Raw genomic sequence first — 144,179 nt, 5'->3', positions numbered from 1 at the left:
GGTTCAAAACCCTGAAATAAAAAGAATAAAGGTTTCGTGCACAAAAGAAGGTTCACCCAAGATTAGGGAACACCCAAAGATAAGGGCTTCGCCCACTAATGAAGATTCGTATAGTATAAAAGCTTCACCAAATGATGAGAAGTCGTCGCATGAATTTTGCCTATAAAAACAATTAAAAGAAGACAATAAGTCTTGAGAATGAGTTTCGCCAAAGGGAATCGCCAAGGAGAATCTCAACAAAGAGGAAAAAGAATAAACAAATAAAAATTCAAAAGGCCGATGGATCGAATCACAAAATTGATTAGAAATGAGAAGACAATTGAAGAATTTTCAAGAATACAAAACAGTCAAAACATGAACAACGGAATACATGGAGATAAGGTATCAAAATAAATCAAAAAGATTCATCAAGAGTCTCGCCAAAAAAGAGGACTCGCCAAGGCGAAACTGAAATCAACAAAAAAAGCTAAAAATTAAACAAGGCATAAACACCTAGACATTAGCTTACTTGCGGGGGGATAATGATGGAAACCGGAATATTATGAGCCGAGTCTTGTGGGATTTGCCCACCGAGACGAATTTTGAGACTCATTGAAAAATCTGAATATGATTTAATACCTAAAATAAAGGAGATTCTAGAAGACTAATCTTATAGAAGAACAAGAAACACATTCCTAAATAGATTTACATGTCATCCCTTTCCTATTTGAATTCTAATACTAAATAGGAATTCCTTTTCTATTTAGATTCTACAAGATATTCTCACACTACCACTATATAAGGAGATTGAGGTATGCATAAAACACATGATTTCACAATAAATATAATTATTCTCCCTTAAACCTAAACTGACTTGAGCATCGGAGAGCTAATAGGACAAACCGTCCGATTAGCCATCTACACTGTTTTGCAGGATTAACGCCGTCGAGATGCCGGAATCCATCAATTATTAATTAGATTCCTTGATGCACGGGCTCACGACTAGTTTTATACGTGGGATTATTTTTAAATGTCTAATTTTATTTACATTTGTTTCACATACATAATTACCCTCGCTGTCCTAATTACAAACATATTTATAAAATATCTTATTATGTATAGAAGAATTCACTCATTTTAGATCATAATTTTTACATAGCCGCATTTATATCTCTTTGTCTATTTCTCTTCCCCAAAATTCTCTCCTATCTTTCTCTATTTCTCTCAACTTTCTCTTCCGTTCGTCTACGTCCACCGAACATCTGTTTCTTCCATCTCGTCATCTCGCGTCCTCCAGTGAATTTCTTGTCGTGTTTCTTGTTATCGCGTTTTTTTCGACGAATTTCTCATCGCTGCGGTTCTTCGATTGATTTCTCGTCATTGTATTTATTCCTATTGATTTCTCGATATTGTTTTTAGATTTTTTTGTAATAGTTTAGATTTTTGTGATTTGTAAATAGATTATTGTAGATCTATTATTATTTTATTTATAAAATTCTTCTATTATTCAAATAATTATTCTGTCTTTTTCTTGTTCATATATTTGTTCTTTTATTTTGATGCTGCTGATTTTGTAAATAACGAATGGATTTATGGTGTATTTGTAGTGTTTTTGGTGTATTTACGTTATAATGTATTTTTAGTGTACTTATAGTGTATTTCTAGTATATTTATGTTATATTGTATTTCTGGTGTATATATATTGTATTTCTAGTGTTTTTTATAGTGAATTTATGATGTATTTGTAGTGTTTTTATGGTATACACTGTAAAAATGCTATAAACACATTATAAAAACATTATAAAAACACTATAGATACACTAAATAAACACCATATATACACTATAAAAACACCATAATTACACTAAAAAAACACGATATAAAAACATCAGAAAAAGATTTCAAAAAAAAATCTAAAAGAAAGAGTAGAAATAAGTAAAAAATGGAAAAAAATATTTTAAATTTCTTAAAAAATTATTCTTAGTAAAAAAAAGGATACATTCTGTAATTATATTTAAAAATAATATAAAATTAAAAATAAAATATAAAACTAAATTTTCTTTTTATAAATTTAGAATAATACTAGCAAAAATGGCCAAGCGTTGCTTTGGCTTTTTCCGACCAATTAAATAATTAAATTTGAGTTAATATATTATATTTTAAGTAAATTCTTACTAATAAACATTTGAATTTTTAACACATTTTATTAAAAAATATTTAAATCGATAAGGGTTGCATTAATAAAAAATTATTAAACTAAAGTAAAAAAAATAAAAACAAAATTTACATACTACAAAATCTATTTAAGAGTATCATGTTTAAAATTGTTAATTTAAATTACATATTAAAGAAGTTAAAATCATAAAAGTATTGTAAAATGTATATTATTATAATCATAAAAATATTAATTAGTAAAAAATTATACATTAAAAATATATTATTTTTTGGAAAATAATATATTATTTGTTTATAATAATTTAATTATGGTGTTGAATTTTTTTTAAATTAATATTTGATGTTACTATGTAGATAATATTTATTTTATTTTAAATTCTTTTAACTAATATGAGAAATCAAGTTGCTAATATTAAAATTTATTTACATTTATTTTTGTGAAAAAATATATTTTCATTTTAGGAGCAGCATGTAATTTTTTTTATTCTTTACTTGTCTAAATTAATATTTATATATTATAGAATGATATCAAATTGAACCATTTTGGGTACAATTATTTTTTTATTTATTTCTTATTTTTAATATGTATTTAATTTAAATTGTACTTTATTTTTTAATTTTTTTGACAATTAAATAGTGATAGAAAACACTCGTGAATTAAAAAAGCTTTAAAAATAATAAATTATGATAAAATAAGCTGAAAAAGACAAATTACTGTGAAATTTTAATTTATAAAAAAAGGTAATGAAAACATTAGTCTCATTTGCCATTTTCATCAGTTCCAAAATAATAGTCATATTTAATTTTTTGTTGTGGTTATTTCTATATTACCTTTATATTGCCCTTATTTATGATATTATTTTTATTGGAATATTGTTAAGTGAAATACTTGAAAAACACAATGCATTAAATAAAATATTTAAAAAACTCATTTTGTTGATTTGTTTTAACTATAAAAATGGTTATAAATTATTGTCAGCATATTAATTTAATTTTTTACTTTTTAATAATTATTTAATATTTGGATTTCTAAAAATTGCACCATTATAAGTTAAAACTATATCAATAATATTTTTTAATATGTATGTTTTTAAGAATAGGATTATTATTTTGGGACGGAGTATATGTCTAATACGTATATCTTTTTTCTTATGTGTTTTTCCTGGTTATATTTGCACTTCCAATTTTATTGTAATTTATACTTTTACTATTATTCTGAAAATATGAAATGCATGAAAAGTTCATTAAGCCCGTTATTTGCCGAAATTATTTTAGTTACTTTCATCACTTTATCATAATTATTTAATAAAAAAATTATACAGTTCAAAATTAAAATTAAGTATTTTATAAATTTTAAGTTTTAAATTTACTGATGCATTCATTTTCTATAATAATTATTTTATCATTCCACAGTTATAGAATTTATGTATTTGGTACTATATCACTAAGATTTTATAATATTAAATATTAATTCTCTAAAAAATGAAATAATTAACAAATAGAATAAAAGAATTAAAATGTAATTTTTAATATATAAAATAACCAAATATATTATTATCCATCTAATTTGATTTATTAGGCGTTATTAGTAGAGATAATATTATAATAATCATTACCTAGTGTGTTTTGTTGACTTTAGTACTAACTACAGTTACACTCTATAATTTGATTTATTCTACTTTCTACATCTACTCTTATCCCAAGCCATTATCAATTTGATATTCCTATTTTAGCTTCTGCCGTTTGACTCCTCATGTCGTATGATTCTTAGCTTTAATGTATAGTATAATAGATACCCATAAAATTAAAATGGATCCTAAATGGATTACCCACACCCTACCCATTTAAACTCAACCCATACCCATTTAGATGGAGCCATACCCACACCCAGTGAGCACCCCTAGCAGCCAGTGGGCATCTCCTTTCCTCGTATACAATCAGAAAATTATTGGTAGGCTGTTCTCTTGAGTATCTGTAAGATGGGTACGGGCGGTGGCGGCAAAGAACAACCGCACAAGGCTCACAGGTCACGCCAGGCAGGTCCCAAGAAGAGGGCCAAATCCGATAAAAGGAAGAATTTTGACGACGATGCTTCAGTCGACGAAAAAAAGCAGCAAAACCCCAAGGTTCGTTTTCAATACCCTTAAATTTGTGTTTTATACAGAAATTTAGTGTGTTTTACAAGTGGGAAAACGGTGCAGGCTTTTGCTTTTAATTCAAGTGTTAAAGCCAAGAGATTGCAGTCTCGAACTGTCGAGAAAGAGCAGCGTCGCCTTCATGTTCCTACTATTGATAGGTCTTATGGCGAACCCGCTCCTTATGTTGTTCTCGTACATGGACCTCCCCAGGTATATGTTATTATTGGTTAACATATAACTGTTAATTGCCAAGGTTACGATTCAATTGAACTCTGTTTGGTCGGTTTTGATGCAGTCATTCAATTATTGCAACTTAGAATAAATAAAGCCTTTTGAAATTGTTAATTTCCGGTCAGGGTTTCTGCTACGTAGCATGGACATGGGCACGGTGAAATGGTGTTATTTTAAGGTTTTCTATGTGAAAAATGAAGTTTCATGTATGAAACGTGAAGAGTCCAAAATGTTTCCGATATAGGACACGTTAATTGAATGATGTGTCCGAGCTACCTAGGGTTTATGTGTTTCTTTGGTGTTCCCATGGCTCATTCATTTGGATGAATGTTGGGTGACAGGTCGGCAAGTCTCTGTTGATAAAATGTCTTGTAAAGCATTACACAAAACAAAATCTACCTGAAGTTCGAGGACCAATTACTATTGTTTCAGGTGTGTTCTCTTTCATTTTTCTATCTTTGATTACACTTTCCTTTATCTTTAGTTTGATTTCGATCTTTTCTTGTTTTGCTGACATGTGGGTTATATTAGGTAAGCAGAGAAGGGTTCAGTTTGTGGAGTGTCCAAATGATATCAATGGCATGATTGATGCTGCAAAATATGCTGATCTAGCTTTGCTATTGATAGATGGAAGCTATGGATTTGAAATGGTGAGATACTTAGCTTTTTATGTGATTCTTTGATGCTTTCTTTCTTTTCAATTAAAGTGTGGCATATTTTAACAATGGGCAAAATTATACTGTTAGACCTGGATATTACCTGTTTATTTGGTTGCTAGACTCAGTTTGTGAATTTTCCATTGCTACGCTATACATCATTTTGGATCCTAAATAAGGGATTCTCATTTTTATATCTATTTACTTTTGTAGGAGACCTTTGAATTTCTGAATATTTTGCAAGTACATGGATTCCCAAAGGTTATGGGAGTCCTTACTCACCTTGACAAATTCCAGGATGTCAAAAAGCTTAGGAAAACAAAGCAAAGGCTCAAGCATCGCTTCTGGACTGAAATATATGATGGTGCAAAATTGTTCTACTTGTCTGGTCTTATACATGGGAAGAAGTGAGTATGACAACTATGAGCTCTGTTACATTGCATGCATCATTCCTTTGTTGAAAAAACAGCGTCTTCACTATTTTTTATAAATATGACTGCTCTCATTTTCTTGGTTTATCTGAATCAACAGGTATCCCGACCGTGAAATTCACAATCTTGCACGGTTTATTTCTGTCATGAAGTTCCATCCATTATCTTGGCGAATTTCTCACCCTTATGTTTTAGTAGATCGTTTGGAAGATGTAACTCCTCCTGAACAAGTGCATATGAACAACAAATGTGATAGAAATGTTACACTTTATGGGTATTTGCGGGGTTGTAATTTAAAAATGGGTTCCAAGGTAATTCATTTATTCCATGTCATTCACAAATGAATAGTCTTGTCAGAACATGGATTAGCATGTCCTGGATGCATAAAGCCCACTTGAACAACCTATTTTTCCTAATTGAGATAATCAACTTTTCAAGTCTTATATTCTAGTCATTACAGCTTATTCGTTTTTTGTTGTGATTTTCCCCCATAAAGTTTTATTTGTTATCTAATAATCATTCTGCAAACCAGGTGCATATTGCTGGTGTTGGCGATTATAGTTTGGCTGGTGTCACCGCGTTGTCTGATCCATGCCCTCTACCATCAGCTGCAAAAAAGAAGGGACTGAGAGACAAGGAAAAATTATTTTATGCACCCATGTCTGGCCTTGGGGATCTCCTGTATGACAAGGATGCTGTCTACATAAACATTAATGACCACTTTGTTCAGTTTTCTAAAGCAGAAGAAAATGGAGGAACAAAATGCAAAGGTTCGCAATTTGATACTGTGTGTTTTCCATCTCTTGCTTGTTGGTGAGGCTGTCAGTTAACTTCTTTTTAGGACGTGGACTTTTGTTGCATTGTGCTTTTGAAAATTCCTCAGCTATATCTCCTGCTAATCATTTTTATGCGCACACACATACATACATATATATTTTGAACATTTATGATTCATATATATTTTAAGTATTTTTCTTGTGAAATATAAGATATGTCGCATCTAGGTGCAGCTGTGTATATCAAGTTGCTTATATGTGATTCTCTGTTAGTGCAAATTGTATTTCTAAGTGTCTATGCTCTTGCTTGTAGGAAAGGATGATGTGGGTGAGGCTTTGGTAAAATCATTGCAGAACACCAAATATTCGATTGATGAGAAATTGGAGAATAGCTTTATATCCCTTTTCAGCAGGGCCGGTATGACTGGAGCGGAAACTCAGAATGATGTAAAAGATAAGAACAAACAGCAGAGACGTGATATAGAGCCTTTGGAGCAGAGTGAGTTTGAGAAACAAAATGAACCCAATGGGTCAAAAGAAGAAATCGACGGGGACAGTGATTCAGAATCTTCTGATCAAGATGAATTGGCTGAAAGAGATGCTCTAATGAATAGAGAAGACGAAGTTTCTGATGAGGAAGATGCTGATGTATCAAATCATCGGGCTAATTCTAAAGATCATGTGAAGGAACAAGTTGAATTTCATGAGGGAAGATTCAGAAGAAAAGCGACGTTTGGAGATGACTCTGCTCAGAATGGTCTGGAGGTATTTATTGCTGTTACTAGATTCATTTATTGGAAGAACTATGATATAAGAGAAAGGTTTAAACAATTTTACAATTTCTTTACTTAATAGTTTTTGTCAAATATTTTATTGTTTAGGCATGCATGGGTTAGTGCCTATGCCTTGAAGCAACATTTATATTTATGGTTGTCAATAGGATTCTATGAGTGGCTGTCTACTCTTTTGTTTTTCTTCCTGCATGATGTTTCTGTATTGATTCATACATTCCCCTGTACAGACTTTTGCTGGCTTTTTTCTCAGTGCAATTTTTTTCTTTTCTTCTTTTGACCTTAATAACACATAGAATTTGGTAGGTAATTTCTGTAATTCTGAAGTGTTTTTGTGTATAATTAATTTTTTGTTGTAGGAGATGGCTATCAAAACAATTTTATGATTAAGAAAAGAAAAAGGAACTTTGAACTTGAACTATGATCTTAACAGTTTCAGAATGTATCCCTTTTGGTAGATGCTTTGGAACAATTCTTTCTCTCTCTCTAAGTATGAAATTTCATTGTGCAACATAGTGTGTAAATGTTAAATTGTAACTTATTTAGTTTTGCGCAATTCTAAATCATGCACTACTACAGGACTCCGAAGATGGGAGTGAAGATAATGAGGATGATGACAGCGATGATGATAATGATATGGTTGATCAATCAAAGTCTGATATTAATATTTCAGAGGAAGACGAAGACGATGAGGACACTGATGGTATCTTCCGATCTCATATGTCTTCTGATATTAGATTATACATTTTTCCTACAGGGACAAATTATAGTCATATGAATTTAAGAAAAAGGGATGTGATGGGTATTAGGAACATTTTTATTATAACAAGTATTCCCTTAAGTTTATAGAGATAATGTATTGAAATGGTTCAGCCATTAGATGGGCTTCTTTTTGCTTCTGAAGTTCTTGTGAATTTATTTCCTTTTATTTCTTGTGCTCTTAGATGATGATGGCCTGGGCAATGTATCGAAGTGGAAAGAATCATTGCTTGAAAGGACTAGGTTGAAAAGAAATATTAACCTTATGCAACTTGTATATGGGAATTCCACATCAACGGCTGTTATAAAGGAAGATAGGGACATCAGTGAGGATGAGGAAAGCGAGGGAGATGACTTTTTTAAGCCAAAAGGGGAAGGAAATAAGGTTTGACCATGCTTTATGCGTTAGCACTATTTTCTATATAAAGTTTTTTACTCTTGAGAATGCGATGATGTGATGTGATACCTTTCCATCTGTAACATGAAAGCTTCTTGGCTTCATCTGCTGCAGAAAATGAAAGAATTATTGGATGGTACAATTATAAATACTGAGGATTGTTCCAAATTTACTATGTATGCTGATCTCAAGAACTGGGAAGAAGAAGATATTTATGAAAGTATTCGTGATCGTTTTGTTACTGGTGACTGGTCAAAAGCTGCCAAAAGAAATCAACCTTCTGAAGCTAATACTGAAGAAGATGATGAGGTTTATGGTGACTTTGAAGATCTAGAAACAGACAAGAAATATAAGGGCCATTTAAAAGATGAATCTGTCAATAACGCTATGGAAGAAGATAAGCATCTGGCTGAGGAGCGAAGGCTAAAAAAGCTTGCTCAGCGTGCAAAGTTTGATGCTCAATATCCTTTTTTATATTAGAAATCCATTATAATTGTTGCTTATATCTCTTTATCATTTTATAGATGTCTCATTCTTTACCTCGTCTCTTGATCTTGTTTTTTACCATTAACTGTTTAAATGCTGTTTTACTAGTTTCTGTTAGTTTATTTTTTTAATGATGGTATATAACCTAGAAAATGGGTTTTGTCACCTTAATTTGGATTTACATATAATGGATCTGAATCACTAGAGGAGGAAGTTGATGAGAAACAGGGAGCTAAGTTTCACAGAGCACAAGGCAATGAAAGTGGTTATTTTGATAAGGTGTGCTTTCTGTACCATATTATGGCCAATATGTCCGTATGAGTAAAGATGGATAGGTTTTCTTAACATGGTTATTATGCTTGATTTTTCAGTTAAAAGATGAGATTGAGCTCCAAAAACAAAGAAATATTGCTGAACTCGGTGAGCTGGATGAGGTTACTCGATTAGAGGTTGAGGGCTTCCAAACTGGGACATATGTTAGATTGGAGGTTCATGATATTCCTTATGAAATGGTTGAACATTTTGACCCTTGCCACCCTATTCTGGTTGGAGGAGTTGGTTTTGGTGAGGAGAATGTTGGATACATGCAGGTTAGCAAATACTGAATTTTCTTTTTCCTCTTTTTTACCTTTTTTGTAAATTGAATGGTTTTAAATTTTTAATAACTCCTCTTGGTTATTTTCTGAAATCGCCGTCGTTACATTTGCGTGCTATTTGGTCCAGAATGTTGTGCCCTGACTTGGTGGAAACTGAATTTAACTGCTTGTTGTTGAAGGAAAGACCTACCATGGATGCTGTCCTCTTACCCTCGAAAAATAATAATCAGAATTTTAATCATTTTTCTCCTTGTACTTGAGAAAGAAAGATAAAATATTCTGCTTCAATTGAGTTAAGCAATTTGTAAAAGATAGTGTGGAAACGTCTAAGTACTTAAGATGCTAAAGCATTGGTGCAAAGATGAAACTAGAAATAGCTTAAAGAATCTCAGTTTATGACAAGCGGTTTTAATTGACCTGAAACATAGCTGTAATATATGTCGAGTTGATCCTTTTTTTTGGTATATTGTAATGCAAATTGACTTTGAAGAAAAAATCATCTACATTACATACTTGCACCCTACACTAAGTTTGGTAGTTGATTTCCTAACCTTTCATGATAAGGCTGTAAAATATTTCTAATTTTTTCATCCAGGTTAGATTAAAGCGTCACAGATGGCACAAGAAGGTGCTCAAGACAAGGGATCCTATAATTGTGTCTATTGGGTGGAGGCGTTACCAGACTACTCCTGTCTATGCAATTGAGGATCGCAATGGAAGGCATCGCATGCTCAAGTACACTCCAGAACATATGCATTGTCTTGCCATGTTTTGGGGTCCACTTGCTCCTCCTCACACTGGGGTGGTCGCTGTCCAAAATTTATCAAACAATCAGGTAACACTTGGTTTCCTTATATTGGGCAACTTATTTCCTCACAAGTTTGGATGTTGAAAGTGCACATAGTACATCTAATTTAAGTCTTGTCATTTTTCTAGAGTATTTAGTTGTTGTGGGGAATGGGGATCTGAATAAAGTCTGTTTTAAAGAATCTTATTTTTTCTCCTTTCCTGTGGGAATGTACTAATTAATATATTTTGAGTTATGGAATGGATTTAAATAATTGCCGTTACGTAACGTAACGGCCGTTATTTACAGGTTTTCAGACCCTCCGTTACCTTTATAACCGATATGGAACGGTTAAAAAAAAAATTGTAAGACAACGGCCGTTACCTCCATTACTTGAAGGTAACGGCCGTGTTGTTGTACCGTTACCTTGTAATGGTCTGAAAAGTAAAATTTAAACAGAACAAGAGGAGAAGGACATAAATCTTCATCGGAGGACAGCTCAGTGGCAGCTCCGGCCTCCTCTTTTTGGTGCTTTCATTTTCTTTCTCAGATTCTCACTCTCCCAGTAAAAGATTTAATAACTTTTCCCAAGGTCAATTTACACTACTCGTGACACATGTAGGGCTCCCCACCTTGCATGTTATTAGTGCATTATCTTTGTTAATTCATTAGTTAAAACATATATTTAAATTAAAAAAATTAAATTCAAATCTATCAATAAATATTAATAAAATAATTATTTGAAAAATACATATAAGTAAGCAAACATAACACTTTCTTATCTTTTTCTATTTATTTTAATAATCTAAATTTCAAATAATAATACATCAAAATCTTTTTCCTTTTTCTTTAGAAAATTCAAAACCAAATAACTAACATGAAAAAAAATTCATTAAGCTAACATGTTATACTCCTTAAAAAAACTAAAATATTTATGTGATTTTTAAAATTTAAAAGATTAACTGATTTTTAGAAAAGTATGTTGTAATTGTAATATAATCATGAATAAAGTCTGTATACTTTTACAGTTCTTTTTATTAGATAAAATGTCATTCTAATTCTTTCAAAATCTATTAGTTCTGTGTACTTTACAATTTTTTTTTTAAAAAATTGCGCTCCAGTAGACCGTTGCACAACGTTATGGCCGTTACCAATCCGTTACCGTTATGTAAAGCCGCGACCGCGACTGCGGCCGTTACCGCGATTTAAATCCATAATATGGATCCTATTATTTTATAGAGGTTACACTTAGTGTTGGCATGCTTTTGCAAACTTTAATCTTATTTTATAACATGTGGGGATGGAACTGCGTATACTAGTTAATATGACATGAATTTGCATTGTGACTTGAAGTTTAAAATTTTGGGATGAAGGATAAAATCCCACTGCTGTAGAACTCCTAATTATTTTGGAGTCATCTGGACTGTGGTATGAATAGTTATATAAATTTTTTGGTGCATTCATCTTGAGCTTTACACTTGTTGGTGCGGATTCACATTGCAGGTTGTTGCTTATAAGTTATAACTTTTTTAGCTGCTGAAAATTTTATCTTTGTTCAATCATTGAGGCTCAATTTTTTTTTTTGACTGCATGCTTTAGCAAATGTATGCTTCACTTTGTTAAAGGTTTGTGAAATGGAAGGGAGTGAGATTTAATTTTTGATTTCTAGACTTCTGTTCACATTTTATTTCTGTTAGGACTTCACTGTTTGTTTAATGCTAAAATTATCATAATTATCATGTGGTTTCTTGGCTTAATTCTGTTTTCAACTTTCAGTCTTAAGAGATTCTGATTTGTTTTTAGGCAGCATTTCGGATAACTGCAACTGCAGTTGTACTTGAGTTCAACCATGCTGCAAAAATAATGAAGAAAGTCAAGTTGGTTGGTTACCCATGTAAGGTCTTCAAAAAAACTGCACTTATTACAAATATGTTCACTTCAGATCTTGAAGTAGCTCGGTTTGAGGGTGCTGCTGTTCGCACTGTCAGCGGAATACGAGGGCAGGTGAAAAAAGTAAGTATTTTTTTCCTTTTAGGATTCTTATTATAATTTCTGCAGTTCTTTTCCTTGGTTAGTTGGTGGAATCAATTGAGCAGAAAATTGGTAGGAATTTAACTACAATGTTAAAAGGGCAAAGTACTTGGTATATCTCTACTAACACATACCATATTGAAAATTATTGTTTATACTTTATATGAGGTAGTAGTGGTGGATAAATGAATGGTCTTGCATGCTGTTTAAGGCAGGTTTATTAGTTGGTATTATTTTGGGCAGGTTGCAAAAGAAGAGATTGGCAACCAACCCAAAAAGAAGGGAGGGGCAGCACGGGAAGGAATTGCCAGGTGCACCTTTGAGGACAGGATTCTGATGAGTGACATTGTATTTTTGCGGGCGTGGACTCAAGTTGAAGTTCCTGAATTCTATAACCCAATGACAACGGCATTGCAACCTCATAATAAAAGCTGGCAAGGGATGAAAACTGTGGCTGAGTTAAGGAGGGAAAACAGTATTCCTGTTCCTGTTAACAAGGACTCGTTGTACAAGGTTTGAGATTTGACCCTTGCTATATACTCTGCTATCTTATTTTCTTAATGTTACTGTTTTTGGATATCGGTTATAATGTTACTGTTTCTGTTTTGAACAGCCAATTGAAAGAAAGGCGAGGAAGTTCAATCCATTGGTGATATCCAAGTCATTACAGGCAGCACTCCCATTTGCATCGAAGCCAAAAGATATACCTGGTCGGAAACGACCCAATCTTGAAAGTAGAAGAGCTGTTGTGATGGAACCTCGAGAACAAAAGCTTCATGTTGCTATTCAACACCTTGAAAGAATTAGAGCTGAAAAGGTATGCACTTGGAATCAGCATTATTGACGTGTTTATCGAGTGTTAAGTGCATTAGTTTCAAAGATATGTTGTTTTGCAGACTAAGAAGCGAAAGGTTAACGAAGAGCGGAAGAGAAAAGAATACGAGGCGCAAAAAAGCAAGGATGACGAAATATCAAGAAAGCGGCAGAGAGAAGAAAGACGGGACAGATATAGGATACAAGACAAAGCAAAAAAGAAAAGAAGCCGGTAGTAGTAGGGGTCTATTGAATAGTATGTAGAAACATTTTTCTGTCGGTGCATAACATTTCCGATACTACAATTTTTATGCAATCTGACTGTAAGCATCACAGATGAGTGAAGTTTGGTGTTATGAGTAGGCATGCACCTCGAATGTTTTTGTTCTAATTTTTGATCGATTGGCCCTAATTTTGGAGAACAAGGGGAGTAGCAGGAAGATATCTGATATTTGCTGCTTTGTAACATTTGTAACCTACGTATCATTTCATTTTTGGCAATATTTTTATTTTTTTATTACTAGTTTATTTTGAGTTTTTCGTAAATGTTTATATTATTTTGTTAATATAAATGCATTTCTAATTGTTTTTTGATATTACTTAATAAAAATTAATATTCAACAAATTTGCACTTTATTCCATATCAAAGCAGCAAATGCCAACATGGCCAAGTCATTGCAGAATATCACTATACTCTCCAAATTATAGTTTAAAAATCATCATTTCATTTCAATACCAAATTTATGAAAAACAACACATTTTAAAATTCAAAACTTTTATCCTTTCTCTCTTTAAATGGCAAATGGGTGAGTATGGGTAAAAAATTTATAAGTAGAGTTATAAATTGGTAGGGTGGTGTTTGATAAAGCTACAAATTAGGCATCGGATTTTAAGTGCTGAAAATAATAATTGTTGATTTTTTAAGTACTAATATTAAATAAGTTTGTTTGATAACTGCAATTGCTAAAAATTATTAAATATATATATTACATTTTTGAACATTAATTATTTTAAAAAGGTTTAATGTCAAAAAAAATCACGAACTTTACACGTTTTCTCATTTTAATCACGAAGTTTAAATTTTTTCATTTTCATACACGAACTACCACTTTTTCCCAAATTCATACACGGTGCTGAGGTGGCACTCATTCATTGGTGTAAAATGACCGCCACCTCAGCGAATTACACCAATGGAGGCGTGACACCTCAGCACCGTGCATGAATTTGAGAAAAAGTGATAGTTTGTGCATGAAAATGAGAAAATTTAAAGTGCATGATTAAAATGAGAAAACGTGTAAAGTTCGTGAATTTTTATGACATTACCCCTTTTAAAAATAAGGGATTTTTATACAAAATACTGTTTTTTTTACAACGTTTACTTTTATAACATCAATCGTTACATTTCACAACAACTTTCTTTCCTTTTATACTATTTTAAAAAAAAACTTTACTTTCTATACTAACTTCAATTTTCCACCATTTTCTTTCATTATTTTTAATTTATTTTCACCATTGTATTTCTACACTTAATATTTATAATATATTTAATTTTTAGATTTTTTATGACTTTTTTTGACTGTTGACATTTTTCGTCAGTTTCTATCAACATAATATCAACACAATATCAACAACATTAATAAAATGGCTAATATTAATTTTTAAATCTTTTTTATATTGATTTTTACTTTTAAATATATTTTTATTTTTTGCTCATTTTAACCAGTATTTGTTATTTACCGCATATTTATTTTCATATATCAACATAAAATCAACACAAGACCAACCAATAATCAACATGTAATCATTTAATTAATTTAAATCTTTAAAAAAAATTACATTAATTTTTATTTTTAGCATTATTTCAATTAAATTTTTAGTATTTAATTTTAGTTTCTGGATTGCTATTCGCCGCCCCTTTTTACTTAGCACCGCACAGGCACATTACATATTTGCCCTTTTCACATTTTCAATAGAAAACCAATTCATAAAAAAAAAACTAAATCCTCTCAACTCATTCAACTTTTCACAAATTCATATTTTACGAAAATGTCGGATTTGGAACGAGATAGAAATCGACAACCTCCGGTAAGTATTTTTTTTTATTAATTTCGGTTTTTTTTTTTAAAAAACAATTAAAAAAATAGAAAACGGGATTTCACGTCCCCTCTTCCGGAGGGGACGCCGGAAACCGGCGTCCCCTCTTCCGGAGGGGACGTGAAATCCCACGTTCCCTCCGGAAGAGGGAACGTGGATTTCCCACGTTCCCTCTTCCGGAGGGACGTGCGGCGTCCCCTCCGGAAGGGGGGACGCCGAAAACGGCGTCCCCCCTTCCGGAGGGGACGCGTCCCCTCCGGAAGGGAGGACGCCGTTTCCGGCGTCCCCCCTTCCGGAGGGGACGTGGGCGTCCGGCGTCCCCTCTTCCGGAGGGGACGCCGGACGCCCGTTCCGGAATTTAATATAATTTATTTTTTTTTTTAAAAAAAAAATAAATTTAAATCTAATTAATTGTTTTTTTAAAATAAAAAACAATAAAATAAATAATTATTTGAAATAAATTAAATAATTTTACAAATTTATTTAATTTAATATATATTATTTCTATAATTTAAATTATTATAATTGCAGGGCAGAAAGCGTATGGGGAAGACGTTTTTGGCCCCAGAATTAGGGGGATCGGGAGCCCGTCACGTTACGACGCGTAAAGTTTCTGCCTCGGCTCGACGGAAGAAACAAGCGCATACTTCTCCCGATGAGGTCCGCATTTCTGTTGAGGATCTTAGAGAGTCTGATGATTTTGTGAGCTCAGAGGACGAGCCAGAGGACGAGCCAGAGGACGAGCCAAGTGAAAAAATTTACATTTCTAAACGGAAAAAGGGTGCAGGTGGTCGGTTCGTTGGCGACTCGTCATCAGGTAAATATAATTAAATGATTATAATTAATTTAATAATATTGTTAAAAAATTAAATGTAATTTAATTATGTTTACTGTTACTTTCAGGGTCGAACAGACGACCTGAAGAGGTTGACGTGTGGACCGTTACTGGTCCAGTACCTGGTGGACCCGAGGATGACACTGTTATTCCTAGTTTTCTCGGGCATGTCGCTTCTCGGCTATGGGATGGGGCGGACAGAGGCGTGCTGAAGTGTCAGACTAGACATGGAGCTCTGAAGAAGCTGAGACAGTGGTATGAGACGGCCTCAGAGGAGGTTAAGGTGCTGATAGACGGGACTGAGATATCACATCTCCCGTTTATCATGTTTGATCATCTGGATATCCCGCTCCTTTCTGCATTTGTGGAGCGATGGCAGCCAGATACAAACTCTTTTCACATGCCATTCGGGGAGATGACCATCACATTACATGACGTGTGGCATATTCTTCGGATTCCAGTTGCTGGGGCTATGATTTCAGGTGCGATATTCTGTTATATTTTTTACATTTAATAATTCTTTAATTACGTGTCATTATTATGTTAGGTAAATTTAATGTTATTTAGAATAAGTTAATTGTTTTAGGTTATTTAATAAAATATTTAGACAAATTAGTTGTTTAATGTGGATTGTGTTTTGGTTTGCCAATTGTAATTTCTTTGCAGGACTTCCCTGAAAAATGGGTGATGCTCATTTTTAGGGGAAGTGCTGCCCAATTTTTTCTAGAAATTTACTGTACATATTGCGTGATATTAATTTAAATTGCGAAATTATGTTTTCAGGTCAGCCGAACAAGGCTCAGCTGATGGCTTACTGCGTACAGATTTTAGGTATTTCACCAGAGGATCTGGTGAGTAAGACGAGCAAGCATTTTGCCCAGGGAGGTGTGCTGATTGAGTCGATCATCAGCTTATGTAGGCGTGACCGTACTGCAGAGGTGGAGGCAATAGCCTGGATCTGGTTGACGTTAGGTTGCACTCTATTCACTGACAAGAGTGGCCATCGGATTAGACCTGCAACCATATGGGAGGTGCGGGAAGGAGTCACAGATACGAGTAAATTACCGAATAAACATTTTACAATCAACTCAATCTGCCATACCTATCAAACTATCCCATTGCTCTCTCCTATTAGCATATAAAGTATGCCAAGACTGAACAGTATGGTCCCTATGCTGGAACCACAGGGTGGGAATTGGTGGGACAGGAAAATTATCCTGCAGATTCAACCTAACAAAATGTGCGCGCCCACTAATATACAATATCACTATCTCCTTCGATGGTCGTGAGTGAACCTCAGAGGAATGCAAAGGCAGAACAGTAAACGAAGAGAACCGCGTCTGTTGTAGCGTCCCGCCTTGTATGTAAATAACAGCTGCATTGAAGATAGTGGCAATAGGGAACAAGTCATCCAATACCTGCATCCATTTAATAAGTCAGAATATAAATATCATTTTTTTAAAAAAATATAATAACTTTGTGATAAATTTATATAATTCAATTAAATACCTGCATCCAGTAGCTAGGGCCACACTCTCCGCCTTCCCAGCTAATACGTGTAATGGCCGCTTGCAACCCATCAATGAAAATACCCTCGTATCGATAAGGGTGGGCGGAGATTTCGTTTGCAATGTTCATTCTAGTCATTCCCCACATCTTCTCGTCACCATATATGTGGTCTGCCACCACGCGAAATCCACAGTTGCCGTCTACACGCACGTCCACAAGCTCGTCAACGAATGGTAAAAGGAATCCTGGAATAACCTCCGCATTTTGCAAACCAGCTGCGGGAAATAAAAAAAATATTATTATAAATAACAAGGATACTACTACAGTAGACGTACATAACGAATATTAGTGGATGATAATTACCTGACGCGGATGTACGATTTTTCTGAGCTTTGGAAGATTTAGGACGACCAGGTACACGGTCCTTGTACTCATGACGACTCGGATCCCGCTTCGTTGATTTGCTCCCCTTTGGTCGACCTCTGACATTTGTTTTAACTTCTGGTTCCATGTAGCCTAAGTCTTCGGGGTGAAGTCGCTCTCGAACAATACGAGAAATATCACGCAACACTGAAGGATCCTTAGTCATGACCTCGTCGGCGACCTCGTGAAAATACTGATGTTCCTCAGTCTGAAAACCAGCAAAATCGGGTTGCGCAGATGTGTCCAACCCATCGCCGAGAATAACAAGTTTCGTCCAAAACGGGTGTATACTGTCAAGGCTGATCGGGTTACCTACAAATAACACATATTAGCTTTCAATAACAATATTAATATTTTTAATATTAGTATTCAATGAAAGTGGTGCGTGATACCTGAATCGACCACCGCTCGCAGCTCACATGCACAGGGGATCTGATGTGTTGATCTAACCACACAACCACAGCGATCGTAGACATCGGTACTCAATTCTCGCATACGCCTTAGTTCTTTCGATATTAAATCCAGACAGTAATGCGACACTCTGCATGAGAGCTTGTCAAATGGAAAACCGCGTCGATGTACGCCAATAGTCCGTCTGGAGTCCTCAAGTGTTTTGCTGCAGTAATTTTAAAACATTTATGTTAATAACAATGACAACATAGTTTGTATAAGTACTAATATTACTCGAGAAGAATGTTACCGGATATCTATCAGCTGCGACTGTATAACTTTGTCGACCTTCGTCCAGACTGTGTCCAGAGCACCGGTGCTGGAGTTGAGCCACTGCTTAAGCTGAGCATGTGCGCTCTCGACTCTACATGTGGTGGTGTTTCCAAAATGTAGGACTAAGTCCGTCCAGCAAGATACGAACTTCTCTCTGTGTCCCAGCCAAGTCCCCTCAATGTACTGTATCAACCCTGGAAAACCTTTAAACCGATCTCTGAAGTGCTCCACAGCTATGTTATATTGATCAAAACTTGGCGCTCTGATAATTTTCTTCCATGTACTATTCTTGAAAATTTCAGCAAACTCTTGGTTTTTCCCACTAATTCTGTACACTCTATCTTCTACGTCCTTATTTATGTGCCACGTACATAGTAGATGAGAAGAACGTGGGAAAACCTCTGACACTGGTCTCATAAGCCCCAATTCTCGATCAGTAAGAATAGCGCTCGGATGAATATGTTCCCCAATCAAGCACCTGCATTATTGCCCGATGATTTAATAAGTAATTTGAATTTGAATATCATTAAAATATCAAATAACATAATTATAATTAAATACCTCAGTCTCTCCAATACCCATCTGTAGCTCCCTTCAGTCTCATCCTTCATAATTGCATATGCAATTATGAAGTTCTTGTTGCAAGGAGTCATTCCAATAATCTCAAAAAAAGGCAGCTTGTACTTGTTCGTCTTGTACGTGGAGTCCATGCCGATGATCCAGTAGTACGTACGAAGTAGTCTCACTGAATCAGGATGAGCCATGAAAATATGGGTCAACACACCTGTATCCTCCTCAGCAAGAGTCCAGTGTACATAATCATTTTGCTGAGCCATGTGATAAAATTGCCCAACCACATCTCTACCCTCAAAGCTAGACTTTCTGAAAGTCTGTCTATAGTTATACACTTGCTTTATTGTAGGGTTGTCAGATGGTATTTTTTCTTTTAAAGCTGCCATGATAGAACACGGCTTCGCTTGTGCCGCACTCATATCTCGCACAATTTCTTTCGCCTCGCCACTCAGCCCACTCATCTGACGGTATCCTTCAGGATACACAGCTAGAGCATGGTTGTGTGTACTCGAAATACCAGGATCTGTAAGTATAAACCATGCAGTCTTTCCTAATTTGACAATAATTTTAAATTTGCACTTACACGCTTTTGTCTTCGTATTTTTCCGTACGAAGGAATCAGAATCTGTGAATGAACCTCTGTAACGCTCACCCCGAGCACATCGTAGAAGCTTCTTTTTCCCCTCGTTCTTATGCGACGAAATGACTAATTCAAATCCAATCTTTATAGCAGTACTCTTAGCCCAAGTAATTGCTTCAACATCACTATCAAACCCATGATCTAGCTTAAACCAATCGCTGTAATCAATTCCATCACCGCCATAATCTTCTAAATCAACCTGCAAAACATAAATACTTACGTTTAACAAATCGAAATAATATGTAATAAAAAGTCGTAATAATATGGAATAAAAAATTACTGTAATTATTAAAAAAATTAATTTCAACGTTTTTTTTAGCATCAATTAATTTCCGGCCGCGACGTTTCGGTCGCGGCCGGAAAAGGGGACGCCGGCGTCCTCTCCAGAGGAGAGGACGCCGGCGTTGGGCGTCCCCTCTAGAGGAGGGGACGCTCGGCGTCCTCTCTAGAAGAGGGGACGCCCAAAATTGGCGTCCCCTCTAGAGGAGAGGACGTTGAATTTCACGTCCTCTCCTCTGGAGAGGACGGCAAACTCTGGCGTCCCCTCCTCTGGAGAGGACGTGAAATTCAATCGTCCCCCCTAACAAATTTTAAATAAAATTTTAAAATAACTAATTTTTACCTCGGAAAAGCCGGGAAAACTTGTTTCCGACTGTCGGTACTCGTTTCCCGATGAATTATACTCGTTATCCGTCATTTTACTCGACTTTTTTACGTAGTTGTTCGAGTGTGTTCGAATGAGTTGAGAGAACGTTTTTTTTTGAAATTTTGCTAAAGGGTAAAATTGTCCTTCGCCTGTGCGGTGCTAAGTAAAAAGGGGCGGCGAATAGCAATACCCTTTATTTTACGTACAATATCATCTTTTTTTTGAACGTAATACAATATCATCTTTGTTGCTAATGTTAAAATCACTTAAATATCAACCGAAGACCAACACAATATTAACAAAATGTCAACATAATATCAACACTGTTATATTACAATAATTAAACATTATTATTATCTTCTTCACAAATGCTAAAATCAACAAAATATCAACCGAAAATCAACAAAATATCAACAATATAATTTTACAATAATTCAACATCATTATTAATATTTTTCACCAATACTAAATCAACAAAAAATCAAACATTGCTGATTAATTCAAAAATAGAAATTATATATAAATAACATAGTAGTCAATCATCTATTATACAAGTATACAAAAAAAACTAATAGCCATATAACTCTACAAAATTTAATCAGAGAATTTTAAATTTGGGAATATCAAACAAAATGAATAGTTTAAACTCAAACAGCTTCCTCCTACGCTGCCCTCCCCTGTTTTGATAGGGGGAGGGACTGCTGTGAGCGGAGCGGGGTTCGGGGGCCGCTCGCCCAAATCTTATGACTGACTTCTCGATCTGGAAATGGTTTGAAAAATGGGTCTGATTTGGAGTCCAGATGAGCTCGGAAACGCGTCTGGAAGTTGATAGGGGTAGAAATACCCCTATATTTAGGTATACTTTTGATACGGTATTTGCATGTTGATATGTGTTTTTGAGCGTTATTTGGGTACTTATTGCTATGTTGAGTATTTCAGGGAAAATGTGCAAGTATGGCGTAATTTGGAGTGATTTTGATGATATTTAGAGATTGCAAGAGGTCGAAGTGGATCATGGGAGAATCGAGGAGTGGAAATAGGTGATTTTGGCCAAGTGACCAAGTACACGGACGTGCACTCCTTCATAGTACAAGAATACACGAACGTGTAATATCGCCGAAGGGTGGTATTTGAGGAGATGAGAAAGAAAGCAGAAAATTGGCTAAGTGATGTAGTACACGAACGTGTACTTCCCTGCAGTGTTAAAGTACACGATCGTGTACTTTCGCCGAAGGGTGAGTTTTGTGAAGCCAAAAGGAATGAAAATTTAGCCAAGTCCTAGGGTACACGAACGTGTACTACCTCGAAGAACAAAAGTACACGATCGTGTACTTTCGCCGAAGGACATGATTTTGTGAAGTTTGAAGATTTGGCTAAGGCATAAAGAACTCGAACGTGTACTACCTTACACGGTCGTGTAAGTGTCGAAAGTTGCGACTGGAAAAAGACAAAATTGTCCGTTTTAACTCCAAACTCCGAGAAACTCAAAGGGCACTTCTGGGTTTTCATCTATCTTGACCTAGTATCAGCGTATGAAGTTGGGAGCCGTATAAATAGGGAGTTTAACATCGAACAAAGGTTCGCGTAATTTTTGTAATCACATAAACCATAGATTAGAGTTTTCTTATTGTTGGATTATCGATTCATTCAGTTCTTCATTAATTTTCTTGTCGATTATTATTAGTTTACTTTCGAACAAGGTACGATTATTTTCAATTCTATATTCAGTATTCAATTTAATCTTAGAATGATTTCATTAATTATTGCTATGGGTTATTTCATTATTATGTCTAGCTAAACCCTTCATTGGGGATTATTAATCGAAATTATGTCTGTTTAATTGAATTGGACTTATGGGTTTTGTGTTCTTGATGGTTTTTAATTATTGTGCTTAATGCTTAGCCTAAACTGATCACTTAGTCTTTGCCATATGTTTTGATTTTAGCTCGAGAGAGTAAAATTGGAATAGAACAATATAATTAAGAACGCAAGAGTTGATTGTGCGAGAGTGAATTAACGAGTGCGGGTTCTTAGAATTTGCTTAATAATCATTAAATCGATTTATACTTAGGTTAATCATTGTGCGAGAGTGAATAATTAACCCAGTATTAGTTAGTTTAATGCTTTTGCCTGTAATTGCTCGAGAGAGAATTTTAGGTGCTCTAGATTAGTTCGAACGTCATCAGAACCATATAATCCATAATCCGAATCAAGTAAACAACATAACTAAGATTAATAATCCCTGCTTTTCCCATTATTGTTAAAACACCATTTGAATTACAACTTTACTTTACTTTACTTTAATCTACATTTATCAATATTTGTCTTTTAATTTACAAAATCAACAAAAATTATCTTTTCGGCTATTCGAATCGAGTACTCTGACTAGTTGTCTTTAGAGCTTTCTCTGTGGGTACGATATCCGGACTTCGCAGTCTGCATTACAAGTTGGCATACGTACGCTTGCGTATTTTTACCAACAAGTTTTTGGCGCCGTTGCCGGGGAAAGTTTTTCTTTAACAACTAAGTTGAGATTGTTTGGCTTGTTTTAGTCTTTATTTTTCTTGTTTTACGCGTGTGGTTTGTTGATTTTGTTGTTTCAGGTACCCTTCTCTTAGTGTATGCATAATACACGACGCAAAGGACTACCGTTAGAACCGTTTCAACAAGACCTCACTACCTTTGAGCGCAGTGTCAGAAAAGCAACACACTCAACTCAAAGGAATCTCAACATGGAGAACGAAAATGATGCTCCTCCTGGATTCAACAATGCGGGTGATAATCGAGTGATCCCGCAGAATCAAAATCAGCAGAATCCGCAGAATGCTCAAGGACAGAACAATGAAGGGCCTAGAGTGAAAACACTGATGGAGATATTTCAGCCGAATGTGGGAAACAACACCCATGGCTATTTTGCACATCCTGTGCCGACTACCCATTATGAGATCAAAACAAGTGTCATTCAGCTGTTGAAGGATAACTGGCCAGTTCTATGGGTTGCCTAGGGAAGATCCTAACGCACATCTTGCAAACTTCTTGGAAGTATGTAGCACATTCAAGATGAACAACATGACTGACGACGAGGTATGGCTTCGCCTGTTCCCATTTTCTCTGAGGGATAAGGCGAAACAATGGCTTCACGCTCTACCTAGCGCAGGCATTAATACTTGGTCTGATTTGGCGAAAGCGTTCTTGCACAAGTACTTCTCCATGGCAAAGACTGCAAAGCTGACCAGGGATATTATGCTCTATCAGCAACTTGATGGGGAATCAGTTCATGAAGCGTGGGAGCGCTATAAGGAGATGCAGAGGCAAGTGCCGCATCATAACATCACTCGGGAGAATCTGATTCAAACCTTTTATAATGGAGCAACTGAACTGGGGAGAAGCACGATTGACGCAGGCGCAGGAGGGTCTCTGATGAGAAAAACGGCGGATGAAGCATTTGATCTGTTAGATGAGATGGCAGTAAATGGCTGTTTTTGGCCATCTGAAAGGGCGAAGGCACCTGCACAGAGAGGAGTTATGGCAGTTACTACTGATTCTGCAATGGAGGCTTTAAAATCGAAGACTGCAGCATTGCAAAATCAAGTGGATTTTCTTACACGGCAGGCTGCAGGAGTTAATATTAACAGTGTAGCTGCCATTCAGAGTAACTGCGAGGTATGTGGGGAGCATGGTCATATGTCGAATGAATGTTCTGTATGGGGTCAGCCTAACAATGAGCAAGTCAATTTCGTGGGAGGGTAAAGACAGGGCAATGATCCATACGCTTCCACTTACAACCCAGGATAGAGGAATCACCCGAATTTCTCATGGAAGGACAATGGGGGTAATGCCAGCAATCAGGCAGGTCCGAGCTTTCAGGGCGGACAGAGGCCACAACACAATCAGGGCAACTACCAGAATCAAGGGAACTTTCAGAATTAGGGGAATTTCCAACATCAGAACAACAGACCGCAGCATCCACCTGGCTTCCAACAAAGAGAGCAAGGCGAGTCTCTCCACAGCAAGTTTGATAAATTGATGGAGATGATGATGAAGAAGGATGCCGAGACGCAGCAAACATTTAAAAATCATGCTGCCACAATTCATAACCTTGAGGTGCAGAATCAGCAGATGGCTAAAGCACTGCAAAGCAGAAGTTAGGGGGGTTTACCATCCACTACCGAGGAAAACCCCAGAGAGCATCTCAAGGCTATTGAGTTGAGAAGTGGGAAAGCACTGGATGATCCATATGCAGGACGTGCTACAGTTGAGGCGGAAAAGGAACAGTGTGAAGGTGGCGAGCCTGAAAAGGTAGTTGCTAAACCATCTCCACCACCTCCTTTTGTGCCAAAGGTGCCATTTCCACATAGAGTGAAGAAGCCGCAGGACACTTGGAAGTTTCACAAATTTCTTGAAACTTTCAAGAAGCTACAGATTAACATCAGTCTGGCAGACGCATTGAGAGAGATGCCGCACTATGCAAAGTTTCTCAAGGAGATCATCACCAACAAGCGGAGTTGGGATGCAGAGGGACCAGTACCGATGACAGAAAACTGCAGCTCAATCATATTGAGCAGTCTACCGACCAAGCTTAAGGATCCAGGAAGTTTCACTATCCCTTGTACTATCGGTAAAATGCAATCTGTTAATTGCCTTTGCGATTTAGGTGCCAGTATTAATTTGATGCCCTTATCCCTTTTTCGTAGTATGTTTGGTGATCAACAGGTACAGGCTACGCCGATGATGCTGCAGCTAGCGGATCACTCTCTGAAAAAGCCACATGGGATTGTGGAGGATGTCCTAGTGAAGGTCAACAAATTCATATTCCCTGTGGATTTTGTTGTCCTTGACTACGCAGCGGACAAGGAGTGCCCGATGATATTGGGGCGACCATTCATGAACACTGGCAGAGCTCTTATCGATGTTCATGATGGCAAGCTGACTCTGAGGATTGGGGATGAGAGCGTTGAGTTTGACATGAGAAAGATCACACGTCATCCCAATTCTGGAGGTGAATGTATGCGGGTAGACATGGTGGATGAGTTAGTAGAAGAACAACTAGCAGAAAACAATGCCATCATGCAGTCTATGCCGAATGAAGAGGAAGATGCTGAAAGGGGGGAGTACTCAGAGGAACCAGTCCTCGAACCACTGTTGAAGAGCAAGCACATCACTCCTCCCTCTTCAGAAAAGCCACCAAAAGTGGAACTCAAGACTTTGCCTGCACACTTGCGATATGCCTTCTTGGGAGCTGATGGCACTTTGCCTATTATCATCAGCAACAAGCTCACCAAGAAGCAAGAGCAGAGGGTCATTGATGTAGTCAAGGGACGGATCTTGGCTATTGGGTGGCAGATTTCAGATATCAGAGGGATCAGCCCTTCAGTAGTGATGCATCAGATTCATTTAGAGGATGAGTCTAAGGCATCTGCGCAGAGACAGAGACGGCTGAACCCTAACATGAAGGAAGTGGTTCACAAGGAGATTGTGAAGCTACTTGATGCGGGCATCATCTATCCCATTTCAGATAGTTCATGGGTGAGCCCAATTCAGTGTGTGCCTAAGAAAGGCGGGATGACGGTCGTAGAGAACGACAAGGGAGAACAGATCTCTACTCGCACAGTTACTGGGTGGCGAGTGTGCATTGACTACAGGAAGCTGAACGCAGAAACTCGGAAGGATCACTTCCCACTTCCTTTCATTGATCAGATGCTAGAGCGAGTGGCCGGGCATGCTTTTTACTGCTTTCTCGACGGGTATTCTGGTTATAACCAGATCATTATTTTTCCAGAGGACCAAGAGAAGACCACATTTACTTACCCATATGGCACTTTTGCTTACCGCCGCATGCCATTCAGTCTCTGCAATGCGCCTGCTACATTTCAGAGGTGCATGACTTCGATCTTCAATGACATGATCGAAGACATCATGGAAGTGTTCATGGACGACTTTTCAGTCTTTGGGGACTCCTTTGAGCGTTGTCTTCGAAATTTAGACCGAGTCCTGCAGAGATGCGAAGAGACGAATCTGGTGCTGAACTGGGAAAAATGCCACTTCATGGTGGAAGAAGGCATTGTTTTGGGGCACAAGATATCTAGAGAAGGTATCGAGGTTGACAGGGCAAAGACAGAGGTAATTGAGAAACTTCCACCTCCAGTCACAGTGAAAGGAGTCCGTGCTTTTCTCGGGCACGCAGGTTTTTATCGCAGGTTCATCAAAGATTTTTCGTCCATAGCGCGTCCTTTGACTACCTTACTTGTCAAGGACGCGCCTTTTTTGTTTACTGATGCCTGTTTAGCTTCTTTTCTCAGGTTAAAGGAAGCATTGGTCACTGCCCCAGTCATCTCTAGTCCGGATTGGGATCTACCTTTTGAGATCATGTGCGATGCAAGCGATCAGGCGTTGGGAAGCATTCTGGGGCAGAGGAAGGACAAGAAGCTTCATGTCGTCTATTATGCGAGTCGTACTCTAACAGGCGCTTAGCTGAACTACACTACCACAGAGAAGGAGATGCTAGCTGTAGTGTTTTCACTGGACAAATTTAGGGAGTATCTACTTGGCTCAAAGGTTATCATTTATACTGATCATGCTGCGCTGCGATACCTTTTTGCCAAGCAAGATGCCAAGCCTAGATTGATTCGGTGGGTATTGCTCTTACAAGAGTTTGATTTGGAGATCAGAGACAAGAAAGGCACAGAGAATGTGGTGGCAGATCACTTGTCACGGTTAGAGGTGCCCGAGCCAGTGATAGAAGGTGAAGTCATCAATGAACGGTTTCCTGATGAGGCACTTATGCTCATTAAGGAGACGATGAATCCATGGTATGCAGACTTCGCCAACTATCTCTCAGCTGACATTATGCCTCCTGACATGAGCAGTCACCAGCGCAAGAAATTCCTCTCTGATGTTAAGCGCTATCTATGGGATGAGCCATATCTATTCCGAGTCTGTGCAGATGAGATGATCCGGAGATGTGTCGCAGAGGAAGAAATGTTGGCTATTATGACTCAGTGCCATTCTTCAGATTATGGGGGTCACTATGCTTCGGGAAGGACAGCAGCACGGGTACTGGAAAGTGGCTTTTACTGGCCTACATTGTATAGAGATGTGAGAGACTTTGTGCAGCACTGTGACAGATGCCAGCGGATAGGCAATATTTCTAGGCGCGATGAGATGCCTCTCTCTTCCATTCAGGAGGTGGAAATTTTTGACGTCAGGGGTATCGACTTCATGGGACCATTCCCTATGTCTTGTGGCAACCTTTACATCCTGGTTTGTGTCGACTATGTGTCGAAATGGGTGGAAGCAGCTGCTTTACCTACTAATGATGGAAAGGTGGTCATAGCGTTCATGAAAAAGTTGATAAATCGATTTGGTGTACCACGGGCGATCATCAGTGATGGGGGTTCACATTTCTACAATCGGCACTTTACCGCACTGATGAAGAAATACAACGTTTATCATAGAGTGGCAACCCCATATCACCCCCAGACAAGTGGACAGGTCGAGGTGTCCAACAGAGAGTTGAAGCGCATCCTTGAAAAGACAGTCAATGGTTCTCGTAAAGACTGGTCTCAGAAGCTAGGTGATGCACTATGGGCATATCGAACGGCGTTTAAAACGCCAACTGGTATGTCCCCTTACAGACTGGTCTACGGAAAGGCATGTCACTTGCCTGTGGAGCTTGAGCATCGCGCATACTGGGCGATTAAAGAGCTTAATTTCGACTCACGACTCTCTAAGCAAAAACGACTTCTGCAGCTAAATGAGCTTGATGAGTTTCGCTTGTCAGCATATGAGAATGCAAAGTTGTACAAGGAAAAGACCAAAAAATGGCACGATGCTCATATTGTGCCTAAGACGTTTACAGAAGGCAGTCATGTGCTACTGTATAACTCTCGTTTGCGTCTATTTCCTGGCAAGTTGAAGTCGAGATGGAGTGGACCTTTTAAGGTGCGACATGTAGCTGAACATGGCGCAATTGAGCTTGAAAACGCAAATGGAGAGACTTTTAAAGTCAATGGTCAGAGGTGCAAGCCGTACTTAGATCCGTTGACAGACGAAGGAAGAGAGTGCTACACTCTCGACACTCCAAACTGAGTCAGGTATTATATGGTCAAAGCTAGCGACCTTAAACAAGCTATATTTGGACGAAAGTCCAAATTTATTGTGTTTTAATGCATTTTGGGTTCTGTTTTATGCTGTAGTTAGGGTGAATTTTCTTTATTTTAGATCCTTTTTATTTTTGCTCATTTAGTTTATATGTCGTCTTTCAATTTTTGCTAGTTCAGAATGATCCGGTAGTGGAGTTTTTGATTGTGCAGGTAACAGATGCAAATCTGCTGTCAGGTCTGAAATCCAGGAAAAGTACACGAACGTGTACTGGATTACACGACCGTGCCCTTGAAAGGTTCACGAACGTGTACAAAAGAACACGAACGTGCCTCATCTGGAAAGTACACGAACGTGTACTACCTTACACGGTCGTGTACTCCAAAAGAACACGAACGTTTATAATGCAGCACGGTCGTGTTGCGTGAGCATTTAATGACAGCGAGGTTTTTAATCTCTTAACCCCCGTTCCTCTCAACAAAAACCCTAACTACCTTCCACATCAGAAAAACGCCACCATCACCACCAAACCTCACTGCCACCACAATCAACCACGCACCGCTCCCATCTACCCACAAACCCTAACTGCCGCCACACACAACCACCACCACACTGCCATAAACACCAACCCCGCCACATCCACCAAACCCTAACTGCCAACCACCGCCGTCAACACCATCTCCGCCGTCGCTCATCACCTCTTCTCCTCCGGCAAACCAGTGAACACGCACCACCACCGCTGTTAATTGTAATTCCGGTCAGTTAAGGGCATACAAAGTTCAGTAAGTTTCATCACCTTGCTCCATTCCATTACATTTAAATTTCAGCAGTGTTAGGACAATGCCTAGGGTTAAGATTGCTAGCTATGTTGAGGATGATGATGCCAATAGGGAAATAGGACAGAGTAGTAGGACTGATGATGCGGAACAGCCGCGTGTGAATCTCAGAGAGCAGTATGATGCTCCGTTTGATATCTGGACAGAGGAAGAGGGGGTTTTGTATCAGAGTCTGAAGGATAGGAAGATTGTGTTTGCCAGAGAGCTTGATTTTAAGGTCCTGAAGAAGCTAAAAATCGAAAAGGATGTGCGAAACCACCTGAAACAGTGGAATTTGACTGCACTCGAGGATGTGAACCATGATACTGTGAAGCTTATCTCACTCGAGTTCTTCACAACTGTGTGTCAGCCAGAGCCTGGGGTGATGACTCTGACCTTTCGGTTGAAAGGAAAGGAATACTCTATTAGTTTACAGTGGATGCGCACACTTTTTGAGACAGGCGAGGAGGGCATGGGAGAGTTACCGACTCAGTTCAACAAGGATGCCATCTGGAATGCGCTGACAGGTGAACAAAAATTTAGCACAAGGGTTTCTAACAAGACCCGATCAATCAAGGACCCGGCGCTGAATATCATGCATAAGTGGTATGTGGAGACCATCTGTGGGCGATCTGAGGCCAACAAGGTTCACAAAGAAGATTTGCTGATTATGGACAGCTTGCTGCACCCTGAGTGTGTGGGTGTCGACATGGGATTTCGTATCTTTGTGATGCTGCGGGATCTTCCTAGCAGGACCGGAGTAGCCAGGTGTTTGGGTATGGGTCATTTGGTCCGCGAGATTGCTTTAGAGTTAGGTGCTTACACTCCTGAGGAGGTTGCTGAGATGGAGATGCGCGCGCCAACTCGTTTCGATATTCAGCATCTCAAGGCGACTTTGTTTCTGGATTCCAAGGGAAAGATTCAGTCAGTGGCAGAGCGCGGTAAAGGGACCAAAAAGAAGTTTGGCTTGGTTGAGCAGGTAGAAGAAGCAGTAGATGACGCAGAGGCTACTGAGGTACCCCTCGATGGGGGTGTACCGTTACAGCCGCAGGCTCAGGATGCTTATCAGAGAAGCATGCTAGATATTCAGAGACAGATGCTGAGAGAGCAGCGAGCTCATTTCTAGATGCAGAGGGCCTACATGCGAGCTACTCATCCAGAGGGCGATTATCCATCGCCACCACAACCGGAGGATTTCTGAGTTTTATTTTCTTTTCACCCTTTCACATTTACTTTTTGTTTTTAGACTTATCCTTATTTTTATCGTTCTTTCCTTTCTGTCTTTTTGATGCATTGGGGACAATGCATAGATTAGTGTGGGGGTGGATAGAAAAAAAACTAGTGTTTTATTTTCTGTTATTGTCTGTTTTATTTCTGCTATGTCAGTGTCAGTCTGTTATTTTTTTTTCTGTTATGTCATTTTCTTTTTGTAGGAAACGTGACGTTGTGATGTTATGACTCTGATATCATTTGGCTTCTAGTGGATATGATGGTCAGACATTTTCTCTCTTATTTTTTGTGATTATAATTGTGCTCATACTGTGAAGATACTGCGTTAGAATGTTTGGAACCTTCTTGTTTTTGTCTCCCCTATTTAATGAATTGTTTAATCATGGTTTTTTTATGTCTGAGCAACATGTGGTGAATAACTCTTAAATAATGTACCTTCTTGCTGACATGACTTAATAGGACTGAGGTGAAAATTTGTATTGTGCAATTGCATGACGTCTGTGAAAGTCGTAATTTAGGCATAAAAACTTGAAAAGAACATTGAGAAAAATTGAATTTCTGAGCATTTAAACAAAGTATTAGCAAGTCATGAAGCATAACCAAATTTTTGAGAGGTTTTGAGCCATATCGAGCATATTATTTTTATGTCTCATTTGTTGTGGTGTGAGTCAATGCATGTTAATTCTCTAGAATTTTCCATGGGTCCGTAGTAAAATTGCATTGATTGGTTGAATAGATTGAAAAATGATAAATGGCACCTAGGATTACCCATTTCTTTAAACCACTTGAAATAGCCTACCCAATGTCCCCTAGATAACCCAAGTCGAGCCTGAGCCTTATTTGTTTTGCTACACCTATGTTTACACATTTTCCTTTTCTCATTTACCTCTTTCTACCCATTGACTTGTCAAATTGAATAAATATTAAAAGAACTAGTGTGAGGATGGTAAACATCCAAAGCTCGTGTTGTTAGTTGATGATCTCTTGTGCTATATGATTAGTATGCCTCGTGAAGTTAAGAAAAAGAAAAGAAAAAAAAAAGTGAATTAGAAAATTGAGCTTAAAAGATAAAAATTCTAAAAAAAAAAAAAAATATAGTGTAAAGCTTGAGGTATTACAAGTAAAGAAAAAGAGATTGAAAGTTTGTTTTCGAGCTAAGCGTTTAATTGTAGTTCGTTTTGATATTTATTTAAATTGTCAAGTCACACTACCCATATTTGTTTACCCGTACCACACCTTTACCTAAACCCCGTTACAACCTGTGAAAAGCCCATTTTGATTCTTTTTATTTGATGTAATCAGCAGTGGAATTGTGGACTATTGGTAAACTTATGGTAGAATTTCATGTATTGATGTGAGAATTTCAGATTTCTATACCCCTAAACATTTGTGTGTGAGAGAATATCTTGTGAGATGCATGCTTCATGATTTTTACCATATTTTTGCTATATACTTTGTTTTTCCGCTCAGCAATTGTTTTCGCTATTGTTTTGAGATTGTTTGGACTGCCCTAATGATCGAAGTGAATCGGAACTTTATGCAGGAGTATGTACTTTTGAGTAGTCTCGGTGTTATTAGCTCATGTGTGAGCATTTGGCATCGTTATTTAATGTTATTCACTTCATGTTGTTTGGCTTAAACGGCTATGTGTTGATCAATTCATTATTTAGGGGAGTCTGAAAATGTGTTAGTTTCACGCATTGTAGCAAGGTTGTCTGACTAGTGTGTAGCAGTATTTTGTGTTTGCTTGAGGACAAGCAAAAGGTAAGTGTGAGGATGTTTGATAGGGGTAGAAATACCCCTATATTTAGGTATACTTTTGATACGGTATTTGCATGTTGATATGTGTTTTTGAGCGTTATTTGGGTACTTATTGCTATGTTGAGTATTTCAGGAAAAATGTGCAAGTATGGCGTAATTTGGAGTGATTTTGATGATATTCAGAGATTGCAAGAGGTCGAAGTGGATCATGGGAGAATCGAGGAGTGGAAATAGGTGATTTTGGCCAAGTGACCAAGTACACGGACGTGCACTCCTTCATAGTACAAGAATACACGAACGTGTAATATCGCCGAAGGGTGGTATTTGAGGAGATGAGAAAGAAAGCAGAAAATTGGCTAAGTGATGTAGTACACGAACGTGTACTTCCCTGCAGTGTTAAAGTACACGATCGTGTACTTTCGCCGAAGGGTGAGTTTTGTGAAGCCAAAAGGAATGAAAATTTAGCCAAGTCCTAGGGTACACGAACGTGTGCTACCTCGAAGAACAAAAGTACACGATCGTGTACTTTCGCCGAAGGACATGATTTTGTGAAGTTTGAAGATTTGGCTAAGGCATAAAGAACTCGAACGTGTACTACCTTACACGGTCGTGTAAGTGTCGAAAGTTGCGACTGGAAAAAGACAAAATTGTCCGTTTTAACTCCAAACTCCGAGAAACTCAAAGGGCACTTCTGGGTTTTCATCTATCTTGACCTAGTATCAGATTATGAAGTTGGGAGCCGTATAAATAGGGAGTTTAACATCGAACAAAGGTTCGCGTAGTTTTTGTAATCACATAAACCATAGATTAGAGTTTTCTTATTGTTGGATTATCGATTCATTCAGTTCTTCATTAATTTTCTTGTCGATTATTATTAGTTTACTTTCGAACAAGGTACGATTATTTTCAATTCTATATTCAGTATTCAATTTAATCTTAGAATGATTTCTTTAATTATTGCTATGGGTTATTTCATTATTATGTCTAGCTAAACCCTTCATTGGGGATTATTAATCGAAATTATGTCTGTTTAATTGAATTGGACTTATGGGTTTTGTGTTCTTGATGGGTTTTAATTATTGTGCTTAATGCTTAGCCTAAACTGATCACTTAGTCTTTGCCATATGTTTTGATTTTAGCTCGAGAGAGTAAAATTGGAATAGAACAATATAATTAAGAACGCAAGAGTTGATTGTGCGAGAGTGAATTAACGAGTGCGGGTTCTTAGAATTTGCTTAATAATCATTAAATCGATTTATACTTAGGTTAATCATTATGCGAGAGTGAATAATGAACCCAGTATTAGTTAGTTTAATGCTTTTGCCTGTAATTGCTCGAGAGAGAATTTTAGGTGCTCTAGATTAGTTCGAACGTCATCAGAACCATATAATCCATAATCCGAATCAAGTAAACAACATAACTAAGATTAATAATCCCTGCTTTTCCCATTATTGTTAAAACACCATTTGAATTACAGCTTTACTTTACTTTAATCTACATTTATCAATATTTGTCTTTTAATTTACAAAATCAACAAAAATTATCTTTTCGGCTATTCGAATCGAGTACTCTGACTAGTTGTCTTTAGAGCTTTCTGTCACGACCCAAAATTACTGAGCCGAGACCGGCACTAGGGAACGGGAGTGGTAGCTCCGGAACCCGTAGCAAGCCTAAAACCACTAATAATTTTTTTTCGCGAATTAAATATATTATTCCATATAAAACGTTTTCAGAAAATCCTTTTTAAACATTTTTATTATACGTATCAACATATTTAAATTACTTTTCGAAAACCATCGCGACCCATTATTATAGACTAGGGTCTTACCGAGCGACACCTCATGTCCAGCTCTGCCCTGTCTCTAATCATAATCGTAACCAATTCCACTTTATGGCAATTGGTTAAAGAAATCAAACGGTTAAAATATGATCTTTATAATTAAATAATATATATATACTTTGTATTAAAGCAGAGTTGCCCATATAAATAAATCGTTTGAATATAAATCTTATATCTCATACAGACATCTACCGACTACTGCAGCTCTACGAGGAAAACGTTCTTTGACATGACCTTTCACTATCATAGACTTCCAGAACAAGAAGGAGGAAGTCCGTCCTTCAAAATCGCTTTGACCTGAAAGAAAGACTGTGAGGGGTCAGTATATGGGGATATACTGAGTGAGTTCATACATTTACTAATAAGTACTCATATAAATCATAAAACAATGCAATGGCGCTCAAACCTCATGTAGCCAAGTATAGGATCCGAATGAAACCTTAATCCTCAAACATACTAATAATCAATCGATCAACCCAATCATAAATATCAATTGCGAGTCCAACTCGCCGGTGGCCCAACCACTAGATACGGGGACTTCCAGGCTACACCGTAGCCGACTTCACTCTGCGTATCGAAATCATAACCCAATCGTAAATTTCATATTCATCATCAGCTCCCAGCTGAGTTATATCAAAACTGGTGATCACACAGTCCTATTGTCGCCCAATAGGTAGCACGTTCCATCGGATCAATACTGGTTTCAAATCAACCATATGCAATTCATAAAAAGAATTCGCATATAAAACATGCAATTCAAATATAAAGCAATATATAATAATTGCTTAAATAAATACTTTAAAAGCAAATCGTATAAACTCACTGTGACCGCTTATTCAAAAATACTCTGGTACTCAGAAATGCCTAGCTTCCCGAGCTCCTGGTCCAGCGGCTCCTTGCCTCGCCGGATCTAAAACTATTTTAAAAAAATAATTGACTCACGTCAGAATCCTATTCTAAGATTGACTCTAGACTCGAGATATTACACGCTAAATTCATTAACCGTCGTGCTTTCCACGTATATCCCGATAAACGGTTTTTAACTCGTTTACAGATCGAACATCATTTCTAAATCAATTCCCTTTTTAACCTCGTTAGGTTAACTATTCACATTAATCGATTAGCTACTATTCGATTTCTGATTCAATACGCGTATTCAATTAATTCAATCGAGGTACGAAGAATCGGGGTGCGAGAATCGGAGGGTGCACGTTCGTGCAGGGAGGTACACGTTCGTGTACCATATGATGGTACACGTTCATGTACCTTGGTACACGTTCGTGTACCATATGATGGTACACATTCGTGTACCTTAGTACACGTTCGTTTACCATTGATGGTACACGTTCGTGTACCACAAGTACACGTTCGTGTACCACAAGTACACGATCGTGTACTGTCGTGCACGATCCCCCGGAATCGATTTCCGGGGTTTCCGACCTGCTATATACGTAAAAACGCTCCAAACTCAACCAAAACGCTTAATCTATAATCAAAACGCTATATCTCAATCCTAAAACCATTAAAACGATAGAAATCGTTTCGTGGCCTAAAACTTTAACTCGATATAACTCCAAAAATATCCATTCAAACGGAAAAACGTCAAGCTTACCGTGATTCGCCTCTGGAATACGATCAATTCGAGCTATTAAACGTCGGAAACGGACGAGAAATGGAAACCGCGCGACAAACCGTACGAAACGAACGAGAGAAATGAAAATGGCTCTGATGGTGATTCTGTAACCTTCCTCATGAAGGATTCCTTATATATATTGGTTAATTGCACTTTTAATCCTTCATCTCTTTAACTTAAACCAATTCTCTTTAAAACTTTCTATTTTAACTTATCGATTAATTATTTACTTTAACTCAATTACGAACATATTATTTATATCCAAATAAATAATACAACTCTAAAATTATTATTTCCCGTCAATAATCCTCTAATTTCTATTCTCGAGGCTCAATTGGCTAATTTATATTTTAGCCCTTAAACTTTTCAAAGTTTACAATTTAGTCCTAAACGCATCCGCGTTCAAATTTTAAAATGTCCCCGATTGACTCGAGACTTTTACCATAAATTTTATAAAATGTTTCGCGGACCTTGGCGAAATAATTCTTATCTCGGGATTTATAATTTATTTTATATTAATTTCCGAAGTTATTTTCTTAATTCCAACCAATCCACGCAATAATTATTATTCTTTACTCCCGATATAATTAAATTAAATCCTTCTTAATTTAATTTATCGGAATTCACGACACGTGGCACAACTTAATTATTCTAAAATATTTGGGGTATTACACTTTCTCTGTGGGTACGATATCCGGACTTCGCAGTCTGTATTACAAGTTGGCATACGTACGCTTGCGTATTTTTACCAACAGAAGTTTGGATTGCGTCTGGAAGATCTGGGAGTGCATCTGGGAAATGCTGAGGAACGACGAACACGGCGCCGGTGTGACTGCCGGCGCCGGCAGGATGAAGTGGCGGCGCCGCCGGTCTGATTGGCGGCGGCGGCACTGCAGACAGCAGCAACAACAACAATTTCCAGCACTCGTTTTTTAGCGTTTTTAGCTCGTTTCAGCTCACTTTTGAGCCCGTTTGTATTACCCCAAAATATTTAAGTATTTAACTGGACCATGTTGTCACGACCCAAAATATTGAGCCGCAACCGGCGCTAGGGAACGGGAGTGGTAGCTCCGGAACCCGTAGCAAGCCTTAAATCACTATAATTTTTTCACAAATAATATAAACAAATAGCATAACACAACAGAAGCAAATATATATCATATACAAACATTTACACTAACTGTTCTGTTAACCTTGCGGGCTCTAGCTACCGTACCCTGTACGAACTGGCCTCGCGGTACTATATACATCAGTTAGTGTATCCAAACATCTCACCGGCATCTGGGGCCGTGAATCATATACAAAACACGTAGCCTATCAAAAAGCATATAAACAATGACAGCAGTTAATATATACAATCAAAATGAACTGCTGTCTAGGCTACTAGTCTGTCAACACAGGACCACTACTGCAGCGCTCACAAAAGTCAGAAACTAACATATACAACTGACTTCTGGACTTCAAAATTGGCCTCTAGCTAGGTCCACAAACTAAGCACCTGAAAGACATCAAAGGTGAGGGGTCAGTATTTGGGAAAATACTGAGTGAGTTGACATTTACTAACAGTATTAATATAGAAATATAGCATCGCATCTCAAGAAAACAATAATATAAAATATATAAACAGGTATTTGATCCGTACGAAACTAATATCCTAGCATGCGACACATTTCTCGAATAATCATTATCATTCAACCCAATCGTAAATATCAATCGCGAGTCCAACTCGCTGGTGGCCCAGCCACTAGATACGGGGACTCCGGACTACACCGTAGCCGAGTACTCACTCGTATCAAAATCATATACCCAATCGTAAATATCAATTGCGAGTCCAACTCGCTGGTGGCCCAGCCACGTAAATTTCATAATCATCATCAGCTCCCGGCTTTGTCAAGTCATTTCTCAAATGCAAACATACTATACTGACTCGATACTGGTGATCACACAGCCTATTGACACCCAATAGGTAGCTAGTTTCTTCGGATCGCATACTAGTTCTCGTATGTAGAAATTAATAAAACATATAACAATTCAATCAATTATATATAATGCGATGCGTGTAAACAGTATATATATATCTATATAAAATAACTTTAATACATAATACGTGAAAGTAAAGTGCAACTCACAGTGACCGCTATCCAATCAATAACGTGGTCTATGAAATGATATGCCTTTACCAGTCCACGTCTACTGACTCCACTACTCGCTGTCACGTCTGGTACATAATAATTAACGTTTAATGGTCAGACGTAAATCATGTCTTTATACGTATAATACTTTCATAATTTAAGTATTAGTTTCATTTAGTATTATTCACGTATTCAGAAATTCTTAGTCGTATTCACAACTTATCGAATACCATTCCTTGTATTCGAGAATTATATAATTCCCTTAACGTTTTTCATAAGCATAGCTCGTGTAAAACATCGAGCTAAATTTCACTTTTCAAGTTATCGGGACCTTTAATTAATATTAGGGTTTAATATTCAAAATATCGAAATCTTGTTTCTTTTTGGCTAAAAGTCCATTTTGGCCCCTCGGCTAAAAGTCCATTTTAGCCCCTTCAAAAACGTCATGCGAGCAGTGCACGGCTTGGCTATGCGGGCGCATAGCTTGGCTATGCGCTCGCATAACCTCGCCCGGCTATGCGGGCGCAGAGCGCATAGCCTCAGCTATGCGGGCGCATAGCTACCGCTATGCACGGCCCCGGAAACGTCGTTTCCGGACCGTTCCGCCGCACCCCGACCTACTACACATATCAACCATCTCATTTCTCTCCAAACCCATCATTTCGTTTTCACCAAAACGCTCAAACCGAGCCAAAATCATCAATTTTCAACTATAAACTAAAACAGCCCGTATTTCACGTATTTGGCACAAATTTTCGAATTCTTACCTTGAAACAAAACTTGAGATCGATAGAGAATTCGATTCTGAAGAAATCGCCGCGAAAATCACTCGATTCGGACGTCGAACGGAGAAACGGTGGCGAAACGATCGTAACCGACGATAATCTCACAATTCTCTCGATCCTTCTCTGCTACCTCTTCATTCATATCTCATTCCTTTTATAATCCGGCTAAAATACCACTTTGGTCCTTGTTCTTTTTGTTTCTTATCATTTATCCTTTAAACTTTTCTTTTATACGATTTAGTCCATAGCTAAATCGTTAAACTCTTTTATTACGACTTATACGTATTATTTATATCCGATAAATAATACGAAGCTCGATATTAGCACTTTTCTGTCAAAATCCAATATTTCTATTTTCGACACAAAGTGGCTAAATTACCACTTTGGTCCCTGTGCCCTATTTTGGACTTTTCTGGACATTTTTTTTCCTTTTAATTCCAATTCTAATTTTAGAATTGAAATATAACCTTAGTTTCCGCTTAATTGTTTCCCTTGAAACCGACCTACTAAAATTCATTTATCTTAATTTTTATCAAAATCTTTCCGATTTCGCCACTCCGGCGAATCTAAACTGGACACGTGGTCCAATTAGATAATTAAATATTTTGGGGTATTACACATGTGTCCAGTTCTGATTCGCCAGGGTGGCGATATCGGAAATACTTTCTAAGAAATTAAAGTAAATAAGTGTTTAGTAGGTCGGTCTTGGGAAAGTAATTATGCGGAATTTAATATCATATTCCAATTCTAAAGTTGGAATTTAAATTAAAAGGAAAAATATCAAGAAAAGTCCCAAACTAGAGTTCAGGGACTAAAGTGGTAATTTAGCCAGTTAAGTCCTGAAAAGGGAAATTATTTCGCCAAGGTCCGCGAAATGTTTTATAGTATATGTGGTAAACGTTTCTGGTCAATCGGAGACCTTTTAAAATTTGGACGCGGATGCGTTTTGGGCTAAATTGCAACTTTTAAAAAGTTCAAGGACTAAAGTGTAAATTAGCCAATTAAATATCAAAAATGGAAATTGAAAGATTATTGATGGAAAGTAATAATCTTGTGTTAGTATTATTTTTTTGAATATAAATAATACGTATGTAATTGAGTTAAAAGGATAAATTAACCATTTGGTTAAAATAGAAAGTTTAAAAGAGAAATGGTTTAAACAAAAGAAATGAAGGATCAAAACGTACTTTAGCCATGATATATGTTAGAAAGGATATGAATCAGATGATTCAAGAAGCATCAGGAAGGAAGAAACAAAGAACTTGATCGACGAAGCTTACGATCGATGCGGTTTCGCCGTTTCTCGTCCAAATCGCGCGTTCTTTATGTCAAATTACTCGGGATTCAATCCTCTATCATATTCAAGCATCAAAACAAGGTAACTCGATTAATTAACTGACATATCGACGAGCTACCAGGCCGATGAGCTGGAATAGCTGTGTGATCAAACGACGCATGGAAGTTCATGGGATCTTTATATTATTATTATTCGGAAAGCGGTCACTGTGAGTGGCAAATTTACTTTCGCGTATTATTATTATAAAAGTCATTTTCTTATATTATGAATATTATTATTAAATACCTCATATCTATATGATTTGCTCGTATAAGATGTTATGTTTGATAGATTTGATTATATGAATGCTGTTGTATTTGTTGTTTTGAAGATGAGTATATAATGTGCGATCCGATGAGACCAACTACCTATTGGGTGTCAATAGGTTGTGTAATCACTAGTATTGAGTCAGTCTATAGTGTCTGACTTTGTGATTAAGATTTATTATATTTATGCGTGATATGATACGAATGCCATACGAGGGTGAACTCGGTTACGGTGTAACCTGAGCCCCGTATCTAGTGGGTTGGACCCACCAGTGAGTTGGACTCACACTTTAAGATTCGATACGAGAGAGCACTCGGCTACGGTGTATTCTGGAGTCCCCGTATCTAGTGAGTTGGACTCACACATTGAAATTAAAAATGTTTGTTATTCACTTATGTTATTAATTTACATACGTATTAAGCATGCAATGCTATATTTTGATAATACCATGAGTAACTTGCAAACTCACTCAGTATTTCCCAAATACTGACCCCTCACTCTGATATTTGCAGGTATTAGAAGTCGGATCAGACAAGCCATCTCCATTGTGCCAGAAGTCATTAGACTTGCACAAGTATGAGTTCCTAGAGCTGCAGTAGTCAGTAGTTGTCAGTATTAGATAGACGCTTTAACTTCAAATGGTATTTTATATTGTAAACTCTGATATGATACTTTAATATCTATAAGTATATTATTTAAAAGAGTTCTTCCGAAAATGTTTTAATACATATCATATATTATACTTTTATTTGCGAAAAATTATTAGTGGTATTAGGCTTGCTACGGGTTTCGGAGTTAACACTCCCATTCCCTAGCGCCGGTCTCAGCTCAATAAATTGGGCCATGACACCGTTTTTCATGAAAAAAGAGATCGAAAGGCATATAAGGAGTATTTACATCATCAAAACTATCAAATCGCAATAGTTATTGAATTTAATCATATTATGTCAATTAGGCTTGTAATTAACCTAAACATGCGTTCTAAGCAATTTTAATGTCTGGATTTCTGGATTTGAACATACAAAACATATTAATTCATCTATTAACATGCTTCCTAGTCAATTTTCATGGCAATCATGACAATATTGTTAAAATCAGCAATTATAGCAAAAATATAATTTAAGCAATATACAGTAAAATAGCCTAAACATGCAGTCTAAAAACATGAAATCTAGCAGTTCTAAATAATCATGGAAAAAAGTGATGGAAAGAAGATTAGAGTCCTCAGAGGTACCGTTCTGAGTCCTTGGCTTGTTTACTGGCGAAGTGGATGCGGAATACAATTTCGAATCTGTGCAGGGCTTGCGTTCTTGGAGAATCAAAGCGTTCTTTGTTGTTTTTCTGGACTGGATTGAGTGATTTTGTGTGTGATGTGTGGTGAAGAATTCGGATTTGACTATTCTAGGGTGGTGGCCGAATTTTCTGTCTGTCTGTCTAGGGTTTGTGTGCCACCTTCAGCCAGGCTGGCTTAAGGCTGTATTTATAGGGATTAGGGTTGACCTAGGGTTTAGTTAGAGTCTTCTAGGGTTTAAACTGTTACGGGATAAGTCATTAGGTGTTATGTAATACCCCAAAATATTTAATTAGCTAATTGGACCACGTGTCCAGTTTTGATTCGCCAGAGTGGTGATATCAGAAGAATTTCTGAAAAGATAAAGTAAATAAGTTTCAAGTAGGTCGGTTTTGAGAAATTAACTATGAGAAAATTTAGGTTATATTTCAATTCTAAAGTTAGAATTGGAATTAAAAGGAAAAATGTCAAGAAAAGTCCAAAATAAAGTACAGAGACCAAAGTGGTAATTTAGCCACTTCGTGTCGAAAATGGAAATTTGTAAGATTCGACGGGGAAATAGTAATATTGAATTTCGTATTATTTATTGGATATAAATAATACGTATAAGTTATAATAAAAGGATTTATCGATTTAGTTATGGATTAAATCGTACAAAAGAAAAGTTTAAAGGATAAATGATAATGAATAAAAAGAACAAGCACCAAAGTGGTATATTTGCCAAAATATATATAGAGAGAAACATGAATCAGAAGAAGGAAATGAAGAATCGAGAGAAATTGAGAGTTACAACGCCGATTACGATCGTTTCGCCGCCGTTTCTCCGTTCGATGTCCGATTCGAGTGATTTTTGCGGCCATCTCTCCGGAATCTCGTCCTCTATCAATCTCAAGCTTTGTTTTGAGGTAAAAATCTCGAGAATTGGTGCTAAATTTGAATATGTTGGATGTTTGTAATGGATTAGAGTATAAAGGTTGATTTTGACGTTTTTGAAGTTATTATGGTGTTTTTGAAGAAACCGAGAGATGGGTATTGAGTTAGGGAAGTGTTTAGCACGTCGGGATTGTGGCGAAACCCCGGAAAATTTGATTTCCGGGGTTGTGCACGTGGTACACGACCGTGTACCACGGCTGCACGAACGTGTACTAGAAGTACACGAACGTGCACCTAGCAAGGTACACGAACGTGTACCTGAAGTACACGAACGTGTACCTGAAGTACACGAACGTGCACTTTTCATGGTGCACGAACGTGTACTTGGTTACGCGATCGTGCACCCCGACTCGTATCCATGTGTATATGATGAATATTTGATGTAGAAATTCAACGTTTTGAGTAATTTGGCTCTAAAGGATGGATTTCGGACTTTGAGAATCATTAATCTTGAGATTAGCTCGACGTTTTAGATAACTAATAGTAATGGAAAACGTCAAGGACGTTAAGCGATTCTCAATTATGAGAAATGGTATTCGCGAAGTCGACTATACGATTAAAGTTATCGAATACGTAAATAAGTTTAAAATGAAATTAAACCCTAAAACTTAGAAGTATTATGTGAGTAAAATTATTAGTTTCACGTCTGACTATTAAACGATTTATCAGACGTGTCAGAGCAGAGAGGTCAGTAGACATGGGATAGCGAGGGCATATCATTTCATCGACCACATTATTGATTGGATTGCGGTCACTGTGAGTTGTATTTACTTTTGTGTATTATTATTAAAGATATTTTATATAGATATATATACTGTTTATACGCATCGCATGTTATATAATTTGATTGAAATATTATATGTTCTATTAAGTTTATATACGAGAACTGGTATGCGATCCGAAGAAACTAGCTACCTATTGGGTGTCAATAGGCTGTGTGATCACCAGTATCGAGTCAGTCTAGTATATTTGCATTTGAGAAATGACTTGACACAGCTGGGAGCTGATGATGATTGTGAAATTTACGATTGGGTTTTTGATACGAGTGAGTACTCGGCTACGGTGTAGTCTGGAGTCCCCGTATCTAGTGGCTGGGCCACCAGCGAGTTGGACTCGCAATTGATATTCACGATTGAATTGAATGATATATGATTATTCGAGAGATGAGTCGCATGCTAGGATATTAGTTTCGTACGGATCAAATACATGTTTATATGTTTCATATTATTGTTTTCTTGAAATGCGATGCTATGTTTTTATATTAATACCGTTAGTAAATGTCAACTCACTCAGTATTTTCCCAAATACTGACCCCTCACCTTTGCTGTTTCCAGGTGCTTAGTGTGTGGACTTAGCTAGAGGCCAATTTTGAAGTCCAGAAGTCAGCTGTATATGTATAGTTTCTGACTTCTGTGAATGCTGCAGTAGTAGTCCCGCGTTGACAGAGTCGTAGCCTAGACAGCAGTGTATTTTTATTGTACATATCCTTGCTGTCCTGTTTATAGGTTTTTGTAGGCTACGTGTTTTATATGTTGTGCACGGCACTAGGTGCCAGTGATATGTTGGATACACTAACTGAGGTATATAGTATCGCGAGGCTAGTTCATACGAGGTATGGTAACCAGAGCCCGCGAGGATAACAGAACAATTAGTGTAAATGTTTGTGTATACATGTTATGTATACTTTCTTCTGTTGCTTTATGTTATTTGTTTATTATTTGCGAAAAATTAATAGTGATTTAAGGCTTGCTACGGGTTCCGGAGCTACTACTCCCGTTCCCTAGCGCCGGTCGCGGCTCAATAATTTGGGTCGTGACATCTTAAGATTAGCATGAAACTCTATTTAATTAATTAAATTTGTATCTTGACTTGCTAGCTAAGTAAAAGATTGCTAAAAGTCTATTTTGGTGCCTAAAAGTGTTAAAAAAGGCTACTAAGGTTCTATGGGTTTGGTTAAGGTCAATTTTAATCCGTCAAACTTGCAAATTGGCCCATAAACTTCTAAAATATGGTAATTAGTCCAATTTCTAGACTTAGATTACAATCTCTTTGGATATTTATGGGCTATTCACGCCAAATTACGTTTTAATCCTTCAAGTTTACAGTTGTGCACAGATTACGCCTGCTTAGATTCCAGCAAGCAAATCAAAAGCTCGTCACCCGGACAAATTTCTCTGGAAATCATCATTGGACGCTTCAGTTCCTTATCACTTTTTACATGTCCGAAAAATAGGTGTCTACAACTGCTCAGCTCTGGTGCTTCGCACCAGAGCCGTAGCTCAGCGCCACTGTGCATTCAGCATGGTGGTGCGCCTGCTGGACTGCCGTGTCCAGTAGGTCTGGCCATTAGGCCACCTCCGTCCAGCCACCTATCATGAACCTTAACCAAACCCTTAAACTTTTAACACACAATCAATTCACAACTCTCATCTCACATCAAACTATCCATTTAACTTAGCTTAATCAATCAATTAAAACATATAAACTTCATTTCTAAGCATTAAAATCCATCATCACCCACTAATCATCTAAACCAGAAAATTACAGCCCTAAATCCTAACCCTAAAATGTGATTTATACAGTGGCGGATCCAGCCATTTTACATGGTGGGGATTAAAAATTTAAATTATGACTTTTTAAATTATTTTGTTATATAATTTTAAAATAATAAAATAAATTCATTAAAATTATTTTCGACAAATTTAAACTATAACTTTTTTTGAAAAAATAATTATAATATTCAAATAGTAAAATAATTTTATTATAATTATATTTGATAAATTTTCTATTTTACAAATATCAAATAACTATATTGTTGTTACACTATTAAATGTATATATATGCTATTAAACAACCATTCAATTATTCATCAAAAATAATTCTTCCTAAACACCTTTTATCAAAAAGAAATAAATATACGCTTTTAAAATGAAATAATAATTAATAAACAAAATAGATGAACAAATCCGTATAATTTTCTAATATATGTATATTATATATATAGAGAAAATTTAAGATAATTAAATTTAATAATAAATTAAAAATTATATATATTATATTGAACTTTGTATTGTTATTAGTTAGAATTTATATTTATATTTACATTTAATTACTTTTATTTTTTAATTAATAAAATATACATGTAGGTTTTCAAAAGAGAACTATATTTATTATTTAAATTTATAAAATCTAAATTATTATTTTGACGAAAAAATTAATACAGTAAAAGTAATTTTTGTTAATGTTTGCACTATCTTTAATAAAAAAAACTCATAACAATTTGTTTCATTAAGATTTTATTCAAACATTATGGATTTAATAGTAATAGTAATTTCTTCTTTTCATGAAAAAGGTGGGGTCCATGGAACCTACCCTCTACTATGTGGATCCGCCCCTGGATTTATACCTTGATTTATAGGGCTAGATCAGTAGAGCTTCTCCTCGCCATTTCGTGGCCGCAAGAGTTGTCCAAACGGATCAAAATCGAAGAAGTTATGTTGAATTGAAGATTTTGCATGTGAACTTCAAAAATGAAGATGATGATGAGCTGAGATGAAAATGAAATTCTGAGTTTAAACTCAAATGAATTTCCTTTTATATTTATGGCAAAAAGTCTCCTTTAATCCTTAAAGAAATCGACTCAAACCATTTTGATTTCTAACTTATAAATGGTCCGTTTTCATCCGTCGAACGATAAATCTTTAATATCCGATAAAATCCGTATTATTTATTTTCAAATAAATAATATTTTCATTTTCCGGCAATTTAGTTTGATAATTTTGGCCAAAAACGCTCCAATTTGAGCTAAAATGTATTTTTTCTCACTTTTTCGTCCAAATTTCGTTTTAATAATTATCGATAACCAATTTGTCGATATTATTTTGATAAATACTAATTCCTGTCAATAATCTATTTAATTTTATATTTTCTGGAAATTAAAAGTTTATTTTCCAATATTGGGCTAAAGTGTACTTTTAGTGACTTTCTCATATTTTTCCTTTTTAAATCAAATTTCATTTTCTTTAAGGAATATTGATATTGAAATTTTGTTATTAAAATTTCAATGTCGACCTACTCGGCTCCTCTTTTATTTAATTATTCCGCTCAATTTCTTATTTTTCTCATTTTAACAATTTAAAATGAGACACACCGCTTATTTCAAAAATATTCAAATTTCAGGATATTACACATTGGAAGGGCACGGCGCCACTTCTCTCTAGGTCGAGGGAGTTCGTCATTTGGCTTGCTTTCATGCAAAAAATGCTAAAAAAATAGTTAAAATGCAAAGGAAAACGTACTAAAACGTACCGGGGTCAATACGCAATGTCTAAAATCAAATTAAACACGCTAAATACATATTTCTAAGCTAGATCTCATGGCAATCATGACAAGCACAACATATGTTACAAAAGATCAGATTTGGCCCGTGGGAGATGATTCAAACAAGTAAAACAACCTATGAACATGTTTATAAGATCAAAAGCATGGAAAATTATAGCAAGAACATAAAAACATGGCAGACATGTCAAGAACGAAAAACATGACAAAAATTACAATTATGGAAATGCGGGCATGATTAAAAACACATAAACAACCGATAAACATGGTTCTAACATAGATCTATGCCAATCATGGCATAAACACAAATTATGGCAATTTATGGCAGTTTACAGAAAAACAACCTATAAATGCAACCTAAGACATGAAATCTAGTAGTTATAGAATAAGCATGGAAAAAGTGATGGAAAGAAGAATCGGGTCCTCAGAAGTACCGTTCTGAGTCTATGGCTCGTAATCTGGTAATCAGGATGTGGAGTCCAACTTTATATCGATGTGCAGCAGTGTGTTCTTGAATAATTAAAGCGTTGAAGCTTGTTTGATTGACTAGAATTGACTGGTGTGGTGTGTATGCAGTGTATGGTTCGGCCAACTAGTGTATTTTCTAGGGTTTGTGTTCTTCGATACGTACTGAAATTGTTTGCCGGTCCGACCTTTAGCTAGACTGCCCTAGGGTTATATTTATAGAGATTCAGAATGACTTAGGTTCAATCAGGAGTCTATGTTTTAACAGGAATGTGAAAGTGTGTGGAGTGATAACTATAGAAGTCTGATTAGGATTAGGATTAAGTTTAGCCTATTATCTTTTAGGATTTTTAATTAAAAATTCGTATTATTGCTTGCTATCTAAGTAAAAGAGTGCAAAAAGTTAATTTTGGTGTCTAGAAGTGTTAAAAATGGCTTCTGGGACTTTAAGAATTTCGGTATGGTCAATTTAGCCCGTCTAACTTGCAAATTGGCTATAAACTTTTAAAATATTGCAATTAGTCCAATTTCTTAGAATTAGATAATAATTTATTTGAAGTCTTTTCAGTTTTTTTTTTGGTTTTCGATTTGGGATCCCAAACAAAACCGTACTTTATTTAACCAAACAACAAAGTTGTTTTAACAGAAAAACTTCGGTCGGTTCAGTTCGGTCTCCATAATTTTTATCGTTTTGGGTTTTTAAAAGTCTATAATTTTAATAAAAAATATTAAAATAAAGTCCATAATTTTTAATAAAAAGTTAAAGTAAAACCCATAATTTTCAATAAAAATTAAAGTAAAGTCCAAATTTAAAATACAAATAAATTATAGCATAATAAAACAAAAACCTCCATTAACAATTACAAATATCAGAGTTTGTGAGCTAAAAAAGTATATATATATATATATATATATATATATATATATATATATATAAAAGTTCTTGTCTCTCTATTTAAACGATGTAGTTTTAATATTTTCGGTTGGTTCGTTTTTTCGGTCAGTTTGGTTTATGAAAACTACAAATCAAACCAAACACCAAACTCCATACTTTTTCATATTTAACACCGATCCAAAATTCAAACCATTTTGGCTGAAAAATCGCAAGAAATAATAAATTTCGGTTCGCTCCGATTTTTTGGTTTGATTCGGTTCTTGCTCACCCTTATCCGCGTCACTGAATGCTAATGGCTCTAGTATTTTTTTTGACGAACTAACTAGCTTCTAAATTGAAAATAAGAAGATTTAAATACCCACATTAAAATTTAAAGACAATTGTGATATAAAAGGTCCGAATTCCGAAATTATCCAAAACAGTTTAAGAAGAAGAAAGAAAAGAAAAAAACAAGAGAGAATAAAAAATGGAGCGCCAATCATTTCACCGTTAGAAGAAAACAAAAAAACTATTCTCTCTCCCTTTGCCCCCCTAAAACCCCGCATCTCCTCATATTTCGCCACGTGTCCAACCATAACAAACCAGCCTCCCTCCTCCTCCTTCTCCCTTACGCTGCTCTGTTTCTCAAACATGAACACAAAATATCTCTCTCATTTCATTTTCTCGAGAAAATCTTCTCACTCTGTTTGTTTTCTCTGATTTTGTTCTCATAATAACAATGTGTAAGCGCTCTCTTTTAATTTTATGCATTTCTCTATTTATCATTTTCTCGCACTTTCCTGCCTTCCAAACACAGCATTGCTGTTAATGTTTAACGTACAATACTTTACGCCTTTCGTTTTCTTTTTTGCCTGTTTGTTTCCTAAGAAAGCACCTGAAGAAAAAACTACAGTGTTAATTTTTATACTATGTAATTAAATCACCGAAATAAGAATGCCATTTTTGATATAAATTTTTCTATATTTAGACTCTAATACAATAATAGCAATGGATTCTCTGGATTTCAGGTATACATATATAGGTGCACAAACGAAGCATAAAGCTGGTAGCCATAGGAGAAACAAGCTATCTAACAAATCATGTCTAATATAGACTCCGGCCAACCGCAGTCCACGCTCACGCGGCGGCCGTCACGTAGCGTCGCCACCACCACGTTTACCACCGAGGTTTTCGACAATGAGGTTGTTCCGTCGTCTCTCGGTTCCATCGCTCCGATTCTCCGCATTGCTAATGAAATCGAACATGAGCGTCCTCGCGTTGCGTATCTCTGTTCGTACCTTCATTTCTTTTTTTATTTTTTATTTGCTGTTGCTTGTTTAATATCGGATTTTAATTTTTACAAATGTTAATTTTTTTTTTAAATGTAGGTCGGTTTTATGCGTTTGAGAAGGCACATAGGCTGGATCAGAGCTCTAGTGGACGAGGTGTGAGGCAATTCAAGACATCTTTGCTCCAAAGATTGGAAAGGGTAATAATTAATTATTCATTTTCTTAATTTGACTTGCCAATTAATTTAATGCCTATTCTGTTGTATGAATTGTGATGTGTGGATATATAAGCAAGAATAATCTTGCATTATTGTTGTATTTGGAAGCATGGAAAATGAGGAGTTCCAAGTTAAAACCGTTATAAAATCAAAATCTGTCATTCTGGGCCCCTCAAAAGCAAAATTCAATGGAGTTCATAATTTAATATTTCAAAGGATCTGTCTGTAGTGCACATTTTTGGGCTTGTCTTGTTGCATTTACGAAACTAACCTCAAATTATGTTCAGGATAATGCGTCCAGTCTTGCCGCTCGGGTTAAAAAGACTGATGCACGGGAAATCGAAAGTTTTTATCAGCAATATTATGAACATTATGTTAGAGCACTTGACCAGGGTGAGCAGGCCGACAGGTAAATATATAACCCTTGTTATTTCCTTTCAATCCTGTGTCTCTTGTTCACAGTTTGTTGTTTTTTTTTTAATAATTATTAGAGGCTTGAACCTTTGATTCCTATTTCATTCACAGAGCTCAACTTGGCAAAGCCTATCAGACAGCCGGGGTTCTTTTTGAAGTTCTTTGTGCAGTCAATAAGACTGAGAAAGTTGAAGAAGTTGCTCCCGAGGTTAGTATTATATAAAACAATTCGTTTGTCATTGTTGTGCTGGTTCATCTCTGCTGCATTTAGTATTTTCATTTGTTATGATGGTTCAGTGAAGTATGATTCTTGAAATGATGTTACTGAGCAGATTATCGCTGCGGCTAGAGATGTCCAAGAAAAGAAGGAAATATATGCACCATACAATATTCTTCCCCTGGATTCTGCAGGGGCTTCACAGTCCATCATGCAACTTGAGGAGGTAAAGCCATACAATGTCTCTTATTGCTGCATTTTTTAATTTGCTTCAGTTATAAATTCTTTTGCTTTGTTCTTTAACATGGTGCTTAGGCTTTCCCTCAATTTCAACCAGGTCAAGGCTTCTGTTGCTGCACTGTGGAACACTCGGGGTCTGAACTGGCCTACTGCATTTGAGCAGCATAGGCAAAAAGCTGGAGATTTAGATCTTCTTGATTGGCTAAGGGCCATGTTTGGCTTCCAGGCATGTCTTGGCCCCTAAATAAATAAATAAATTTTTTAGCAATCAAGCAAACTGATTTTCATAGCTTGGAGTTAGTTTATGATCTTCAACAAGTAACTAATAGGTTTATCATTTTGCGGAATGCAGAGAGACAATGTCAGAAACCAGAGGGAGCATTTGATTTTACTACTTGCCAACAATCATATAAGGCTTAATCCCAAACCAGAGCCTCTTAACAAGGCAACTGCCAATCTTTTCTTCAAATTTTTATTATCTTACATTCTTTTGCACTCATAATAGAATAATCTTCATAGCTGGATTTATAATTGAGTTATACGGGAAAAGCTTTATCATTGAGTTATGTGTAAAATCCTTTTTTTTAATACGCAGCTTGATGAACGAGCTCTTGATGCTGTCATGCACAAGCTTTTTAAGAATTACAAAAATTGGTGCAAGTTTTTAGGTCGAAAGCACAGTTTACGGTGAGATATAGTAAATCTTTCTCTGCCTTTTTAGATGCCTTCATAGGAAAGTTTCTAAAGCGTAATCTAGAGCTTGTAATACTAAGATTTGTATCATTTTAGTCTTCCTCAAGGTCAGCAAGAAATACAACAGAGAAAAATTCTTTACATGGGCCTATATCTTCTAATCTGGGGTGAAGCAGCCAATGTTCGTTTCATGCCAGAATGTCTATGCTATATTTTTCACAATGTAAGTGCTCAAAATGAAATCTGGATTGCCTTCATGGTTGAAACTGCTCATCATTGTTTATGGTGAGAGCTATATAGGTTCGACTTTCTCTAGAGTTTCTGAATAATGAGCTTGTACATGTTCAGATGGCATATGAACTTCATGGCCTGTTGGCTGGAAATGTCAGCATTGTTACGGGAGAAAATATTAAACCTTCTTATGGTGGAGATGACGAGGCATTTTTGAGGAAGGTCATTACACCAGTTTACCGTGTAATTCAGAAGGTATACTGTAAATCTGCCGCACTAGTTTCATACTATCGTCAACCTTCAGGTCTTTCTGTTTTAAATATGAACATTCTGATCTAATAATTGCAGGAGGCCAGTAAATGCCAAAATGGAAATGCTTCGCACACAAAGTGGTGCAATTATGATGATCTGAATGAATATTTTTGGTTAGTTTTGACCGTAAATTAGAGTTAATGTTCATGATGATCAACTCTAGTTTTTAAGTTAATTTAAATGGTTAATTTTTTTTTGATGTGCATCTGCTATTCAGGTCAACTGATTGCTTCTCCCTTGGTTGGCCTATGCGTGATGATGGGACGTTTTTTAAATCTACACATGACGTGGCACAGGTATGCTTATTACAGCTAGATGTCAATTTTCAGCTTTTCACTAACCTTTATCATTTGATCTCGCTGACTTAACTTAATCCATTGAAGGGAAGAAAGGGTTATCCAAAAAAATCTGGAAGGACAGGCAAATCATATTTCATTGAAACCCGAACATTTTGGCACATCTTTCGAAGTTTTGACCGATTGTGGACCTTTTACATACTAGCTCTTCAGGTATTTAACAGAACTAGGCATTCTATTTATTGCACTTGTCGCTTCTTTGACAATCATTTCGAGCTCGAGGGCCACAAATGAACTAATGCACGAACTGTTCATTGCAGGCAATGGTCATCTTTGCTTGGAGTGGTGAATCAGTCTCAAATATACTTCGGAGGGATGTCTTATATCGCATGTCCAGTATTTTCATTACAGCAGCTTTTCTTCGCTTTCTTCAGAGTAATAAATTTTCACTTGATTATCCCTTCATTTACACGATGGACTCCTAGGATAAAAAGGCACTGGCGTGCTCATAAACCTGGTCCTATCCTAATTTATTTATTGTTTTCAATTCATTACCTAGTAAAAGACAGGGGTTCATAATAGAAAGTGTAACCTGTGCGAAGCATTCAACTTATAAGCTTTTTTTCCCTTGTTTTCTCCCCTTTCCATTAAAAGTTTCTGGACTAGCTTGAAAAACATCTTAATGTTACATGACTATATTACCAAATAGTTATTTTCTTTCTTCTTATTGTATATCTACAATTCTTTTACTTGTTAATCAGTTGATTCTTTTTGAAAAAGAAAGCTTATCTGTCTCATTATTGTGATGGTTGAATGAATAACTTTGTAGTTGGACTCCACAGAATTAAAATAATGATGACCATTGCTAGTTAAATCAAATAATTTATGGACTTCCCCTTTTAGAATTAAAAAAGTGCTACTTCAACCATTGCTTATTTTTGGCCATTACTTATGCACTTGATTTAGTTTTGGTGAAATAACATGTTTGTCATGTCTAGTCATCTTATCCTTGCTTGCTTTGTTTTTTGCATTAGGTATTCTGGACCTTACTCTTAACTTCCCAGGGTTCCATAGATGGAAATTTGCTGACGTGCTGCGAAATTTTCTGAAGATAATTATTAGTCTTGCGTGGCTCATTATTCTTCCCATGTGTTATTTGCGAGCCTTTCATTTGTCCCGGAACACAATCAGACAGTCCCTGTCATTCCTTCGTGATGTGGATATTCCTCCGTTATACATTGCAGCCGTGATCGTTTATTTGGTTCCAAATCTTCTAGCCGCTGCTTTGTTTATCTTTCCCATGTTCCGGAGATGGATAGAAAACTCAGACTGGCTTCTCATCAGATTCCTGTTATGGTGGTCGCAGGTATATGGTCCCTATTTCTTTCTCCTTAGTATTTCACTTTTTGGGCTTATATTTTGACTCCAATTCAACAAATTTCTCTAGAACAGATCCTAAAATAAGTTAAAATAATTCTCGTCCTCCTCCATGCTTCACCCCCTTCAGTATCCTGCCCACCTAGCTTTATGTATCACAGCCAAATAAGTATGTTTTATGTGTAAGACTGTGAGGTAGAACCTTTAATATCTTAGGGTAGTTTTTTAACCAACAAAAGTGACAAGATCATTATCATTCAAATGAAACTTGTAAGAAAAAAATAAAGAATGATTTTTACATACATTTAAGTTTGAAATTTATCAAATGCCTTCTACTCTGTAATGTTCCTCCCGATTGCAAATTGTAACCTTTTCTGTTAATCTTATCAAATTTTCTACTTCAAGCTTATGATAAAACTACATACAGTTAAGTTTGAAATATATCAAACGCCTTGTACAATGTAATGTTCCTCCAGATTGCGAATTGTAAGTTTTTCTTTAAACCTTATCACTTCAAGCATATGATAATACTATAGTGATTTCATACTTGAATAGTTTCTTCATGAGAGCCGGCAGAGTTTATGTTCCGAGTCTTATATGATGACTATTGAGTGTGGGCAGTTTCTAGTTTAAATTGTTTTTCAGCCTGTGCTAATTATCACTTCACTCATTAACCCAACTGTAAAGAAAATTATTTGGACAACCATAAGTACTACCTTTTTAGTTGGTGCATTCATACATGCATAAGGTCTACTGGTCTAACTACGGGCTGTAGTTCTTAATCTATCTTCTAATTACTCTTGTGACTGGAGGTCTTACCAGAATGGGATTTCGGCTTAGTTATTGCTGAGATTTTTGGAATTTTATTTCTTAATACAAGTCCAGTAACTTCCTCATCCTTAGTTTCCCGTTTTAATCAAATGCAATTTTCTGAGAAAGAATCAAATGTTACCTATCTATTGATTTAAGCCATTTCTGTCTGTAGCCAAGGATTTATGTTGGAAGGGGGATGCATGAAAGTCAATTTGCTCTTATAAAGTAAGTTTGAAAACATTCACAATGTCTAAATGCAATTATATGTATTTAATTTACAAATTTCTACAGTTCAAATATATTTAATTTCTCAAGTCTACCTCAAATTTCAGGTATACGTTTTTCTGGATCCTACTCTTGGGCTCAAAGCTTGCATTCAGCTATTTTGTTCAGGTTATCTTCAGTAATGCTTACATCATCATTCATCATTAACATTATTGCAGAACAGATGGAAGGCACAGTTTGGTGTTCCTTTAACACTTTGTTGATTTTCCAGATTAAACCTCTAGTCAAGCCAACGAAAGATATAATGAACATCAGGCATATAGATTACAAGTGGCATGAATTTTTCCCAAATGGTATCTGGCCGGTCTTCTTTCTAATTATTCATTTTTTAGCAAAACTATTGATCTTTGATAATTTATATCCTGTGAATCTATGACAACAATTTTTTGCAAATACAGCTAAAAACAACTATGGGGCAGTGTTGTCCCTTTGGGCACCAGTAATCTTGGTTTGTCCCCTTCTCTATCATTCCTATGTTTTATAATTGATTGGTTAAATCCCCATTTGCATGGGAAGACTTCATAGGTGTTCCATGGTGATAAATTTCATGATACATGAGTAATAAATTGCAGGTATATTTTATGGATACTCAAATTTGGTATTCTGTCTTCTCAACTATATATGGTGGCTTTGTTGGTGCTTTTGATCGCCTCGGAGAGGTACTTAAGTAAACCATTTCTCTATTTTGAATTCATCTCACTTTTATGTTTAAAGCCGTGAACTATCAGGTCAGATAGAAATATTCACTGTAGCTAGAGCATCTATATCGACATTCTCTATTTTCAGTATTGTAATATGTTCCTGTCTTTCTGAGAATGGCAGGCTGAAATGTGTACATAACAGTAGTAAATTTGGCATTGTAATTGTGTGAATTACAACTCGTTTGAACCACGTATCATTGTATCTTTGGCACTACATTACTATAGTGGTTTCTGATGTTCGCCCTTTACATTCTTCACCCTTTTCCCCATTCTAGGTTGTGCAAAATCGGCTTTACGTTTAGGGTAGCAGTACTGTTTAATTTATGGAGTATGACTTATTGTAATACTTCCTATTAAACTTTGAACTACCCTCCTTGCCTATCCCTTAAACCTTTCTTCCTTCCATCCATGATATTAAAGTGTGATATGGAAGTACAATATCTACTAAATGGGATGTCCTCTTGGGAACAATTTTTTTGGGGGTAACATTTTATTGGTGAAATGACTCCACTGCTTGAGTTTCTTCTTTTATGTAACCTGATAATTGACTTTTTGGTTTTTTTCATTTCCTTATTTCCTTGCAGATACGAACTCTGGGAATGCTGAGATCACGGTTCCAGTCCTTACCTGGTGCATTTAACACACATCTGGTTCCTTCTGATAAGACAAAGAAGAAGGGGTTTTCTTTCTCAAAGAGATTTGCTGAGGTTTGAATGTCATGTTTGCTGACCTGTTTTATACCAAACGTTATTGCAATATACATGTGCTTGAATGACTATTTTTTTGCCAGCGTAGGTTCCTGCTAGCAGGAGAAGTGAAGCTGCAAAATTTGCTCAGCTATGGAATGAAGTGATTTGTAGTTTCCGTGAAGAAGATCTCATCAGTGACAGGCAAAGACCCATAACATTTTATTTATTTTTGAATTATTTTTCCTCCATGCTCTTAAGATTGACAAAATAAGTCTCTGAATCCAGGGAAATGGATCTATTATTAGTTCCTTATTCATCAGATCCTAGCCTCAAATTAATTCAGTGGCCACCTTTTCTGCTAGCCACTAAGGTCTGTATGTTTTCCTATGAAAATCTAAATGTATGCTGGTTTTTTTGCTGATAAGTCGTCCTATTTGCAGATCCCAATAGCTTTAGATATGGCAGTTCAATTCCGCTCAAAGGATGCTGACCTCTGGAAACGTATTTGTGCTGACGAGTACATGAAATGCGCCGTGATAGAATGCTATGAATCTTTTAAGCATGTGCTGAATATTCTCGTAGTTGGAGAAAACGAGAAAAGGTTGTTCTTTGGTACTTTGCTTGTCTTTACCAGATCCTGTTTTCCCTATTTTCCTCTCCTCTCTGTAGGTTGTGCTACTTGCATATAGTAATTGACCGGCAAGTTGGAGCTTTCGAGTCCCCTTGGATTTTGTTGTCAATAATTGTGGAATCACAAAGTTAAAAGAGACATACATGCTCTTTTTAATTCTTTCCAATGGTTATAATCATATATTGACTCAGTAATTGGAATAACTAGATGCTGGAGATGTCTAGTATTTTAACTGTTTAAATTCCACATTAGTTTCTCCCTGGAAACCAGGTCGAATATTATTTTCCATTTGTTCTAACCAGCACTATCATCTTGACGATCAGTGCAATTAGCTTGTATAATTTTTTCTACCAAGAATAACTTGACTGGATTTTGCGTTAGAAGAATCAGGATAAGCAAGTCTTATATGTGTTCTCAATGTTCCTACTTCTATTATCTTGTTTTTCATTTCTATAAAGCTCTTTATAACCATTTAAATGTTAAAACTCTATATCACTTTTATGCATCACATCAAATTCTGTTCTTTTTTTTTTCAATCATTTCCTCTTTAATTTTTGATTTTGGTGCTTCTATTCACGTGTTTACTTAGCTAGGAGGATGCTGGTTACTTCAATATTTACTTTTTCTTTTGTTATAAGAAGAAAATAGAATGTTTTTTATTCGATCATTATCTGTTTCTGAAATTTGTACTATTTTTTAACCATATGGGTTTAAAATCCTTGATAGAGTTTACTTTGATTAGAAAATGTTGATCGGAACTTTTCACTGTTCTTTTATTAAGAGCATGACTAATTGGATTGCCATGCATTGCCAGATAAATGGGACTGAAGTTTTCTTTTTCCTCAGTGGCAAGTTTCACAACAATTTTTCTTAACCTCGGTTACAATGTTTCAGGATAATTGGCGGCATCATCAAAGAAATTGAAAGTAACATTTCAAAGAATACTTTTCTTACAAATTTTAGGATGGGTCCCTTACCTACTCTTTGCAAGAAATTTGTTGAGCTTGTCGTCATCTTGGTGAGGTTTTAGTACAACTAGCTATACTATTTGTTTGTTTTTCTATATATGATCGTCTCATTGTCATCATGTATCTGAAATTAAACACTTTTTTTTGATATAACAGAAAGATGTAGATCCATCCAAGAGAGATAGTGTGGTATTATTGCTGCAGGACATGTTAGAAGTAGTCACCCGTGATATGATGGTGAATGAGAATCGGTTGGTAAACCTTGTTGTATCCTATTTTAAGACTTTTATGCAATGAATATGTTCTTCAGAGGAAGGTGACAGTGCTGCCTTTTGCATATACATACAGTGATTTGGTGGACTTTGGACATGGTGGAAAAGATTCAGGAAGGCAACTATTTGCTGGTATGGACACGAGACCTGCTATAATGTTCCCTCCTCCAGTCACAGCTCAATGGGAAGAACAAGTATGTTTCCATTTTCTCAGCAGTCAATCAATATTTTTCAAATATTTTTATCATTCAGCACATGGAAGCAGCGATACAATTCTTCTATGTTCTTTTAGATAAGGCGCCTTCATCTGCTTTTGACTGTCAAAGAATCTGCTATGAATGTACCAACAAACCTTGAAGCTCGTAGGAGGATTTCATTCTTCACAAACTCCTTGTTTATGGATATGCCTCGTGCTCCTAGAGTCCGTAAAATGCTCTCATTCAGGTTTGCTTATGTTTCAGTAAGGCGCTAGAATAATTCTTTAATTAGTCTTTTTCCATGCTTATTACTCAATTGGAACTTGGAAGTACATCTATGGCTTCTAGATAGTCTAGTCATTAAATTTATTTTGAAGCTTTGAAGACTTGAATTTCTGATTCTTCATGCAAAATTTAACAAGTTTCTGACAGAACAAACTTTTACTTAGTTAAGACTACTTTTCTTGCCATGTACAGCGTCATGACTCCTTACTACAGTGAAGAGACTGTTTACTCGAAATCTGACCTTGAAATGGAGAATGAAGATGGTGTGTCAATTATATACTACTTGCAAAAGATATATCCAGGTTTTACTTCTATACTACAGACTGTGTGCTTAATGAATTGTCATTGTCTCAAAATATGAATGATGTTTTAAACATACCTCAAATTTGTTAGATGAATGGAATAACTTCATGGAGCGACTCAATTGTGAAAAGGAGAGTGAGGTTTGGGAAAATGAAGAAAATATATTGCAGCTACGTCATTGGGCCTCCTTAAGAGGTCAAACTCTCTCCCGTACAGGTGATTAATGCATTCATTTCATGTTTAACAAATTCATTTATCTTTCCTTTTGTGTTCGTTGCTGATTATGGATGTTGCAGTTAGAGGGATGATGTACTACAGACGAGCTCTAAAACTTCAGGCCTTCCTTGATATGGCTTCTGAAAGTGGTAAGATGATAAATGCTGTTCTCCGTAATGCTTTCATGATTCCTACGTGGAGCTCTTCATTTCTAGAAATTAGACCCCCTCAGAAAATCGTTTCTTGACTAGTTTTTTCAGTTGATCAACTGATTATTTCAAATTTTCAGAATCACCATATGAAGGACAAATTCTACTGCTTTGTGCTCTTTGAATTTGCAGAATCACCATCTTGAATTTCTTAATTGGGCCAAGATAAAGTATAATCGCAGATTTTGTTATAATGGTCTAGTAGGTTTTTGTTTTTTCTACATATATGCCATCATATAGATTATACAGCTAAAGTTGGCATGTAGAATCAAGAAAGTAGGAAACACAAATGAATAACTGTCAGTTCGATTACTTTTCAAATTCTGCTGCAGTAGTTTCATAATTATAGTCTTTACTTCTGACTTGTGGTGAGGTAGGAAATTATTTTGACTAAGAATTAAAGTTGAGGTCTTATAGCTTTAGGAATAATGACGAGAGGATAAAGATAGCTGTTCTGATAGCGTACAGCTAAAATTGAGATTGAAACCTAACATGATTTAAGGTGTTCGAGGAGAAAAAGAATTGAGTATAATTTTTGTTTCTTGTACTTGTAACATATACCATATTCTTTATCAATGTACTTTCTATTTCTGATGCTCCTTTGAATGCTTATATAAAATTAGGTAACTAGTAATTCATGTTTAGGAGGTTGATCTTTACTTCTGATATGTTCCTGCAAGTGCAGAAATATTAGAAGGCTACAAAGCAATCACAATTCCATCTGAGGAAGATAAGAAAAGTCAAAGATCCCTGTATGCTCAACTCGAGGCAATGGCTGACATGAAATTCACATACGTTGCTACCTGTCAAAATTATGGAAACCAGAAGCAGAGTGGAGATCGTCATGCAACAGATATTCTTAATTTGATGGTTAAGTATGTTCTGCTTCTGATGATATTACTGGGCTATTAAAACAGTTAAATCAGCGAGTTTGCTTTGTTAATTGCATTCATCCTGCTAACTTTTCTACAGCAATCCCTCGCTTCGTGTTGCATATATTGATGAAGTTGAAGAAAGAGAAGGTGGAAAAGTACAGAAGGTTTACTACTCTGTCTTGGTCAAAGCTCTTGATAATCTCGATCAGGTGACTATTTCAAAATTATGAACATCGTTACATGCTTACCAACTAATCAAATTTGCTAACCATTCTTTCATCTTCGTTAAAGGAAATATATCGTATAAAATTGCCAGGATCAGCAAAAATAGGTGAAGGAAAACCTGAAAATCAGAATCATGCCGTTATTTTTACTCGTGGAGAAGCTCTTCAGGCCATTGATATGAATCAGGTAAAGGATGAGATGGTTTCATTCTGATTCTGCGATATTCTTTAGGCCGATCCTGACACCTATATCTCTATTCTTGTAGGATAATTACTTAGAAGAAGCATTCAAAATGCGAAACCTTCTGGAAGAGTTTCACGAGGATCATGGGGTGCGTCCTCCTACAATTCTAGGTGTTCGTGAACATATCTTCACTGGAAGGTAGGTTTTAAGTTTTTGTTTTGAACCATTGGCTACTGTTCTTGCATTGAAGTTCCATACTTTATATCACTTTGTATTTTCAAACATGCAGTGTCTCTTCTTTAGCTTGGTTCATGTCAAATCAAGAAACGAGTTTTGTCACCATTGGTCAACGAGTTCTAGCAAGACCATTGAAGTATGTTTCTCTTTCGGTTTAGTTCTTTTATGATAACCTACTAAAGACATATATATTATAAGGAAGAAAACATTTGCTTGCTAAGCCTTGTTGCATTATTAAATTTTAAGGTAAGGTAGGTGCACTACAGAGTTGCAGTTATTAACTAAACAATCATTTACATAAGGAGTTCTTATATCACTTCAGTCAATTTTACCTCAAAAGATCCGTATTTTACAGCAATATGAATGTAATGAAGTGTTGTCAAGTAGTTAGCTACAACTGACAGTTGTGCTTTATATTTTTATTAGAGCATTCTACTGGTTCTGTTTCCATGTTTAAACTGATGTTTGAGGTCTCTTGACTTTTATTGGTTGTTTTAGGATCCGGTTCCATTATGGGCATCCAGATGTTTTTGATAGAATTTTTCACATCACCCGTGGTGGCATGAGTAAGGCATCTCGTGGAATCAATTTGAGTGAGGATATCTTTGCTGGTACGGTTGTATAAGCATGTAATAGCTACCTTTTTATCTTGAAGCACATATCTTTACAGGAACTCGGAATTTCATTCACTCTGCATATTTCTTAAAATAGGTTTTAACTCTACATTAAGACGAGGAAATGTTACACATCATGAGTACATTCAAGTGGGGAAAGGTCGAGATGTTGGACTTAACCAAATCTCGCTTTTTGAAGCAAAAGTAGCGTGTGGCAATGGGGAGCAGACTCTCAGCAGGGATATCTATCGACTGGGCCACCGATTTGACTTCTTCCGCATGCTCTCCTTCTATTTTACAACAGTTGGTTTTTATATCAGTGCAATGGTAATTTCTCTTACATTCATAAATTAGGTCAAGGAACAAATAAACTGGTAATGTCGGGAAGGTGTTTTAAAGATTATTACTTGCCCTTTCTTCTTGAGAGATTCATGTATGAGTAATTGGAACTATTTTGGACCAAGGGTTTGTTGATTTACTTGCTAAATGATGGATTATTTATGTAATCTGCTTAAAATACAATTTCTTTGTTGATAATCTTAATAAGTGGCTAATGATGTTTTAAAATAGGAAAACTGCAGTTTTCTCCTTAATATAAGTGGAGGATACATAGCATATAGCACCACATTTGCTTAAATAGAAGGCTGCATATGCTAGCTATTAGAATTTCTCTCTATAAAATTGTTTCAACATATTTTATTGAAAGGTTTAGTTTGTATAATGGTGTTATTCGTCAAGGTTTACTTGTATTTGAGGTTTAGTTTAGGTGTAAGGATGTTTCCACAAGTGTATTCGGTCAATCTAACGCTGTTTATGTAATACTACGCAGATGGTTGTACTTACAGTCTACGTTTACTTGTATGGAAAGCTTTACCTATCACTGAGTGGATTGGAGGGTTCAATCATTAAGTTTGCCAGGAGTAGAGGAAATGACCCTCTAAAGGCGGCAATGGCATCACAATCCCTCGTCCAGCTTGGTCTTCTTATGGCCCTACCGATGGTGATGGAAATAGGACTAGAGAGAGGGTTTATAACAGCATTAAGTGACATGATCATAATGCAGCTTCAGCTTGCTTCCGTGTTCTTTACCTTCTCCCTTGGGACAAAGGTACATTATTATGGACGAACTGTTCTGCACGGTGGTGCAAAATACCGAGCCACTGGGCGTGGTTTTGTGGTCCGTCATGAGAAGTTCGCTGAGAATTACAGGATGTACTCAAGAAGCCACTTTGTGAAAGCACTAGAGCTGATGATATTGCTTGTATGTTACAAGATATATGGAAAAGCAACACCTGATGGCGTAGCTTATTTACTTCTCACATTATCAATGTGGTTTTTAGTAGTTTCTTGGTTATTTGCTCCTTTCCTTTTCAACCCTTCTGGATTTGAGTGGCAAAAAATTGTTGATGACTGGGATGATTGGACCAAGTGGATAAGCAGCGAGGGAGGTATTGGTGTGCCAGCAAATAAGAGCTGGGAGTCATGGTGGGAGGAGGAACAGGAGCACCTGCAGCACACCGGGTTTCTGGGACGGTTGTGTGAGATCATCCTCGCCTTGCGGTTTGCTATCTATCAGTATGGAATTGTCTATCAACTACAAGTGGCGAGAGAAAGTTCAGCCGGTAGAAGCAGGAGCATTTCTGTGAGTATAATATAAGCTCTTTATTCTCCTTCAGCATCCCACATTTAAAATCTGGAACCTTTCTAATTTGCCATTTTGATTTCAGGTTTATGGGTTTTCCTGGCTGGTGATTGTTGCTATGATGATCATCTTAAAGGTAAGTATCCTTAATATTAAAAACAAATTTCGGGTGTGGCTTTGAATTTTGAAATGCAATTTCATGAACGTGCAGATTGTTTCAATGGGTAGAAAAAAATTCAGTGCGGATTTCCAGCTGATTTTCAGACTTCTGAAGCTGTTCCTGTTTATCGGGTGTGTGGCCACCCTTGTGATTATGTTCACTACTCTGCATCTTACTGTGGGAGACATCTTTCAGAGCTTACTGGCCTTTCTGCCTACTGGATGGGCAATTCTGCAGGTACACTAACGAGTTATTGAACTTCCAAATGTGAAGAAAGCTAGAGATAATTTAACTAGTACTATAATTCTGAATCAAAAGTTATCCCTAATTTTCTGACATAAGTTTTGTTTTGAATGATCAGATAGCACAAGCATGCAGACCGTTGGTGAAGGGTGTTAAATTGTGGGGTTCAGTGAAAGCTCTTGCAAGGGGTTATGAATACATTATGGGGTTAACCATCTTTGGACCAGTGGCTGTTCTGGCCTGGTTTCCATTTGTGTCGGAGTTCCAGACCAGGTTACTTTACAACCAAGCATTCAGCCGAGGGCTTCAGATCCAACGTATTCTTACTGGTGGGAAGAAGAACAAGTGAGTACTGCCCATGTTTCTATTTTTTTTTGTTCCGTTTGATCAGTGTATTATAGAATGATTCTCTTCTTTTATAGTTATATGAGTGATTCTTAATTTCAATTCCATTTATTGTAAAGAAAAGAAAAGACAACCTATCTTAGATTTTTGTTCTCAAGAGATATATTTGAAGAAGCACCAATACACATTTAACAATCATTCGCCTTGAAAGGTTGATTCTCTGTGATTTCTTCTTTTGTCCGATTATACATCTTTTATACAAGGAATTATATAAATTGAAACATCTTTTATAATCTGTTAAATATATTGTCCATTGTGCTAGTGCTGAGAGGATGTATTACTGTCTCTATAAGCAAAATTGAAAGGGCTTTTACATAAATATCTATTTGTTTTGACGCAGCTGTTTACATTAATACTCAGCTTTGACTTGATGCTTTTACGCTTTTTAATTTTTAGAATAAGGATTAATTACTTAAAAACCACTCACCTTGAATTTTGTTTTCGTTTATACCCTGATCTAGAAAAAAATTCATTTATACCCTAACGTATGTATTTATGTTTCACCTCTACCCCGAGGCACTAAATTAATCTCTTTCCATTTAAAAAAAATTTTAAAATAGTTTTTCATTTTTAACCTAAACTAATTAAAGTTTAATTAGAAATGAATTTTTCTCTAAATGAAGGACTATTTTAAACTTTTTTTTAAATGAAAAGAGGTTAATTTAGTGCTTCGGGTAGAGGTGAAACATAAACACATACGTCAGGGTATAAATGAATTTTTTTTAAATCAGGGTATAAACAAAAACAAAATTTAAAGTGGTTGGTTTTTAAGTAATTAAATCTTAAAATAACTTTTATCCGCTTGTTATTTATGAAGAACTGATTCAATCACTTTATAGTACACTTTCATCTTTAATGAAATTGTTTTGTTTTCTTCAAAGCACTATCAATTCTCATTAGTTCTAGAAGCTCACAAATTAAATTACTTCTAGCATCTGGAAAGTATTGTATAAGCTGTTCTTTTTGTCAAAAGAGGTCACCTCTACTAGGGATGGCAATGGGGCGGGTGGGGTGGGGAAGCTATCCCCATCCCCATCCCCGTCCCCGCTTATATGGGGAATCCCCATCCCCATCTCCATTTATTTGATGGGGATTAATCCATTCCCATCCCCATACCCGTGAATTCCTCATTCCCATGGAGATTTCCATATCCCCGTATAATTTTAATATAAATATTTAAATGTATTTATTATTTTCATGAAATATTTGAGAAAAAAATATAAACTAAATAATATAAAGAAGGCCAAACCCATATAAAGGTCCCTGTACTTTACACTTTTTTTTCTATATGTCCTTATACTTCATTTTTGTATTATCTAGTCCCTCTACTTACCTATTTTTTATTTTCAGGCCCTTTGTGAGTTTTTGCCAGTCCCTCTACTTACAATTTTTGTTTTCTCCAGTACTTCTACTTACAAGTTTTATTTTCTTCAGTCACACAAAAGGACCGGAAAAAACTCATAAAGGACCTAAAAATCAAATAGCTAAGTAGAGGGACCAAATAATACCAAAATGAAGTATAAGGACCTACGAAACAAAATGTGTAAAGTACAGGGACCTCTATATGGGTTAAGCCTATAAAGAATTATAAATTAAATTATTCCAAAAATTAATTAATCGTCTAAAATATTCAGCAATTTTAAATATTAAAAAAAAAAAATCAAAATAAAATAAAAGGTCGGTAAAAGTCATTACTCAATACCCTGATAATTAAATAAAATTATTAAAAAATATAAACAATATACTAAACATTGTTACAAATTATATAAAAAATTATAATAAAATAAATCGGATTTTCATGGGGACGGGGATGGGGATCCCCATGGGGTGGGGACTACACTCCCCGTCCCCTCCCCATCCTTGTGGATGGGGAATAATCTTCCCCCATCCCCGTACTCATGGGGCCAATTGGTGGGGATTCCCTGCCCCATTAGGGGCGGGTCCCCATGGGGATCGGGGAATCCCCTCCCCATTGCCATCCCTAACCTCTACACATTGATATGTAATTGAAAAAGCTTATTTGCTTTTCCAATTGTCTTCCTTCCTAAGAGAATTTATTGGGTAATTGATCCGACCATTATTAAATTTTTCAGTTTTTTTTATTTCAGTCACTAAACTAATTTTTTTTCGATCATTAAATTTTTATTTTTTTTATTTTGGTATTTCCAGCCAAAAATGCTTAGGTGGCAGCTGAAAGTTGACATGTGGCAACTGGACTTTACTAGTTTTATTTTAAAAATTATCACATATACATAATTTCACTTTAAAAATGAGTTTTTAAGTTAAAATATACATATACGACAAGTTTTCAGGTTTAAAAAAATTAATTTCGGCTGCTAACGAAACATTTTTGAACGGAAATTATTAAAATGAAAAAAAAATGAAAATTCAGAGATAAAAAAATATTTTAATGACTGAAATAAAAAAATTTTAAAATTCAATGATTTTAAAGATCAATTATCCGATTTTATTGATCAAGATTTTGAAAACTTGCAGCTAACTGTAAACGCCCCTTTCAATTGGTTTTACCAAGCGTGCATGCACATGTCTCAAGGAGATTATGATCTTCATCATGAAACCGAGATATTAGTTTTATGGAATGAAAGATCACTTTACCCCCTCAATTTGGCACAAAGTATCAAAAACGTCCAAATTGGCAAAATCGGATCACTTTTACCCCGAACTTGTCGAAACCGGCTAAAAAAACTCTTATGCTGATGTGACACCTTAATTGAAGAGTGAGTTTTATAAATACCATCATTTACTCTAATTAATTATAACTAAACTCTAATTAACTGTATTAAAACTCTAATTTTTACACTTTTCCAAAAAAACCAATTTTTTTTTGATTTCCGGCGAGGAGGAGGCTCCTCCTCGCCAGAAACCTCCGTCTGTTCTAGAATCAAGAACAGACCCACGTCTGTTCTTGATTCAAGAACAGATCGTGGGATCTTTTCTTGAATCAAGAACGGACCTCGACCTGTTCTTGTCAAGAACAGATCGCACAATCTGTTCTTGTCAAGAACGGATTGCACAATCTGTCCTTGAGAAGAACATGTCTCATGATATGTTCTTCACAAGAACAGATCGCGAGCTGCTGCTCTTCACCGAAATAGCATCTCCTTCCCAGGCAAGGAGGATTTCCTCCTCGCCTGAGAATGAAAAAAATTTAAAAATATAATAATAGTTTTTATTAAAAATGAAAAATATGAGGATTAATTTGATGTATAAAATTTTAAAATTAAGAGGACTAAAGTGTATGTTTTTTGAATTATTAGATATTCATTTAAAATTTTAAATAAAAATTAGGACTATTTTAAATTTTTTATCATAAGAAAACCACCCTAGAAAACAAAACTATTATCAGAACTGGAGAGTGTATCGCACTCTCTTAAGTGAGAGTGGGAAGGGAGATTTTTGTAACAAATATAACAAGTTCAGGCTAAAAGTGATCATGTTTTGCTAATTTAAACGTTTTTGATATTTTGTGCCAAGTTCAGCGGGTAAAGTGATCATTTGTTCTAGTTTTATGATACAACCATTTAAATGAAAATTAATTTGATTTTGTTGAAAATAGATTTTGTTTTTCAATTACCATTAATTAAAATTACAGGTTCAGAGAAATTTATATTATGAAGAAGAGAGAAAGAGAGGCATATAGTATCAACGTTTATACCATTTGAATTATAACTTATTGGTTGTAGCTCATTGGTTGATATAATCAATGCGCTATAATTCAAAATGGTATAAGCGCTGAACAGTAAAGTGCTAGGTCGTGGTTCAAATTCTCACACAAGTGCCCTCGCCTAATTATATATGAAAAAACATTGATACAAACTACATAAATATACTTGATAATGCACATAAAATGTTCGATAAAATGCCGCATTAAACTTTTCAAATTACCGTTTTATGAAATGTTGTTTATCTTAAAAGAAATGTTGATTTGAATCATTATGAATGTTTGTTTCTGGAAAAAATTGTGATTTAGTTTGTCATCAAATGATTTTGAGATTTATATTTATGATATGCCTACTCTACAATAATGTATGTGAGAGGTGTTGAGTTGTGATATGCACCATGTGCTGACATTGTTATATGCACATGGGAGATATTACTTGTGTGTCTATGCGCATTTTAACACAGAACACTTAATTTAATGGCAGCGAAGGGAGAAGGGCCGAGCTATGCTAATGACGGGGAAGGGTTGGCTATCAAGTGTGTTTAGAAAGATTTGCTTAGGGTGTAAGCCAGTGTTGTGTTACTCGTTACATACCTAGGGTTCGATGGATTGTTATAGGGATTGATATCACGATATTTATTGAATTTTTGATGTTGTTTTCTTACAATCCGTTTTAAAGATAGATATCGTTGAATATTTGTTGTCGAATATTTTGAATATATTTTTTTGGTACATGGTTCAAGAGGTTTTTTAAACGGGTCTAAACTATAAGACGACACCTTTAAATTTTCCACATACAGAATAATCCCAACTCGAACCGTCTAGGTCCCTTACGGGAGGCAAACTCTGGTCCCAAGTTTTAAACAGCTGTATACATGAGTACGACTGAAATAAAAATAATGTTTTATACTTGTTATATCTATTCATTGAATTTTTGCTCACTACTTTTCAAATAAATATTCTTTCAGTTAGCAAGGGATAGTATAAAAGGGAGTTATTATTGTAAGATTATGGAGTGCTAGTGTTTCAAGGATAGTAAGGTCAGAGGCGGATGCATGTTGTAGAGGGTGGGGTCCATGGACCCCACCCTTTTTTTAAAAAAAAAATTCCTACATAGATGTCATACATGTCAGAAAAGGAAAAGTCTTTAGTTTCCTATAGGCTTCCGGATTTTACAACTTCACGTGGCCCCCATCTCTTCAAAAGAAAGAAAAAATTTATTATTCCCACATTGAAATAGTAGTGTATAGTCAAATCATAAAGACTTCTAATTCCTTTCTACATACGAATTTTTATTTCCCACATTGAAAACCACAATCTTTTTTAAACCACACAAATCCCTATATATACACATACATAATAATAAAAATAGTATAACAAGCCAAGCTTTCTTTAATTCATTGGTTATTATATATTTGTCATAAAAACTAAAGCAGCCCTATATTTTTTTATTTTATTTATAAAACGGGTAATTTTTTGAGAAGAAGCAAAGCAGCATCAGTTCAAATTAACATCCAGAGCAGCTGAATTTAAAAAGTTATTAAGGTACGCATATTTTGTAGTCATTTATTTTTATTAAATTTTAAAAATATAAATTCATTCAAATTGTACAATTAGATTTAATTTATAATTTAATTTGTATGCAATGAACTATAATCATGTTAAGATATTATAAAAGGAAAGATTCGTCTACACTCGAGTCTAATAATTTATTAGTTTCTCAATCATCTGATTTTGTACATGAACAAATTCCTATTCAAGAGGATAAATTCGACAATAGTATGAAAACACAAGCGCATTCGACAAAACAAAAAGGAGTTGATTTGAATGCTCTTCCTGCTGATCCTGGAGAACGATTGAAAATTGATAGTTATCATCCAAATGATCGAGATGAAGTTAGAAGGGCATATCTTCAAAAAGGCCCTTGTCAACCTCGTAGTCATGATTTTCAACAAAGAGATATTGGTGGTAGACTACGTCGATTCAATTCCAGTTGGTTTGATGAATATAAATATTGGTTAGAATACAGTATAAAAGAGGAAGTTGCATTTTGCCTATGTTGTTATTTATTTAACACTGAAATTTAAAATCAAAGTGGTTCTGAATCTTTTGTAAGTGAAGGATTTAAAGCTTGGAACAAAAAATCGCGGCTGGATGTTCATGATGCTGGAAATCCACATACTATGGCAGTTCATAAATGTCAAGATTTGATGAATTAAGCTCAATCTATTCATTTTGCATTTGACAGGCAGACAGACTTAGCTAAACATGAATACAAAATCAGATTGAATGCCTCTATTGATTGTATACGATTCCTTCTAAGACAAGGATTGCCTTTTCGTGGTCATGATGAGCATGAAAATTCAAGCAACAAAGTCCTCGAGCTTCTACATTTTTATGCAGAACGTAATGATGAAGTGGGTAGAGTTGTATTGCATAATGCTCCAGGAAATCAAAAAATGATAGCTTCTTCAATCCAAAAAGACATTGTGCATGCAGCTGCAAAAGAAACAACCAAAGCTATTATTGATGATCTCAAAGATGATTATTTTGCGATTTTAGTTGATGAATGTCGCGATGTTTCATGCAAAGAACAAATGGCTTTAGTTTTGCGATATGTAGATAAAAGAGGATTTGTAGTGGAGAGGTTTATCGGTCTCACCCATGTTTCTGATACTTCAGCCGCATCACTTAAAGATGTCGTCAGTTCTATGCTTTCAGAACACAAACTAAGTCTCTCCAGAATTCGAGGGCAAGGTTATGATGGTGCTAGTAACATGCGAGGTGAGTTCAATGGCTTGAAAAGTTTGATTATGAGAGAAACCGGATCTGCATATTATGTTCATTGTTTTGCTCATCAGTTACAATTAGCACTTATTTTTGTTGCAAAGAATCATTTTACTATCAATGATTTCTTTGATTTAATTGCCCGTTTGTTAAATGTGGTTGGAACTTCTTGTAAGCGTTGAGATAAGCTTTTGGAGCAACAAGCAAACAGTGTTATTGAATCATTGATCAATGGTGAATTACAAACTGGTAGAGGTTTGAACCAAGAAGTGAGTATTAAAAGGCCTGGTGATACTTGTTGGGGATCTCATTATGCTTCACTTTTAAATATAATGACTATGTTTTCTTCAATTATCTATGTACTTGAAGATGTTGAAAGACATGGCGCCTATCAAGATCAAAAAGCAGAAGCACGTCGTCTCTTGGAGCTATTAGAATCATTTGATTTTATTTTTTGCTTGTATTTAATGGTGGCAATTTTGGGGATTACTAATGAGGTGAATTTAGCTTGGCAGAAAAAAGATCAAGAAATTATAAATGCTATGTCACTTGTTAGAACTGCAAAGGAAAGATTGCAACAAATGAGAGATAGTGGATGAGAGGATTTAATAAAGGATGTTTTTCTATTTTGCAATAAGGTGAAAATTATAATACCGGAGATGGAAGATGCATATGTTAAAGGAGGGCGTCGTAGAACTTCACATGTTAGTAATTTACACCATTATCAGGTTGATGTCTTTTATGCAGTAATTGATATGCAACTTCAACAGCTCAATCGTCGTTTTGATGAAGTCAATACTGAATTACTTCTTTGTGTTGCTTGCTTGAGTCCAAAAGACTCATTTAGTGCATTTGATAAGAAAAAGTTAGTCAAGATGGCTGAATTCTATCCGTGTGAGTTTTCTAGTGTTGAACTTATTGCACTTAAAAATCAATTGAAAACTATATCACGGATGTACGTGGGGACGACAGATTTAGTAATTTGAATGGAATAGGAGAGCTTTCAAAGAGGATGGTGGAGGTCAAGAAGCATAATATTTACTCACTGGTGTATTTGCTATTAAAGTTGGCGCTAATTTTGCCTGTAGCTACATCAACCGTGGAGCGAGCTTTTTCTGCAATGAAATTGATAAAGAGTGATTTACGAAATAGAATGAGTGATCAGTGGATGAATGACTGTCTAATAGCATACATCGAGAAGGATATATTTAATAGTGCCACTAACGATGTAATTATTCAGTATTTTCAGGATATGAAAACTCGTCGAGGACAACTGTAAAAAATTAATTTATTATTTGAATTTTTTTAAGTTTATATATATTTATAATTTAAATTTTTATGGACCCCACCATGCTAAATTCCTGGATCCGCCACTGAGTAAGGTTGGCCACATCTCCTGCTAGAGTGTCGTTTCTATTTTCTATTTTGTATCATGTATTTTATTTACCTGGTGTTTGTATTTTAATTGCTCTTTATATAAATATGTAAAGAAATTTCCAAATGTATCAATAGTATGTATATTTTTTTTAATGTTCAAAGTAGGAACATGATGTTCACTATATCCTTTTTAATTATCGATAATTTGATATATTACACATGTTTTATCATGTAAAGCTTTCATTTACAATATCGAATGTATATATATTCTATAAGAGCTCCAAATTAAGATTCACCTCCATGATGACAAGTGTTTTTTTACAAACATCCATGTGGATTCCTCAACATTTACTTTTGTCAATTGAAATTTTGTGATTTTACAACTTTCCCATCCTTACATTTACCACCGAATTTATTTTTCAACCGTTTTAATTTGGAGAGGAACTTTCATCTTCCATTTTTGTGTCTATATATTCGTAAATCATTTTCAGTTTTCAAGATAAATACAAGGTTGGTGGTGTATACATATGTGAGTTGAGATACTGATTATTGAAGTAATGCTGCAGCCAGTAAGAAATTTGACGACTAAGAGGATGTTGCGAAAGAACACACCAGGACGAGATGGAAAAGCTAGAAAAGGGGGTTCATGGTGATTTCTTACTGATTCTTATTTCTGTATTTATGAACTATTCCTATCATTCATTTGTGCCTTATGGAACTTTTCTGCACGAGTTAAAAAAAATTTTGTTATTGTTTCGGTCTCAATATCTGAAGTTCATCTTCAGAATTTAAAAAGCTGAGAGTTGAGATGCTGTTATGGTGAGAAAATATGAAAGAATATACAACTGACAAAATATATTGTAAGCACAGAGTGATTTGTGAAAGTTGAATTAAATTCTCATTCACATCTTTAGGTTAAATACAACTTACAGAGATAGATAATAGGAGTTGTTACAACAAGATAATAACAAACTGATATGGCAGTTAAGATATTACAAAGATATGATAAGATTGATCTAACTACGTTATTGGTTTAACACGCCCCCGCAAGATTGAGGCTCCGTTGGAGACTCCGATCTTGGAGCGATGAGTTGTAAAATGCTGTCGACTTAAGGCTTTGGTAAGCACATCTGCAAGTTGATCCTTTGTGGATATATGATGAACTTTGAGATTACCACTGGTGACGCATTCTCGAACGAAATGATAGTCAAGAGAAATATGTTTCATTCTTGAATGAAAGACAGGATTAGCACAAAGATACGTGGCACCAGTATTGTCACAAAATAGGGATGGAGGCTTAGACAAGTGAACTCCCAACTCTTGTAGTAGATTTTGTATCCATAAAATGTCAGCAGCAGTATTGGCAATTGCTTTGTATTCAGCTTCTGACGATGATCGAGAGACTGATTTTTGATGACATGATTTCCAGGAAATTGCATTGGATCCGAGATAGATAAGATAAGCTGTAGTAGACCGACCATCGTCACGATTACCTCCCCAATCAGAGTCACTAAAGGCCTTTAATTGTAAAGGAGAATCTTTGCGCAAAAAGAGACCATGAAAAATGGTGTTCTTTAAATAACGAAGAACCCGTTTCAAAGCTGTCCAATGCAATTCAGTAGGAGAATGCAATTCAGTAGGAGAACCCGTTTCAAAGTCGCGCTTAGAATAATCGCTCTCACCAAAATTTAAACCAGGCTCTGATACCATGTAAGCACAAAGTGATTTGTGAAAGTTGAGTTAAATTCTCATTCACATCTTTAGGTTAAATACAACTTACAGAGAGATAATAGGAGTTGTTATAACAAAATAATAACAAACTGATATGGCAGTTAAGATATTACAAAGATATGATAAGATTGATCTAACTACGTTATTGGTTTAACATATATCTCACTAGAAATGCAATTTTATGATTTAAATTGTTTGCTTATTTTAAGAATCTTTGAAAGCTTAAGATCGCAGGTGGATTTCCTTTTTCTTGTAAATTTATGCAACTATAAAAAAATGTATCTTTGTTGAGAACCAAGCTTATGCAGAGGATGTTTTTGTTGCAAGGATATTCATCTTGTACAGCCAGTCATACGATCTTGTGCTAATGGCATCTTTTGAACAGAATTTTGAAAGTATTTCTCTCTTCAACTGTTGCCAAGGTGGAGGCATGAGCGATTTCTTTGTAGTTTATTGATGAGCAGGGTGGTTCGGCTAATATTAGATAAAATTATGGTTTATTTCTTTGATTTATTACGTACTGGTTTATTTCTTTGAATTTATAGAAGTAGGTTGAAGTAGGTTATGGTTAATGTTTTTATTGAGTTAGGAGTGTACAAGTGAGTATTTAGGTGAGGCTAAATGTCTATCCTGGATAATTAATTTATTAATTTTGTATTTATCAGTATATGCTATACAAAAGTGGCTAAAAGGTTGTTTTGGCGTCTGGAAGTGTCAAAAAGGGCTTCTAGGGCCATAAGGGTTTCACTATGGTCAATTTAGTCTGTCAAACTTGCAAATTGTCTCATATCAATTAGTCCAATTTTTTAAACTTTTATTGTGATCCCTTTGGATATTTATGGGCTATTTGCGACTAATTACGCTTCAATCTCTCAAGTTTGTCTCTATGCACTACTTTAGCCCGCTTGAATTCAAACATACGGACCGCTAGCTCGTCACTCGGACGAGTTTCTTTGAAAATCATCACTGGATGCTTCATTCCCTTATCACTTTTTTTACCTATCCCGAAAATAGGTGTCTACAACTGAGTTCGATAGACACTACCAACACTCTTGTACTTGAATTATCGATTACATCCATTTAGTGGGCATATCCGATATATCTCATCTCAATCATACAAACAATTCACATGATATGGTACTGGAATGTAAATAGTTTGGAAAGCTAGTAAAATGGAAAGATGGAAAACATATGAGACGCGCATATGACTCTATCTGGACTAACATGTGAACATGTAGGAAATACTCCTGAATAAGCATCTAATTTTGGGGTTCCTATCATGTAGCAGATAGAGGTGGATTTTATTCATTTTTGCATGCATAAAGCCTAAACCAAATGTCTAAGTGAGGTTAATTTTAACATCTTGACTGCCTATACAACCTCTAATTATATTTTTGTGACACTCTTAAGATTTCTTGGCAATTTCCTAGATTTAGAGCTAATTAACATGATTATCTTATTTAGCATGTTAAAGGAGAATTTTGACATGCTTTGGAAAGCGGTAAACAATTTAAATATACACATTTATAGTTGATATATATGCAAGGTTAAAAATATTTTTAAACCTTAAAGATCCGGGATATTTAGCAGTTGTCTGCCATATTTTTGTCTATACAGTCGGATTCTGGAGCCGGACAGAACACGAAAGTTCTTCTTCTAGTCAAAATGGGTATGGTGGTTCAAACCGGGATGGATTTTAAATTTAAACAAGCCAGAATCAAGTCAGGAAGTTTTCGGTCCTAGCGAACTTGGCTTCGAGACCTACGATGATGTGGCATCCACTAGAATGACGTGCCAAGATGATGCTGACTAGGATATGTCCAAAAAATTATAGAAACAAAACTCTACAACTATTACAAGTCCGTAGGTTCAAAAGGGACCCAATTCCGAGCTCAAATGAGCCCAGAAACACAAAAAAATGCCTAAAACTATTACAGAACATCTGAAAGGCATCTGGAGCGAAGAACATCGGCACCAGAAGAACTGGCGGCGGCGCCACCATTTCATGGTCTGGGGCAGCTTGGGGAAGGTACAAGATCAGTCCAAAAAAACATGCAAGCACGATGAAAACACGCAAATTAGATTCTTGAATTTAACATGTTTGAAATATATGCATAAAGACAGGAAAAACAACCATAAAACATGTTTTAGGATCAAATCATGGCAAAACAATTGTTATGGCAGTTTGTAACAATTCATGGTGATTGTAACTAAGCAGGCATCCTAATTGACAGAATTTAAAACAGAATACATACATAATGACAGTAAAGTGATAGGAATGGTATTGGATCCTCAGAAGTACCGTTATGAGTCCTTGGCTAATTTTTTGGTGATCTGGATATAGAATCTAGTTCTAGATTTATTGGCAGCAGTGCGTTCTTGGCTGATAAAGCATATTTAGCTTGATTTTGGATTGAAATTGACTGAATTCTTATGTGTGTGTAGGGTTCGGCCAACTAGTGTATTTTTTAGGGTTTATGATGTTTGATCATACGTACTGGTGCTACCTCTTACTATGGTTTTGTAAGGTTGTTTAAATAGAAGTTAATTAGGGTTATAGTTTAGGTTAGTGTTTAGGTTTACTTGAAACTGTACAATTGAGTGTTAAGATTAGTTTAAACTCTATTTTTAATCATTTAATTGCAAAATTCATATGAAATTAGGTGTGCTATACATAAAGTTGTAAATGGGCTTTCAGAGCCGGAAGGGTTTGGGTATGGTCAATTTAGTCCGTCAAACTTACAAATTGGCCCATAAACTTCTAAGGCATTGTAATTAGTCCAATTATTTGGATTTTTATTGCAATCTCTTTGGACGATTTTAAGCTATTTGCAGCTAATTATGCTTTAATCCTTCAAGTTCATCATTGTGTAATGATTTCGCTCGCTTGAATTCAAACATGCAGATCTCTAGCTCATCACTCGGACTAGATTCTCTAGAAATCATCATCGTACGCTGCATTCTCTTATCACTTTTTATCTGTCCGGAAAAAGGGTGTCTACACGTATGATCATAATGTTCAGTTGAATAAAGTTGAAAGGAATCCAAAGAAGAACAAAGATATAAATTGTAAATGAAAATGAATTTTTGAAGTATATTTCCTTAAAATATAATTCTAGAACGGATTATTTTAAGGAGAAAATGTAATACTCTGCAGCGTCGTGATGTCAATCTCCGACGTGTTACGTGTAAATTGTCAAAAATATCAACACGACATATGTCATACTTTTTTTTAGAAGTGTGGGACTGCCACCCAATTTTATTAATAGCTTCATTTATGGCGGAGGAAAATTGTGGTTACACAGGTCAAAGGAGATACTGATAAAAAAAATTCCGCTCAAGGCATAAGGCAAAAGAAAACAAATAAAAAAAATGGGACAAACCCTACTACAAAAATTAAATAAACAAATAAGTCCAAGAAACAAACTAAATGCCTCTCCTGAGAGAAAGTAAACCTGTTTTAACAACATTTTGGGTAGTGTTACTCTTCTTAGTAGGAAGATCATCCTTAGATTGGCTTCTGGTCTTTTTAAGAGGATCACCCCTATAGAAGTCTGCAAAGTGATCAGAATTAAGAGCACAAGAGATAGCTATATTAATTTTGTTAGAAAGATCATTACCCATTTGAATCTGTTCAGTATTTGATGGATTAGCCTAAAGACTAATTTTTAAATTAGGGTTAATTACATATAAAATCACTACCTTTACACGAATTCTCAAAAATAACATGACCTTTAAAACGTGTCAATTCAGGGCATCACCTTTCATTTCTTTTCAAAAACAGCATGGGCACCTTTTTTGATAAAATTTTGCTGACTTGACACTCAATGGAAGTGCCATGTATCATGCCACATCAGCAAAAACGCCACTAAAAATGTGCTGATGTTGTTTTTGAAAAGAAATGAAAGGTGGTGCCCTGAATTGCCACGTTTTAAAGGTCGTGTTATTTTTACAATTTCGTGTAAAGGTGGTGCTTTTATATGTAATTAACCCTTTAAATTACTACCACCTGCATGCAATAGTATCACAAGGGATTTCCTTAAACGTAGGAATATCCAACTTTGTATCCTCTGCTATGACATCCAAGTGAGTTTGATTATTATTGGGGTCCTTAATTAAATTATGATTAGGCTCCACAATATCATTCACAAAAGAACTCAAAATACAATAGAGGGGTCAGTCACAACTGCCTTTGAATTCATGTCAGAAATAACTGCATTAATTAAAAAGTAGACATATTAGAATTAAAATTACTAACCTTCTTCTTACATTTGTCCTTGGTCGAAAAATTTACCTTATTGATGGTATGTGAATTTCACTTTGTTGGCATATGAAAGGCTCTTAGGGTCAGCCCTGTTATTCTTAGCAAAATTTATGGTAGACACAGTCAAAACTTCAAGGGTACTTTGATTCTCTTTGCCAACGATATAACAATCAATTAAATTAGAAAAAAAAAACAAAAATATTTAAAAATAAATCAAATATTATTCAAATAGCCAAAAATTAAATTCTTTACATTCATGACAAAACAAGAAGAAAGTTTACGTTTTTTAGCCAACCACTAAACAATAGACACATGGCACACTTAAATTAGAAAGTAAAGTGAAAAAAATGTGTGAAACAGCTGTCAACTGTAAAAACGTGTTAAAATGCGTCAGTAACGCGTTTGACACTCGTATCAGTCACGCGTCAGCGCGTGTCAACGTGTCAGAATTATTTAAACATGTACCATTTATGTATCTTTTATGTATCAATAATGTATCAAAACATATTTGCAACTTAATTTCAGTAACAAATTTCACTAATTAGACAATTATACTAAATTTTTATTATTTGATGAATCTGTTTCAGGTCTCCAAGAAACCAGAAACTTGGATCAGTCAGCATGTAATTTTGTCATAATGGATTTTTTAAATAGGGATATTTGACTTATTTTTATTCATTGAAAATAATGTACCGGCGGTGTATCTATTAAAATTTAATCGTTAAAAATTACAATTATGAGTTGGAGACTGATTCTAGAAGTTATAATAAATGGTATATCTATGATGTATCTGTCACGACCCAAATTATTGAGCCGAGACCGGCGCTAGGGAATGGGAGTGGTAGCTCCGAAACCCGTAACAAGCCTAAAACCACTAATAATTTTTCGCAAACAAAAACATAATATCATATATAAAATGTTTTCAGAAAACTCTTTAAATAAAATAATTATAGATATTAAAATATCATATTAGAGTTTACATTCAAGACTAACTATTTGAAATCAATTTACCAATCTTAGACTGACAACTACTGACTACTGCAGCTCTAGGAACTCATACTTGTGCAAGTCCAATGACTTCTGGCACAATGGAGATGGTTTGTCTGATCCGACTTCTAATACCTGCAAATATCAGAGTGAGGGGTCAGTATTTGGGAAAATACTGAGTGAGTTTGCAAGTTACTTATAGTATTATCAAAATATGGCGTCACACGCTTAATACGTATATAAATTTATGATGCAAGCAAACATTTTTAATTTAAAAGTGTGAGTCCAACTCACTAGATACGGAGACTCCAGACTACACCGTAGCCGAGTGCTCACTCGTATTAAAATCAAAATGTGAGTCCAACTCACGGGTGGGTCCAACCCACTGGTGGGCCCATCCCACTAGATACGGGGACTTCCAGACTACACCGTAGTCGAGTTCACTCTCGTATCGAATTCATATCATATCATGCATAAATATATATTAGTTCTTAATCACAAAGTTAGGTACTTTAGACTGATTCACTAATAATCATGCAGCCTATTGACACCCAATAGGTAGTTGGTCTCTTCGGACCGCACATCAGACGCTCATCTTCAAAACAACGAATACAACAGAATTCATATAGTCAAATCTATCAAACAAAACATCTTATACGAGCAAATGATATAGATACAAGGTATTTAATAATAATATTCACGATATAAGAAAATAATTTTTATAATAATACGCAAAAGTAAATTGCCACTCACAGTGACCGCTATCCAAAACTGCACTATCGCCACCCGAATACGTAAGCTCCGTGCATCGTTTGATCTCGTAGCTACTTTAACTCGACGGCCTGGTAGCCTAACGATACGTCCAGTTCCTATTCAAATCATATGTACGTTTAACTCATAAATGTAGACTTAATTTCAAAACCCTAAGTTATAAACTTAGGTTAATATAATCGTATTTTAAATACGATTCTTAACTTTAATAGTATTCTAATACTTAGTCAAGATATTCGCTATATCTCTTATTCATTGATTCTTAAACTTAGATTCCTTATATCTCGGAATCTTAATCGAACACATTATGTTCGACACCTAAATTTCTCGTTTTCAAGGTTCGTAGTTTACTTTTAATGTCCGACGTACTTGAAGTCAGAAATCTAAATCTAAACAGAGCGAAAATGCCTTTAAACGACTCCGTCGTTGGTTGTGCGAACGCACAAAAGGATGTGTGCGTTCGCACAACCGTGTGTGCGTTTGCACACATAGGTGTGCGCTCGCACACATAGGTGTGCGCTCGCACACATAGGTGTGCGCTCGCACACTATGTGTGCGATGCACATTGTGTGCGTTCGCACACAATGGTGTGCGATCGCACACCGTGCATCCGCACGGTCCGGAATCCGTCTCCGGCCGATCCCGACGTGCCTAATCTTGATTCCGACATGCCCCTATCTCATTTTACCACAAATTCAAATCCAAATTCTTCAAAAACAATAATAGAAACGCGATTATAATTCGTTTAATCCGTTAAAACGAAATAACCCTAGCTCACTAATTCTCGCAATAAAAACGTCAAGCTTACCTCGATCTGAAGTTTAACGATGATAGAGAATCGAATTCTAAACAAATCGATATAAATAACGCTCGATTTGGACGAGAAACGGCGAAACCGCGGCGGATCGTAATCGATCGTCACTTTTTCCTTTTCTTCACTGATCTCTTTCTTTTCCCCCTTTTCTTAACGTTTCCTTATTCTTAAGGAAAGGATATATATATATATATATATATATATATATATATATATATATATATATATATATATATATATATATATATATATATATATATATATATATATATATATATATATATATATATATATATATATATATCCTGGTTAACTTGCCATTTTAATCCTTCATTTCTTTAACTTAAACCATTTCTCTTTTAAACTTACTCTTTTAATCAAACAATTAATTATCCGTTTTATACGTATTATTTATATCCAAATAAATAATACTAACTCAAAAGATAATTTTCCGTTAATAATCTTTTAATTACTATTCTCGAGACTTAATTGGCTAATTTGCAATTTGGTCCTTGAACTTTTCAAAAATTGCAATTTAGCCCAAAACGCATCCGCGTCCAAATTTTAAAAGGTCTCCGATTGACCTGAAGCTTTTACCACATATACTATAAAACATTCCGCGGACCTTAGCGAAATAATTTTCCTTCAGAATTTATATGGCTAAATTACCACTTTAGTCCCTGTACTTTATTTTGCAACTTTCTTAACATTTTTCCTTTCTAATTCCAATTCCAACTTTAGAACTGAAATATAATGTTAAATTCTTTGCTATAGTCTCTTCCAAAACCGATCTACTAAAACTTATTTATTTTACTTTTATCGGAAGACTTTCCGATATCGCCACTCTGGCGACTCAAAGCTGGACACGTGGCCCAATTAGATAATTAAACATTTTGGGGTATTACAGTATCAACGACGTATGAATGTTGTATATATCATGTATCGTTGATGTATCTAATATGTATATATAATAGGCTTAACCCCATATAGAGGTCCTTGTACTTTACACATTTTTTTCCATAGGTCCTTATACTTCATTTTTGTATTATTTGGTCCCTCTACTTACCTATTTTTGATTTTCAGGTCCTTTATGAGTTTTTTCCGGTCCTTTTGTGTGGTTGGAGGAAACAAAAATTGTAAGTAGAGGGACTAGAGGAAACACAAATTGTAAGTAGAGGGATTAGAAAAAATTCACAAAGGACCTTAAAATTAAAAATAGGTAAATAGAGGGATCAGATAATACAAAAATGAAGTATAAGGACCTATAGAAAAAAAATGTAAAGTACAGGGACCTCTATATGGGTTTGGCCTATAAAATAACATCTACATAAAAATTGAAACAACTTAAGTTTTAGTTAGAGATAGCTAAAAGTTTAAGACAAATCAAGCAATATGTTGTTAATAAGAGCATATGATTTTTAAAATTATAATTTATTGTGTATCTACAAAATTTATTTCGTTAAAATAATCAAAAAAAGATAAAAATATGTATCTACGATGTATCTCGGCGACTTATCTACAATATATTAATGGTATTTATATACGATATATCATTGATGTATCTAATATGTATATACATAATAAACTCAACCGATAACTTTATAATGCCTTCATTAAATTTGTCATTAGTTGAAGTTAATCTTACACATACGAATTTATATCAAAAATGTAAATATTTATATATTTTTAATTTACTTAACAAATTAAATCTCAAAAATAATTTAGATACATCTCATAAACAAATCATGTATATTTTAAAAACATTTCAGATACATCTGAAAACAGCGGAGTTACGTCTCAGAACTAGCTCAGCTATATTCTTCGAAATAAATAAAGTAGTCTAAACTTATACAATGTATCAGTGTTGCATATACGATGTATCATCTATGTATCCAATATGTATATAGATAATAAATTGAACAAATAGTTATATAATGCCTTAATTAAAATTACATAAAAAATCTCAAAAATAATTGAAATACATCTCATAAACAAATTTTATACGTCTCAACAACATTTCAGATACATCTCCAAACCAACATAGATTTGTCAAAACCAACTCAACTACATTTTTCAAAATAAATAAATTAGTTTAAACTTCTTGCAAAAAAATGTTGGAGCATCAAAACCTGCATAGTTTGTAACAATGATCCTTCGTTAGTTGAGTGAACAATGCTCTTAACTAAGATGATAGAAGATTGAACGCTAATACCATGCATCTCAATGCTATTCGGAATTTTTTAAAGAGAGATTGGCAGGTTTTCATTCATCATTTTTATCGTGAAGGAAATTGTTGTGAAAATTTGATGGCCAATCATGGTTTCTCGCATGACATTGGCCTTGTCGTGTTTGATCAAGCTCTGACAGACGTCTTAAGTTTCATGTTAGATGACATTATGGGGGGTCTCACCCCCTCGTGTGTGTAAATTTTCTTAGTTTGTTTGACTTTAGCTTATCTTCTCATTCAAAAAAAAAGCATCCTCAACTCTAACATATGTATCTAACACGTGTAACACACAACATGAAAAAAATTCTTTCATAATAAATAAACTTGTTAGAGTCAGCAATTTATAAGAATCACATCCATTAAAAATCAGGAATCACATCCATTAAAAAAAGCAGAACAATTTATTGATTAAATGACTTACTTTTCTAAAACAGCTGCAACAATTTCAACTTCAAATTGAAATGGAACAAAACCAAAACATCATTATACAAAGACCTGCCACTTCAATAACACGCTCACTCTTAATCTTCAACAATGACCTGGTAAACCTTCTCACGAGCTTCTCATTTTCCACTATATTATCTCCTTCACCATTTTTCATTTTTGAAGGCTTCTCCAATAAAATTCAAACTGACCCATAGTTCCTTTATTCTTGCATTTCAAATCCCATAGATTCTTAGAAATTCCACAAATAGGATCAGTAATCTCTATTGGTTCAATCAAACCACCAACATTTGCCGCATCATCACCATTCCCTGAATCATTGATAGCCTCATCTTCTATCAAAGCCCTCGCCTTCTCACACTTGTCCATTTTGCTTCTTACGATCAGGAACCTTTAACTTTACCAATATGTTTAAAACCATAAAAAAAACGTTGACGAAGCAAAAGAAGTAGAATCAGCACCATCATTTGAAAAATCCCTAGAATCACAGCAAGAATTCTTGCCGCAACCAACCTCATCCATCGATACTTATTTCTTTAGATCACGCGGAGGCAACTGTCATCGCCGGCGACCAATACTCTCCCATGAGATCCGAGAACCCAATCATGGAGGCACTGTTAAACGTGGCACTGATTTCGTCAAATGGCGAATAGGCCGATGTTAGCCGGCATGAAAGTAACAATCACCAGCATTGATTTTGTTTATTTGAATAGGTTAGAATATGAAATAATTAGCTAAAATGAGTCAAATTATGTAAATTGCAGGTGGACATAAAATGTAAAAAATTTAGCAAGTGGCTATTAGAGAAATAGAATCCCGTGTTTTAAATATTTGTGTAATTTTCTCACCGAATTGCTTTCTTTCTCATAATTAATCACATCATTTGCATTTTCAAAGGAGAAATTAGAAGCATTATTGAAATCTTAAAAAAAAGTTGATTTCGTTAACAATTTAATTTTCCAACGCAGTCAAATGGTTATACGAGAATTGAGATATCAAAGTATAATTATGATAGAACATTAATGACTTAATATATTATTTAATCCTTAAATTTTATCACTTTGTTCCATTGCATCTCTCAATTATTTGTTTTGTTCTATTTAACCCCAAAACTTTACCATTTCGTTTCTTGTGACCTCTGAACTAATTTCGTGTTCCATTAGACCTTTTAACTATTTTTTTTATTCTATTTAACTCTCAAACAATACTATTTGTTCCATTTAACCCCTTAACTGTTTTTTTTTTTGCCTATTGCACATTTAAACTTTTAATTTTTACCCGTTTAACCTCCTAAAAAATATAACTATTTAATTTTCATCTATATTATGTCTAGAATAAATGCTTAAAAGCATATAAATTAATTTATATACATGACATATGATTTTTTTAAAAAATATATTTTTTTAGTAATATTTTCGTAAATTGTTGACGACAGTATAAATTAGAAATAAAAGGGTAGAAATAAATAAAAATATTTAAAATTGATCAAATAATTAAATGATATTACTTCTTGAACATGCAAATGTTTTTTTATATTTCAACAATGATAAGGAGTTTGTCTCTTTTGGTTAACGATATTTATAAAATACATAAATTTATTATACTTTGATAGTATTAAATGAATGTTTAATTGTTTAAAAAAATATAAATTTTAGTGTGTTTCATAAATTTAACTCAAATTTTTAATTTTAAAAATTTTAAGATACCAACTTTAAATTTTTTACAATTTTAAATTTTTCAAATCAATTACGAAGCTTTTAAGTTTGTGTTTAAATTGTAAAACATGCTAAAATTCATGATTTTTAAAGTAATTAATCCTTAAATAAGTTTTTAAATAATATATAAAATACATCGTTCTTTATTTTAAATGTAAGAAATATATTCATATCTTTTCTAAAATTAGTACATTGTGTGAGAGGTTAAATTGGTAAAAAAATAGTTTACATGTTCATTGAAAAAACAAACACTTAGTTAAGAGGTAAATAGAACAAATAGTTAGTTTGAGGGGTTAAAAGAGAACAAAAAAATAGTTAAAAGGTTCAATGGAACAAAAGATTAGTTTATAGGTCGTATGCAATAAAGTGATAAAGTTTAGGGGTAAAATAGAACAAAAAAATAGTTAAAAAGTTTAATGGAACAAAAAATAGTTTAGAGGTCACATGGAATAAAGTGGTAAAGTTAAGGGGTTAAATAACATATTAAGCCAACATTAATTCACATTAAAGTATAAACAACTAATGTGATATTCATTGATTTATTAATATATTTATTTTTATCACGTGTCACACGATAAATGAATGGTTTATAATTATACGTACCAAAGTAGATTCATGCAAGTAATTCTCTTTTTGAAGACATATATCAGCAATAATAAATTTTAATGTGCTATCAAATAAAAAAAACAAAAAATTTACATATGTTAAGCCGTTAATTAATCCCATGCTTATAAAATCCCCCCTATAAAACAATAAAAAGATGAGCAATGTGAGATCCTGAATTGGAGGGCAATCACAATCATCCTAGGATAAATTTTTGACAATCAACTAAATATCTTTTTAAAAAGGACAAAAGGTTGTGAAAACAAAATATCTAGATTTTTGATTTTAAAGTCTACAAAAAACTGAAAATTCTGATCAGAAAATTAGAGGAGGAGAAATGGGCATAGCATGTATCCCTTCATACACACCAATTGCTTCAGTGATCCCAAAAAAAACAATAAGGCTCCCTTATGAGAGGAACTGCCGAGGTTCATCTGTGTGTTGCAAGTCCTCAATAAGGGAGTTTGATCTGTATGATCTTCTCGGTATTGATAGCTGTTCGGATCAAACACAGATAAAGATTGCGTATAGGAATTTGCAGAAGAAGTGCCATCCTGACATAGCAGGTCCTACTGGTCATGACATGGCTATTATACTTAATCAAGCTTATTCTCTTCTTTCTGATCCTGTCTCTCGTTTCGCTTACGATAAGGTCAGTTTAAATTGATTTGAGTCCACAATCCTAAACAATTCAAAAAGTTGATTTTCTTAAACTGAAATTCTATCAAGTTATTTAGGGCCTGTTTGCATCAACTCTAGTGTAGAATTCATTTCGTTTTATTTGAAAATGATTTTTTGTGATTGGTTTTTCGAATTTTAAATATGAATTTAATTTTAAATAAAATAAATTAGACATTATATTTTGAATGTAAATGCAAATTTAAATTTTGAAAATTCATCTGAATCAAATAAGTATCTTGTAGAAATTTAAATAAATTCCGTAAAAACTATGAATGATAATTTAACACCATTTGGATGTAGCTCAATTGGTATTATCCAAGTTAGTTAGTAACCAAATCCGGAGGATATCCAAACTATTGCGTTATTGTATTTTGGTGACCGAATTTTGGTTTGTTATATTTTGATTGCTAAATTTTAATTTTATTTCAATAGAGATTTTCCGTTAAAATTCTCACGTGGCAACCGGATTTTGCCATGGGACAATTGCTTTTTATTTGTATTTTCATAAAAATTTGTCACCCGCTTAATTCATTTCAATTCAGGGTGGAGTTTTTCAGGCAAGTTTTTAGGATAAAAAAAGTGAGAATTACCTAACCAAACCCAATTGAAATTTTTATAGTTGAGTTTGATTAGCCACTGAATCCTGTTTATATTTTGTTATTTGGTTTAAATGAATGGAATGACAGGAACAATCAAAGATTTCAGAGCTGCGTGGTTACAGTGGAAAACCAATATACTCAGTGTGGTTTGGGTCAGAAAGTGAAGAGAAAGCAGTCTTTGTGGATGAGGTGAAGTGTGTCGGATGCTTAAAATGTGCGTTACTAGCGGAGAAGACGTTCGCTGTCGAAGGTGTTTACGGAAGAGCAAGAGTTGTTGGTCAATGGGCTGATCCTCTCAACAAAATTCAAGCCGCCATTGAGGCTTGTCCAGTCGATTGTATCTCGTAAGTATACTGTTTTCAGCTTTTCATTCTTTGTTTTCGGGATGGACTTTCATTTTCTTTTCTACCAAATTGCATAGCATGGTGGAAAGATCAGATTTACCAGCACTGGAGTTCCTCATGTCCAAGCAGCCACGAGGCAATGTGCGGGTTGGCGCCAACCACACAGCCGGTCAACGTGTCTCTAATATATTCGTTGATGTGAAAAAGTTCCAAACCAGATTTGTTGATGCCATGAACAGCCCAAATTTTCAGAGCTCCAAGGTTAGTTTTCTGCATCCACCACCTATATTGTTGCCGAAACTTCTGAATCCTGCATTTTGGCATTTCGTGCTCGAAATTCTACATTTATAGCTTATTTTAATAAAAAAAATGTTGTTTTTATATTTTCTATTTCAGTATTTTTCCACTTGTGCGTTTCCAATTCCGTGCTACATAGTCTAGCACAATGCTTTATATAGTAACAACATTTTGTTTATATGATCATATAAGTCGTATATCTAGGAATTTATCCACATTAAACTACTAAAATTTGCTTAGGTGCATCACGCTAACAATTCTTTGAAAGTTGCCCATGTATCCATGTATCAATTATATCATGTTACTGTGAATTCATTTCAGGAAACAGATGTAGAAACAGAAGCTAGATTATCAGCTATGCAAGCAATCAGAAGAATCTCAAGTTGGTTATACTGGCAAACACCAAAAGCTAATAAAACACGACCACCTCGCGGATACCTCCCACAGAATGCCCAAAAATCAAGTGAACCAAACATTAAGAAGCTCCGTGAGGCAGCTGCAACGAGGAAGCAAGGAGGGCGGAGCACAACTCGTGAAGTCGCATCAAATAGCTTATATTATGATGACTACTGGACTCCATCAGCCGGAGCAGTTCCAGCCTCAACCAATAAGCATAATACTAGCACGACTGTAAAGCCTTCACATATTAAAGAATCGAAACATGCGAATGAGGAAGTCTACCGGACAAAAGAGAATCAAAGAGACCCTGTAGGGTGGAGAATTTCAACGGTGATAGGAATTATGGCATCTGTTATAGTAGAGTTGCAAGTAAGAGAAGAGGCAGTAGGCAGATTGAATGAGCATGTAGGCGGTGATCTGGCATTGGAGGTTGTGAATAGCTCTTGGTTACAAGTTACACTAGCAGGGATTACATGGTACATTATCGCCATGGCCGTGATACAACTAGTACAAGGCATTCGCAAAAGGGCATAGTACAGATGATTCGCCTACACAACTCATACTCGTGTGTAATAAGCTAGCACAGTCATGTATAAAATTTACATTACCTATTAACATAAATATGACCACAAAATCAAATATACTATCTGCAGTCTCAGAAAAATCAGCTACTGAATTTTTTATGCAGACTAATGATATTACACAGAAACTAACAAGAAGATAAAGGTTGAGTAATTCCTCGAATAGAGATCATAGTTATAGTCATAAATCTGCAATCCGGAAAGTTGTTCATGTTAACAATACAACAGGGTTTCAGAAATGTCTGTTTAATATACACTGTTTGTCCAAACCTGGAACGGCATAAACTTTTGATAACAAGCACATTGCACTTTCATAATCAAACATATTATTTCAACAGAATCAGGCCAATAACTTCTGTAAACACTTAGTAGCGGTACTTGGTGGAGTAATCTTTAGGTGCAATAACCAAACCACGGCCTTTCCTTGCCCCACGGTACACAGTCTCAACAATATCAACAAACTCCTGCTTATCTTTAAGAGCCCAGTTGATTTTATTGTTGTTCCCGGTTCCAAGATCAATCATTATGTGCTTGTTCCTGAAGAAGAACATGATTGTCGACGGATCATACAGCTCGTACATTGTGTTGAAATCAGGTACCTGTGAGATGTCCACAAGGTATATCACACCAAAATTCTTTATTGTCTCAGCAACTGAAGCCAAAACTTCATCCATCTGAAAGCCAAAATTTCACAGCAACCCAAATCAATTGAATATTCTTACATAAAATTTGTTCCAAACATGATTGTTTGAAAAGCTAATAATTACTAGAAATGAACTTTAGCTTTGTAATATCATTCATAAAAAAATTGATATAATTTTACAAGAATCCAATTCATTTAAATTCTTACAGATAATTTATTCTAAACAAGACGAGGTGTAGCTATTAATAAGTGACACATCAGATCCTTCAACTAAAACACATAAATTCAGTTCCAATAAACCAAATATATGCAGGTATGACCAGAAGATATGCAACTTTATTTACTGTGAAAAGATTTAAATTACAGGGATTAATCACTACGAAGAAAAAACAATTAGGAAATTTATAGAACAGCCCAACAAGAAAGAAAGTTTGAATCTTTAAAGATACATTCTACTGATATTGATAATTCTTTCAACTTGCACAGCGGCAGTCAGAAAATATCAAGCGAGAAAAAGCGCAATCAACATCACAAAGAGGAGATGATGCAGAGCCACAAGCTCAACCGGAGTCTTTGGTCCTAGTTAATCAACTTCAAGGTTCTCGTCTTGCCTCAGCTCTTACACCATCACCATTTCAGTAGATTATAGAGACTGCAGACCTCGATGGTAGAAGTACAAATTGTTTGGCATCCAAAGGTAAGGGATTATCTGTTCAGGCCCGTAAAATTTCCTGTTTATCTTCATCAGCTAGTGTTGGTGCCGCCATTGTTGAAGCAGAGAATAGTCTGGAAATAGATCTCCATGGTAACAAAGAAGAATTGAGAGCTAAGCTTAAGGAGATACTTCGTGAGAAATCTGATGCTTCTAATAATAATAATCCAGAAGGCGACAAGATTAAATTTGGGGAGCCGGGATGGAAGGTAAGGTATTATGGAGAGAAGTTTTCTGTAAAACCATCCGAGGAACTTGAAGACATATGAAAGCATGTTGTTTTACGGTACTCTGAAGGGCTATGTCAGATAATGCACTACTATTAACAAAGGATTATCTTGGCAGTGGTTTTATCCCTATCATTATGCACCCTTAGCATCTGATCTCGAATATCTGGGTCTGATGAACATTAATTTTGAATTGATTACTCCATTTAAACCATTCAATCAGAGAATACTGATGACTAATCCAAATTCACCTATCAGTATTTTTTACCCCATTGATTTTGAAGTGGACATGAATGGAAAGCATTATGCGTGGCAGGGTATTGCTAAGTTGCCTTCCATTGATGACTGGCGCCTTCTTGCAGAGGTCAAAAAGGTTGAGCATATAAACTAACGGAGAAGGAAGCAAAGGGCAATGTTCGAAATCCTTTTTGTATTTACTAGATAATCACTGTAAGCAGTCGAAAGACGGAGAACGAAGCGAAGTCAAGGAACAGAATTAATCCTGAGTTAAGCGATGGAATGAATGGTTATATATCTCCACGTTCCGGAAATACTCACCCTCCCACGTTGTGGATAACGGACAGTGGCGGATCTTCACTATAATATTTGGGGGGGCCAAATTAAATGTTTGCAGATCAAATATTTAGGAATATAATTCAAACATAAAAAAAGATTCAAAAGCATATATAATTATTTAAACAACATATGAAAAGTAATATCAAAATACCATTATTACAAGTTTGCTTTACGCTTCTTTAGAGACTTGAATTCGTCAACGATAGAGTCTGAATCAAATGTTTCAGCACGTTCTTTCTCAATGTGAACCAATTAGGAATTGTGAGAGTAGAAGAAACAAAAGGAGAGTAGAGAATTTTGAATATTGCGGCAAATAAACTCTGTTTGAATGAAAGGCTAAGAATCTGTTATCAAAATCGTACGATTCGCGATTCGAATCTTACGATTCGATTCGATTCACCCCCAAATCGATTCGAATCTCTGAGTGAATCTAAAATTAAACTGAATCTATGCCGAGTCTACCGAATCTATAGTGAATCTTACTGAATCTACGATTCATGCGATTCACTACGATTCATCAAATTAAACAAAAAAATCATATACCATAAATTAAAAGAGAAAACAAGAACATTTTAATAAATACAAAGAATTTAAAAGTGACTTATCACTTACTCTCTTAACTCAAGATAACCCTTTCAAATAAAAACACTAGAGAAACGCTAATTTGTTTGTCAAACACTTTACGATTATTTTAATTTTATTTGTTGACTTTCATGTGTTAAATAATTGTATAGTTCATTTTTTTATAAATATATAAAATTTTACATATATTTTATGCAAGTAAATATTTTTTATATAGTATTAAAAACATAAACCGAATCTTACGATTCGATTCGATTCCCGATTCTCGATTCTCTAATCAAGCATTTCGATTCTCGATTCGAATCTCGATTTGACAACTATGGCTAAGATTAATTGGGCTTATTGAAAATGAAAGGCTTAAATTGATTAAGTGTTTTACTCATGGTTAAAGAGTTAAAGTAGTAACAGGTTACTTTTAGAAAATTTAAAAAGACATATAGTCAAAGAACAAAACTAGTAGTAGTAATAAGTAATTTTTTAAAAATTTGGGGGGGCCATTACCCCTCCATGTCTTCATGAAGATCCGCCACTGATAACGGAGTCATATGTGCTACATACAAACTTCATGGCCCACATAAACACCTAACAAGGTATGCATTAGCTAGTTTTTTACAGTGAATTTAAGGCTAAATTGAGGTTAAGGCCGGCTAACGGTGAATTAAAAGTTAAGTCTTGATCGGCTACTAGTAACCCCTAAATGCTTATCAGTTGGTGAGTTTGAATATGAATTAGGAATAAGGCACAAAAATCAAGCCAGCATGAATTAAGACGAATCAAATAAAGAACCCTAATAAAACAAGAACCCTAATAAGAGTAATGGATACCTGCATGCAGGTCTCATCCCAGTCGTGACCGAATCGGATGATAACGAGACGCTCTTCTTCGGCCAAGATGGCCTGATCGACGGCCCATCCGGAGTGCAAGTGCGGAAGCAAATACGACATCTCTCCCCCTCTCTCTCTCTCTCGCCCACTCTAATCCCTAATCTTCACAGCCACGCACTGGATTTTATTGTTTAGGGAAAATATGCCAATATGACCCTAATAGTTTGCCTCCATCTCACTTCTATCCTTTATTTCTTTTCCAGCTCAATAAAGCCTCCAACTTTATAAAAACGTGTTTTTGAAAGTATTTTTTTATGGACTTTTTCTTGGCAAGTTTTTTTATGAGCTCACACTTGTTATAAACAAAAAAATAATACAAATTTAAAATTACCAATTAATGAGAGAAAATAAATTTTAAATAAAAAAAATCAAAATTATAGATAAATATAAAAAAATTATATTATATTTTATATATTTTAGAAATACAATTTTTACTATGAACAGGTGCGTAAGCAGGTTAGTGAGGATGGGGTCCATAAACTCCCCTCAAGTTCAAATTTCCTCCATTTTCCTCAAGTTCACTTAGATTTTTAACATCTAAGCAAAATGAAATTTAATTCCCTCCATTTTTATCATTTTGCTTAGGTGTCAAACATTTAAGTGAACTTGAGGAAAATGAAGGGAATTTTGGACTTGAGGTGATCCACTCCCTTTAAGTAACTGTATAATTACTGAGCATTTTAATGAAATAAATTTATTAAAAATAATTATTGAAAAATAAAATTTATTTTTTTATTTTTTTAATTTAAAATCTATAATTTTTAATACATATGGACCCCACCATCTGAAGTTTCTGGATCCTTTACTGATTGTGAACAGAGGCAGAACCACAAGAGGACCAGAGTAGGCTCTAATTTGAATTGTTGTCGAAAATGTTTAAAAATATAACATAGAATTTGCAGTAAATTTAAGCCTTTTTAGATAAGTACCTATATAAAGTTAAAATATTCTCAAAAATAAAACATCATTTTGAAAAATACAATTTGTATTTTTTGTTTTGCAAAAATATTTTTTTTTAATCTCAAAAATACGATTTTAATTAACCAACGGCATACTATTAGTAACGATATACTAGAAAATAACTTATGTTTTAAATGCATAATTTAAGTTTACTAAAAAATTATTAACGATATACTAAAAATTAAATAAGTTATAAGTTTATCAGCGGTTAATTCACAGTTCACTAATGATATCTAAAAACAACATTATGACTTTTTATTAAGTACAGTTTGTTTAAAAAAAACACAAACCAACGGTTTACCACCATTTTATTAGCCATATATTCAAAATAAAAATTAATACAAATTTACCAATGGTTAACCTAACGTTTACTAACAGTGTGATCACTAGTGTCCGGGTAAGTCATAGAATTAGTCTCGGTCGCTTTATAGAGTACTCTTCTCGTTTGATTAGATAAAAGGTTGAACTCGGTGGAACTATCTCGGGTGACAACTATTGATAGATAAAAATATTTGCTTAAAGCGACAACTAACATAGAACGAAGGGAGTACGTAATTAGAGTTAATTTTTTAGGTTAGCTAATCCCACTCTCTTTCTTTTCAGAAGAGTGAAACCGATCCAATTTTTCCAAATACAGGAAAAAGGTGATCCGGTTTTACGAATTTTGGCTTTTTTTGATATTTCGTGCCAAGTTGAGAGGGTGAAATGATCCTTTGTTTTTTATGATAATAGTATGATAAAATTTATGATAATAGTATGATAAGATTATGATAAGGTTATGATAAAATTATAATAACGTATAGAATTAATTCCATATAAAATCACCAGTTTTACATTTTTTTTCATTTTAATCATGTCCTTTAAAAAGTGTCAAATAAAATCATCACCTTTCATTTTTTGCAAATCTATTATCGATGAGTAAAATTTGATGACTTCCTCCCAAATAAATGTTTTAATCTGACTAATGCTCTATTAACACACAAAATACATTCATCTTATTCTTTTATTGTTGATTCTGGTTGTCAAGTCAATAAAGATACACCGAATTTTTATATTCGTGATAGATTTGCAAAAAAATGAAAGATGGTGATTTTATTTGACATTTTTTAAAAGACGTGATTAAAATGAAAAAACGTGTAAAGGTGGTGATTTTATATGGAATTAACCCTAAAGTATATCATAGTAATGTTATGATAACATTTATGATATTTTTATGATAATGTTACGATAATATTTATGCAAATAGATTATAATAATTGTATAATAAAATTATAATAATAGTATGATAAAATGCGTAAAATAATTTTACAGAAAGATTATAGTACCGATATAATAATATTTAGGGACGATGACAAAAGTATCTAAAATTTTAAAAATATTTACAAAAGTACCTGTAAACTTTTTTTATTTACAAAAATACAACTGATTTAAAATTAATTACAAAAGTACCAAAAAATGAAAATTAATTACAAAAATACGATTTGTATAATGTCGGTATAATTATAGTATCATTTTGGAATATTAAAACTATAAATCAGATAATTTAAAAATAATATTTGGTTTATTATTGGTATAATTTCAGTATATTTTTGGTATATCGATTATAAATTTTTTTTATATAATTTCTAGTTGATAACATGTATATTTTTTTTATATGTATTTTTCACTATAGTTGGTAATGAACTAGAGAATTTGTATATTGTTGGTATAATTTTAGTATACTGTTAGGTTAATATTTAGTATGCGATGTGGTGTAATATTGATGTAATTTTGGTAAATTTTTATTTAATATTAATAAAATCTCAGTATGTATAATGTTGGTATAATTTTGGTATAATACTGATATAATGTTAGTTTATTAGTATACTAACATTATATCCACAGTATACACCGTAAGTTTGATATTATTTTTTATTTTTTTGTACTTTTGTAAATATTATTAATATTTTTGTAAGTGAAAAAAGTCAACATGTAGTTTTGTAATTATTATCATTTTTTTTTGGTAAATGGTGTAATTTCCTCTAATATTTATGATACCTATGTGACAACGGAGTAAACTCATAATTATTTTAAATATCGAGCGTAAATATATAAATCTGGAAAAAACACGAGATATATTCTTTAACTCTCCGTGTTGAGGCATAAAGTGTAAATTTTGTTTTTAAGTAAATCCATAAACTTCCCAAATAAAAAAAATAGATTAAAAGTAACATGTTTAACCATTTCTTTTATGTATATATTAGTTTAAAATGTGTGTTCCATTCTCCTTCTTTTATCTCAAATAAGGGGTGATTAACTAATTTCAAGAAGTTGACCAGCAAAATCAGCTAAATATTTGATTTCTAAATTTAATTTGCCTGCATCGTCAAAAAAAAAAAAAAAATTTGCCTATCAACTCCAAATTCAAGGGGCAAATTGCTCATGTCTATAATAATACATCTGCTATATACTTCCAAAGATTTAGAAAAATACAAAAAATCACATCAACATCATCCTCTGATATCAATCATGATTTTGCTGAAAAGAAGCACTATACTTGCCTTGCACTCACAAATATTTCATCAGTAGAGATGCATATAATCTCATACAAAATATATATCTCTACCAGATACTATAATAATTCTACATGGTTAATCTACATTATTTCCTCAACCTAACAATTAGCAATCTGTTACCTGGACTCAATGGCATGAGTTTCTGATCCTCCAAGGAATGATCGACGCCACCATATCTGAAATGCTTTGCTCAGATTGGGGCATTCCGCGCCATGCTTGGAGAAACAACTAAACCAATCCATAAACAACATATACTGCAACTTGAGGGGTAGTGTTAAGAGTGTCTGACCCATGGCTTCTTCCAATATCTTCATGTCCAACCCTTTTTTGCATCTCTGCAGCCAACCAAAGTCGGATAGCATTGGACGAAACCACGCCTGGAGAAGCCCAGCTCTTACCTCTGCCCGACAATGCAGTTTTCTGGTCCCCATTGCAATGAATATAGTTGCAGAAACCCGACTAAGCTCATATCTGACCATCGGAGATGCAGTCTCATGCATTTTAAGTAATTCCTCTTGATCTGCCCACATATCCACAAATTCCTCGCCCATCTGCCGATCAATAAGTATTTCAAGCAACCAGTTGATGTTATCAACCTGTCTGGAGATGCGTTCAATCAAAGGTTTACCATTTTCTCTTTTTTCTGCTCTCCCACTGCCAAAGCCCTCCTTCATAAGGGTGAGCAGTGAACCTAAACAGGACTGACAAACAACGTAGAGATCCTCCTTGCTTAAATCAGGTTGGTCCTTCTCATAAACAGAGCTTTTGCATAAAAGACCCTTCACTAACGATTTCAGTTCATTTCGAGCATTTGCATCTGTACAGGTGGTAATGGACCATACAAGCTGTCTAGCTAAGTTTTGTTGGGAATCTACTGAGTCAGACAAGTACAGCCTGGCCAAAATGTCTTGAGATGCTGTCTTCTCAAAGTTACCCACTGAAAACAGGCTTCGTAGTTTTTCCTCTTCTTCCTCAGTCCAAGGAACAACCTCGAGGTACTTCAGACAAGACAAAACACCTCTTGTAAATTTGATGCCAACTGATACCTGGAAAAAATTTCAAAATTATGTCTTAGTTGAATATATACACAATTACAATATAGAACGCTGCTCTAAAATAAATGGTTTAGCACTAGCAAAGAACTAATTTTGCTTATGTTTTTAAATCCCAAAAGTCATTACAGCTTACAATCAAATTCCTATAACGTAGAGTAGAACATGCGAGTGAAAAAAGGTATGCTGCCGAATAAGCATAGATTTGTACTCCAACCCCAAGAAGCCAGGAAATTATCCAGTTCAAGTTCCCAAACACAGTTGGAATCATTGAGCGGGGTCATAACAGAGAAGGGAGATCAGCAACCTTACTGTAGCCAAACCCCACTGGGCCTTCCAACAGACGAAAAAAAAACATTAAATATGTAAAACATACCAAAGACTTATTATCAATTTCTTAACTCGAGTTTAATAGAGCCCAACATAGCCTATAAGCAATTATGTACGGGTTGTTTAAGTTTATAATTCCATATATGGACAATTCTCCTCCATATTCATCCAGGTCATTTCCCATTTATCTAATTGAAAAAGAAACTTAGTAATAATTTCGAGAGACTAAACCCTAGTTTGATGATTAATTAAATAAGTCGATCTAGAATTTTCTTGCAGTCATATAATACATATCAGCTCCACTATGTGCGAAGTAGACTTCAGAAACACATTTGGATGCACATAACATCAATGTGGTGCACCATCAGTACTCTACAGTAGAAGTAAAACCAAGGCGTCTCATGCATTGAGGATCAATGACATTCACATTTGATAAGCTCGTTGCAAAATTTCATGGCATTTTTAATGAATGTTTCATTTATAGTTTGGACAGAAATTGATTACAGGGTCAAAGTTAAAATTTTAGATAACATACTGTTCAACATATATCTCAATGAGTGTAATCTAATGAGACCTTGGGCTAATTTTGGATATTTGGTCCCCAAAGAAGTTGAGACCTAGATAACTTAATTTCTTATGATTGAGCTACTTGTGACACAGATCTATCCTCAGAATGAAAATCATGCATTAAGAATTACGAATATGAAAACATGGTATTTGATATAGTGCAAGAACTAACATACTAAGACCTTAGGCACAATATTCTAGCGTCAGTTGCTTGTGATACGATTTGGAAACGGGTGATAAATTTTGCAGAGTTCAGAAATAGTCTTCAGCAGTGAAGTTGAAAAACAAACAATATTTCAATCTGTTCAAGAACCTTAAGATGTACTTATTTCACAAAGAAATAACTCGGCTGAAGTTCACTAGAACCTTAACTGCAAATCAACTGGCTCTGCGTTCTGGTAATGCAGATCCTCCTCTTCCATTCCATCTTAATCTTATTCAAAAGAATATCCGCTTTCAGGAAAAACAAAAAGAAACTAACAACGCATTGAAGGCCACCATCTCTCTTTTCCAATTTTAGCAGCTACGTTATAGTCAACCCTCAACATTTCCTCGGTATTTTTCAACTAGCTATCGCCTTTATCATCCCATAATTCCTCAAATCTTACATCTAATTTTCAGTTACAATGGCAATTACAAAGACAACAACTTTCTTCAGCTTTTACGAGCAATCTCAAGCACATAACATTGAAACAAAAAGGGAGACCAAGAAAGCATCTTGAACTAAACACTATATTCAGATCACATTTCTATTGCAAATTTCTTCTGTTTGAAGTTTACATAGAGAGTTATTTATCAGTTTAATCAGGTCCACATATTTTTTTTAGTAAAACTCTCCTGTTGAAAGTTTACATAGAGGATTAGTATTTCAGGCGAATTCAACCAACCTCATACAGCCCTACGTTGCACAAAAACCTCTGGAATCCTACATTTCAACATTCTGTTTTTATTTATTAGAACATTTCTAAAACTTCAATACTTTATATTTATAACCTAACAATAGATCGCTTTTCCGTTCCCGTTTAACGTTTCCATAGCCTTGCTATATAGCTATAGGTCATAAATGGCAAAGCTACACTGTAAACATCATCCATATCCCAGCTCTAAAAAAAGGCACACAGGCTTAGGCAATTCATAGATACTAAAAGAGACCTCTTTCCTGCAACGTATAAGCGGAGGCAACAGTGTAATTTTTAGAGAAACTCTACCATGCCAAAGGGTTAAGATAAACACTCATAGGTCTCAACAACTAAACATTCATTAGAATGGTCTTCCACAAATTGAACTTGACCACCCACCACCCTACCTAAACATAGTCACATTTCAATGAAATACAAGCAAGTTTGATACCCTTCTATGCACTGCTTCAACCACAACTCAGAACCAAAAAACATACAAAAAAGCCAAGAAAATACAGAATAACATACAGTCAAAGAAAAAAACTAACCTCAAGTATATCAATGGCTCTATAAACCCCAACCTTTACAAGCCTTTTAGTAATATCTTCCTCAAACATTAACTCAACAGTTTGCTTAAAAACTCCTAAATTCTCCACATCTCCCACTTCTATTCTACACATCTTCAATGAATCATCACTATCATTACTACCACTACTTTTACTTTTCGACCCCAAACTTTTTCGATATTCCGAAATCAACCCACCAAAAACCTCTGAATTAGCAATTAGAACCTCCGAACTCGTTTCCAGCACTAAAGCTCCTCCATTTTTCCCCTTTAAATTCAGCCTAACATCAAACACACCCCCACAGGCCTCCGCCCCGGAACCCGAATACGATAAAGACCCGTCATTTTTGCCCCGGAAAGACTCGGATCTTGATTTCGGAGCAGATTCAACTCGGTCTGTATGTAACGGCTCAGTGATGATTTCTTGAAATGGGTAGGCAGTAGGGTCCGAGTCTATAGGAGAAACCCGACCAGGAGAGAGAATTCTACGTGGGTCTATCCTACCGACAAAATGTAGCCCGGATTTGGCGCTAAGAGGTGAGTTGGGTACCGAGTTGAAACTGAGTTTAGATAGCGAGTCAGCTTTTTTGTGAATAGTTTTAGGTAGTATTACTGGGTTCTCAGGGCTTGGAGGATACCCAGTTAAGGAACAGCACCAAGAAAGTTTTCTTGTTTGGGAACTCGGCTTTTTACGAGTTGACTCGGCCATGAGTATGAAGTGTATCAAAGAAACCGAGTCGTACTAGCAACAGAAAAGAGTAGAGGGCATAGTGAAAGAAATGGGCTAATAGGAAAAAGAAAAGGGAAACATTGTGGAGCAAGAGATGCTTTCAATAGTGAGTAATAATAATTTTTTTTTTAACATTGAGTAATAATAATTGAAGACAAAAGTTGTGATTGTTTTATGAATTTCTTGGAAATCGTGAGGATTTTTTGTTAGTTTTCTTGTTCACAAGGTGTTTTTTTTCGAACAAAGGGTCAACGCGCCCCCTAAATTTATGTCACGGGGTCATATAACCCAATTTATATTTTTGAGCAAATAACCCCAAAACTCTTCCTTTTCGGATTAAGTAACCCCATAATTGTATTTTTAAAACGCTTAAAATACAAATCGGAGGCGAGGGATGCAAAAAAGTAATTAGATTCTTCCCTAATTGTTGCGATAAAATTATCCTAAATCTGTTTTTTAAAATAAAAATATAAATTATGGGGTTATTTGACCCAAAAATGAAGAGTTTTGGGATTAGTTGCTCAAAAAAGTATAAATTGGGCTAGATGACCCCGTGTCACAAGTTCAGGGGGCGCGTTGACCCTTTATTCGTTTTTTTTCTCTTTTAATTTCGGAATAATTTTTAGAGCAAATTACTATAACACCTCTTATATTTGATATAATTCACAGTTTAATCTCTTCCATTTGAAAATCAAATGATATAGCTCTTCACTTTTGTATCTGTCAATAATTTAGTCATTCTGTTCATTTTTTGTGTTAGTCAACGAAGTCAATAAAATTATATGGTACCCCACTTTTGTTTTCTCAACGATTTGGTCCCTCACTTTTTTTGTCAACGATTTCGTCCCTCATATTTGAAAATTAATTTACTCATAAATCATTTGACTTCGTTGACTAACACCAAAAATGAACGGAGGGACTAAACTGTTGTTGGGTTTTCTAGGTTCATAACGCAGCAGAATTTCAAAAATTTATCAAAAGCCCAAATAAGATTCATGTAATTCAAATAGAAAGACAGGTTGTATAATTAAAACTTACTTGAACGTCGAATTCAATCAGTAATGTAAGAAGGAAGAGAGGTGGTTCACTTTGGTGATACCTTGCCTTAGAACAGAAATGCCTCCAAAAGAATGCGTCATCTACGAATATCCACACGAACAGACCTTTGCTAAAACGAGTGTTTGTGTGCTAGCACTATTGCTTCACAAAGCAATTACGAATTTAGTGATTATATTTTTTGTGTTTATTTCGAAAAACACATACATTAAAACCTTAGACTTAATGGTCTGTTTATAGGGAAATAAGACATTTAGGTTTTACTCAAAAACGTGTTTTGCAATCATATTCAAACACTACGTTTTTTATAACTCTCTTGAGTTTATGTACATCAAAACTCCTTTTTAATAAAACACACACACACACACACTCCTTTATATATATATATATATATATATATATATATATATATATATATATTAATTATTATTATTATTATTATTATTATCTTCAAAAAATAATATTTTAAGAAAAACACTTATCCTTAAATTTTGAATTTCAATTAATATATATTTATTATTATATATATTACAAATTATATATATATATATAATTGTTGCGATATAATTATCCTAAATTTATTTTTGAAATAAAAATATAAAATATGGGGTTATTTGACCCAAAAATAAAGAGTTTTGGGGTTAGTTGCTCAAAAAAGTATAAATGGGGTTCGATGACAAAGGGTCAACGCACCCCCTGAACTTGTGATATGGGGTCATCCAACCTAATTTATACTTTTTTGAGTAACTAACCCCAAAACTCTTCATTTTTGGGTCAAATAACCCCACTTTATATTTTTATTTCAAAAAATAAATATAGGATAATTATATCGCAACAATGAGTGAAGTATCTAATTACTTTTTTGCATCCCTCACCTCCGATTTATGTTTTATGCGTTTTAAAAATACGATTATAGGGTTATTTGACCCAAAAATGAAGAGTTTTGGGGTTAGTTGCTCAAAAAGGTATAAATTGGGTTAAATGACCCTGTTTCACAAGTTTAGGAGGCGCGTTGACCCTTCGTTCATATATGTATATATATATATACAATAATCTATTAGTCAATTTATTCCATTAGGCTTATTCAATCCATAACTGTTTTGGGCCTGTTCTTAGTGTGCGACCCTGTAGGTTCATATAACGTGAGAAAATTACACCAAATCACCCAAAAATTAAAAAGTTTATATTAGTGACTCATATTTTTATTTTTTGCAGTAATCTCTCAATTTTTAAAATCTGTTTTCATGTGTATCTAAATTATTTTTCTTTTTCTATTTTATCCTTCACTTGTATACTACTATTGTGTGTGTAATACATACAATCAATTCCTTTAATATGGACGACACTGAGCATGAAATCATCGTCGGCGATCTGTGGTGGCTTAGCTAAACTCTTGGACCTACGAACAATGGAGCAGCACATAGATTGGTTGGGATAAGGGATCGAGTGATTATTTTATTTCTTTGGCTTTGCTCTTGTTGTTTCACACTCAATTTGTTTAAGTAATTTTCAATCTTTTTTATAGGATAATTGATAATTTTGTGCTTTTCAGTTCCTTACAGAGTATAAAGGCAAGAAATAATGAAAAGATAGATACAAATTAAATGTAATGCTAACATTTGGTTTGTCTTTTTCAAATTATTCTTGCACATTAGTCTCATCGTGCAGAAGATGACACTTAAAAAGTATGAAATTTGCAATTGAAAAAGAAAAAGACTCCATATCTATACTATATATAAAAACACGGATGGGGGGGACAGGCACATTTACGTTAATATCCTTTTCATTTATAAAATTTAATTAGTAATTAAAAACTATTAAAATAATCATTGAAATTAGAGTACTAACTAAAATAAACTACTATGTTAAGAGAAATTAGAGTACTAACTAAAATAAACTACTATATTGAGATAATTATCTAAAATACTAATTAAAATATACTACTGTTTGCACCAAAATTAAAAATATGGCTTAAAAGCCATAAAGCCCCTATTCTTTTCAAAAGATAAAAGAGGTATTATTAATGATTGGCTTAAATTAATTTTTAGAGGTTGACCAATTTTGACTTCAGAGGGTGATTTCTAAAAGTTGACTGTTTGACTAAGAAATTAATTTCTAGAGGTTGACTAATGTTGACTTCAGAAGTTGATTTCTAAAGGTTGGTTTCTAAAGGTTGATTTCTAGAGGTTGACTAATGTTGACAGAAGTTGATTTCTAAAGGTTGGTTTTTAAAGGTTGATTTCTAGAGATTGACTACTCCAGAAGCTAATTCAAAAAGTCCAAGCCCAGTTGCAGAAGATTAAGCCCAAATTTGAGATGGCCATTAAATATTAATTTAAATGGCCCATAAGCCCAAGAAGTCCATTCCAGAAGAAAAGAAGTTAAAAAGCACGTGCAGCAGAAGTAAAGACACGATTGGCAGTTCCTGAAGGTGGGGAAGAACGTGTGCAGTTGGTACATGAAGCAGCAGTTTTCAAAGGATGAAGCTATAAATAAGAGAAGAGCAGCCAATTTGCAACCCCCGATCAAATCCAACAAAAACCAGCCCAAAGGCAAAAACACTCAGCACTTAGCATTCTCAATTTTCTTCAATCAGTAAAGAACTTTACGATTGAACTTCTGCAATTTCTACTCAAACACTTGTATTTTCATTTCATTCAATTAGTAAACATATTTACAGTTGAATTTCTTTGTTTTAGCATTACTTGATTGGAGTACTTGTTATAAGGTTAACCAAACCCCAATCGCTCGTTTTAAGAAGTTAAGTTACATTTTGGAATCCGCTTCCTGGCACGCCCGCATTTCACACGCTTGTTGTTACAAACGCAAAACGCCAGTAACAATTTTTGGCACGCCCAGTGGGACAGTAAGAGTTATGGCTAGAACTCGAAGTGAAAAAGGAAAAGATGTTATTGTATCCCAGGATACAGTGGATGATCCTACTACTACAAATGTAGGACATGGAGACTATGTGGCTCACATGGTCAGAAGCATTGAAAAAGAAAATTTGCCTCTAGGAGAGGCGAGTGATGATGTGCCTCCTGGCTTTGGAGAGCAACGGACACCAACTCGGCGAAATTCTGAGCCAAGATTGGTAGAGGCTTTAGACATGCTGTCAAAAGCCATGTTAGACATGAAACAGACTCAGGCTAGCTTTAACCAAGCACAAGCCGAGTTGACCAAGAAACATGAGGTAATGGATAAGAAGCAGTTCGAAATGGAACGCTATTTGGCAGAATTGATAGTTGCTGTCGAAGTGTCATCTCATGGTGGTGATGTACCAGAGGCTGTTAACACGGCCAAACAAGATCCTAAGGGACACGGGGGGCAGCCATCTGGAGGAATCCAGGAGATTGGGAGCACTAGTCATGTGCCAATCTTAAACCCGCCCTCTGAAGAAAGGTACGTTCCTCCTCACAAAAGAGATGAACCTGTGTATTTTAATTCTTTTAAAACTAATAATCAAACTGGCCGGAATTCCAGGCCGTTTAATGCAGGTGCTAATTGTCCGACTTCGGACGACCTAGAGGTTAATCAAAATTTTCCTCAACCTCTGGGCACGGGGGGCAATTACATGCCCCAAGAGAGAAATCAGCCTCAGGTGCCACCCCAACCTTTGGGAAGGCAATTAGACATGGAGGCTGTAAGAGAAGCAATTCAGGAGTTGTATGGTCCAGGTCTAAGGCAGATTGACCGACCGCAATTTCACAAGCCTTATCCAGATGTCATTGACAGGGAGAATCCTTACCCTAGAGGCTATAAAATTCCTAACTTCTCTTTATTCTCTGGAGAGGATGGCCACTCCACCATTGAGCATGTGGCGAAATTCACAATTCAATGTGGGGTCTTGGCCAACCTAGATAACATTGCAAATTTCAAGCTGAGATTATTTCCAAATTCTTTAACAGGTACTGCCTTTACTTGGTATGCTACTTTGCCCAGGAACTCAGTGCTCACATGGCAGGAGATGGAGAGGCTTTTCCATACTCAATTTTACCGTGCAGAGCCAGAGGTTTGCATAGCAGAATTGTCAAGAGTTTCTCAAAGGTCGGGAGAGGATGCCGACATGTATATACACCGCTTCAAAAGAATGAGGAGCAGGTGTAAAATTGTTCTACCAGAAACTGAGTATGTAAAAATGGCTCAGAGGGGCTTGGACATTGAGCTCCGAAAAAAGTTCCAGGGGATGGAATTCAGGGACTTCTATGAGTTAGCTGCTAAAGTCTCTGAATATGAAGAACTCATGAGAGAAGAAAGCCACAAGAAGAAGGTGGCAATGGGCACTTACTATCAGGAGGTGGGAGCATATGAAACCGCGGTAGCCGACCTCACGGCCACCGGTTCATGTACCTGCCCTATGTTGATTAAAAAAGCACCTGATGGGTGGAAGAAACAGAATTCCAATGCCCAACCTCTGTATACTTTTGAGGTTTCAAAAACAGAAGAAATTTTTGATTTTCTGTTGAAAGAGAAGTTCATTACTTTGCCTCCGGATCATAAAATGCCTTCAAAAGATGAGTTGAAAGGCAGAGAATATTGCAAGTTCCACAACTCCTGGAACCACTCAACCAATTCATGTTGGGGGTTCAAAAATATTATACAGGATAGGATTGCCAAGGGAGTTTTAAAATTCCCAGAAAAAAAGGAGGCACTGGTAATAGATGAAGATCCTTTTCCAGCTGTGGCGTCTGTGAATGCCAGTGATCTCTCGGAACTTGACTTGAGGTTGTTATTAGATATAAAAAGAAAGCTCAGAATCAGGGAGCAAAATGACCAAAGAGTCAGGGGAGAGCAATTCGAACGGGAAAGGAGAGCAGAGGTAAAGCGGGATTACAGAGGAGAAAGAAGGCAGGTATCTAGAAACTCAAATAATTTTGTTTCTACTAACCGCCCTCTTTTGAAAAAACAAAACAGGGCCTCTTACTATCAAAGGAGGCCAGAAAGGCATGTCTTCCCGGAGAGGCGATCCTTCGTGTGGAAGAGGGAGGAACAGCCAAAAGCTCCTTTGGCACCTAGGGAGGAAAAGCCAAAAGCTCCTTTGGCACTTAAAGAAAAACAGTCAGAGGTTCCTTCTACCTTTTAAAACCGAAGAAAAGAACAAAGATTCGTGGTACCACCATTGGTCTCACCTAGTCCAAGGTGGCATACCAATTATCACAAGAAGTTTCCGCCTCCACTAACAAGAACTCAGAAGAGGAGGCGCCAGAGGTTGAGGGCTGCTGCAAGAAACGAGTGGCAGTCCAGGCACTTGGAAGATCCTAGAAAAGTTGTTGAGGAAAAGGGGTCAAAGAAGATCTTAATTGAGAAAGAGCAATCTGGAAGCCAAAAATCTTCAGAGGCAGTGGAAGTGAAAAATAAAACTTCCCACGTGCCTTCGAAGAAGGAAATTTCGGATATGGAGTTGGAAGCTTTTCTTGAAGGAGAATTTGCAGGAGATGGCATGAACTTAGATGATCTCCTAGAAGACGACATGGAGTTGGATGATCTCGTGGATGAGGAAATCCTAAAGGAGGGCATGAGACTAAATGACCTCTTGAAAGAGGATACTGATGATACTCCACCCGTTAAGGAAAGCGGCAAATTTCAGAGGAGATCTCTAGAGAATGGCGACTCAGAATCAGACACAGAAGGTGATAAGAAGAGATCCATCAGAGTGGGTGAAATTGAGATTCCCCTCACTTGTAATGCTTTCTCCTTGATTCTTCCAAGTGATTTCAAAGGTCCTGACAACTCTGAGGAAGTAGAAGAAATTCAGAGAGATGAGGTATCCAAACCTCCAAAAGATGAGTGTCGCAGCCAGGTCACCATACAAGAAGCTGCAAATGGTGGACCAAAGAGGGTGATTTTTGACAAACCTGCAGAGGCAATGACCAAACATATTAAGCCTTTGTACATAAAGGCTCACTTCAATGGCAGACCAACCTCCAGAGTCTTGATCGATAATGGTTCTGCTGTGAATATTATGCCATTCAACATGCTACAACCTCTAGGAAAAACTACAGAAGATCTCATCTCTACAGAGGTTAGTGTGTCTGCCTTTACTGGAGAGCTCACAAAAACTATTGGTGTTCTCCCAGTAGAGGTAACTGTAGGGAGCAAAACTTCCCTATCGGCGTTCTTTGTTGTAAATTCATCAGCCAGCTACCAAGCTCTTTTGGGACGAGATTGGATTCATGCCAATTGGTGCGTTCCTTCATCCTTACACCAGTTTCTGCTCTTTTGGAAGGGAAATTAGGTGGAGGTGGTATGGGCAGACACAAAGCCATTTACCACTGCCACCAACATGGTAGAAGCCCGTTATTATGACTCATGTGTTGGCCCCATCCAATTTACTGGGAAAAGTAAAAAAGGGCAGAAGAAAGAGAAATCCGACAAACCTCTGAAAATGCATGAAGAGGTCAAAAGAAAAGCAACTGAGATACTTGGATCAACGGCTATTATTCCATACAACAAGCCGTGTTCCTCCATCACCATTGAAGAAATTAATGATTAAGCTCACCTCTAGTGAGTTTGCAGCAGCTGCATCTGCTATCTTAAAAGAACGTATGCAGTACATTATGGAAGGAATTATGGAGGAAAACAACTTGGCAGAGGTTCTAGATGCTGAAGTGGTTTATGAAGAAGAAGAAGTTTCTGAAGATCATGAGATTGGCTTGGAGGAGCTAGAACAAGCACCTCCTTGGATAGATGATGAAGCCATCCATGTTAGAGAGGAGTTAGAAGAAGTGAATCTTGGAACCTCTGAGGAACCTCAGGTAACTTTTGTTAGTAAAAACCTAGAGGTTGGTTTAAAAACAAAATTAACTGTACTCTTGCAGGAATACAAAGATTGCTTTGCATGGCAATATTCTGATATGCCGGGGTTAAGCAGGACATTGGTAGAACATCGGCTTCCTATTAAACCCGAGTTTCAGCCATACCGCCAACCTCCAAGAAGAGTGTCAAAAGAAGTTGAATTAAAGGTAAAAGAGGAAATTGAAAAATTGTGTAAAGCAGGCTTTATTAGGCCTGCTAAATATAGTTATTGGTTAGCAAATGTTGTTCCAGTGGTTAAAAAGAATGGAAAACTTAGAATATGCATAGACTTTAGGGACTTAAATGAAGCAACTCCTAAAGATATTTATGCCATGCCAATTGCTGACACTCTTATTGATGCTACAGCTAATCATTCTCTTTTGTCTTTTATGGATTGTTTTGCTGGATATAACCAGATTATGGTGGCTAAAGAAGACATCTCCAAAACGGCATTTAGATGTCCAGGATCTATTGGGACATTTGAATGGGTGGTCATGCCGTTTGGTTTACGTAATGCTGGTGCAACATATCAGAGGGCTATGAATGCCATCTTCCACGACCTCTTAGGTAAAACTATGGAGGTTTTATATTGATGATGTTGTTGTAAAATCAAAACTAATGAAAGATCATTTGAAAAATCTAGAGGAAGCATTTAGGAGGATGAGAGTTCACTGTTTAAAACTCAATCCTCTGAAATGCGCCTTTGGTGTAAAAGCTGGAAATTTTTTGGGGTTTTTGGTCCATGAAAGAGGCATTGAAGTGGACCAAAACAAAACCAAAGCTATTCGAGAAGCTAAACCTCCTAGAAATAAAACAGAACTTCAGAGGTTTCTTGGGCAGGTTAATTACTTAAGGAGATTTATATCTAATCTTGCAGGAAAAACAAAAGTGTTCTCAGAACTGTTGAAATTAAAAAAGGAGGATGTCTTCAGATGGGAAACCATCCATCAAGAGGCTTTTGATGAAATTAAAGATTATCTAATGAAGCCTCCTGTATTGATGCCTCCCAAAAAGGGTATACCTCTGAGGTTGTACATTTCAGCAGCCGAAGGTTCAATTGGGTGTCTGCTAGCCCAGAGCAACCAAGATGGACATGAACAGGCTATTTATTATTTGAGCCGTTCGATGACATCTACAGAGGTTAGATACACTCCTATCATGAAATTGTGTCTGGCTTTGTTTTTTGCCTGCACTAAGTTAAGACACTATCTGCTTAGTAATAGAGTCTATGTGGTGTCTCAAACCGACTTGATGAAATATATGCTAAACAAACCTGTTTTATCAGGAAATATTGGAAAGTGGTTATTAAGTTTGGCAGACTTTCATTTGATTTATCATCCCCAGAAGTCGGTCAAAGGTCAGGCTCTAGCAGATTTCCTAGCCGACCATCCATGTATAAACCTAGGAGATGAAAGTAAATTTGACTTACCGGTTTTTATGAATGAACATAGACCTTGGATGCTTAAATTTGATGGGTCTAGTACAGATAGGTCTGCGGGTGCTGGAATCATAATAGTATCACCTTCTGGAGCTAAGACCTCCTTGTCTTTTAATCTTGACTTTGAATGTACAAATAATCAATCTGAGTATGAGGCTTTGATTATTGGATTAGAAATCCTCCTAGATCTAGGTGCTAAAAAGGTCAAAATAATTGGAGATTCTCAATTGGTTATTAGACAAGTGTCTGGCGAATATAAATGCATGAGTTACTCTTTAACTTCTTATTATGCTATTGCTATACAGTTAATAGAGAATTTTGAAGAGGTTGAATTAGTACATGTTCCTAGAGAGGAAAATTGGGAGGCCGATGAATTATCACAGCTAGCATCTGGCCTACGTCTGTCAGAGGAGTTAACCCACCGACTAATAATGGTACAAAGAAAAACTCACCCTTCAATTTTTAAAAGAGGAGTACAACTAGATATTTTCAATATTGATGATAACTTAGTACAGGATTGGAGGAGAGATATTAAAAAGTACCTGGAGAATCCTAGCAAGAAGATGATGTATAAAGTAAGAGTGAGAGCTGTTAACTACGTGCTCATAGAAGATGTTTTATACAGAAGAGGATTCGACAACCTATTGCTAAGATGCCTTGGAACTACAGAGGCACTAGAGGTCATGAAACAAACTCATGAGGGAGTTTGTGGAGCACATCAATCTGGAGTGAAAATGAGATGGCTGATCCGAAGACATGGTTACTTCTGGCCATCTATCCTAAAAGATTGCATGACTTTTGCAAAGGGTTGTCAATCGTGCCAAAGGTATGGAAACATACAAAGACTTCCAGCTGCTGAGTTGAAGTCTGTCATCAAACCATGGCCATTCAGAGGTTGGGCCATAGATTTGATAGGTAAAATATATCCTCCATCCTCTAAAAATCACAGTTTCATAATTGTAGCTACTGATTATTTTACCAAATGGGTAGTCGCCAAGCCATTGGTAAAGAGAGAGCAAAACGATGTTATTAAATTTATTAAAGAGGAAATTATTCATCAATTTGGAATTCCACAATCAGTAACTACTGACCAGGGCACAATGTTCACTGGTAAGGAGATGCAAGAATTTGCCACTGATTATGGAATAAAATTATTGACCTCTACACCTTATTATGCTCAGGCCAATGGCCAAGCTGAATCTTCTAATAAAATTATCATCAACATAGTTCAAAAAATGTTGGAAGAAAATCCAAAGGATTGGCATCGGATTTTATCAGAAGCACTCTGGGCATATCGCACCTCTAGGCGAAATGCTACTGGAGTAAGTCCATTTATGCTAACCTATGGTCATGATGCAGTGTTACCTATGGAGGTGGTGGTGAGGTCATTGAGAGTAGCTAAGCAGAATCATTTGACTCCAGAAGATTACAATGAAACCATGATGATGGAGTTAGAAAATCTAGAAGAAGGGAGACTTCAGGCTTTAAACAATATGATAATACAGAAGAAGAAAGTCTCCAGAAGCTACAACAAGAAAGTTAGACCTAAGACATTTCAAGAAGATGAGCTAGTATGGAAGTTGATCTTACCCCCTGGTACTAAAGATAGAGAATATGGGAAATGGTCTACTAATTGGGAAGGGCCATTCTTAGTCCACAAGGTGATGAAGGGGAATGCGTACTGGCTATCAAGTCTAGAGGGTGAGCCTCATAGAAAATTTATTAATGGAAAGTACTTGAAGAAATACACTCCCACCATCTGGGAGAAATACAACTTAGAAATGACTTAATGGCTTTTAGCCATACATGTACTGCAGATTATGTAACTTGTTTTAGCAATATCAGTACATGAGTCGTAACATTGTGGCTTTTTAGCCGAGTGTATTATCAGATTTTTAGTAGTTTGGCTATTTTGGCTAAACCTGTACTTTTTCATTAACTTATGGATTTTGGCACAAGATGTAATGTAATGGCTTTTAGCCATTTTTGATAATTAAAATTCTAAATTTGGCTACTTTAGCTAAATTGGTGAGGCTATAATTAATCAACTATAGAAAATTAATTCCAGAAGTTGGTTCTAGAAGTCGACTCCTAAAAGTTGATTCCTAGAAGTTCTAGAAGCTGACTTCTAAAAGTGGACTCCTAAAAATTAATTCCAGAAGTTTGTTCTAGGAGTTGATTTCTAAAAGTTGATTCCTAGAAGTTCAAGTTGACTGGTCAGTTGATCCTCTAGAAGTTGATGTCAAGAGTTGACTGTCAAAGGTGGAAAGTCAAACTCCTACTATGTTTATAAGGTCTCTATTCTACTAAGACTTCTTAAACTTTGGCTAACTAAGCTAAAGGGATAAAAAGAAAATTCAACAACATTCAACAGCAAACAAAAACGGCCCTGTAATGCAATGCATGGCTGTAAGTGACATATGTGATTTGTTCGTGAAACAAGTCCTGGTATGGACATCACATCACTACACAAGTATATGGCAAAAGCCATCTTCATACCAGGAACATAAACACATAGTGAAAATGCAATGCATGGCTGTACCTGTAAGTGAATCTTGGTGTGGAACACAACAAGCAAACAAATGGCTGGAGAGCCATCTTCACACCAAGACATTTGAAGTTTAGAAAGTACCTGAATGGCGTCTCTGTAATGCAATGCATGTACAAGTGTATAGGTGCAGGTGTACGTGTCACCAAGCAAGTACTGACCAAAAGGCCGTGTAAGCAAAAGTGTCCTGTTATATAAAAAGAAAATTCAAAAGCCAAAAGCAAAGTCTTTTGGTTCAACAAAGTCACCAATTCTAAAGCTAAACTACATAACACAGTTCATATACAAAATAAAAGAAAATCATCAAGGAGCTGTGGTGTTGGTGGAGGTAGAGGAAGCCAACATTGGAGTAGGTGAAGAATCTGAGAAAAGGCCTTGCAACTTGCTCCACTTCGATTGGCAAACAACTTTGTCTTGACGAGCCTTAGCACAATTTTGTACCCATGAGACCATGTCATTTTTCTTCTCTTGAATGGTAGTATGAAGAGGCTGGAGTTGGGAGTTGATTCCTTGATATTCCTCGGCTAGAAGCTTGCCTTCCACCACAAGATCAAGTTGCTTACTCTTTAAAGCTAGAATAGCAGTTTCCAGTTGTTCAATCTCCTTTTCAAAGGCCTCACCACTAGCTTCTAGGTCTCGTAGTTTTTGAGCCACTTCTTGCCTTTTAGGTCCCAAAGATAAATACCTGGCGTTATCTGCTTTTGAAGATTTCAACTTGGGGAGGTCATTTGACTCGATCTCAACACAAGACCTCCACAAGTTGAGCGAACCCAGAATATCTTTCTCTACTTCATCAGTGACAACGGAGTCAGGAACAAGGCGTAGAATATGGAGAGAGGAAATGAGATCTTCTTTCTGGGAATCTGTAACAATAGAAATGTGCTGGCCGAGGACATGCTTGACTAAAGAAACAGCTCTCTCGACGTCAGCCGGCAAAGGGACAAAAGAAACACTAGCTTCCGGGGTGCTCATCTCGTCCAAGAAGCTTAAATATACCAGGTCTTGGTCTTCTGCTATTATCGAAGAAAGTTTCTTAATTTGCGATAAAGGTTCCTGAAGAAGAATTTGAAGGAAGGTTAATATCCAACCAAAAGTATAATAAAAACTTATCTTAACAAAGTTAGAGATTTACCTCGGATTCAGTGGAGGTAGCCGAATCTTTTTCAGAGGCTGACTTGGAGCCTTTGGAGACAGACTCAGAAGCTGACTTAGAGCCTTTAGAAGTTGGCTCAGAGGCTGACCTAGAACCTTTAGAAGCAGACTCTGACTTGGAGCCTTTAGAAGTTGGCTCAGAGGCTGACTTGGAGCCTTTAGAAGTTGACTCGGAGGCTGACTTGGAGCATTGCTCCCCTGAATTCTCCATACCTGAGAAGATTTCAATGAAATGAGCTAGGTGATTATGATAGATAATAAAGACCAAGAAAGATGGTTACCTTGTGTGTCAAGGACTCCATCATCCTCTCTATCCATGGCCGCCTCGGAATCAACATCTAGCGTTGTTTCTTCTGTATGAGCGGCTTCTGTAAAAAAAAATGCATTTGTTAAATGGATGAAACATATTAAGCATAAGAAGCAAAGTGAAAGAGATTTACCGTGAAGTAGGTCCGGAAGTTGATCATCCTCTGAATCATCTTCCAAGACCACAGTCTCAGGAGGTCCAGCATGTCGTTTTTTGGCTACTTTGAGGAGTCTCCCTAACTGCCTAGTCTTAGGCAATTCTGTCCTCTCAAAAGACGAATCCGAAGAAGTGTCACGACTCTTCCTTTTAGTTTATGTCTTAGGCAATTCCGTCTTCTCAAAAGATGACTCTGAAGAGGTGTTGCGATTCTTTTTCTTAGCCTGTTTCTTAGGCTTGCTCACTGGAGTAGGCCTTTGAGGAGGTTGAACTAGCAGCCTTGCTTCTTTCCCTACAAAGGTGTAAAGAATTAGAGGCAGAAAACAAATAGAAGACAAGTTAAAAAGATGAAGTTGTTACCTGCGTTTTTGGACAGGATGAGTTGAAACCGCTCGTCCCACCAAGAGGCAAAGTCATATGGAATCAAATTCTCTACCACAGGACAACGATAATAACCATATACCTTGACAAGCTGCTCTACAGTAGATCTTGTCCACTCACCATCATGTTGTTCAAGGTAAGGATGAATTTAAGAAAGGTTAAGCCCAAACTGCCTACCCCAAAGGCTACTCATGTACAACTTTGACACACAATGTTGGCTAGAAGCACGAGTAGAGAAGGCTTGAGACCCTCCCAAAAATAACATCCTAGAGGTAGTAAAGGCACAAAAGAGCTTTCTTTTGATAAGGAGGAGTGTACCTGGCTTCCCTGAGAAAATGTCCATCCACTGAGGAATATATGAGTGATGATCAAAAACGGACAAAGCCGAGGTTTCCCTAGCTGTGCGTTCAAAAAGAAAATCAAAGACGGCGGTCTCCTCAAAACAACACTTGACTGCCAAAAGATCCACAATAGGAGTGCACAAGGTACCTACCCCTACACCCATTAGCTCTAGGAAGTAGGTAAAAATCCACAACTGTAACAACCACACATGACCATCTAACTTGGCCAAGAGGTGAGTAGTAACAGACTGCTCAAAAGCATAGTAGAGGGCGCCTAACAACACAGGCCCCAAAGCCACAAAGGTCCCGTTGGCTAAATTACTTGCAAGTTTCCAATATTCCTTGGTAGGAGTGCCAGAGGAGGGGCACATGATGAACTTGCATATTAGGACCCATAGAAACTCGGTATGTTCTTCTAAAGAAGGAGGTGTTGTTAAGACACTCCACTTGGAAACACACGCCGGGTAACTCGGACAAATTGGGTAGGAATAGAGGTCTTTCGTCTCTACCTCAAATAGACAAGGGGCGTCAAATCCAATAACCGGAAGGCCGGTGAGCATGAAGACATCTTTTAAAGTAACTGACATCGGGCCGAAAGGAAAAATAAAAGAATTGGCTGAACTACTCCAATAGCGAAGAAAAGATCTGCACATACCCGCATTCAGCTCAATATGTCTGTCGCTTATCTCTATCAGCTGGAGTAACCCCAATCTCCGCCAATCCCTCTGGAAGTAAGGACGTAGACGAGCCACCCAATCCGTCCATCTAGGAGGCTGACGAGGCCATGACTTAATGGCGGAAGTAATATCAGAAGCCCCTGTCACTTCACAATCCCATACTAATACGTCGCTCGCATGCATAGGGTAGGGAGGAGCTTCTGGAATAGTTTTATTGCCAATGCCTTGGATGATGAGACCCTTTTTCAAAAAGGGAGTTAAAGAGGTGTCCCTGCAGAGAGAACAATAGTTTTGAATAAACAAGACTAAGATGGAAATTGGTTAAACAATCTCTAGTACAAAACTTACTGGAAGGTGACATAAGGTGGAAAAGGAGCAATGGCTGATGGATCCAGAATTTGTCTATAGAACTCCTGAAAGAAAGAAGCATTTGCTCACAACATGAAACCCAATCTCAAAAAGAAAAGGGGAGTTCATCATGACATACCTTTTCAATAGCATCCTTTCGGCCAGGAATCCCCACTAGGAGAGGAGAAATTGGGACACCCACAGTCCTACTGACGGGTGCCGTAGGAGGTATCACGAAACCTGTAAGTGCAAATTTGAATTTTCATATACATTTTCAAAATTGGCTACAACAGAAGAAAAAGAAATTGGTTTTTGCAAATTCTCAAAATAAAATAAACATAAACCAATCACTTAGCCAATTTGAGTTTTTAAATGGTTGAAGTAAAGCCAAAACAGACATGGTTCAAGTAGAATATCGAAAATTTAGGCATAAAAAGTCGTAGGGCTTTAAATGTTCATTAAACTTGACCACCTAGAAATTTGACTTCTAAAGGCTTAGAATATTCTATCTAATGGCCTGAAGAATTTGCAAGTTCCTAGTAGTATTATTGGTATCCTAAACCATTAAAATAAAATCTGCATTAAAATTCACACTAACCAATCCAATCACAAAAGTTAATACAGTGGTTTACCTTTGCCTGGAGGAGGAGAGGTGGATGGTATAGCAAAGGGGTTGGAGGCCGGCTTTTGAGCCGCGAAGTCAGAAAAGTGGTAGCTACCAACTTAGGAGAACCTGCAAATATCAAGATACAGATGTATTCAACCATTCAGAAGACAAAATGCATCTAAAGTCCTAAAGATCAATCCTTACCCGTTGATAGGGCTACAGTTGGTTGTAAAGTTTTGGTCACTACATTGGGTTGGAAGGGTGGTGTAAATAAAGTACCATCAGCTAGATAAAGGACCAACGACTCTTTAGAAGCCGAAGCAAGGTCTGAAATTGATGCCAAACACTATTAGGCAATTGATCTAAATGGTTCTCGGCAATAAGTTAAAATTTTGAATAATTGAATTTAGTTGTTTTAGCATTAAATTCAATGTTAAGCAATTAAATTCAAATTGTTTAAGTTTGAAGTGCACAAGCAAAAATCACAATCTTAGGTAAACCAAAAGGGATCAAGCATCACATCACAGTATCTAAATCCTAAGAGTTTGATTTCAAAAGAAATTTACCTGAGGTATTGGTTGGCGGAAAACCAGAAGTTGTTGCCTTTGAAATCGCCAAGCCAGAAGTTGGTGTCTCAGAGCTAAAAGCAGGCGTATTAGCTACAATTTCCGCCACCAAATTGGTTGGCAAGCCGCTAGCTGTAAAGGGTGATTTCAATTGATGAATAAAATCAAAGCTAACAACATGCTAAAATTCAAGAATTTGTTCTATGTTAGGTGAGATTTTACCTGACACGGCCAATGATGGAGAAACACGAGACAAAGATGCAGGATCCGCCACCAAGCTGGTTGGCAAACCGCCATCTACAAAAATAGCAAAGGAGGTCAAAATCACAACATGCTAAAATCATTAGCATTTAAAATTCAGATGTTGACATTAAATCAAGTCCAGACAATTGAAAATTCAATGTCGACACTGAATCAAATTCCAACAAATGAATTTTGACAAAATTAGTATTGACACAAATCAAAATTTCAAAAGGGGTTCATAAATTTTACCTAATGAATTCTAAATTTTTTCTATTTTTCCTTTAGTAGATTAATTAATCCTAAGCAATTAATTAAATCTGAAATAATTAATTGAAAAGAGAAAAAAGAGACTTACTTGCTGCCGGAGCATGACCGCCGATCTGCTGCTGGTCCGTGGAAAGCGCCTGCTGACCGGACTCCTGGCCGCGGCTGAGTTGCTGTCGATGGACATTGGGGGAAGCAGCTGCCGAGCTGCTAGGAATTGATAGAGAGGAACTCCCCGCTGTTTTATCCACCGCCACGAAGGAGCCGTCTGCTGGAATACTGCTGCTGGGCGAAGAAGACGCCGCTGCTGCCAAGGAGGACGCTGCCGCTGGCGAGAAGCTGGACGGCGGAGACTCTACAACTACTGCTGGCGAGGAGCTGGACGGTGGAAGAGCAGCTGCAGGCGAGAAGCTGGACGGCGGGAGAGAAGCTGCTGCCGTGACGCCAAAGCTGCTGGGCGTGGACAATGAGCTGATCGCCGGAGGTGCGGTGGGGATGACCGGTTGTTCTCCTTCTACCTCAATTTGTGACATTGTTTGAGGCTTGGTAATTTTTGGGGAAAAATTGGGTTTAATTTTTGAATTAGGGTTTTGTTTTAAACTTTTTGGAGAAGATGAATTTGAAATTTTTTGATCTTCTAAAACCTTTTCACACACTTTTGAAACATTTGAGACCATGTTTTCTAGAGAATTTTCACCTTTCCATAAATTTTTATCAATTTCAAAAAATAAAACCTTAGGCCTAACCATTGTGAAAGCTAAAATTTTAAATTTTGGTTAAAAGAAATATATATAAATGGCTTTATTTCTAAAAAGCCAATTATATAGGGGACATTGTTTGCACCAAAATTAAAAATATGGCTTAAAAGCCATAAAGCCCCTATTCTTTTCAAAAGATAAAAGAGGTATTATTAATGATTGGCTTAAATTAATTTTTAGAGGTTGACCAATTTTGACTTCAGAGGGTGATTTCTAAAAGTTGACTGTTTGACTAAGAAATTAATTTCTAGAGGTTGACTAATGTTGACTTCAGAAGTTGATTTCTAAAGGTTGGTTTCTAAAGGTTGATTTCTAGAGGTTGACTAATGTTGACAGAAGTTGATTTCTAAAGGTTGGTTTTTAAAGGTTGATTTCTAGAGGTTGACTACTCCAGAAGCTAATTCAAAAAGTCCAAGCCCAGTTGCAGAAGATTAAGCCCAAATTTGAGATGGCCATTAAATATTAATTTAAATGGCCCATAAGCCCAAGAAGTCCATTCCAGAAGAAAAGAAGTTAAAAAGCACGTGCAGCAGAAGTAAAGACACGATTGGCAGTTCCTGAAGGTGGGGAAGAACGTGTGCAGTTGGTACATGAAGCAGCAGTTTTCAAAGGATGAAGCTATAAATAAGAGAAGAGCAGCCAATTTGCAACCCCCGATCAAATCCAACAAAAACCAGCCCAAAGGCAAAAACACTCAGCACTTAGCATTCTCAATTTTCTTCAATCAGTAAAGAATTTTACGATTGAACTTCTGCAATTTCTACTCAAACACTTGTATTTTCATTTCATTCAATTAGTAAACATATTTACAGTTGAATTTCTTTGTTTTAGCATTACTTGATTGGAGTACTTGTTATAAGGTTAACCAAACCCCAATCGCTCGTTTTAAGAAGTTAAGTTACATTTTGGAATCCGCTTCCTGGCACGCCCGCATTTCACACGCTTGTTGTTACAAACGCAAAACGCCAGTAACAACTACTTTATTAATTGATTAGTTAATTAAAAAAATTATGATAATTGTCTAATTACATATAAAATATAGTTAGAATTTAATTTAAACAAGTAAATATCAATCCTACGTACAACGAAGATTTTATACAATACAATTTACTAAGTTTCTAAACTTATAGGATTAGGTAAATGGAAAGAAGGAATGAAGCAAATTAAACTCCGTTGCAATAGGGTTAGATTATGTAATTGCAATAGGATTTGGTATCGATATTAAATTAAATCAATTCAAAATTTATACTTTACAAAATATTAAAAAATTATCAAAATAGTTACTAGAGTTAGAATAATGAGTAAAATAAACTACTTCAAATATATAATTATATCATATTAGCAATAATAATGTTTTAATCATTTCAAATTTATTTAAAATTTTATACTTAAATACAATTTATAATTAAACATAAATATGATTTTCCTAATTTAGTAAATATAATTATCATTATTTGACGAGTTACACTACGAGCCACGTGTGAAACACGTAAAGCAACACTAGTTCTTTGAAAATGAGTGGACAAGAAAAATTAACTCTATAAAATTTAAGTTTGTAGAAAAAAAAATACTTAATATAAACCGCTAATAGATTTAATTTTTTTTATGAACTAATTGACCTAAGATAGTCGTGATCTACATTTTATATTGAGAATTTTGAGATTTAACGTAATTTATATCGAATTTTGAGATTTAGTGTAATTTAAATTTTAATAAAATTTATCTTGTTGCTCTTTACGATTTTAAATGACATTTTATATAGAAAGAATTATAAGATTTAATGTAATTAAAAATTGAATATCTCTTTTAAGTGAAATATATTTGACAGTCTATAAAATCAAAAATTGACCCGATGTGAACCGGGTGTGAACATATATATCATCTGAACTACCTGAATTCAATTTTTAGTAAAATTTGTCTTGCTTCTCTTTATAATTTTAACTGACATTTTATATTGAGAGAATTTTGAGGTTTAATGTAATATACAAATTGAATATTTTTTTAAGTGAAATGTCTTTGAGTCTATATAACCGAAAATCAACCTGATGTGAACCAATATCAACTGAACTACATTAATTCAATTTTTAATAAAAATTGTCTTGTTGCTCTTTACAATTTTAATTGACATTTTTTATTAAGCGATTTTTGAAATTTAGCGTAATACAAAAATTGAATATCTCTTTTAAGTGAAATGTATTTGACAATCTATGAAACCGAAAATCAACCTGATTTGAACCATATGTGAACCTGATGTGAACCTATATCAATTGAACTATCTTAATTAAATTTTTAATAAAATTTATTTTGCTACTCTTTACAATTTTAACTGATATTTTATATTGAGAGAATTTTGAAATTTAGTGTAATATACAAATTAAATATTTGTTTAAGTTAAATGAATTTAATAGTCTATTTAACCGAAAATTAACCTGATGTGAACCTATATTAACTAAACTTTCTTAATTTAATTTTTAATAAAATTTCTATTGTTACTCTTTATAATCTTAAATGATATTTTATATAGTGAGAATTTCATTTAGTGTAATATACAAATTAAAAATCTCTTTTAGATGTACTATAATTGACATTCTATAAAACTAAAAATCAACCTGATGTGAACCTATATCAACTGAACTACTTTAATTAAATTTTTAATCAAATTTATCTTATTGTTTTTTACTATTTTAAGTGACATTTTATATAGAGATAATTTTAATATTTAGTGTAATATATTAATTGAATATCTTTTTTAAGTGAAATGTATTTGACATACTATAAAACCGAAAATCAACCTGATGCGGCCCTTTATTAACTGAACTACTTTAATTCAATTTTTAATTAAATTTGTCTTACTGCTTTTTAAAATCTTAAATGACATTTTATATAGATAATTTTAATATTTAGTATAATATACTACTTGAATATTATTTTTTAAGTGAAATCTACTTGACAGACTATAAAATCGAAAATCAACCTGATATAAACCTATATCAACTGAACTATCTTAATTTAAATTTTAATAAAATTTATCTTAATTCACTTTATAATTTTAACTGATATTTTATATTGAGAGAATTTTGAGATTTAGTGTAATTTACAAATTGAACATCTCTTTTAAGTGAAATGTATTTGATAGATTATAAAACCGAAAATCAACCTGATGTGAATCTTATGTGAACCTGATGTGCACCTATTTTAACTGAACTACCTTAATTTAATTTAAAACTGATTGTTTACAGTACATACAACTGTAAATAGAGTTAAAAATTGTATCATAGATATCAACATGAAAACACTATAAAATATGCAATTTCAAATCTGTTATAGTTACAACAGGAACAATGGTTTTTCAAAGATAAACAATAGAACATAATCACATTTATAAACTCAAAAAAATAGAAAGCACTCAAATCCTAAACACCCATCAAAAAACACCGTCAAGTATACAACGGCAAATCCGCCCAAGGAGACATATCCGTTTTCACAAACATAAACACGAACATCCGACTCTCCATCGTCATGATACCCAAAAACTCTCCTAAAATAGAATGCAGAATACATATTCCATGTCTATTTTTGAATCACAGTGATTCAAGACCAATTAATAAGATTCAATTAAAAACCACCTGAAGCAGTCCAATCAAATTCCTTACAACAAGCAATGCTTCACTATATCTTTTTGAATTGAAAAACATATGGATTACAATACATTAAGATTTTATTGAATTTGAAATAATTTTCAATCTACTTTTGATTTTTATTTACAAAATTATTATCTATTTTCTCACTTCACCACTGCCGCCATTGCTTCCATGGCTACCGTCTCAGATTTAGGTCAGTCAAATTTTAGAATCCGATCTGCACTCCGCTTCATTCTTGCCGCTGCCGTCAAATCCTTCTCCTTCGCTGTAGCAACAACCTTCTCCACTGGAGCAACGACCGATTCCTCTTCCTCCGATGAGAAGCTTCAACGATTACTCGATTTAATGGTTCTTCGTTATACTTCGAAATTGTATGCGTCGTTGTTCTTGAAGATCAGAGTTAGGAAATTAAAAACTAAGAGTGTTTTCGTTTTCTGTATATAGTACAAGTGTTTTGAAATAGAAGAGGATATAACTATCCTATTTAATTACAAAATCAACTTATTTCGGGTTATATGGGTGATTTACTTAAACTTTTTTATCTTTTTGAGTGGTTTCTACAAATTTTTATTTTGTGAGGGAAAAATAATAGAGAGTTGCTCTTTTGAGGGATTTGTGTAAAAAACCATATTTTAGGTACATATGTAAACAAACTTTTCAAATTGAATGACTGTTGTAAAAATAAAAACAAAATCGCTAACGTAATGTTTTATTTTTTTGAGTTATATAATGTAAATTTCTTTAGTTTTATCTAATATAAATATCTTTGAAAAAAAAGGCAAAAGAAATAATAAAAACTTCGTGGTTTTACAAAAAATTACAGATCAACCGTTTTATTTTGTTAAGGTATAATTAAACTCTTTATTTTCAAATAGAACAAATAACCCCTTTCTTCCAACACCATTAGAAATACTCGCTAATGGCTGACATATATTTCATAATCATATAGAAAAAAAAATTCAAATTTTTTTTACTGTTTAAAATATTTACCGAAAATTTGAAGAGTTTAGTGTCCTAAAAGTATATTAAAAGAGTTTATTTGTTTGATTTTAAAACAATAAGGATTTAATTGTTCAATTTCAAAAATATAAGGGCTTAATGGTGTCAAAAAAAAATTAAAAGAACTGATTTACATTTTTTCTTTTAAAATCGAAATTCTTTTATGCTTTCTGAAAAAAAAATATATCAGAAAACAACTGTTATGAACCCCCAGATTTTATCATCAGTCTACGATCAAATCCTTAATCGCAAGATACACCAGTCTCACGTGGTCCCAACATTCATATATACGTCTAGTGTGACCATCAACGGCGCCGATTAACCGACACTTTTACTACCAATCACTATATTGCACGTGTCCATCATATCACAGTCGACCCTTTGATCTTGGTATGTAACAGCAGGAAATTATAACACGTAACAATCAAAAACAAATCCACCCCAAATTTTCCTCTTTTGGCAAAAAATATATTAAAAATACCGGTGAAGCACCAATATTTCTTGGACCGAAACCATGATGTCATCACCGTACACGTGTCGCACAACTAACAGAGAATTGACACGTGTGTGGCTGCATTTTGCCACGTTAGTTTTACGTGGTATAGTAGCTAACACCAATAATAAATATAAAAAGGAAGAATATATATTTGGCGCAAGTATATATATGGGAATTTATTGTACGTACAACGAGATTTAGCAGTTAAAAAAAAGTGTCTCTAAATAATGGAAGGGCGTGGCGTATTTGGGGTGAGAAATATTGATAGAAAATCATCAATAGAAAATGAGCCAAGAACTCTCAGTTTTGATCAAATCAAATATGCAAGGGTACATTTTATTTTCTTTTTCTCTTTTAAATTTCTTATTATATTATTCCAACTTTAAGTTATATTTTTTGAAACAAAATTCTCTAAGTTTAAAATAAAAAAATTGAGAATGGTAGGTTTGAATTTTATATCTTGAGTTTTGGCAAAAAATAAATTATATATTTCGAGTGAGTGTCTTTGTTTTATTTGTTTTTCTATTGATCAATTACGATTTAATGAGTGTTTTCTTTATTGAAAAATAAACGGTAATTAATTGCTAGAATTTCTTGAGTATTTGGTAGCTAATCAATGATAATTTGTAATTGACTATTTGTACAGGAGGCAGCTTTGTATGTGATGAATACAAGAAGCATGGAAGAAGCCGTAAATATATTTACTGAGGTAAATCTCAAATATTAGATTTGGAATTTTTTTGATTTCAATTTACAAAATAAATTTGATTTTATCAGTTTAGTTTATCATTTATTCGAGTGTTATCATATGTATTCATGGTTTGGTTAAAGTTGATTTGTGCAATACTCTAAATTTACATGTATAAAGTTTATCTTACGATGTATTTCAATAAATTATTTTATAGTAAAGTTATTATTAATTATTGATAATAATTTTCTCTCCCTCTTAAAATAATGAATCATGTTTCAATTTTTTAATTTTAAATTGTAAATAAATATTTGTTATTCGTTGATAATTATAATTATCATATATAGTCTCTGCACTAAAACAATTTAAAAATTATTAACAAAAATAAATATAATATATTTTTATAAACTAATTTATTATTTCTAATATATATATTTGTTTATTAAGATCTATTTATAATAAATAGACTGAGTAATTAATAAATATAAACTAAAAATAAAACATATATACTAATATTATGTATTTTTCAACTATGCCTAGACAGATAATTATGATATGGAATAAAGAGTAAATTTATTCGATACTTAGCTGATTGAGTTTTTTTGTAATATGTTATTAGTCAAGGAATGTTACAGTACTTTTGTATATGTTACAACTATATTCATGTTAATAAAAATTAAAAAAATTATTTCAAACAAATGTGTTTCTGTTTATTTATTTTTAGCTTGTCATTTGAGCATATCCTATAAAAACCCTTTTTTTTATTATATTTTAATGTATAACTAGTTTTATAATTTCTTTAGTTATGCTTTTTTTTTTCTCAATTGTAAACATCTGACCTTTTACAAATGACTATGGAAATAAATGCAGGGACTAGAGCCAGTGGTGAATATAGGGCGAGGTGAAGGTTCATTAGGTAAAGAACTGAAGTGTATTCAGTCCGAATTGCCGATCCCTCATGATGGAATAAGAGACACTGTATCTGCACCATTTTAGAAGAATTTTTTTAGATAGACTCAGTCTAGCACATTATCCGTGGATTAAGCCTGTCACATAATGACACGTCATTAAAATGATAGCAATCTTATAATATTATTATTCAAAAGTATAAATAAGTAATAAACGAATGTACAAGATTGCCATCATTTTAATGACGTGTCATTATATGATAGGTTTAATCCACGGATGACGTGATGGACTGAGTCTACCTAAAAATCTCTCCCATCTGAAGCTTCTAATCTTAATCCTGTAATATATCAACGGTACGTTAAAAAAATGCATGAGTAGGTTTAGTTACTGATGACCTGTATATATAGCTTCATTTCCATTATAATGCTATACTTTTGTTTGTTTTTTTGGGCTTTAAGAGAAGGATGATAATTCTTTCATGTTTTTATTTTTACTGTAATTATTATACATTCAAGTGTATTTTTGTCTTTTAAACGTCGTGTCATAGAGACAGAAAACAATTACAGGCTCCAATAAGAATATATGGGAAATATTTGAGACATTTTAATACAGATATATTTGTCGGTTACACATTCTCAACCTGCTCTTATGTGACAATCAGTTAGCAATACACATTACACAGAATTCAGTATTTCATGAACGAACAAAGCATATTGAAATAGATTGTCATGTGGTTCTAAGGAAATTGCTTGATAAAGTCATTTATTTGCTTCCAGTGTCTTCTGCTAATCAACTTACAAACTTCTTAACTAAACCACTTCCTACTTCTATGTTTCAAGTTGGGCATACATAATCTATATGCTCCACCTTGAGGGGGGCTAATGTAGATATACTTGTTTGTGATTGGATGATCAACATGTGACTTGGATTTCTCTCAGATGCTTCACTGATCGGCTGACTTTAAGATGACAAAGATAGCTGACTAGGCGAGTTCGTTATAGTTAGTTAGCACATGTATTTTGTGTTTTTAGCTTACTTGCTTACTAAGATACAGCTGTAATTGTAGCTTGATCAGTACTGATGTTGTACCCTTGCTAATTTCAATAATGAAAGATCTGAGTTTCACTCTTGTAATACGTATCTCTAGCTGTTTAAACTTTTGTTTCGACAATCTGTGTTTGTTGGTCAGGTCTTCGTTGGTGTGTGTCAGTCTATTACTTTTTTACTTCATATACTGTCACTAATGCCTGAAGTAGTTATTCCTTATTTCTCTGACGGATCCTTCAGTTCAAGTTTAGAAATACATATATAAATAAAAATGGAGATGAAAAAAGACCGGAAATGGGAATGTGAATGATTATTTTGCATATATAATTTGGTTCGGTTTGATATTGTAAATCAATTGATTTTGGTTTAATTTTGAATATAATTATTTTTAATTAAATTATAATAAATAGAGCTGAATGATTGAACTGATGATTTTGTTCGGTATGTAAAAATTTAAATCTTTAATTTTATTTTTACATTGTCGCATGGATTTCTTTTTTTTTTAAATTTTCATGGTTATATGTCCATTTTTTTTATAAACATGTGATGGTCGGTAATCATAACATGCATACATGTCAAAAGATTTATGTTATTGGTTCATTTAATAATTTGTCAATTGAGATACTTTCTGATTCAAATGATAATACCTTTGTCGTCTACTAATCCCTGTGTATTTTTTTAATTGACCATTTTATCTCTACTTCCCTTTTTATTCTGCATGACCTTTCAGTTAGTTAAATAATAATCTTTATGAGAACTTATTAGTGATATCCTCCTCTCACTATTTAAATTATCATACTCTAGTGTAGGTGGGTATTTGATGGGTGTTGGACTTTTAGGCTGATGGGAGACCCTATTGTCTCTTATTTAGGTAGATTAATTATTCCGTTTTTTATGGGTTCTGCACTCTATTTTTTTGAATTTTTTTTGCCGTGCAACTTCTCTAATTTATTTTTCTTATCTTCCTGCTTAAGACGCCCATATAGGTTCTACTTAGCAGGTTGTTCCTTAAATTTTACCTAAGTCATCCTTTTCGGATTTTCAACTCACCGAGATTGTTTAGTTTTTGTTGTTTTTCTATTTTAATTCTCTTTTTCTCTCTCACACAAGGTAGTATCTATTGAAAAAAAAATTATCTCTGAAAATTCATTTACTTGTATCGCTTCTTTTTACCGTTTATTGAATATGCCAATTATGTATAGATCTATTTATCATTCCCACATGCATGCAAATTAAAAATAACATATCCATCTAGAAAATATTACATAAATGAGCAAAATCAGGGTTCATCATCTAATCTAAAACTTGAATAAATCAAATAAATAAATTGGTCAAAAAAATACCAATGCGTAAATAAAAATGCAAAAAAAACATTGTTACGGAGAACATATCTCCAAATGCTACAAACATGGGCTGGGTCACTACTTCCGTCTCGCAATCCTGTTTTAAAGTTCTGAAATAATCTCATTGCTGATCAGGTGTTGAATCTTATGTTGGAGAGATACACTAATTCGTATGATGTCCTCCAATTTGGTGTAGCTTGTAGTATGCGTTGACGATATAGTTCGGATAGTTTAGTACTTGGCAGCGTGTCTTGGCGACATTAATTCCATAAATTAAAGAGACACGACTCTTTTTATTCTGCATAACCGCTGAAAAAAGTTTAAAATCCAAACATATTCAAATTTTGAAATTTGAAACGATGAAAGAACCGCCTACAGTCTTTAACTTGGCAAACCATAAGGGGGTGGGACATCTGATACCAGCCTCATAACGTCCGAACCCTAGGCGAGCTATGAATCGCCCTTTATTGATCATAGCTCGCCGAATAGATGGGTTCTCCAAGATAGATCTCACCTCGCCAGAAGATGAGTTCTCCCTGTACCAAATGTATCGCCACAAGTGAGGTCCTCGATGTTTCATCTCACCTCGTCTAAAGTCATCTAAGAAGGGCAATTTGTGTCCTCATCCCCACTATGCACAAATCTCGGAAGATGTGGTTATACACGGACATGTGATCGTGGGACTAAACCACTGTCTGAGAAGTGGTGCCCTATATCTAAGGGCCTATAAATATCACACTACCGGTGCTTGGGGAAGGTAGTCATTTTCTAGTCCTAAATACTCAATACACTCATTATCTACCAAAGAACCCTTACTGACTGAAGCATCAAAGTGATTTCAGGCTTTCACAGCTTGAAATCCTTTGAGATTTATATACTCTATGTGTAGGAAGATCACGAAGAGGCGATCTTGGAGTTCTCAACTTGTATCACTCCCCGTGTACTTCTCTCCTCGATGCTCGCTACTTTCACTATTGATTCTTTTTGCCATAAATATTTTGAATTCTCCCGACTCCGTTATTCTTTCAGTCTTCATTTTGAGGTCTCGGCATTCCTCTATATTATGCCCATGATCATAATGGAATTCACAAATTCTCGTTGTATTCCTTTGTGATGCTTTCATCTTGGGAGGCTAGTTGAAGTTTTTAGCGTTTTCTTTTACCCACATTAGGACATTTATCCTGATTGTGTATAGACCTGTGTGATTTTTCTCATATGCTCTACTGTTATATTTTTGTTATGGTTGGAACCTTTGTTTGTTTTCCTGTTGGTGGGCCCTCTCTTCTTTTTTTGTTTACTACTTTTCTTTTGGCTTATCTTGATTTGACTCCTTGGCCTTTGCTTTTTTGCCTCAGATATCCTTTTTCCCTTGATCTAACTCAAAATACTTCTGGGTGATGCCCATGAGATTTGATAAAGTTGTTAGTTTGTTTATCAACAGCTTGTCAACTAATTTGTCGAATCTCGTCTCTTTCGCGAGGGCTTCGATGGCCATGTGCACATTAAGATTGTAAATTTTCATGGCCTCTTTGTTAAATCTCTCCATATAGCTACGGAGGGATTTTCCCTCCTCATGCTTACAAGCTCTAAGAATACTCGTCGTAACCTTAGCCGGTATATTAGTCAAGTACCTACTCATAAACTCGTTAGAGACCATAGTATAATTTTTAATAGACCGGGGCTTTAACTTGTTGAACAATCTTTGTCTAGTGCTTGTAAGCATTATTTGGAATACTCGACACATAAAAATATCAGTCACGTTGAGCATCCTCATTATCGCATATAACCTTGAGATGTGGTCTAGGATCACCTTCACCATTGAATGTCGGTAGGGTCAGAAATTTCATATTGATGGGGATCTTCTCCTCCATGATTTCTGCAGTTAAGGGCGAGCCCTTCAATTTTAGTTCATCGAGATCCAGTTCTTCTGCCTTGAATATTTTCAAAGCACGGGCAATTTTCTCCTCAAGATCCTTTGTAGCTACATGAGTAGTTTTACTTCTTGGGAGAGACTCGAATGACTCTCCTTCCTCTTCCTTTTACTCTTTAGCTGTTGTGTTTTTATTTTGTCCAGATGGTCTAGTCTGGTTAGATTTGGCCGAAGGCACTCTTTCTGTTTGCCTACTTCATTTGGGATTTCTTCGTCTTCATCAACTTGCTCTCAACGCACATTGTTGGACCAAGTCTCTTTTATCTCTAATTTGACTTTGACAATCAATTTAAAGGTTCTAATAATGTTTATTAGTGTGTAGGAACATATTAAACACTCGGGAATCAATTCAGAGCCTTCTAGCTAAAAATGTGTTTTCCAAGTTTTAGAGAAATACAAGGTTTTTTTGCGCTCGCTACATCCATGTACTGGAGGCTCGACATATCCGTAAAAGGCGCAACTTAGGGTTTGACAAAACTCATTTTCTAATGACCTTTGTCGCGGGTGTGACCTAGAGGAGTCACGAGCGCGACACATGTGACCGTTGGGGTTTCCAACAGATATATTTGAAACCCCAATGGATAGCTGACACATGGCTGAAGGATTATGATAAAGACAAAAGTCGTGGGGGCGACATATTGTGCAGAGGGCGTGACATGCTGATTTCCTGCACAACGTTTGTCGTCTTTCTATATTACTTGGAGAAGAGTTGTTTGGGGTTATAAATACCCCTCAGCCACCACATTGATGTAGTTAGACACTTGTACAACAACTCTCATTACAAACAACCAATTTACATCTACTTCTTTAATTGTGCATCAATGTTACATTGATTGCTTTTCTTTATTGTTGGTAATCATTCATTAATTAACCATTAGTTTAGGTTAGTGACTAGCCTTAAAAAATTATCTGCTTTGTGAGTGTGGGCTTAGCTCTAAAAAAACTCTTTGTAATTAGTTTGATGTAGATCTAAACACCCATATTAGTGAATTGTAAAATCTCAATCTTTGATTGAGTAGTGGATGTAGAATCGGTTTGTAATTCGAACCAATCTAAAATCCTTTTGTCTACTTTCTGTAAACTATAAAACTTGATCCTTCTTAATCCCTAGTTTTTTTTTTAAAATTTCTTAAACATGGCTTATTCACCCACCCACCCACCCTCCTCTAAGGTGTCATTTGAGATTTCAATTGGTATTAGAGTTAAGTTGCTCATTTCATTTCTTAGTTGCGAGTTCTCGTTCCTAATGGCTAACAAAATGTTATCACACACCCTTAGACCTTTGTTTGATGGTATAAATTATCCTAATTGGAAATTTCAAATGGAAAACTACCTTGATATGGACGGTGTTAATCTTTGGCATATAATTCTTAGTGGTTTTGAAGCCTCTATGACATATAATGATGGAGTTGCTATTACATGGCTTAGAAAAGATTAGACAAATGAGCAAAAGAAGCAAATTCTTTCAACTGGAAAGCTATGTGTGTCATTATGGCTTCAATGTGTAGAGAAAAAATGTCAAGAGTGCAACATTGCACAAGTCCTCAAGAAATGTGGAAGATTTTTGAGAACTACCATGAGAGAATGGTTCAGATGAAGAACTAGAAGGTTGAGCCTCTCATTGGGTTGTATGAAGCTTTCAAGCACAATTCCAATGAGAACATAGCTAACATCATCAATAGAATTCTTCCCATCACTGCCAATCTCAAGAATTTTGGCAAGCATTACACATTTGGAGAAAGTAATGGCAAAATTCTCCATTCATTGCCTATCTTGGATTATCAACCGAAGGTAACTGCTATTGATGAGTGTCATGATTTGAAGACCTTAAGAACCGAAGAGCTTATCAGAAAATTGATTTTCCGTGAGATGACCTACATGAAGAGTATCCAAAAGGCCAAGCATCTTCAAGATGAGAAGACCAATGGAATTGCCTAAAAAGATTTGAAGGCAATTGAGACCAAGGTTGATGATGAAGACTATTTGAGCAATGATGAAGAAGATGAGTACATGGTGATGATAGCCAAGAAAACTAGAGATTGAAAGTTGATGAAGAAGGGGCAAGCTCAAAGATATGAAAACATAAGAGAAGTCTCAAAATTCAAGAGATCTTCTACTCTTAAATGAGATGCCTCCACTCCTAGAAGAGAAGTCACATGTTATAGATATGGTAAACCAAGCCCCACTAATCCAAAATGCCGACAAGGTGCTAAACACTCCTTTCAAAAGAAGAAGAAGAGGTATTGTGGCTACTTAGGATGAGGACAGTGATTCTCAATCCGATAAGGATTGCCAAGTAGAGGAAAGAGCCAATCTTTAATTCATGGCTTTTGAGAAGGAACCAACACCCAATGTGCCTAAAGAAACCGCAAGCCTTAAAACCAAATGGTATGTTGATTGCGGTTTCTCAAGGCACATTATGGGTCATTCCTTCAATTTCACTCATTTGAAACCTATGAATGGAGGAAGCGTCATTTTGGAGATGATGCAAAAGGCCATGTTGTGAGGATAGGTAAGATAGGTAACTCTAACTCTCCTTCCATAAAAAATGTGTCGCTTGTAAATGGTATGAAGAATAATCTTTTGGGTGTAAGTCAATTATGTGACCAGGGCTATATAAGATGATTTTTGATTCCAAAGCTTGCTATGTTACCAAGAAATGGATAATTTAATAATCTTAAAGGGAAATCAAAAGCAAAATATGTACATAATTGACTTGGATAAGCTTAAGAACCAAGATGGCAAGTGTTTGTTATCACTTAGTGATAAGTCCTGGTTGTGGAACCGTAGGCTTGATCATGCTAACTTAGATCTCTTGAGTGAGATAAGTAAGGATGAATCGCCCAAGCTAAAATTTGCAAAAAGACAAAGTGTGTGGACCTTGTTAAATAGGAAAACAACATAAGTCTTCTTTTAAAGCTAAAAATATTGTTTCAACTTCTAGACCAACATGGACTTTTTTGTACCTACTAGAGTTGCTAGCTTGCATATCATGCATTATGCATTTGTGATTGTTGATGATTATAGTAGATTAACTTGGGTTAGTTTCTTTATTCATAAGAATGATGCTTTCAATGGTTTAAAAGTCTTGCAAAACATATTTAAAAAGAAAAAGATTTGCATATTTCAAGCATTAGAAGTGATCATGGAACCAAATTTTAAAATAAATTTTTCAAAGTGTTTTGTGATGAAAATTTTATTTTTCATAATTTTCTTCTCCTATAACGCCTCAACAAAATGGGGTTGTTGAAAGGAAAAATCGCATTTTGGTGGAAATGGCTCGATCCATGCTTAAAGAGTTTGATTTACCTCAATATCTTTTGGCCAAAGCCGTTAACACCACTTGCTATGTTTCAAACCATGTTTTCAAAAGACCAATTTTGAACAAAACTTCTTATGAACTTTAGGTAGGAAGAAAACCCAAGATTTCTTACTTTAGAGTATTTCGATGCAAGTGCTTTATATTAAACACCAAGATGACCTTGGAAAATTTGACACTAAGACGGATGAAGGTGTTTTCTTGGATTATGCCTCTACTAGCAAGTCTTTTACTTGCCGAGTGTTTAACAAGCGCACTTTAATTGTTGAAGATTATATGCACGTGGGATTTAATGAGTCCTCGAGGGACTTTTCAAAAAAGGACTCGCTTGTTCATGACTTTGTATGTGCTTTTGAGGATCTCAAACTTGTACAAAACCAAGATAATCCATCGAATGAAGTGGAGAATCCTCAACCAACTCAAGGAAATGACAAGGTGGAAACCAAATTTCCTCCTCCGGCTCAAGCTCATGGGAAATTGAATCTCCTCCTCCGCCATACCATGGTGAGACATCAAGGGGTAATAAGTATTCGCTCTCATTTCCGCACTTTAGGCAATTTTGCTTTTCTATCTAAATTAGAACCCACTAAACTTAGTGAAGCTCTAGTTGACAAATATTAGATGATTGCTATTTAAAATGAACTCAATGAATTCGAAAGGAATAAAGTTTGGGAGCTAGTCCCTCATCCTATTGCTCATACAATTATGGGAACAAATTTGATTTTCCGGAATAAGTTTTCTCTAGTTGTTTGTTTACAGGCTATACGCATGCTTTTAGCATATACATCTTGCATGAATTTCAAACATTTTCAAATGGAATTTAAAAGTGCTTTCTTAAATAGTTTTATTGGGGAGGAAGTTTATGTTAAACAATCTCTTAGTTTTGACGATTATAAACATCCAAACCATGTTTTCAAATTTAAAAAAGCTTTATATGGTTTAAATCAAGCTCATAGAGCTTGGTATGCTAGGTTGAGTAGCTTTTATATCAAAAATGGTTTTTCCAAAGGCAATGTTGATACAACTTTTTTCATAAAAACACATACGCATGATATCTTATTTGTTCAAATGTATGTAGATGATCTCATTTTGGTGCTACTAATGTGCTTCTTTATGAGGATTTCTCTAAGTGTATGAATAGGAAATTTGAGACGAGTCATTAGGGGGAGTTCAAGTTCTTCCTTGGCCTACAAATCAAGCAAGAAAAGGATGGGATTTTTATCAACCAATCCAAGTACACTAAGGATATGCTCAAGAAGTTTGGCATGAAGTCTTCATTTTGGTAAAAAAAAACACCAATGATCACCACCACTAAATTGGACAAAGACGAATCGGGTAAATGCATTGATATTTTAATGTATAGAGGTATGACTGGTTCACTTTTTTTTCTTCTAGTAGACCCCATATTAAGTTTAGTGTTTGCTTATGTGCTCATTTTCAATCTTGTCCGAAGGAATCGCATTTGCATGCGGTAAAACGTATTTTCAAATATTTGCATGGAACTATACACCTAGGAATATGGTACTCTAGAAATGTGGACCATAGGTTGCTTGGCTACTCCGATGCTGACTACGCAAGTTGTCTTTTCCATAAAGTACCTCTGAGACTTGCCATTTTTTAGATCAAAGTTTGATCTCGTGGAGTAGCAAAAAGCAAGTATCCGTGGCCTTGTCAACCGCGGAGGCCGAGTATGTAGCGGCCAGCTGCTGTTATGCTCAAATTTTTTAGATTAGGCAACAACTTATTGATTAAGGTCTTGCTCTTGATCACATTCCCATCAAATATGATAATAAAAGTGCAATTATCAAATGTGATAATAAAAGTGCAATTAACATATCTAAGAACCCTATTTAACATTCTAGAATTACACACACAAATATTCTACATCGTGATCATGTGCAAAAAAGGAATGTTGTAGTTGAATTCATCGATACAACTAACTAGTTTGCGGATTTTTGCCAAACCTCTTAATGAAGAATGTATAAATTTTATCATAAGAGAGATTATGTATTCTTGATGGGAGCTCTTTGAGTTGGTATGCATGTTTGATTGTTTAAAATTTTGCTTAATTGTGATGTGTTTCACATTTTTATTTGTTTGATTGATTGGACCAATCTTTATGTTTATTCAGTTGATGACATTGACATGATTTGGTACCTTTTGATTATTAATTTTTCCTTACTTATTGAAATCAAGGGTTGGTACAACATAAAATCATTGTTTTTTATGAAAAGGTGGTATTTTCTTTAAAAAAAAAGTATGTCACGAGCATGACATATTTGTTGCCCCCGCGAAAACCAGGCATAAACTCACTATTTTTTATTTGTAAGTTTCGCGGATGTGATAAGGATGTTACGGGCGTGACATTCCTTTCGTTGCAAGTAACAACTATATTTTAAATACCGCGGGCGCGACACCCCTCTCAAGGCGCAACTATGCAGAAATCTTCAAAATTTTGACCATTTTAACACTTGTCAAAAATGTACATTTTTCAAAAATTGGTCGTTTTATGACCGTTTTAAGGCTTTTAAAAGCCTATATATACCCTTTTTGGGTCATTTATTTGTGCTACAACCATTTCTCATATTTTCATATTTTCCTAAGCTGAAAATTTCCATGTAAGTCCTTTTTCTATCATTTTCTACTAAAAATCACATGCATTCGTTCATCCATGGCACCAAAAAAAGCTCATGTTCGATGTGGTTCCGCTTCATCCGCTCAAGGCGCTTCTAGTTCTACCATTCCTTCACTTGATATGGGGATTATTTCTATAAGGGCAAAAGATTTAGCGGAGTATAAACTTGAGGGAACTCGGTGTCCCGGTTTCTCGAATTTGAAGAAAGATAACTTGCACGCTCAAGTTTTGGAGCATATCGAAAGTTTGTTTGTAAAAACCGTGAGGAAGAATATGAAGGATTAACTAAGGAATTCCTATCTACCCTTTTCATTATTCGAAATCAAGATAATTAAATTGGGTTTTCCAGAGTTACTTTTAAGGTGAATGGGAGAATACACAAGTTAATAGAAGAGGACATTAATGAGGCTTTAGAGTTTGATGATGGGAATCCGACAAATCCATTACGGGTTGAGGGTTTTAATTCCCAAGAGTTTGGAGAGAGATTAGTACGGAAAGTTGATATGATCCGAAATCATCTACCGCAAAGAGTATCAAGTCTCTACCTCTTTTCATTTTTCACCGCATCATTTCCTAATCAATCATGCCAAGCATGAAGGGAATAAAAATATTCCAAATAAGGATTCTTTCTTTCTTTCTTTTTTTTTGCGGTTAGAGGAGTGAAATTCTCTTATGCATGGTATTTCATGGACCATTTAGCAAATTTGCACAAGAAGAAAGACACGCTTCGGGTTGGGTCTTTTATCACTCTCCTAGTAAAGAAGGTCAAGGCTTGGTCACCCTCACTTAGGCAAAATCAAGGAATAATCATCGAGTGGAATAAGACTCTTCTCAAGCTTGATTTTTTTGCTAACCAATTTGGAGCTATTCGGATGGCTAATGACCACTTTGAATGCATGTTTGGATAAAATGCCACTCGCCAAGATATTCAACGCATTGCTAGGAAAAGAAAAAGGCATGTACTGATTGAATAACCCGTTTAAGATATAATTGATCGGGAATTTGATGAGGTGAGCCAAGCTCTTCGCAAAGCGACAAGGGCTCAAGTGGCACCTCCTCCAGATTTTGATAGTACACAATATTCTCCTCCTCTCGGCCTCAATATGGATAACTTTATCGCTTATTTATGGTCAAAATGAGAAAATGATGAGTCAGATGAATTTATTGGAGACAAATATGGACAATTGGTTCAATTCTTTAGAGGACCGATTTGGTCAGATGGAAACCGACCTTGGCTACATGCAATCTAGGATGGACTCGCATTGAGGTGCTCCTTCTCCTCTATTGGTTCATGATTAAGAGGATGATGGTCATGAAGAAATGAGCGAAAGCGGCGACTTTTGAGGCCTTCACATGCATTTTTATTTTTATTTTTTATATTTTTGCGTTTTTTTCTCCATACCAAAAATGCCTTTTGTCCCAATTTGTAGTGGGATGCATGTATGTAAGTTTAAATTTTCTTGTTTTGCCTTATAATGCCTTATGCTTGTATTGCAATTTAAATTTAAAAGAAAGGATCCTTATGTTGTGTTAAGTTCTTTGCCAATTTGGTATATTTCTTTAATTCTTTTTGTTTTTGACAAATGGGGAGAAGTATTTGCATTAGACTTTAATTTTTCTCTAAATTAATTTTTTTACTAAATGCCTAAGTATTTAAATTTGTTCTTACTTTATGCGTTTAAATATTATTTTGATTATTCGTGCATAAAGTGAGGAAAAATCCAAATTCATTTGAACTCCCTTTGACTTACCCATTTGAGTAAATTGGTTGTTAAAATTAAAAAGGGAGAGATTGTTGGAAGAAATCAGTTTTGATCTCTAATTTTGGCATTGACAATCAATTTAAATTTATTAGTTTGTAGGAACATATTAAAACACTCAGGAATCAATTTGGAATTTTCTAACGAAAAACAAGTTTTTCATGTTTTAGAGAAATAAAAGGTTTTTTTGCACCCGTTACATACACATATCGCAGGCGCGACATATCAGTAAAAGGTGCGACGTAGGCTTATCGAGGGCGCAAACTAGGGTTTGACATTTTGTTGCGGGTAGGGCTGGCAATTCGTGTCACCGTGTCATAAATGTGTCATGTACCCATTTAAAAATAGATAATTTCTCTCAACTTGAACCCGACCCGTTTAACTAATCGTGTCAAAATGTCAAACCCAAACCCGACACGTTTATTAAACGGGTTAACACGTGTTGAATTGTTTAACCCATTTATCAAAACTGGTCATAACAGATCACATGTTTAGCCTGTTTAACACGTTTATTAATGACCCATTTAACCCATTTAATATATTTTTTAATTAAATGGGTATAATTAAACAACAAAACTCCAAAATAACCATAAATCTCAATACAACAAACAATAATTAATAAATGATATGCATTATATGAGTATATTTGGTCAAATATAATAACTAAATTAATTATTATAATTAATAAACAGATTTAAACATGTCTTAACGTGTCTTAAACGGGTTAGGCGGGTTTAACATGTTTAACCCGCTATTTAACCGTGTCATAAACGGGTTGACCCGTTTATGACCCAAACCCATATAAGCTCAACCCGAACCCGCTTAACTTCGTGTCGTGTCGTGTTAACGGGTCGTGTAGGAAATTGCTAGCCCTAGTCGCGGGTGCGACCTTGGGGAGTCACGAGTGAGACACATGTGATCGTTGGGGGTCCAACGGATATATTTGAACACTCCAATGGATGGCTGACATGCACATGGCTGAAGCTCATTGAAGGATTTGATAAAAAGAAAAGTCGTGGGTGCGACATGCTGTGTAGAGGGCGCAACATGCCGATTTCCTACACAACTTTTGTCATCTTTCTTAATGACTTTGAGAAGAGTTGTTGGGGGCTATAAATATCCATCAACCACTATATTGATGTGGTTAGACACTCTTATAACAACTCTCATTACAAACAATTAATTTCATCTACTTCTTAAATTGTGCATCAATTTTACATAAATTGTTTTTCTTTGATTATTCATTGATTAATCATTAGTACAGGTTAGAGTGAAAGGACCAGAGTTCGTGGGCCGCTCGCTCAAACTTATGGCTGACTTCGGATATGGTTAGATTTTGAAAATAACGGAGTCATCACCTAACTAAGCTAGGAAATGCCTTTTCTACCAATTAGATAACTTCACTTGCTTATGGGTGAGATTATCATGCGTCGGACCAAAATATCGGGTTCGTATACATTACCAAAACTCGTGTACTTGACTTATCAATCACTTCATATATTTTGATAACATATCTAGTTATCTCATATTAATCACTCATGCAGTCGATATGATATCTTACTCATGCGAAAAGCGCATATGACTCGATCTGTGCTAGCATGTTAGACATGTAGCATGTACTCCTAACCAAACATTTAACCCTGGTGGTTTCTATCATGTAACAGTGGTGAGTCTTTACCATTTTTCATACACAAAGCCTAAACCAAATCTATATGTGAGGTTAATTTTACTAAGTCATCTTGAATGTCTATACAACTACTATTACATTTTCAGGGAAATCTTAAGATTTCCAAGTGATTTGTTGGACTTGCTTTATTTAATGCTAAGTTAACATGATTAAGTTCATTAGCCTATAGCCTATTAATATTGGATCTGGACATGATTTAGAAAGCGTATGAACAATATAAACATACACATGTTTAGTTGATATACATATAAGGTTAGAAATACTTTTTAACCTTGTAGACCCGGAGTGTATGGAACTTGATCTGTCGTCTAGCAGTCTGTGTGATCGAAATCCAGACTCGGTCAAAACATGAAATTTCTTCATCTCATCGATACAAATCTACTAGTTTGAACCGGGGTCAATTTCAAGTTCAAACGAACCTGAAATTGCTTCTAGAAGTTGCTGGTCTCTGGCGGGCTTGGGCTTGAGGGCCTGGTTGGCATGGCAGGTTACAAATTTGGGCTTCTGGGCCCGAAATAAAAGGTCTAGGTAATTAAAACATAAAAACAAATTTGATAACTAATTACATGTTCATGGGCTCAAATGGGGCCCAATTCCGAGTTCAAACAAACTCAGAAACACAAAACAAGATTTGAATTGCATCTTGAAGATCTAGAAACGATTGGAATGAAGAATAGGGATACCATGGTGGTTCCACTAGGAGTGGAGATGGAGCCACCATGGAATGGCACTGACACCATATGACGGCGCCGCCGCCACCATACTCAGCTTGTGGGATTGGTCATTTTTTACTCAGGTTTCATGCTAAAACACTCAAAAACATATCAAAATGCACCAAAAATTCACTAAAACATACTGGAATCGAAATACAATATTTAAAATTTAATTAAACACCCAAAATACATGTTTCTAAGATGATTTTATTGGTAATCATGGAAAAACAACTAAGAATATGGCAAGCATGGCAATCACGGCAATTTAAGCTATTAGCATGCATTCTAAGCATCATAATCGAATAGGATTAACACGTGATGATTAAAGCTATTGAAAACATCCTATAAACATGTTTCTAAATAAATATAATGGCAATCATATAAAGAGGTTAAAAATATGGCAAATATGTCAAGAACGAAGAACATGGCAATCATGGCAAATTGAACCTAACATACAAATTAAGCACCATAATGGATCAAATTCGACACATGATATCTAAAACGTATTAAAATAGCCTAAAATCATACTTTTAAATCCATTTCATGGCGAACATGTTAAAAACGGAGAAAATAGCAGTTGTGGCAATTAATGGCAGATTATGGAAAAACATCAAAATAAATTAAGCAGACATCCTAATACTCATAAATCGGCAGTTATGATTAAAACATGATGAAAAGGTGATAAAGAATGTATTGGGTCCTTAGAAGTATCGTTCTGAGTCCTTGGCTTATTTTTTAACGATCCGGATGTGGAATCCAGCTTAGGATCGATGTGCAGCAGTGCGTTTTTGACAGATTGAAGCGTCTCTAGCTTGTTTGATCGTCTGGTGTGTATGTGTGTGTGTGTTTGGTGGTTCGGCTATGCTAGGTTTTTTTTTAAGGTTTGACTATTCTATTTTGGGGTTATGCGTTCCACCTTTGCCTAGGTCAATTATCAGTCCTATTTATAGAGATTGGATTAAGGTTAGTGCTACCTACAGTCTAAGTTAGGTTAGGAGTCTACTAATGAGTGTTAGAGATGAATAGGAATTCAGCAAGTGTATGGAGTGATTATATTAAAATTCTAATAAGTATTAGGATTATATTTGACACCTATCTTCAGTATTTATTTAATTAAATTCATATTAATTTATACATGCTATACGAGAAGGGATTAAAATCTTATTTTTGTGCCCGAAAGTGTTAAAAATGGCTTTTAGGACCCTAAGGGTTTGGGTATGGTCACTTTAGTCCGTCAAATTTGAAAATTGGCCCATAAACTTTCAAGATATGCAATTAGTCCAAATTAGTAGACTTAGATCACAATCTTTTTGAATTTTAATAGGCTACTTGCGGAAAATTACGTTTCAATCCTTCAAGTTTGCAACTACACATTGATCTAACCAGCTTGAATCTAAACAAACGTATCACAAACTCGTCACCCGGACGAATTTCTCTGAAAATCATCATTCGACGCTTCTATTCTTTATCACTTTTTGCCTGTTCAGAAAATAAATGTCTATAGTTAGTGATTAGCCTTTAAAAATCATCTACTTTGTGAGTTTGAGTTTAGCTCTATAAAAGATTTTTATAATTTGTTTTGTGTAAGCTTAAACACCCATTTTAGTGAAAATCTCAATCTTTGATTGAGTAGTGGATGTAGAATCGATTTGTGATTTGAACCACTCTAAAATCCTCGTGTCCACTTTATCTAAACTCTAAACTCTTTCTTAGTCCTGAAACATTTTTAAATTTCTTAAACATACCTTATCCCCCCCCTTAAGGTGTCATTTGAGATTTTACACATTTTGAGCATTGCTTCCTTGATTTTCTTGTTTTGTTCCTTCATTTCTCTACTCACCGCCATCTTCTGTAGTCGGTGCTTCTATATTTTGCCGATGGTAATTCTGGGATAGAGCATGTATTTTGTCCAATGAACATTAATATGCTCCACATGAGCTTTGGTTGCGTCCCTAGCCTCGTAAACTATCCGATCTAGATTCTAGAATTATTCTATCAACTCTATCAACTCAACGATAGATTTATGGGAAAACCACTATTAGGGCTAGTTCACCATACCCATCTAGTGGTGGGAAGACGATAGGGTTTGTTAACCTAACTTGCCCAGTACGATAATTAGGAGTAGCATCATTAATATTTAAGGGATTGTTACATGAGCCTCTATTATCTAACGTAGTCCCTATAACAGGTGAGGCCTCTGCCCCGGTGGCAGCGCATGTGGCGGAATAAGGCCGGTGTCCTTAGGATCCACCGATTTCTTGTTCTTTTGATCAGACACGTCAGAGTTCATCCTTCAATAGAATTTATTTGGTTCGCAGATAGCATAAGTGTTTTCAATGTGATTATAATAATGTGTGTTGATAGGCATACCTTGAGCTCCTTATATGGTTATAAGGTTAGGACATACCTAGTGGTATCCGAAAAGGATTAGAATTTCTATATTGTAGTTGATGTAATCCAAGTAGCATTCTGCAGTTATCTTCTAAATGGTTCGTGAAACTTTTAGACGATGCTAGAACCTTCTAAAGATGTTGAGTTGTATTCATAAAAGGAATCCTTATTTGGATAAAACATGATCTTATCCGAATTATACTGATTAATTGGTGATACTCTTTCTAAACTCTATGGATCTTGATGTGTGAATCCTAAAGGGTTTGCCTTGAGTAGGCAGATCCTTAAGAATTCAGTTGTTTATTTTGTTCATAAAGTTGATCTATACATAATAGGTTAAGACGTAAAGGTCTGATATTGAACCGATATGTTCGGTTTTCATTAGTAAACTTTTAAACAAATATTATTTTCGAACAATATTTGTTCTTCATAATGTATTCTCTATAAAAAATATTGTTTTAAGAAATAAAAATAATTTTAAATCGTTGAGAATATTTATAATTAGTTGAAGGTAAAATTTAAGATTGTTTAATTTTGTACAAAATACAAATTTATTTTTTAAATAGACATCATTGGACATATTTTTTTTAGAATAAATTTTAGAATAAAAAATAAATAAAAATGACAAATTTAAAACAAAGTTTATAATTGAACAAAGGATCAACTCGCCCCCTGAACTTGTGACATAGTGCCATTTAATCCAGTTTTTACTTATTTGATTAACTAACCCCAAAACTTTTCATTTTTGGTTCAGATAACCACATAATTTATATTTTTATTGCAAAAAATGAATTTTGTATAATTTTATCGCAACAACTAGAAAACTTTTTAATCTCTATTTCGCATTCCTCACCTCCGATTTGTATTTTACGCGTTTTTAAAATACAATTATGGGGTTATCTGACCCAAAAATAAAGAGTTTCGGAGTTAGTTGCTCAAACAAATAAAAACAGGGTTAAAAGACCCTGTGTCACAAGTTCAGAGGGTGCGTTGATCCTTTGTTTGTTTATAATTGGTTGAAGGTGGGTTTTATGGATAATTTAATTTTTTACTTAAATAGCAATTTATACCCTCAACTTGTAAGTAATGAACAATCAACATAAATTAATTTTGTAGGCAAATTAGTTACGAATTTGGTGATTGTAGAATTTTCCCCTCAACTGGTAAGTTAATTTGCAATTCCCGTCAATTTATAAACTAATTTTTCAAGATAAGGTTAATTGACTATAATTACTAAGTTCAGGACTAATTTGCACATAAAATTAATTTATATGTTAATTATTCATTGCTTATAAGTTGAGAGAGAAAATTACTACTTGTTACTGGAATTTTGCAATTTGTGTGAATAACCGTAAACAAGTGTGTGAAAATTGCGGGCGTGCCAGGAACTGATTCCAATTTGTAACTTGACTTCTTAAAAACAGATGACTGGAGTTTGGTTAACCTTACTACAAACTCCAATAAGTAATGCTAAGAGAACTTGAATAGAAAAATACAGAAATTCAATCGTAAAGTTGTTTACTGATTGAAGAAAATGAAAATACAGAGTGTTTGAGTGTTTAGTCTTTGGGAGTGTTTTTTGGATGATTGATCGGGGGTTAAAATCTTCGTGCTCCTTTCTTATTTATAGCGTTTAGCACTTTTGAAAACTGTCACTCATCTTCAACTGCACACGTTCTCACAACACTTCTCCACTTCTACAAACTGCTCATGAACTGTCGCTTTACAAAAAAACACGTGATTTCTTGAGGTTCTGGCTAATTTTACTTCTGACAAAAATATCCTTGGGCTTCAAGCCATTCACGATTAAATGGCTATTCTGTTTATGGGCTTATTCTTTTGAAGATGCACTTGGGCCTTCTAAATCTTATGAAGAATTACTTATGTTTTGAACTTCTTGGCCAACCTCTGAAATTAGCCTCTGGAGTCAACCTCTGGCCAAATCTCTGGAGTCAACCTCTAGCCAAACTTCTGGAGTCAACATTTGGCCAAACTTTTAGAGTCAACCTCTGTCCAAACCTTTAGAGTCAACCTCTGGCCAAACCTCTGTAGTTTCCTTCTGCCAAAACCTCTGGAGTTTGCTTCTGGCCAAACCTCTGGATTTGGCTTATGGCCAAACCTCTGGAGTTAGCTTCTGGCTAATTATTCACGGTATAATGGCCTTTCTAACTCTTGAGAAGAATGTGGGCTATATTTGTAATTTTGGTGTAAACAATGTCCCCTATATAATTGGCTTTTAAGGTAAAGCCATTTATATATATTCTTTTAGCCAAAATTAAATTTAAGCTTTTCACTATGGTTAGACCGAAAGTTTTAATTTCTGAATTTGATGAACGCTTTTGGAGAGTTGAGAATCCAAGATTAATGTTTCAAAATCGTCAAATCTGGCCACCACCACCAAGGCAGCCACCACGTCGTTGGTTGTCCCTTTCTCGGCCTAAGTTGGTTCGGCGCCCAGCTGTCAGCCCGTCCAGCTACTCGGCGTGTCCTGCAGCTCTCTAACGCCTGCGCCAGGCATTTTTCTCCACGCCAAACCACCAGGTGTTGCTTGCTCCTTCAGAGTCCGTCTCGTCCAGCAGTTGTGACGTCTTCATCACCAGCAGGTCCATGCTCGCCCAACAGCTCGTGCCTCGAGCCACTCTCCCAGCCAGTCGGTCACCCTCGCCAGCAGGTTCAGCAACTCGTTTGTCGCTTTCAACAGCTGCTCGCCTTTCCTCGCCAGCCGCTGCACCAACTCCAACATATCTCCACGGCAACTGCTCCTAGGCACAGCAGCTTCTCCTTCCTCAGAAGCCACGGTGGTAACTCAAGACACCATGGTGGCCGCTCCTTCCTCAGATGCCACAGCGGCATCTCAAGACAACATGGCGGCTACTCCTTTCCCTGGAAATTTCAAAACTCCTTTGGTGATCCGATCTTGAATAATGTTTTTGATTCCCCAATATGAGTTGGTTGAGTGGTTCCAAGAGTTATGAAATTTGCAATACTCTCTGCCTTTCACTTCCTCCTTTGATGGCATCTTATGGTCAGGAGGCAGGGTGATAAACTTCTCTTTCAGCAAAAAGACGAAGATTTCCTCTGTTTTTGACACTTCAAATGTGTATAGAGGTTGAGCACTGGAATTTTGTTGTTTCTTCCGGCCACCAGAGGCTTTTTTATCAACATAGGATGAGTGCATGAACCGGTGTCTGTGAGGTTGGCTACCGCTATTTCATATGACCCAACCTCTTGGTAGTAGGTGCCCATAACCACTTTCTTCTTATGGCTCTCCTCATGTAAGAGTTCTTCATACTCTAACACTTTGGCAGCCAACTCATAAAAGTCCCTGAACTCCTTCCCCTGGAACTTTTTTCGGAGTTCAATATCTAAGCCTCTCTGAGCCATTTTGACATACTCAGTCTCTGGGAGGAAAATCTTGCACATGCTTCTTATCTTTTTAAAACGGTGGATATACATGACAGTATCCTCTCCATTTCGTTGAGAAATTCTGGATAATTCTGCAATATAAACCTCCGGCTCAGCACGGTAAAACTTGGTATGAAACAATCTTTCCATTTCCGGCCATGTTAACACTGAGTTCCTTGGTAGGGTGGCATACCAGATGAAAGTCGTACCTATCAAGGAGTTAGGAAACACCGTAACTTAAAATTAGCAATATTATCAAGATTGG

The 144,179-nt window shown here is 35.3% G+C and overlaps 11 protein-coding genes and 1 non-coding gene across 12 annotated transcripts; 8 read left to right on the top strand and 4 right to left on the bottom strand.

Moving 5' to 3' along the window:
- The first annotated feature begins 4,036 nt into the window (after positions 1-4,036).
- LOC126655914 (uncharacterized) lies at positions 4,037-13,563 on the top strand. The gene is made up of 18 exons (XM_050350283.2): positions 4,037-4,280; positions 4,356-4,502; positions 4,865-4,955; positions 5,055-5,173; positions 5,393-5,586; positions 5,711-5,921; positions 6,143-6,380; positions 6,700-7,151; positions 7,757-7,880; positions 8,122-8,321; positions 8,448-8,798; positions 9,006-9,098; positions 9,191-9,409; positions 10,011-10,250; positions 12,006-12,215; positions 12,477-12,746; positions 12,847-13,050; positions 13,130-13,563. The coding sequence occupies exons 1-18, from the start codon at positions 4,134-4,136 to the stop codon at positions 13,280-13,282; spliced, it is 3,663 nt and encodes a 1,220-aa protein (XP_050206240.1). The 5' UTR covers positions 4,037-4,133; the 3' UTR covers positions 13,283-13,563.
- A 1,379-nt stretch (positions 13,564-14,942) lies between these two features.
- On the top strand, positions 14,943-16,652 carry LOC126656874 (uncharacterized). Its single transcript, XM_050351497.1, has 4 exons — positions 14,943-15,131; positions 15,672-15,957; positions 16,044-16,457; positions 16,642-16,652. Exons 1-4 carry the CDS (start codon positions 15,093-15,095, stop codon positions 16,650-16,652), a joined length of 750 nt encoding a protein of 249 aa, XP_050207454.1. The 5' UTR covers positions 14,943-15,092.
- A 134-nt stretch (positions 16,653-16,786) lies between these two features.
- On the bottom strand, positions 16,787-19,664 carry LOC126656873 (uncharacterized). The gene is made up of 7 exons (XM_050351496.1): positions 19,192-19,664; positions 18,608-19,108; positions 18,300-18,523; positions 17,848-18,219; positions 17,485-17,759; positions 17,078-17,393; positions 16,787-16,989 (listed from the first exon to the last, which is right to left on the bottom strand). The coding sequence occupies exons 1-7, from the start codon at positions 19,662-19,664 to the stop codon at positions 16,787-16,789; spliced, it is 2,364 nt and encodes a 787-aa protein (XP_050207453.1).
- Positions 19,665-48,780: 29,116 nt separating this feature from the next.
- LOC126655823 (callose synthase 5) lies at positions 48,781-63,895 on the top strand. The gene is made up of 43 exons (XM_050350133.2): positions 48,781-49,032; positions 49,318-49,579; positions 49,678-49,778; positions 50,084-50,205; positions 50,322-50,418; positions 50,543-50,653; positions 50,765-50,893; positions 51,020-51,112; positions 51,263-51,354; positions 51,457-51,583; positions 51,709-51,846; positions 51,940-52,016; positions 52,121-52,199; positions 52,287-52,412; positions 52,520-52,634; positions 53,234-53,565; positions 54,562-54,614; positions 54,722-54,782; positions 54,886-54,967; positions 55,073-55,122; positions 55,247-55,333; positions 55,960-56,082; positions 56,171-56,265; positions 56,350-56,434; positions 56,505-56,665; positions 57,590-57,713; positions 57,820-57,914; positions 58,012-58,129; positions 58,228-58,379; positions 58,610-58,719; positions 58,811-58,936; positions 59,017-59,085; positions 59,831-60,020; positions 60,118-60,229; positions 60,312-60,431; positions 60,511-60,626; positions 60,718-60,801; positions 61,164-61,276; positions 61,377-61,606; positions 62,109-62,921; positions 63,007-63,057; positions 63,133-63,318; positions 63,443-63,895. Exons 2-43 carry the CDS (start codon positions 49,390-49,392, stop codon positions 63,671-63,673), a joined length of 5,766 nt encoding a protein of 1,921 aa, XP_050206090.1. The 5' UTR covers positions 48,781-49,032; positions 49,318-49,389; the 3' UTR covers positions 63,674-63,895.
- Positions 59,014-59,100, top strand: LOC126658955 (small nucleolar RNA J33). The gene has a single exon (XR_007634520.1). It is a non-coding gene; the product is annotated as a small nucleolar RNA J33 (small nucleolar RNA).
- A 3,993-nt stretch (positions 63,896-67,888) lies between the features above and the next one.
- LOC126656872 (uncharacterized) lies at positions 67,889-70,797 on the top strand. Its single transcript, XM_050351495.1, has 4 exons — positions 67,889-67,947; positions 69,090-69,428; positions 69,660-70,342; positions 70,403-70,797. Exons 1-4 carry the CDS (start codon positions 67,889-67,891, stop codon positions 70,795-70,797), a joined length of 1,476 nt encoding a protein of 491 aa, XP_050207452.1.
- A 14,638-nt stretch (positions 70,798-85,435) lies between these two features.
- On the top strand, positions 85,436-88,097 carry LOC126655198 (chaperone protein dnaJ C76, chloroplastic). Its single transcript, XM_050349240.2, has 4 exons — positions 85,436-85,783; positions 86,499-86,755; positions 86,833-87,016; positions 87,374-88,097. The coding sequence occupies exons 1-4, from the start codon at positions 85,469-85,471 to the stop codon at positions 87,983-87,985; spliced, it is 1,368 nt and encodes a 455-aa protein (XP_050205197.1). The 5' UTR covers positions 85,436-85,468; the 3' UTR covers positions 87,986-88,097.
- Positions 88,098-88,178: 81 nt separating this feature from the next.
- Positions 88,179-91,762, bottom strand: LOC126655199 (thioredoxin-like protein YLS8). The gene is made up of 2 exons (XM_050349241.2): positions 91,597-91,762; positions 88,179-88,706 (listed from the first exon to the last, which is right to left on the bottom strand). Exons 1-2 carry the CDS (start codon positions 91,714-91,716, stop codon positions 88,398-88,400), a joined length of 429 nt encoding a protein of 142 aa, XP_050205198.1. The 5' UTR covers positions 91,717-91,762; the 3' UTR covers positions 88,179-88,397.
- A 3,256-nt stretch (positions 91,763-95,018) lies between these two features.
- On the bottom strand, positions 95,019-99,435 carry LOC126656004 (BTB/POZ domain-containing protein At2g13690). Its single transcript, XM_050350436.2, has 2 exons — positions 98,568-99,435; positions 95,019-96,217 (listed from the first exon to the last, which is right to left on the bottom strand). Exons 1-2 carry the CDS (start codon positions 99,291-99,293, stop codon positions 95,288-95,290), a joined length of 1,656 nt encoding a protein of 551 aa, XP_050206393.1. The 5' UTR covers positions 99,294-99,435; the 3' UTR covers positions 95,019-95,287.
- An 8,348-nt stretch (positions 99,436-107,783) lies between these two features.
- Positions 107,784-110,393, top strand: LOC130014821 (uncharacterized). Its single transcript, XM_056103766.1, has one exon. The coding sequence runs from the start codon at positions 107,784-107,786 to the stop codon at positions 110,391-110,393; it is 2,610 nt and encodes an 869-aa protein (XP_055959741.1).
- A 567-nt stretch (positions 110,394-110,960) lies between these two features.
- On the bottom strand, positions 110,961-116,380 carry LOC126656871 (uncharacterized). The gene is made up of 16 exons (XM_056103765.1): positions 116,285-116,380; positions 115,909-116,020; positions 115,687-115,818; positions 115,325-115,447; positions 115,146-115,235; positions 114,653-114,753; positions 114,514-114,578; positions 113,325-114,436; positions 113,127-113,243; positions 112,959-113,058; positions 112,744-112,874; positions 112,585-112,671; positions 112,284-112,516; positions 111,495-112,204; positions 111,103-111,338; positions 110,961-110,992 (listed from the first exon to the last, which is right to left on the bottom strand). The coding sequence occupies exons 1-16, from the start codon at positions 116,378-116,380 to the stop codon at positions 110,961-110,963; spliced, it is 3,477 nt and encodes a 1,158-aa protein (XP_055959740.1).
- Positions 116,381-122,271: 5,891 nt separating this feature from the next.
- Positions 122,272-124,295, top strand: LOC126656599 (uncharacterized). The gene is made up of 3 exons (XM_050351195.2): positions 122,272-122,416; positions 122,734-122,796; positions 123,646-124,295. The coding sequence occupies exons 1-3, from the start codon at positions 122,315-122,317 to the stop codon at positions 123,769-123,771; spliced, it is 291 nt and encodes a 96-aa protein (XP_050207152.1). The 5' UTR covers positions 122,272-122,314; the 3' UTR covers positions 123,772-124,295.
- The last annotated feature ends 19,884 nt before the right edge of the window (positions 124,296-144,179 follow it).

This window comes from Mercurialis annua, linkage group LG7 (assembly GCF_937616625.2).
Source record: "Mercurialis annua linkage group LG7, ddMerAnnu1.2, whole genome shotgun sequence".
In the NCBI taxonomy this organism is placed as follows: Eukaryota; Viridiplantae; Streptophyta; class Magnoliopsida; order Malpighiales; family Euphorbiaceae; genus Mercurialis; species Mercurialis annua.
Note: the sequence above shows the minus strand (reverse complement) of the source record. Positions and strands in the feature narration are given on the sequence as shown.

Coding starts and splice junctions, on each gene's coding strand:
- LOC126655823 (XM_050350133.2), top strand. CDS start 49,390: ATGTCTAATATAGACTCCGGCCAACCGCAGTCCACGCTCACGCGGCGG. Junction 52,635..53,233: donor TTTTCTTCGCTTTCTTCAGA/GTAATAAATTTT, acceptor TTTTTGCATTAG/GTATTCTGGACCTTACTCTT. Junction 61,607..62,108: donor GTTTTTATATCAGTGCAATG/GTAATTTCTCTT, acceptor AATACTACGCAG/ATGGTTGTACTTACAGTCTA.
- LOC126656874 (XM_050351497.1), top strand. CDS start 15,093: ATGTCGGATTTGGAACGAGATAGAAATCGACAACCTCCG. Junction 15,132..15,671: donor ATAGAAATCGACAACCTCCG/GTAAGTATTTTT, acceptor TTATAATTGCAG/GGCAGAAAGCGTATGGGGAA. Junction 15,958..16,043: donor CGTTGGCGACTCGTCATCAG/GTAAATATAATT, acceptor TGTTACTTTCAG/GGTCGAACAGACGACCTGAA.
- LOC126656873 (XM_050351496.1), bottom strand. CDS start 19,664: ATGAGTGGGCTGAGTGGCGAGGCGAAAGAAATTGTGCGAGATATGAGT. Junction 18,220..18,299: donor GCGAGCGGTGGTCGATTCAG/GTATCACGCACC, acceptor TGTTATTTGTAG/GTAACCCGATCAGCCTTGAC. Junction 17,394..17,484: donor GCCCTAGCTACTGGATGCAG/GTATTTAATTGA, acceptor AAATGGATGCAG/GTATTGGATGACTTGTTCCC.
- LOC126656004 (XM_050350436.2), bottom strand. CDS start 99,293: ATGGCCGAGTCAACTCGTAAAAAGCCGAGTTCCCAAACAAGAAAACTT. Junction 96,218..98,567: donor GAGCCATTGATATACTTGAG/GTTAGTTTTTTT, acceptor AATTTTTTCCAG/GTATCAGTTGGCATCAAATT.
- LOC126656872 (XM_050351495.1), top strand. CDS start 67,889: ATGGCAGCGAAGGGAGAAGGGCCGAGCTATGCTAATGACGGGGAAGGG. Junction 67,948..69,089: donor GGGGAAGGGTTGGCTATCAA/GTGTGTTTAGAA, acceptor ATATTATAAAAG/GAAAGATTCGTCTACACTCG. Junction 70,343..70,402: donor TTTCTTTGATTTAATTGCCC/GTTTGTTAAATG, acceptor TGGAGCAACAAG/CAAACAGTGTTATTGAATCA.
- LOC126656871 (XM_056103765.1), bottom strand. CDS start 116,380: ATGTCCATCGACAGCAACTCAGCCGCGGCCAGGAGTCCGGTCAGCAGG. Junction 114,754..115,145: donor CTCTCCTCCTCCAGGCAAAG/GTAAACCACTGT, acceptor TTGCACTTACAG/GTTTCGTGATACCTCCTACG. Junction 110,993..111,102: donor ACTATGTGTTTATGTTCCTG/GTATGAAGATGG, acceptor ATTGCATTACAG/GGCCGTTTTTGTTTGCTGTT.
- LOC126655198 (XM_050349240.2), top strand. CDS start 85,469: ATGGGCATAGCATGTATCCCTTCATACACACCAATTGCTTCAGTGATC. Junction 85,784..86,498: donor CTCGTTTCGCTTACGATAAG/GTCAGTTTAAAT, acceptor ATGGAATGACAG/GAACAATCAAAGATTTCAGA. Junction 86,756..86,832: donor TGTCCAGTCGATTGTATCTC/GTAAGTATACTG, acceptor CAAATTGCATAG/CATGGTGGAAAGATCAGATT.
- LOC126656599 (XM_050351195.2), top strand. CDS start 122,315: ATGGAAGGGCGTGGCGTATTTGGGGTGAGAAATATTGATAGAAAATCA. Junction 122,417..122,733: donor ATCAAATCAAATATGCAAGG/GTACATTTTATT, acceptor CTATTTGTACAG/GAGGCAGCTTTGTATGTGAT. Junction 122,797..123,645: donor CCGTAAATATATTTACTGAG/GTAAATCTCAAA, acceptor AAATAAATGCAG/GGACTAGAGCCAGTGGTGAA.
- LOC126655199 (XM_050349241.2), bottom strand. CDS start 91,716: ATGTCGTATTTGCTTCCGCACTTGCACTCCGGATGGGCCGTCGATCAG. Junction 88,707..91,596: donor GGGATGAGACCTGCATGCAG/GTATCCATTACT, acceptor TTTGGCTTTCAG/ATGGATGAAGTTTTGGCTTC.
- LOC130014821 (XM_056103766.1), top strand. CDS start 107,784: ATGAAAGATCATTTGAAAAATCTAGAGGAAGCATTTAGGAGGATGAGA.
- LOC126655914 (XM_050350283.2), top strand. CDS start 4,134: ATGGGTACGGGCGGTGGCGGCAAAGAACAACCGCACAAGGCTCACAGG. Junction 8,322..8,447: donor CAAAAGGGGAAGGAAATAAG/GTTTGACCATGC, acceptor CATCTGCTGCAG/AAAATGAAAGAATTATTGGA. Junction 12,216..12,476: donor TACGAGGGCAGGTGAAAAAA/GTAAGTATTTTT, acceptor TATTTTGGGCAG/GTTGCAAAAGAAGAGATTGG.